General features: G+C 35.7%; 2 protein-coding genes across 2 annotated transcripts; both read left to right on the top strand.

The window, feature by feature from the left end:
• Positions 1 to 12,257: 12,257 nt before the first annotated feature.
• LOC140859496 (cysteine-rich receptor-like protein kinase 10) lies at positions 12,258 to 85,579 on the top strand. Its single transcript, XM_073261465.1, has 2 exons — positions 12,258 to 13,048; positions 85,214 to 85,579. Exons 1-2 carry the CDS (start codon positions 12,706 to 12,708, stop codon positions 85,342 to 85,344), a joined length of 474 nt encoding a protein of 157 aa, XP_073117566.1. The 5' UTR covers positions 12,258 to 12,705; the 3' UTR covers positions 85,345 to 85,579.
• Positions 85,573 to 87,006, top strand: LOC105038888 (cysteine-rich receptor-like protein kinase 6). Its single transcript, XM_029261993.2, has 5 exons — positions 85,573 to 85,734; positions 85,916 to 86,126; positions 86,391 to 86,628; positions 86,706 to 86,856; positions 86,932 to 87,006. The coding sequence occupies exons 1-5, from the start codon at positions 85,573 to 85,575 to the stop codon at positions 87,004 to 87,006; spliced, it is 837 nt and encodes a 278-aa protein (XP_029117826.2).
• The last annotated feature ends 25,699 nt before the right edge of the window (positions 87,007 to 112,705 follow it).

Raw genomic sequence — 112,705 nt, 5'->3', positions numbered from 1 at the left:
TAGAAGGGATGGGTATAAGGGGGTTAAAATTCAATTTAACTGTCCGATGGATAGACCCGAAGTATCCATAGCTCCATATCATCGAATGAAATATATAAAAATAATTCGTTCGAGAATCGAAGCAGTATATTAAAATATATCCCTCCATGCTGGTTTAGACTTGAGGCGTATCAATTACAATAATTTTTTAATTTCAATTAACTTAATTATAGATTATTGAATTATTGGCACCTATAATTGGATTAATTAATTTGTGAATCTATTTATTTTTATTTTCAGATATTATAGATCATGTCTTCCAGAGGTCAGAACCATCACCACCGAAGAGAGAGCTCTCATACAGCCAACTCACATGGTTCTATGCCAGACATACTCTACAATAAATTTTAATACTTTAGATATTTTTTTATATTATTTTATCTTTTATTATCTAATATAATATTCTTTATAATATTTTGATACTCTCAAATTCGAATGATGTAGGGTCACCAGTGACCCCACACTTACACGGAGCAATATCCGGCTCTCAAAGTCTATGGTGTGGTAGAGAATCCATCCGACTTGCGGCACCTCTGACTCAATCGAAGGATATTAGAGAGCTCGTCCACATTCAAAGCCGCACGTAAGTACTATATCTTCACTAAATATGTTTAAAATTTAGCCATTTTAGATACTAACATTTATTGTTCAAAATTAATTTTGTAGCATATTTATAGAGTCTAGGGTGCCTCATGTGATTATTGGGATCATCCGACGACTGATGCCGAGGCCAACGAATGAGTTCTCTAATGACCATCAGGGGCTCATGATGCAGCCTGCGAGATGTTCCTGATAAATCAAAGATGTTTAGTTTTTAAATTTATTGTAGGTTTGTATTCTATTTATTAATACATGGCTGCTTTTACTTATAAGGATACTATCGATTCGAGACTCCTCAAGATGAGGAGGCTGGCTGTCAGACCTTCGAGGAGGTAGCCATACGGAGGTTCTGGGATGGGCTGTACAGCCTTCGACAGTCTGCCATAGAGCACTCTAGTTTTGAGTCACTATCAGACTAAAAATCTTACATAGATCACTGGATGCGGACAAACATATGGGAGATCCTCTACAATTAGTAGAGTACTAAATAGTACTTTGGTAGGCGGCAGAGGGCACGGCAAAATCAGTTCACCCAGCAGCATCCGATCAAGCACATCGATGGCTCCGATGGCACACATGTTGTGGCCAGTAGATCAATAAAAATTTTACACTTAAAATAATTTTATATTGAATTAATCATATATAAATTTTAATTAATTTAATTTTATTATTTATTTATTATAGATATGGTAGCTGGGTCGTGCACTAAGGGAGCTGTAGATATGAGAGGTCACACATCAGTCTAGGAGGACTGATGATTAACTAGATCCTCGATCTTAACAGATAGCGATAATAACTTAAAATATTATTTATTAAATTTTTATATATACTAATATTTATAGATTAATAAAATTTTAAACTATATTGGTGGATTATACGGAGTATCTCATATCGTGGCACGACGAAGATCCATCTTCTCAACCCCTTATTGACCTCGAGGGATGGCTTAGGGCCACCAGAGGGGTGAATAGGAGCTAGATCATAGGATTTGGCCACAGCTTCAACCCTCCAGCAACTCGATACTCCTCTCAGGGCTTGACGACCTAGATGTGGGCTGACGCACATGTGGAGAAGGTCATGCAGAAGCTTTGGAGCTAGCGATCTCAGAGCTTCTGAGATGCTATCCGTGACACGATCATTAAGTTTCTCTGAGATCCGTATCTGTGCGATCACCTGAGCTCGTTGTCATAACCATCACAGAAGATAAGTCTATTAATAATTTTTTTTATTTATTTTAAATTTTTATATTTAGAAGCTTCATATGTTTAAGGTTTGAGTTTGAAAAAGAGATATAAGGGATAAAAATTCAATCTAACCATCCAAACGATAGACCGAAGGTGTCTATAGCTTCATATCATCGAATAAAATGTGTAGGAATAATCTGTTCAAGAATCGAAGTAGTATATCGAAATATATATCTTCGTATCAATATATACACTTTCGTATCAAAACTTATTAGTAGTATTTTATTTTTTTCGTTACAGAATGTGGGACATCTGACTCTCATCCACCAACTGCTGAAGAGGACGTACAGGAGAAAGAGGAGGATGAGAAGGATAATGAAGAAAATCTTACATGATTTTTTTTTTTGATATGTATGTAATTTCGATGCTTGTAAAGTAGTATAAATTTATAAAATTATATAATTTATATTTTTAATATAATATCATTAATTTTATATTTATGATTATATTAAAAATTTATTATTTTATTTATAAAAATTTTTAAAAAATATTATTGCTTGTTAATATGATTAAAATAGATTTTAAAATATTTAATTATAATTTTTTAAAAAAATAAAAACTATTAGCGACAGCATTAGCGACGGCAGATACCGTCGCTAATAGTTTTCTAAAATTTTTATTAAAATATTAAAAAATTATTAACGATGGCAGTAGCGATAATAATGGCCATCGCTAATAATTTTTTAATACTTTGATTAAAAAAATAAAATTATTAGCTACAGCTTTTTGTCGCTAATACCATCACTAATTATCGTTATTAGCAATGACGAATTTACCATCACTAATAATGGTAATTAGCGACGAGGTTATTTCTGTTGGATTTTTAGCGACGGTGTACCATCGCTAATGCTATTAGTGATGGCAGTTAACCATCACTAATAGTCTTTTTTTTGTAGTGACAGTAGGACTAATCAAGTGATACTGTCTAGCATCTTGATTAGTCTAAGTAAGATAATGTCATCAAATTATGATTGAACTAAAGTATATATGGTTCAATAAAAATTATAGAAAAATAAATCTAGTAGAACCCAATTTGGCTAGGGTGAGTGTCAACATGCTGTCCGATAATTACGGATCATGATCTCTTCACTGAGGTCATTCAAATGCATCATCATTGTTCTCAAAGCTCTAGAAAACCTTAGGATAGAGAAACAATATAGAGAGAAAATCATAAAGAGAGAAATTAGAGAGAGAAAGTAGATAAAAGAGAGAGAAGAGAGGGGAGAGAGAGAAAATTCTCTTTTGTAGAGAAAATAGAGGGGAGAGAGGGGAGAGAGAAATTTTTCTTTTTTTCTTTTCTTTTTCTCTTTTTCTTCTTCTTTTTTTGGGTGTTGTAGAATTCATGCACAGGCTTTTTGGGCTATGTTTCTTTGGTGGCTGGGTTGGGGTATCACACACTTATTATAAAGTTGGCTAATGCTAAGAAGATTATGCTTGAGACCATCAACTAATAAAATATTTTTAATGAATGTGAAGAGAGTGATACTAATATTACCTCAGCTGATGATCTTTTCTTTATCATTATCTCCAAAAATGATCATTCCTCCATCTTTTTCTCAAGAGTGATGAATTGAAATTCATCACATATCTTGTGTCTTGAGCATCTACTATCATGATATCACTTTTTTCTTGATCCTCTGGTTGCAAGACATACCTGCAATAGAAATTTAAGCTTTAATTTTACATACATAAGCTTTCTTGGGTTTTCTTTTGATTCATCACTATGATTTCCTTTAGAACCCATACTTCCTTTATATTGAAGCTACCAAATCTACTAGAAAGCATGTATATGATTTATGTCCTATTTTATCACTTGAAATATTTGACAATTTAACATGAGAGGTATTGACAAAAATATTTTTCAAAACCTTTTACTTTTTAGTGGGTTGTAACTAAGACTACCTTTTTAGACATCATCCTTTGATTATCAAGAATCATTTATAGTTTTTCTAAACTTAAAGTAAAATTTTTCACAAATAATTTTAATCTATTTACTTCCTTCTTTAAGTTTGATTTTTTTGTGTTAGAGTTTTTCTTTGAAATTTCTTCTCCTTTAACAAACATTGACTTTTCATTTTTAGTTCTTTGTTCTTTAGTCCTAACTTTTTTAGATCATCTAATAAATCATGAAAGGCCTCATGAAGCTCATCAAAATTAAATTTATTTGAAAATTCAAAAGTTGCTTCATTTGCATGTGTCATGATATAAGTTGATTTTTTCATGAGCATCTTCATCAGAATTTAATTCATCACTATCACTCCATGTAACCACCATTACCTTTTTTTTTAGCTTCTTAGGAGCCTTCTTAAGTTATGGACAATCCGCTTTGAAGTGGCCCGATCTCTTACAATCATAGCATATAAGTGGTTGCTCATTGTCCTTTTCTTTGCTAGGCTCTTTCTTAGTTAGTAGCCTTCTTCTCATCCCTTATCTTCCTTTCTTTATGAATCTTTTGAATTTTCAAGTGCTGAGGGTAATTTCTTCATCTTCATCACCATCTTCGGATTGCTTAAACTCTTTTTTTTTCTATGTTATGCACTTGAGAGCAATTGTTTTCTTCTTCTTAGTCTCTTCTTCATTGTATTGCCTCATTACTAATTTATGTGTCATAAGCAATCCACAAACCTCCTCTAAAGGTAGAATGTTGAGATCCTTCACCTCTTGAATCATGGTGACTTTTGCTTCCCATATCCTTGGCAATGACCTAAGATCTTTCTCACAAGATTATTATTAGGTTGCATTTGATAACTGGCAATCAATCTAGATTGCTGGCAATTTAAAGTGAGCCCACTAGATTACTATGTTTGGTATGCTTTTTGGATGGCAATCTAGATTGCCTTAGCAATCCAGATTACCTCTTAAGAGATAATTTGGATTGCCTTGGGGAGAGGTGGCTATCTAGATTACTACTTATTTGGCAATGTTGCAAAAAAATATTTTGGACCTCAAAAGAAAAATCACATAAAACCCATCCCTCCACCTCCTTCCTCGACGGCTCTCACCCTCCCCCTATTATATATAATAATATGATCTAATATATTATAATATAATATACTATTATTATATTATTATTATATTTATAATAACTATATTATATTACAATAATATAGTATATGATAATATATTATAGTATATATTATATAAATCCTATTATATATAACAATAAATTATATTATATTATATTATATTATTATATTATATTATATTAATATTTTATATTAATATAATATAGTATATAATGTAATATTATTATATTATCATATAATATTATATATTATATTAATATATTATAATATATATTATATAAGTATTATTCTATATAATAATATATTAATTATATTGTTATACTATTATATTATAATAATATCTTTTATTAATATAATATAATATATAATATAATATTATTATATATAATAATATAGTATAATATATTATATTATTATATACTATATTAAAATATATTATATTTTTATTATAATAATTATATAAATATCATTATATATAATAATATACTATACTATAATATAATATATTATTATTATTATTATAAGATTAAGGGGTATTTTAAAATTTTGATTTCATATTAGATTGTCATACCAAACGTATCAATTAAGATTTTTAGTAATTTTACTGTAATATTACCTACACGTACCAAACACGATAATCAACATTATTAACAATTTAATGGTGGTAATCTATCTTGAAGGCAATCCAGATTATCTTCTAAGATTGTTTGGCGATGCACCAAATGCAACCTTAGAGTAAGACTTTCCAATACTCTTGAGACTATTAATAATATTGATAAAGTAGATAAATATTTCAGTAATAGACTCATTAGGTTACATTTTAAAGAGTTCATATCTATGTACAAGCATGTTAATTTTTAAATTTTTAACTTGGTTAGTACCTTCATGAGTTATCTCAAGTCTATTACAAATTTATTTTGCAAAATTATAAGTTGAAAAATAGTTAAACTCATTGGCATCGAATGAATAATATAATATATTCATAGCTTTAGTATTGAACTAAGCTATTGTCTTGTCAAACTCATCTCACTTACTTTCAGGCTTGGAAAAGTGCACACCATCAAGCAATTGGATGGATGTATAAGGTCTATTGACCATGATACTACACACATCATAATCAAGTGGTTGGATAAAGTCTTTATTAGTGCTTTCCAATAAGTGTAGTTGGTGCCATTGAAAAATGGAGGTCGATTTGTAAATTGTCCTTTGATAAGTGCAATATCGACTTGGGTTGTCATAGATCTTTCATTATTGATGATGAGATTAAGGAAGAGCTTGAGCATCGAGTTCTGATACCACTTATTGCCTAGCTATGCAACCTAAGAGAGATGAATTATATTCTTAAAAAATTTAAGTGATGTACGTATTACAAAATATGCCTTTAAAGATATGTATGATGTGAAGTGGCAAGAATAGATAATGTGTAAGATAAGAAAGTAAGCAAGTATCTAATACAAAAGAGCAGAACAAAAGATCAACACACAATAAATATAAGGGTTTATAATGGTTCTGTGCAAAATCCAACACCTACATTCACTCCCCAAGCTTCTTCTTAAAAATTTCAATCCACTAATTATTTTTAAATAATTACAACGTTGGATCCCATCGACCAATCATTCAAGCTCTTCTAAGCTAGTCACTCATTTTTTTGATACGAGCAAACCCAATACACTCCATTTTAAGGTATGGATCAACATTTTCCTAAGTTTTGGAACATCCAAAGCTTATACCCATAAGAAGAAGAAAGATGTAAGAGTTATGCAATAACAATCAAACAAAGCTTCTTAATGGGCATAATATAAACAATAAATACACTTTACACAATAATGGAGAAGCCTTTAAAAGCACCCTTCGAGTAAAATAGAGAAATGAATGCACTTGAGAGAGGTGGTTGGAGTTAAAATGAATGCTTCTTTCACTTGTTGCTTTAATATCTTTGAAAAGTATTTTTCTTGTATTTTTCCTCCTTTTGAATATCTTTACAGCCTCAATAAATACTAGAGAACCTCTATTAGCCGTTTAGAGTCATTGAAAAGTGGTTAGCGTGTATTAATACCAAAAAAGGGATTGAAACTTGCTATTATAGGTTATCAGGACTTAGGAGTTAACCTATGGGTCACCCCTTGTGACAAAACAGAGAAGGGGCCCTCTATTTGGCCCTGTGGCATATATAGTAAGGGTCGACCCTACGATCACCCCCTAGCCAAGGGTCGCCTCTTGTGGCATGCCAGGCCTCCACAACATGCCAGCATCCGTTATTCTCAAGGGTATGATCCAGGAGTCACCTCCTGAGATTTAGGGGTCAGCCTTTGATATCTGCAAGGTGGTTTTGTTGTGTTCTTTTATCTCCGAACAATCCAAAATCATCTTCCATCTTTTTGAAGTCATGTTGAATGCTCTTGAAGCTCTTAAAACCATCATCCTTATCTCCCACTTAGAAATTTCAATCTTTGATCTTCTCCAAACAACCTTATTAACTCAAAATTCTTAACTTTTTTGAAACACACTTTTAAGCTTCTCCCAAGATAAGTAAATATTAGTACTCCTCTCAAATATTTGTAATCATCAAAATTAATTCTTGAATCAACACATGTGGTGCTCTACTTAAAGGGATCATTAGTGTCTTCTTTATATGTGGAACCATGTGGAAGACAATGAAAAAGTATGTGTGGAATATTGTGGTGAGAAGAGATAGAGTTAGAGGTATCCTCTTTGATGAGGCGTAAGGAAGCTTCTTTGTGTGACTCAATTATTTTTTAATAAAGATTTTTCTCTCTCCTAAATTTATTTCTCTTCCAATGTTTCTTTTCTTTTTTTTTTGTTTGTTTTAGATCTTAAGCCGGCAAGTTCGATCAACTCTGAATAGCATGCTATTCTATATGGTATCAAAAGATTTTGATATTTATGATTCTATATGGTATCAAAGTTATAAGTTTTAAGATTGACGGTCCATATGTTTGTGACTCTATATAGTACTAGAACCATGGGCATAAAAAGTGGTTGAGCAGTTTATAGCTTCGATCACATTTATTTGGAGTGCAGTTTTTTTGAAGTGGTGCTTAATTGTTGCAGTTCTCATATTTATAACTTGATGTAGTTAAAGAGTTTTCAGTAATTCGCTATGCAGTGGTGCAAGCATATAAATTTTTTTTTTTAATGATTCAAAAGGTGATCATTATGGTCGATGCGATTACTATCTTTGTCAATGGATTTAATTATGAGATGTCTAATCTTACCAATATCAATAACACTACTTTTACTGCTATCATTTCTCTTCATAAATTTAACAACATTTATCATGCACGTTGAAAAGCTCTTGTTAGGCCTTATTTGAAAGGATGGGATTTGTGGGATATCTTAAATGAGTCAGAAATGATGTCAATAGATGAGATTATAAGAAAAATAGAATCTGAAATCTAGAGAGATAACATGGATTCTTCAAAATTCAATTGATAAAAAAAATTATTTTCAAGATGCAAATGAGCCAAAAGAGTGGATTCCGGTAAAGCTGTCAATTTGGGTTGGGCCAGTCAAGTTGGCCCGCCCCGCCATGTAAATGGGGAAAGTTGACTTTATATTTTAGCAATTCATTTAAAAGTGGGTCAAATGACCCACCCCATTTGGACCGGCGGGTTGGGGCGGGTCGAGGTAGGCTGACCCATCTTTTTTTATTTATATATATATATATATATATATATTTCAAAAGAGGGTTCTAATATTATTAAAGAGATAATTGATGAAGAAGAGGAAGAAGATGAAGAATTGAATGATGAGGACCACAATAATGATATAAAAGATAATTGTTTGAGACTTTGATTTACCTCTAAATTAGTTTGAAAATTAAACTTAAAGTCTTTTAAGTTTGGATTGTATTAAGTATTTAGTTTAAGTTTGACAATTTCATTTTATGACTCTAAGAATTGAGATGTGAGACTTTAATAGGTTGATTTGAACTCAAATTGAATACGAAATTTAGTTTATATTATTGTTTATAATTTTTTTTTATTTTAAATTTTGACGGGTTGGTCTGCTTAACCCGCGACCCATGGCGGATCGGGTCGAGTTGAAATTTTTCCAACCCGTCAGTTAAATGGGCCAGCCTGCCCCGACCCATTTAGAGACGGGTCGGGATGGGTCAAGACGGGTCAAGGCAGGCCAGCCCGTCTTGACAGCTCTAGATTCTGGTTTCAAACTTCTCTAAAAGTTTCAAAGAGAAACAAAATTAGTTTAAAGATGAAGAATTGAAATAGGAGGAGCTTGATTAGTTAGAGATTGGATCGACTTTTGAAAATTCAGAGCATGGCAAGTTAATCAACTTGAAGATCAATTAAGTCTAGAAGAAAATCTAGAGCAAGAGAAGCTTGATCAAGTGGTTTTTGTATCAAGTTCATAAAAGATAGTGATTGAAGGATCCATTGTTTCTGAAATTACTCAGAAAGAGTGAAAGGATGCTACAGTTGATCTAGTTATGAAGATCCGTATTAAGGAATCAAATTACACGAAAGAGTCTTAGTCGAATCTATCTAAGATATGGATGTTTCATATGGAGATTTAGTCAATCATGAGGATAAAGAGCTGCTAATTTTGAAATAGTTTCAAAGACCAAGCAACAAGGAGATATGCTTGATGAAGATGATTCTTAGTGTGCCTTGATATTCAATAATATTTTTGGTATGTAAATTAATTTTGAAGCTATCCCAAAGTTTGAGTAGTTAAAAGACTATATATGAAGATTTGATTCCATGCGTAGAAGTCAACTATGTGCAAATACCTGAAGCTAACTGCTCAAGTTAAGCTAAATGCTCAAAGGAATCTCGACATTGTGACTGTGAAGTCAATGCCAAGAGAAAATGCTATAAGACATCATCGATTTCGACATATGCATCCAAGAGGACAAGCGGACAAATGAATTAATATTTGAGTCAATAAAAGAGTTCTGCTATTCATGTTGGTTCAACAAGTTGTTATATATTATTTTTACTATGGCAATGATGGCAATGGCTACTATGGTATTTTATGAAATTGACAAATTGAGTATTGTCAGTATGGACTTTGCAATATGGGAGAATATTGAGATTCATTGTCAAATTTAAATCCAATTAGGATTCTATTTTTAGTTGGTCATTAGTTTTAATAAATTTAGAATTCTATTTCTAAAGTTAGTCTATTTAATTATTTCCTTCTAAAGTTATTAGAGTTTTTGTTCTAATAGATTTTTAGATTTTGAGTTAAGATAGGAGTCAAACTCCCATCCGCATGGTGCTCTATTTAAAAAGATCATTGGTGTCTCCTTTATGGGCAGAACTGTATGGAAGATTGTGAAAAAATGTATATGGAAGATTATGATTGGAAGAAAGAGAGAGTTAGAGGTGTCTTCTTTGGTGAGACGTTAGGGAGCTTCTTTGTGTGACTCAATTATTTTTTAATAAAATTTTCTCTCTCTCTTAAATTTATTTTCATTCCAATATTTATTTTTTTTTATATTTATTTTGGATCTTAGACTAGCACATTCAATCTATTCCGGTTAGCATGCCATTCTACAAATAAGGCTCTGTCTATTCCAAAAAAAATCTGGAAATATCATGCCAAGTTTTGGCCAATGATATATCGAAAGAGGAGGACAAAGATCAGAAAAAAGAATAGGGAGGAATTGGGGCCTCTAGCCTTATCTCTTGTGAGTTTTTATGGCTGACAAGGTGAACCTAATGGTAGCTTCAAAGAAGAAGGGGAGGGAAAAGGCAGCAGCAATCGATGATCGACAGTGCTTTGAGGGGTGGAGGATTTAGTACTGAGGGAGGTCTTTAAATAAGAGCGAATAGTTTCCAGCAGCCTTAATTAAGTCTGACTTCCATCAATCTTTTTTTAGGACTGGAAATGAGTCAGATCGGGCCACACCCCTACCTGAGCCCCGTCTGAAATTGATTATTAGTTTCGGATCGAGCTTAAGTCCAAAAATTTTTAAAAAATCCAAGTTCAAGCCCAGCTCTAGCCCAGGCCTCAGCCTGGCCCGAACTAGGTTGGGCTAGCCAGGACAAAAAAAAAACACTCGAAGGTAAGCTTTGAGAGGAGCTCGTTGAAGCGAAGGATCTCACCGATGATGAGGGGCAGGGGTGGGACTTCAACGGTGGCCTCTCGTGGCTCCTCCTCCCTCTCCCGGAGCATGGCATGGAACCGGTCAAGGATTGGCGGGGGCGGCCGCGAGGCTGGCAGGGGCTGTGGCTCCGTTGACGTGCCAGACGTGGGCGGCGATCCACCGGAGGAAATCTAGAGCATTCGTCGAATCTCCGAGACCTCCTTGGCTACCAAGAGGAGGAGGAGGACGGCGGACACCAGGCCCTCCTCTGCCGTCGCAGCCAGATCCTGACGCTCGCCTCCGCGCTTGCCTATGAGAAAGGGGAAGCTTCTTCCTCACCAGCCGCCGTTGCCGCCGGCAGCAGTAGCTGTATGACGCCGCTCAACATCTTCTTCGAGGACGAGAGCCTCGTCTCCACCGGCGCCGTCGATTACTTCACCTGGATAGCATTCGAGGAGCACCCTCAGTTCTGCGCCGCTTTGACTTCTGCCTCGTCGCCGGTGGCCATGGATGGGATCTCGTCTCTGCTTCCATGTTCTTCCATCGAAGCCCACGGGAAGATGGGAGAGGGATGAAGGAACACCCGACGGGATGACCGGACTGGGGGCCTAGGACCAGGGCTCTCCGAGATGAAGTGACGAACGGGGCCGGCAATATAAAAACTTTTACGCTTAAATTAAAAGTAATTAAGAAATTAGCTAAAATTAACTTTAATCAATTAAATCTAATTGATTAAGAATTTAAGATTGGACTAACTCACGAGTCATGACTCAGACTCGACTTAAATGGCTAAATTTTTAGGCTCGGATCAGATATTCGGATTGGAATTTCAACTCGAGCCAAAAGTATGCCCAAACAAAATTTGAAAAATAAATGGATCGTATATTTAGATCCGTACCCAATTTGAAATATTTTGGATTAAATCCGAAATTCGGTCCGAAATTGGCCCAATTCGATGGGCCTCAGACAGACACAAGCCCAATTCCGGTCCTACTTCTTTCGGACTATTTTATTTTTTTAATTTTTTTTAATACTTTAAAATCGTGCAAGGTTTTTTTATTTTTATGGGGCATTTTCTCTGGCGGCTGTTTACTCGCTGACCAGGCCCGATTGGAGTTCATTATCGCTGTCCTTGTCCCTAGGCCCTAGCTTTCTATCCAACGCGTTAACTTCTTCCACGGTTGACCACCATCATCCGGTACTCGGTGTTTCAACCAGCATCATATCGTTAAGAGAAACGAAACAATAAATCAGTGTACTGCAACGTATCGCCAACAATGTTTCTTGCTCTCCCCTCCTCATCCGCACTCTTCCTCCTGTGTAGTCTCTTCTTCCTCCTCCACTCCCATCCCGTCGCCGCTAATGAACTCCTCGGCCAACTTTGCGGCAACGGCAACTACACAGCCAACAGCACCTACAAGACCAACCTCGACATCCTCCTCCTCTCTCTCACCTCCAGCGCCGCCGTCTCCGGTGGCTTCAACAGCACCACGATCGGCCAGTTTCCCAACCAGATCTATGGTTTCACCCTATCTGCCGTGAAGACGTCAACTCCTCCCTGTGCATCTCCTGCCTCAAAACAGCTTCTGATGGCATCGTCAGCCTCTGCCCCTCTACGATCGAAGCTGTCGTCTGGTACGATTCATGCCTCCTCCGCTATTCCAACCAGCTTTCCCTATCGCCAACAGAATCGTCAAAGGAAATAGTCGTGTGGGGTAACGACATGACGACGGACGTTCCCCTGTTCGCGAACCTAGTGAACGAGCTTCTGAGTACTATAGCCGATTGGGCCGCGTACAACACGCCGAGGATGTTCGCCACCGGGGAGGTGAATTTCACGACGGATTTTCCGACGATATACGGCCTGGTGCAGTGCAGGCCAGACCTGGGGGCAGACCGGTGCCAGCAGTGCCTTCAGGAGATACTCAATTTGATACCGGCGTGGTTAGGTCAGAAGGCGGGGGGGAGGGTGTTACGGGTGGACTGCAATTTTAGATACGAGGTCTACAAGTTCTACGACGGGACATCCATCCGACAGCTTGGTTCGCCGACCGCTGGAGAGAAAGGTAAGTAACATCACTCCTTGCTAGAAGCAGAAGAGCTGGTTGTGATAATACCAGTTCGATGCGCAAAAAGGGTAAACAACCGCATGATATTATATTTACGTTGGGCAATCCTAGGTTAAATTAAAGCTCTTTATAATAACCTGAATATCTACTTGATACCATATCTAGATAGATCGATCCTGTGTAAAGCTCTTTAATATCCTATCAATTTACAAAGTCCTGCTAAATTCTTTTTGTAGATAAAAATTTACATTGTCTGATTGAGGGAATTAAAGTTATATTTTCTCGTTAAATAAATTTGTGAGAAGTAACAAGGAAACAGCATGACTTATCAGACTATCCTTAATGAGAAACACTAACATAAAAGAAGCATATATTGATTAGTAAAAAATTTTTGCCCCTCCTGGTTTCCTAGATTGCATTGCCATATATTTGGAATTGTGTTTTTGAGTTAACAAAATTGAAATATATTTGCCTCTCTTTGGTCTCACCTTCTAGCTCCCACTTTTCTTTTCAAAAAAAAATAAAATAAAAACAAACAAACAAACAAACAAACAAACCAAAAAGTGGTATTTGATAACCTCATTTCCATTTTTGGTTTTTAAAAAAAAAATATTCTAACTTTTAGAAATTATGAGAGAAAAAAACATCGATTTCTAAATTTATTAAAAATCTAAATCATCCATGATGATCTGCCTTTTCTGTTGTCACCATCACTTTCATCACCATTGCCACCACCACCACCAGGACAGCAACTAACAAAGTCCAAACTCACTATCAAATAGATTTTAGATTTTCAATTTTAAGAAAGAAAAATGGAAACTGAATTTCAATTTGTTAGAAAATTGTAAATTAAAAAAATAAAAGTGAGGCCACATGACACCTTAATTCTTAATACTTGTTAACTGATAAATATGTTACCTTGTGTTTAGACTTTTTGCCTAATCATAAGGTTCTTGGGCATTTCCTTTCATTGTATAATTACTAACACATCTTTATTTATGATAATTTTCTTTAATCAATTTCTCTTTTTTTCCAATTTCAAACTTATGGTTCTCCAAGTTATTTATCATATGATTATCCTAAAAGTGCTCCAAGCTTTATATACTTCTATTTTTCAACAAGAAAATGAGGAAACATCATCGTTTCCTCCTTTGCACTCTCCACTCTTTATAAGTTTGTTTAGAATAGATTACTACCTTATTATGTCTCTCATGTAACCTACTTATATTATAAATAAATAAGGGAGGTTATACTTTCTTTTCATCCAAAAAAAAAAAAAAAGAAAATGAGATAGACCATGGAGCCACGTGGTGTAAATTTGGACATCACAATTAGTCACCAACTTTTACATACCAAGAGTCCAAAGGCGGCCAGTCATGCATGTCATTCTATTGGAAAATTCCGAGAAAACTCGTGCCCCTTTCATGACTTAATTTCTTAGGAGGCCCACAAAAGAAGACAACTAATCTCCCTTCCACCAAGAGAAATTCTTTGTGCATGATAGGTGGCGTAGAAAATGAGTGCACCACCTCATCCGATTGGTTTACGTAGTTATCACTTTTCAATATGCATTAAATACCTACATGTTAGCTTTTTGTTTAAAAATTTTGTATGACAAAAATACCTCTATTTTGTAGAAAAAATTATGATATCCTATAGCGTAATATATCTCAGGATGTCATAATATGATCTAAATTATCATAATATAAGAGGGGCATTTTTATACAACCACTTTTCAACGCACATTTAATATCTGCAGATCAGTTTTTTTGTTTAAAAATTTTGAATGATAAAATTGTCCCGATTCTTTAGAAAAAATTATAATATTCTATGCATATTATAGATGTCGGATGTCATAATATGGATATAAAATGTCATAATTTTTTAAAGAACAAAAATATTTTTATTATATAAAATTTTTAAATGAAAAAACTGACTTATAGATATTAAATACGTATTGAAAAATAATAATAACGTGGATCAATCAGGTGAGATGGTGCACTCCATGTTGGATTTTCTACGCCACCTACAGTGCACAAAGAAGTTCGCGTTCCACCAATATGTGCAGTTTCCCTGGGAAGTTTGGCAGGTCTTTTTGGAAAGCAACCCTGTGATGCATCCTGGCTCAATGGCTCAATACGCCTTGTGGTAATTAACTTATTTTAATGGAGCCCGTACACTAGTGATGTGAGAGAACAACAACTTACCGAAGTAGATTAGTCCAGTGTGACAGAAAAATATTTGTAGACACCAGGCTTCTGAAATCATTTCCCCCTCTTAAAATGGTATTTGTTCCCTAGTCCAATGTAACTTCAATGACACGGAACAACACCAAAGAACCGTCAGCTAGCTGCTAGAGTAAGGGAACGTTAGAGGAAACTTGGACTTTCCTTTCCCACAGATTTTTCTCTTTTTGTGTAGTTCTGGCTGCCCTGGAGAAATTAATGACAATAAACATATTCATTGACATGAGAGTTGGGAAACAAAACAAAAAGGCTACCATCCTTCTGCAGCGGATATGAGGAGAAGGATCAGGTGGAATCCTTTAGGCAAAAGAAGAATTTACCTTCCTTTGCATGAATCAACCATTGAGATCATCCACTGGTCACTTGAGGTCTATGCAGGTGGATGAATAACAGAGTTTGAAATATTTTGAGATCAATGTGATGGGTGATCCAATAGTAGACTCATGCCTTTGAAGGTGGATCATTCTTTTTGATCCGATCAGAAAGAGGAAAGATTTTTCTCAACTAAGACTGTAAAGGGGCCCGAGCTGGCCCGAGACCCATCAAGCCAGATTGACTTCGGATCGGACTTTAGGCTTAACCTAAAATAATTCAGACTGGATTTGAGCCTAAATATAGATCCCATTTTTCTTTCAGGCCAGGCTTGGGCCTATCTTTGATCCGACCCTGGCTCGGGCTCAAGCCTGAATGTCAGTCCGATTAAGCCCAATCTTAAATAGATTCAGCCATTTATATTGACCTAAATCAATGAGCATCTGAGTTGGCCCGATTAAGCTAGATCCTCAAGAGTGCAATAAATCTTCGATTTCGTTCCTCCATCAGAATAAAAGGACGATTAAAAACCTAAACCCCTCTTCTTCCTATCTTTGATTTCTGGTTTTGCCCCATCACTAACGTCCGAGAGGAGTTTTGGGATTTCTCTTTATGGCCACCTCCACTGCCTATTGGCCACCCCACTCCAGGTCCAAGGTTCGTCAGTCAAATTGTCACGGTTCACATTCGTCCGTGCCCTAACTGGTATAGCATTAACTGCGACCCCGCCACTGGCCGCATCGCGACATCGCCCTTCACGACGAGTCCGAGGACCCCATCCTCACCCACGCCGGTCGCTCCGGAGGCATCATGTTTGACTGCATGTCTCCTGAGATCTGCCACCTCGCCTGCCTCACCACTCTCATCCTCGCCGACTGGAAGCAGATCTTTGGCCCCATCCCCCCTTGCATCACCTCTCTTCCCCTTCTCAACATCCTCGATCTCATCGACAACCACCTCTCTAGTCGAACCGGTGCCCTTCCAGCTGACATCGGCTGCCTCTCTTGCCTGACAACTAGATCTCTACCTCCATCCCCTCTCTCTCTCCTCTGATGCACCTCGATCTCAACATGAAGGAGGGGGTCGGCGTAGCGGTGGTCGTCGAAGAGAGACTTGCAGATGCATGTGGGAGCCCTGCGATTGTGGATAGAGTTAGGTCCGATGCGAGCAGCGAGCGGAGCCTGATGCAGGCAATGAGTGGAGCTCAGTGAAGGGAAGGCGAGGCATCGGGTTGGCCCAATTGGGCTCGGGCCTAGGCTCGGGCCAGTAGTTTCTCAAAAAACAATCTGGCCTAAGCCCGATCCAAAGCCCAAAAAATTATTTCGGATCGGGCTCGGGCAAGAGTATGGCCCGGCCCAGCCCAGCCCAGCTCAGTTCCAGCCCTATTCTCAACCCACTCAATTCAAATCTCACAAAAGAAAACTAAAAAAAAAAAATTTAAAAGTAGGACTGAACTCTCTTTTTCTTTCATTGATTCTCCATTCACATAAACTAAGATATATAGACTCTATGTATAACAGTGAGATCAACCCTTGTATAATTCAGATTGGATTCCTCTTTCTAGTTTCTAAAAGAAGATCCATCTTTAAACAATTCATATCAATTCTTCTTTCTGGTTCAAATAGGACTAAATCTCTAAAAAAAATGACTAATATAAAAAATTATGAAAAAAAATAGTAAAATTCTACGAGAGATAGATCTCAACTTTATAGCAACTTTGCTTTCTATTGCTTTACTTAATTTTTCATAGATTGAAAGACACATCCATTCAAAGTCTTTCCTAAAAAGGAAAGCTTCAGTTTGACTAGCTTATTTCAAGACCTAAAAAAATAAAATTTTTGTCCAATAAACTCTTTAGAGTTGGTCCAAAGTTATAGATCTCAAAAATATATCTAATTTAAAAAAAAAAAGATTATCTCAATTGATCATCGTATGATCAAAATATGGTCTCTTGAAGTTTAACATGTGATTTGACTTCTTGATATAATGAATCTTGCTCCTGAATCCTATCAAGATCTACCTATAATAGCTAAAATGATTTATGAGTCTAAGGATAATTTTGGATTAGGACTCTCCTTATTTAGGAGATTTAGCTCCTGCTATATCAGAACTGAAGAAGTGTTAGAAAACCAAATAGGATGAATGCATAGATTTCAAAAATCTTTTGAATAGCAGCAGAAAAGAACTGGGTTAAGCCCTTTAACCCCCACATACATTAGATCATATGTAATCCTATTCAAGCTCAAGAATAAAGACATGCATATAATCTAAAAATAAAATCAAAGATGAGATCAAATCTCAATACCTTTGCATGGATAGAAATACACCGCTTCTGATGATCTCAGATTTGAAGGTCCTTGAGCTGCACACGTATTCGATCTCTATAAGTATCCATCAGGATCAGCCTTGAATCCTTCTTCTCGTGATAGATCTTTTTTCTCTAAGTAGGATCTTTGCCTCTTTGAACCTTAATCAGCAATTGATCTTGACTGCAACTTTAACCCTTGAACTATAACTTTCTTCTCCTTGTTCCTTGCTGTAGAAGAGACCCTTCCCTACTCTTGGTGTGTAGAAGATGGACACCCAACCCTTGGGTGTGGGAAAGAGAAAAGGGAGAGAGGATGACACATGGAGAGGAGAGAGGAAGAGTTTTGAATTCATAAAATTCAATTAATTGAAATCCTAAAAGACTATCTCTTTATATAGATTCTTCTTTAATCCAAATCAAGAACCAATCAACTTAAAAAGATTAGTCCTTATCTCATAAAGATTTTTATCTTTTTTAATCTAATTATTTTTTATTAAAATCAGATTTAATTGATAGGATCTTAATCTCTTTTGGTAAGCAGATAGGATGCCCCAATCAAAATAGACAGACTGTCAGGGCATCCCTTATCAAGAGAGGCAGGTAGTTGGGGTGTCAATCCTTGGTGCCCCATCTAGGATTTTTTCATGCAAGAGAGGGGGCGTGGGCCCCCTCTCTCTCTCCTTCCACGCCAAACCAAGAGGAGGGGGTGGGCTCCTCTCTCTTCCTCATTTCATTCCAAGAGGTTGGCGCCCTTTGGATCTTTCAAAAAGAGAAGATGGTGCCATCTCTTCTTTCCATCAATTCTCTACTTCAAAAGAAAATATCAAGGAAATAAGGAGGAGATTAGATTGCCAACTCATTGACATGATCTAATTCTCTTGGGTTCACAATTAGATGCCCAGTTAAACCCTAATGAATTTAGATTAGGTTCAATACAATGGACTTGATCTAATCGAAGTCTTGAGAAGAATTAGATTTAACCATATGCTAGTATGGTTCTCTTAAGTTCAATAGGATTTTAATAAATCATAATCCAATTAGAACTTTATAAACCCAATTGATAAATTCAAGATTACATCCCTTGATGTGTGACTCCATAGGTTCCATTCTATCTAGTAGTGAGATATATTATGATCTCCATCATAATATTATCAAAACTTCTTTCAATGGATTGAAACAATTCCAACTCTACCCTTCGAGGATCATCGATCATCAAGATGACGTCCGATGAGTCCCACAATCTACCAGTGATATCTAGCAGTATGTAGTGGCAATCCAGTAAAATAAAAGTATGAACCTCTAGGTGCAGTTATTGTATGATTCAGTCTTTCTATCGTGAGTCCTGACTTGACGGAGGTCATGGAGAATTCATCAGACCCCATCGTCAGTCATATGCTAGATTGGCTCGACTCGAGTTCATTTGTGAATTCTGTAAAAAAAAATTTCAGTATTCACATTTGTTTTGGTCAAAGACTTCCTGAACTCAATCTTGCAAATCATATAGGACTTCTCTTTTTTTTTCAAGATGGATAGATTCCATCTAGGTGTATCCTACTCTAAACAGCGAACCTGAACCTATTATAACCCACATATACAGTAAGGATCCGAATGGTTAGGGATCAAAAAAATATACAGTCAAACTCAGTAGCCTCATTGTGAATAGCCAATGACACCACAGGTCAAAGAACCACTCACACCACTACAGCATCGAAAAGATCACTGATGAGTGAGTAGACATCCAAATAGTTTCTTGTGTTGATCACGCTCAGTGCAAGTTATTCTCTAACAACCATCTGTACCCTCATCTCAATGTTACTACACTGCAAACCCAAGACTCATCTGCCCATAAGAGAGATGAACGGTGCATCGATCTCGAATGGATTAATTACTGTCCTCCATAACAATTCTTTGATCGGAAGCATTTAGAAATTAACCACTAATAAATATATGTCTCAAATTCTCAATACTTTAAGAAAATATAAAAATCATCTTTGTTACTTTCTAAGACAAATCATAGACACATAAACATGATTGAAATGAAAAAGCTCTTTATTGATAATAAAAATATCACAAGTACAAGATTAAGCTTTAAAATTATAAAATGTGTCAGCTAACAATTGGCTTCTAGGACACATATCTAACAAACTTCCATTTGATCTAAAGTCAATTGGCCATATACCTAAGATCCATCTTCTCAAGGTGAGCTTTGGTCTTTTGCTGGCTAAGAGACTTGGTCAGCAGATCCACTATATTCTGCACGAAGTCAACTCTTTGCACCTCGATGAACTTCTTTTCGAGATATTCATGTATTATGTGAAACCACTGCCTTATATGCTTGGACTTCTGATGAGATCTGGGCTCCTTAGCAAGAGCTATGCTACTGTTGTTATCACAGTATAGTGCAATGATATATGATGGCATCACATCCAGCTCCACAATGAACTTCTTAAACCAAAAAGCTTCCTTAGCAGCTTTAGAGGTGGCGATGTACTCGACTTCTATGATCGAATCTACAATGATCGGCTGCTTAGAACTCTTTTAGTTAACTGCACCATCATTATATCAGAAGATGCACCCCGATGAAGACTTTCTATCACTGACATCAGTCATGAAGTTTGAATCGGTGTATCCTTTAACTTTCAGCTTTGATCCTCCAATAAAGATCAATAGCAAATTCTTAGTTCTTTTAAAGTACTTAAAGATATTTTTCACAGCAATCCAGTGTTCTTCATCTGGATTCACCTGATATCTGCTCGTGACACTCATAACAAGGGCTATATCAAGTTGTGTACATAACATGCATACATGAGGCTCCCTATTATCGAAGCATAAGGGATCTTGCTCATGTATTGGACCTCCTCAGGTGTGTTTGGGTATATTTTCTTGGAGAGATGAATGCTATGTCTAAGGGGCAAAAGTCTCCTCTTAGAGTTTTTTATGCTGAACCGCTTCAACACCTCCTCTATGTACATTCATTGTGCGAGTCCTATCATTCTCTTAGATCTATCTTTATAGATCTTTATACCAAGAATGTAGGAAGCTTCTTCTAGATCTTTCATGATGAATTCTTTTAACAACCATACTTTGATCGATATCAGTATGAAAATATTATTCTCAATCAAGAAGATGTCATCCACGTACAATACGAAAAATATGATAGCACTCTCACTGATCTTTTTATACACATACGGCTCCTCCTCATTTTTGATGAAATCAAATATTTTGATTATATTATTAAAGCGAGTGTCCTAACTCCAAGATGCTTGTTTGAGTCCATATGTGGACCTTTGCAGCTTGCAGACCTTGTGATCACTATCACTAGATGTGAAACCTAAAGACTGCTCCATATAGATATCTTTCCTAAGATATCTATATAGGAAGACAGTTTTCACATCTATCTGTCAAATTTCATAATCATGAAAAGCTGCTATTGCAAGCAGAGTATGGATGGATTTTAGCATGGCCACGGATGAAAAAGTTTCATTATAGTCAATGCCTTCGCATTGACTGTAACCTTTTGCAACTTGCCTTGGCATATAGGTCTCTACCTTACCATCCGATCTAATTTTTTTTTATAAATTCATTTATACCTAATAGGTACAATACCTTCAGGTGGATCTACTAAGGATCAAACCTGGTTGGAATGCATGGAGTCAATTTCTGACTTCATCGCTTCCATCTATTTCTCGGAGTTAATATCTAACATTGCTTCATTGTAAGTCTTGAGATTATTTCTAATGTCCCTATCTCCTATAAGGAATGCTTCATCTAAATCTTCTGTAAGAATACCTAAGTACTTTTCAGCAAGACAGAAGATCCTACTTGATCTACAAGGTAGAGGAGGTACCACATCTATTGGCTCATTACTGGGTTCAGGTTCTTGGACTTGATATTCTTCAAAGACTTTCTCTTTGAGCTCAATCTTCCTCCCACTGCCTCCATCTTGGATGAACTATTTTTCTAAGAAGACGGCATGACGGCTCATAATTACATTGTGATCCTCAGAAAGATAAAAGTAGTATCCTATGGTTTTCTTAGGATACTCTATAAAGCGAGCTCTAAAGGATCTAGCCTCTAACTTATCCTTCTACTGTCACTTGATATGGGCCAGACATCCTCAAATCTTGAGGTACCCAAGATTTGGTTTCTTACCATACCATAACTCGTATGGTGTGGAAGGAATAGATTTAAAGGGAATCTGATTCAAAACATGAATCGTATAAAGTAATGCATGTCTCCAGAGAAAGATAGGAAGATCTGTGAAGCTCATCATGGATCGGATCATATCTAATAGGACCTGATTCTTCCTTTCGGATACCCCATTGAGCTAAGGTGTCCCTAGAGGTACCCACTATGACACTATGCCATTATCCTTGAGATAGGCCCGAAATTCTCCACTAAGGTATTTTCCTTCTCGATCTAATCGAAAAATCTTTATGGGTTTTTTGGTCTATCTTTCTACTTCTTGTCTGAACTCTATGAACTTTTTAAAAGCTTCAGACTTACGGTACATCAAATACATAAACCCATACCATGAATAATCATCGATAAAAATTATGAAGTAAACATAGCCACCCCTGGCTTATACATCGAATGGACCACACACGTCAGTGTGTACCAGGACTAATATCTCAGTGGCCTTTTCATCTTATCCCACAAAGGGTGGCTCAACCATTTTTTCTTGAAGACACGATTAACAAACTAGATAAAACTCGGAAGTCAATGGTCTGAGAAGATCATCTTTCTCCAGTTTGTTGAGTCTATCCTCTCCTATATGGCCTAACCTAAGGTACCACAGATATTTTTAGCTAATCCTATCTCTAAGTCTCTTAGATCCTATGGCATTCATAGTTTACTCATTAATATTGACACTCGCATCCATATGCAAATGATAAAGATCATCAATCAAAAAAATATATGTAACAACTTTATTTTCAAAATAAATCGAACACATATCTTTATTGAAATAAAAATTATAATTATTCTATGCCAGCACAGAAATAGAAATTAAATTTCTACTGGCTATAGGTACATAATAGCAGTCTTTAAGAATTAAACTAATTTCTAACGATGATCACAGAGGATAGGTCCTGATGGCTACAGTAGCAACCCTTACTCTATTGTCGACCCGAAGAGTGATCTCATCTTCTCTCAGCCCTCTCACTTCTTCAAGACCTTGCATAGAAGTGCATAAATGAGCATTTGAAGCAGAATCAAGAACCCAACTAGAAGAAGAGGAAACTGTTAGATTAGTTTCAATAATGAATATATCAGACATACCTTCAGAAGGCCCATCCTTCTTCCTACTCTTGACAGTTGCAAGGTAGGTCGGACAGTTTCTTCTCCAGTAACCTTCGACATTATAATGAAAACACTTTTCTTTATGATCAACCTTCTTTGGAACCTGCTTCTTAGACTTGGCCTTATTCTTTTGCTTTTTTATAGGCTTCTTCTTCTTCTTGAAAGAAAATTTTCTCTTAAAGGAAGTTCACTCTACTGTCAGAACTGTATCCCTTGAACTCTTCAAGGTGCCTTTTATTGTTACCAGTATGTTCAGTAACTCAGACAAAATGCTATCAATTTTATTCATATGATAGTTCATGATGAACTGTCCAAACGAATCAGGAAGAGACTGGAGGATCAAATCTATCTGTAATTCCTTGACCATGTTCATGCCGAGCTTCTGAAGCTCCTCGATGCCTTTGATTATTGTCAAACAATGATCATTGACGGACTATCCATTATGTATTTTCGCTCTAAATAGTCTTCAAGAGACCTCAAAGCGAGCTATGCGACTCTGCTTACCATACAACTCTTACAGGTGAGTCAACATCTCTTTGACAGTCCTCATATCTTCATGCTGTCGTTGAAGATCATTGGATATGAACGCTAAAATATAACACATTTGCCTTGTTATCTTCATCCATCCACTTCTCAAGTGTGGCTCCTTGATTAGGGGATGGATGAGCTGGTAACACAGGCACATCCTGATCAAGGACATAAGTAAGTTTCTCAGAACTGAGAATGATTCTCAAATTTTGAAGTCAGTCTTTATAGTTTGTACCAGTCAACCTATTGGTATCAAGGATACGAGCTAAGAGATTGAAACTCGACATGGTTATCTGTAGAGAGAATAATTTTTAGTTAAATATTTATACTTATAAAAATATTTATTCTAGAGACTTTAAAAATAAACAAGGCTCTTACTATTTTTTCAAATCTTCCACACTCCTCGGATGGAGAAATGAAAACCTATACGCAATCGATTTTAAGTAGATACTGCAGTCCCATTAATCTATACACACCTTATCTAACAGTTATTGGTGAGCATAGACCAATGAGTGGATAATACTTTATCCATTGCTTCACTAACCGAGATGCAGTGAGCTTGGTCTCTAAGTCCTGTGGCCTTACCTAACAGTTATTGACATGTTTCTTAGTTAAGTCAGACCCATTGTTCACCAGCGGATGCAAAGCCATCATTGAGATCCTCACCTAATAGTTATTGGGCCCAACCTCATCTTTACCTCAAGATATCAAATATCAATAAAGTGGTTGTACCTTCTCGATGCAATTGAACCATCATAACTAGCCAAGAATGATCAACGCTAGGAAGGCATCTGCATCTCTATAACGATGGAAGATCTCTAGATTTAATATTTAGTGAAAAGATTTAGATTTAAGTCTCTTCTAAATTAGAAGATCTGATATCCGACTGATCAAATTTAGGTCAGCACATCCACATGTCTGACCAGCCTAGTCGATGTGGGTGAACTTGAGTCAACAAGTAACCTAGTGCAAAACTAAATCTTTCAAAATAGCCAGATAAATTAAGATGAGTGAGGATCCTCCCGTTGCCCTTTTTAGATACCAATCAAAATTGATCAGATCAAACAACAAAACTAATTAAATAACCACCATCTAGATACTGGCGTTACAATCTAAATTGATCGATTAGAATCGATCAGGTTAACCTATTGAAATGGATCCAAACCACTGAGCCAAATTTGATCTTGAGTTAATCAACTGATATTAAAATATGAATCGATACGGTCAACTATAACTAAACTCAACTTTAAGCCCTTTGACCTAATCCTAATCAACTATTGATTAGGTTCAATCAACTGCTCAAAATCGATGACGGGTTCTAGTCTGATCTAATCAATTTATCCTAATTGTAGTTTGATCACTGGACCTAATTTCTTCAACCCATACTCTCATACACTAATATAATTTTTATATTCTAAAAATAATTTTTAGATTATATTTCATTACATACATTAGTAGCTTATGATCTTGAAACAGTTTCAAATCTAAACCTAACGTCATATATCACATATATATAGTTTCAGATCTAAACTATAAACATATATCATATATATATATATATATTAAATTTTAGATTTAAAAAAATATATATATCAAATACATATATAATTAGATCTAAAAAAATAATTAAAATATTTTGAAAATATTTTTTAAAAAATCAATTTGCATCAAACTAGGACAATATTTTTAATATAGAGGATAAACCCTATATCAAGACAACCTTATACCAGTTTGATGTGAATATTTAATCATTCTAATTTCAAATCTAAACATAAAATAAGACATATCATATATGTTAATTTTAAATCTAAAAGATTAATTTAATTATTTCAAAAATAGTTTTCAAAATCGATCAATCTTATGCTAGGACAATCTTTTTAATATAAGGGGTAAACCCTATGCCAGGACAAACTTATACCAGCACAAGATCAATTTTAAATTAACAAAACTTTTAGATCTAAGATAAAAATTAAATTATATATGTCTTTAAAAATTAGTGACTCTGATACCACTGTTAGAAAACTGGATAGGATGCATGCATAGATTTCAAAAATTATTGAATAGCAGCGGAAAAGAACTGGGTTAAGCCCTTTAAACTTCACATGCATTAGATCATATCTAATCCTATCTAAGTTTAGAAATAAAGATATGCATAAAATCTAAAAATAAAATTAAAGATGAGATCAAATCTCAATACCTTTGCGGGGGTAGAAATATTCCACTTTCGATGATCTCAGATTTGAAGGTTCTTGAGCTGTGCACGTGTTTGGTCTCTATATGTATCCATCGAGATCAACCTTGAATTCTTTTTCTCATGGTAGACCCTTCTTCTTCAAGTAGGATCTTTACCTCTTTGAATCTTGATCAGCAATTGATCTTGACTACAACTTCAACCCTTGAACTACAGCCTTCTTCTCCTTGTTCCTTGCTGTAGAAGAGACCCTTGGACATGGAAAAGAGAAAAGGGAGAGAGGATGAGGCATGGAGAGGAGAGAGGATGAGTTTTGAATTCACAAAATTCCTAAGAGACTATCTCTTTATATAGACCCTTCTTTGATCCAAATCAAAAACCAATCAACTTAAAAAGGCTAGTCCTTATCTCATAAAAATTTTTATCTTTTTTAATCTAATTATTTTTTATTAAAATCAACCTTAATTCGTAGGATCTTAACCTCTTTTGGTAAGCAGATGGGGCACCCCAGTCAAAATAAGCAGACTGTCTAGATGCCCCTCATCAAGAGAGGCAGGTAGTTGGGGTGCCAACCCTTGGCACCCCATGTAGGGTTTTTTCATGCAAGAGAGGGGGCGTGGCCCCTCTCTTTCTCTCCTTCCACACCAAACCAAGAGGAGGGGGGGTTCCTCTCTCGTCCTCATTCCATCCAAGAGGTTGGCGCCCCTTGGACCTTCCAAAAAGAGAGGATGGCGCCATCTCTTCTTTCCATCAATTCTCCACTTCAAAAAAAAATATCAAGGAGATAAGGAGGAGATTAGATCGCTAATTCATTGACATGATCTAATCCTCTTGGGCTCACAATTAGGCACCCAGCTAAACCCTAATAGATTTAGGTTAGGTTCAATGCAATGGACTTGATCCAATTGAAGTCCTGAGAAGAATTAGGTTTAACCATGTGCTAGCATGGTTCTCTTAAATCCACTAGGATTTCAATAGATTCTAATCTAATTAGAACTTCATAAGCTCAATTGGTAAATTCAAGCTTAAATTTCTTAAGAAAATGTAACCCCATAGGTTTTATTCTATCTAGTAGTGAGATATATTATGATCTCTATGATAATTTCATCAAAACTTCTTTGGATGGGTTGGAATAATTTTAACTCTATCCTTTGAGGATCATCGATCATCAAGATGACATCCGATGAGTCCCACAATCCATCAGTGATTTCTAGCAGTATGTAGCGATAATCTACTAGAATAAAAGTGTGAACCTTTAGGTGCAGTTATCGTATGATTTAGTCCTTCTATTGTGAGTCCTGATTTGATGGAGGTCATGAAAAACTCGTCAGATCTCATCGTTAGTCATATACTAGATTGACTTGACTCGAGTTCATTTATGAATCTCATAAAAAAAAATTTCAGTATTCATACATACTTTGGCCAAAGACTTTTTGAACTCAGTCTTATGAATTGCAAAGGATTTTTTCTTTTCTACCACGGTCGATATATTTTATCTAGGTGCATCCTACTCCAAATAGCGAACTTGAACCTACTGTAGCCAACATACACAGCAAAGATCCGAATGGCTAGGAACCAAGAAAATATACAGTCAAACTTAGTAGTCTCGCTGTAAATAGCCGATGATACTGCAGGTCAAAAGATCACTCACACCACTGCAGCATCGAAAAGACCACTGATGAGTGAGTAGATATCTAAGTGGTTTCTCATATTGGTCACGCTCAGTACAAGTTATTCTCTAACAACCATTCGCATCCTCATCCCAGTATCCCTACATTACAGATCGGAGACTCGTTTGCTCATAAGGGAGGTGAACCATATACCAATCTCGAATGGATTAATCACTGTCCTCTGTGACGATCCTTTGATCGAGAGTATTTAAAAACTAACCACTAATAAATATATATATCAAATTCTCAATACTTTGAGAATATATAAAAATCATCTTTGTTAATTTCTCGGATAAATTTTGAACACATAAATATAATTGGAATGAAAAAGCTCTTTATTAATAATAAAAATATTACTAGTACAAGATTAAGTCCTGAAATTACAAAATATGTCAACCAATAATTGACTTCTAGGACACATATCTAATGAGAAAAATGCTTGATTCCCTATCTCATGATTAAACTATCTAGTTTTGCTCGAAGATAGTTTCTAGCCCTTATCTTCTTTGTTCTCAAATCCCAAAATATCACTTGGTTTGCTCCCCTATCTAGAATTTGTGGTAAAGATGCTTTGTGCTATTCTCAGGAAAGATGACTATAGTGACTCCTCCATAATCTCAATCTCGATTATCAATTAGTGGAACTAAGGGACAAGAGTTTGGTCACTTATCAGGAGTATTGGCTTTTCGTACCATCAGCATGGACTTGCTGGAAGCATTAACAAGTCACTTTGCCTAGAAAATAGCCATGAGGTCTACATTTTCTTATGTTTTAAATGCATTGATCATGGACTCGTTCCCATCATTTGCGAGATGATACTTCCTCTATCACCTATAAATTAAAGATTGCATATCGACCCCAAAAGTATGAGCTCTCAAGGATAATATGGCAAACATCTGAAAAACCTACTTCATAAGTTACCTCATCAAAGTACCTCTCAGTGATAGCAAACTTGAAGGTATAGTTTTTGGTGATCTTTAACATCTTTCCGAATCCAATCAAGAGGATAAGGACTCGGATAACCTCGATGATTATTACCTAGAGATAGCAACCTAAGAGGAGGGATGAATTGGATTCTTTAAAAATTAAAAGCAAATATACGCTCTAACTACCAATTATAAGTGTGCTTAAGATGTACTTAAAGAAAATATAAATATAGCAGTAGAAAGCAAAGATAAATAAACATACAATTCCAATACAAGAAGTTTATAGCAGTTCAATACTAAACTCAGTACCTACATCTACTGCTTAAGACCTCCCATTTGAGATTTCAACTATAATTCTCAAGACTACAATCTGATAGTTTTTCTAGGCTCACAATCAGACCTAGTTGGCTTTGCTCAAGCTCATCAACCAAAAGTTTCTCAAGTAAGGATCCAAGACTTAGTTAATTACACACGTCCAATTCTAGACTTGGACTAGCCTTAATCCCCAAGAAACTTGTTGCAAAGCAATTAATACATGGATAAATAAATTAAATCTCAAAAATAAAAACTCTTTGAAACTCATGGAAGTTGCTGAGAAAGCTTCTTAAATGCTTTGACTTCCTCTTTAATTGCTAGAGAGAGGATTGAGAGGATGCTTAAATGATCTCACTATAAGAAAATTCATTATTAGCGATGAGCAATCACCGTCGCTAATAATGGGAATGCTGTCGCTAATGCTATTAGCGACGACAATGGAGCCATCACTCATAATGGTATTAAAGACGGCAATTAGCGATGGCTTTCCATCACTTATAATATTTTTCAGATTTAAAATTAAAAATTTAAAAAATAATATTAGCGACGACATTCTGTCTTTAATAACCATCGCTAATATCTTTAGCGACGGTATTTCTATCGCTACAGCCATTGCTAATAATTATATTTTTTTAAAAAAATATATTTTTAGCCATTATATTTATTAAAATCTATTATAATTTAATTAACAAGCAATTATATCTACTAAAATCCATTATAATTAAATTAACAAGCAACATTTATTTACAGACATTATACGAAGTAAATATTAACTATCACCATCATAAATAAAAAATAATATTATATATTATATTTAAATTAAATTATACAAATAATATTGCTTAAACTTCAAATACATTATATCAAAACTTTAAAAAAAATCAACAGAGATCGTCCTCCTCCTCCTCCTCCTCCTCCTGCTCCTGTACATTCTCTGTAGTAGTAGGTAGATGAGAGCCAGATATCCCAGGATCCTATAAAAAAAAAAAATAAAATATTATTAATAACTTTAGAACTAGTTTAATTGAAACTGTAAAACTATTGCAATTGATGTGCCTTAAGCCTGAACTTTTACGGAGGGATATATTTTGATATACTACTTCAATTCTTGAATGGATTATTTCTACATATTTTATTCGATGATACAGAGCTATAGACGCCTCCAGCTAGTACTCTATCAGATGGTTAAGTTGAATTTTGATCCTCTAGATACTCCCTCCCTCCTGTTTGAAGTCTAGACTGGCACGGATGGATATATTTTGATATACTCCTTCAATTCTCAAACAAATTATTCTTACATATTTTATTCATTGATACAAAGTTATAGACACCTCTAATCCATTCATCAGATAGTTAGATTGAATTTTGACCTCCTAGTATTTCTCTCTCCTGCCTCAAGTCTAAATCGATATGGAGGGGTATATTTTGATATACTCCTCTGATTCTTGAACAGATTATTCTTATATGTTTCATTTGATGATATAGATGTATATACACCACCATCCCATCCATCGAATAGGTAGATTAACTTTTAACCCTGAGATTCCCTTCCTCCGACTCAAACCTAACTATGTGAAGCTTCTAAATATAAAAATTTAAAAAAAATAAAAAAATTATTAATATTACTTGACTTACTTGCTATGATGACTGTGACAATAAGCTCAGTTGATTTTCCAGATATGGATCTCAAAAAATCTCAACAATCATGTCATGGACGATGTCTCAAAAATTCTAAGGTTGTTGGCAAAAAAGCCTGTGCATGACCTCCTCGACATATGTATCACCCCATGTTTGGATCGTTGAGACCTGAGAGGAGGATGTTGAAGACCAGCGAGCTGCTGGAGAATCCAAACTGTGCCCAAACCCTATGACCCAGCTCCTACTAACCCTTTCGGTGGCCCAGAGCCATCCCTCAAGGTCACAAAGAGGTAAGAGGATGGGTCCTCACCATGCCATACTACAACGTACTCCGTATAATCTGTCTATACAGTTTAAAAATTTATTAGTGCTATTATATATATCAGTATGCATAAAAATTTAATAAATAATATTTTATTTTATCATAAATTATCTGGACCTAGAATCTAAGTAATCACCAATCCTCTTAGACTGGTATGTGGCCTCCCACAATTACAGCTACCATGGTACATGATCCAGCTGCCGCATCTAGAATAAATAAAGAAATCAAGTTAATAAAAACTAACATATGATCAACTAAATATGAGATTAATATAAGTCTAAAATTTTTATCAATCTATCTGCTATAATATGTGTGCCAATGGAGCCATCAATATATTTGATCGGATCTATTGGGCAGTCTGATTCTATCAGATTCTTTGTCATCTATCAGAGTACTCTTCACTACTCCACTAGTCACAAAAGGCCTCCTACACATCCGTCCGCATCCAATGATCTGTAAAAGACTTCCAGTCTAGTGATAACTTAGAACTGGAGAATTCAATGGCGGCTTGCATGAGTTGGTATAGCCCATCTCGAATTATACGTGTGGCAACCTCCTCGAAGATTTGACGATCGGCCTCCTTATCCTCAAGAGTCTCGAATTGGGAGTATGACAATAAATAAATGATGACATATATTAATAAATAGAATACAAATATTCTAATGTATAGTAAATTTAAAAATTAAACATTTTTGACTTACCACAAACATCTCTCATGCAGCGTCATGAGCCCTTGATGGCCAATTGGAGAACTCGTTCATCGATCTAGACATCAATCGTCAGATGATCTCAATAACCACACGAGACACCTCAGGCTCCCTAAATATCCTGCAAAATTAATTTTGAGTAACAAATATTGATTCTAAAATAGATAAAAAATTTTAAATATGTTTCTCGAAGATCTAATACTTATGAGCGACTCTGAATGTACATGAGCTCTCGATCCTCTAGTCGAATCAAAGGTGCCACGAGCCGCATGGGTCCTCTACGACGGCATTAAGGTTGAGAGCTGGCCGCTACTCTGTGTGACTGTGGCATCAATGGTGATCTCATATCATTCGAACATGAGAGTAGCAAAAGGTCATAAAGAATATTATATTGGATAATAAAAGATAAAATAATCTAATAGAGAATTTATAAAATGTTAGAGTTTTCCCCATGGTGTAGGTGCTGCAGAACCATATGAGCTGCCCACACGAGAACTATCTTCTCTAGAGCTCTATCCTCTAGAGCTCTCTCCTCGGCTAGCATAGCTCCATCCTCTTGAAGTAGTCATCCTATAATCTCTAAAAATAAAAATAAACAGATTCATAGATTAATTATATAATTATGGCAAGCAATATAATAATTGAAATAATACAATGCAAGTATAAAAAGCAAATAAAACAAGCACACCATAAAGATAAAAATTGCTCCATCCGTCCTAGGGTCAACTCTGATTATTCAAGAGTTGACACCTCCAGACCTAGGGTCGACTCCTGCTGCATGTCACTCTTCTCCAACATCCCATAGTTGACTCCTTTGACCTTGAGGTCGGCTCCTTCTTTTCTGGGGTCGACTACTCATCGGCCTCTTTAGATGTTTAGTATCCATCAGATTCTTCTTCTGATTCTTTTTCTTCCTCCTCTTCTTTCACTTCTTCCTCTTCTTCCTCTTCTTCACTTTCTTGGGTAGGATTGCCCTTTAAAACAAACTCAGTATGATCTACCTCCTCATGTTGTCCATTATGTAGGAGTATTTCTGAAGCATCCAACTATGCATCTATTAAAGGCTAATGAACTCCTAATATTTCATCCTTCTAAAAGTATTCTACTAAATGGGGTTCTTCTTCTTCTTCTTCGAGCTCGTAATGAATGACTCGAGACTTAATTTTACATATAATCCATCAATCTTTCCTTCCTCTCTCCCTTGATGGAAAAGGAGTATAATACATTTGAATAGCTTGTTGAGCTAGTACAGAAGAATTGTTGACATATGCTTTTGATCTATATTTGATTTCAATAAGTCTGTATCATGGATCAACCTTCATACAATTGTATGTATCAAACCATTGGTACTTAAATAGAACAACACTATTACGTCTAAGGTAGGTCAATTTGATCACTTCTTCAAAGATTTCATAGTAGTCACTCTCCGTCTCTTCCCACCAACTGTCCTTTATACATATATCATTATTCATTGGACTCTTATGACATTCATATTGCTGGATATGAAATTTAAAATCATTTATGTTACAGCCATTATAACATGTCACGTATATTGATGACCTGTAACCTAATGGTCTTAGCATTTTAGGTATAAACTCATCCCTTTGCATGAGCTGCATATTAAAGAAAGAATAAATTTAGAAAAATTAAAATAAATGACCAGACAATGGTTGCTTACTAATTGGTAGACCCAATTTACAAAGTTCTGTGAGTACTGAATGAAAATTTCTTTCTCGCTTATCATCGGGTTGTCCCATCTCAGCATCTCATCATATTGCCTATATATAATAAGATAAGTATAGGATGATAAGTGATTAAAGAGTTGAGATTATGATAAATACTTACTCAATATATGGATCGATCTCCGTGCAGTTTAGAAAAATATATGTCTCTATCTATCGAATTTCAGTATCAGTTAATATCCGACGAACCACGTGCCTAAATTCATGAGCAGGATAAGCAAATATTGAGATCTCCACCTCTGATCCCTCTTCACCACCATCATCATTTTGATTCATTTGAGTCAGCTTTGTTTGCATACTAGGGTTAAAGTAGTGTCTGCTAAAATTAAAAATTTCTTTAATTATGTAAGCCTCCATAATAGAACCTTTGACTCTAGCCTTATTTTTCATTTTCTTCTTAAGATTGTGTAAGTATCTTTCAAATAGATACATCAACCTATACTGCACTGGTCCCCCAACCTTAGCTTCATATGATAGATGAATCACAAGGTACTTCATAGAGTCGAAAAAACTAGGAGGCGATATCTTTTCCAACTTCTATACTGTCCTTATACTACTAGCCTCAGGACTGAAGATGTGGTCAGTGGATAGTTCGGTAGCATAAATATCTCTGAAAAAAAAACTAAGCTCAGTCAAAAAACTCTACATAGGATTAAAAAAGAGATCATGCCAAGCTAGTGGGAGTAATCATTGCATGAAGATATGGTAGTCATAGCTCTTTAACCCATAGAACCTGCAATCTTTGATATTGATGCACTGAGTCAAATTACTTGCATAACCATCTAAAAATTTAAAATTTTTATACCATTCATATACGTCCTTCAAGTGTTCCCTCATTAAGGTGTAAGTTACATTTTAAAAAAAAATGGGTAGTTCAAAGCATGTATTTTTAAAATTTTACAGTGAAATAATAAAAAATTAAATATTTTAATCTTCTAAACATATCTTAGATCAGATCTAAACTACCATTAAGAATCTATGACATAAAAAATTGATATATAAAATTTAAAATAAAATAAAAAATTATATCAATCACATCGATGCTCTGAATTTGATCTAATCTTTAGATTATATCGGTAGAGTTTAGAACTCATCACCTTTTTACGGGGTGATGATCTGCACTACTGATAAGCATGGTATGAAGATCTCATGGATATCAAACAGCTACAAAAATATTCGACCTCTACGGATGATTCACATGAAGTCCCTCGGATCAATCAGCCCTCCGCGAGAGTGCTAGCTCGCACAGTCAGCTTCTGATGGCAGATCTGACTTGATCTCCTTCTTCGATCATCTCAAATTTTTTTGATATCGAAGATGGATTAGAGAAAGATACTGAATGGTAGAAAAAATTTAAATGAAGACTCTCTTCTCTTTGATTTTTTTCTCACCCAAAAATCTAGAACAGTTCTAGGTCTCTCACCCAAGAGGAGAATGGTGTCCTCTTTTGTTCACACCAAGGAGGAAGGAAACCCACCCAATCCTCACATCCCAAAGAAGTCTTTTTGACCCTCTTTCTCTTTGGTATCTCATGGTGAAGAGCTCTCTTCTTTTGGCATACAAAAGTGTGGCCTTTTTATGGTTGTTGCACAAACTAGATAAAATAGGATAAGAGCTGGAGTTTGTTGCAATTCAAACTCTTTTGAATTTCAATTTGACTCTAACTTTTTCTCACCCTTATCTAACTTAAATAGGGACTTATCAAAAAAAATTGGGTATAAAAATCAATTGTAAAGACCTCCTTTTCTCATACACAATAGACCCCTTCAAAAGCAACCAACGTGTGGAAGGATATGAATAAGGCTTTAAGTTGAAATTCAAACTAATTTGAATTCAAATCAAAACCAACCAATTCCTATCCTTAATGAGTGATAAAAGAAAGATTATTTTTTGATTTTTTTATATACAAACTAATTTTGTATGGTGAGAAAAGGCATGAGACAATTTAGGTGGTGCAAGGGATAGAGTCCTACTCATTTAGGACTCTAGGGTTTAACCAATTGGATTTCTTTCAAATCTAATCCAATTAGATCCAAATAAAATATGTTGAACCTAATCTAATTAGGTTCTTATAATCTCAATTAAATTTGATCAAATCAATAAATTAATTGAGCCATAGATCTGATCAAATCAGGATTATTTCTTCCATACCGATTATGTTATCTCATAACCTAATCAGACTTGACCGAATCAAATTCAATCAGACTTGATCCAAACTTTAATGCTCCATTAAATTAAGATAATTAGTAATCTAATCACTAATTAATCTTCTATTAATGATAGAGCCCAAGTCTAGTGGGGCTCTTCTCTAGAATTCCCATCCAGTGGGACTCTTCAACAAAGTCCCCATCTAGTAGAACTCTTCACCAGAGTCCTCGTTGACTGGAACTCTTCAGATTAGCTAAATGATCAGAGAGAAACTTCTAATGTGTATGATCCCATAGGTTTGAACCTAAGTCAGTAGCACAAGAACTGATTCCTATACCAATCGAAGTAACCATCTAGCAATAGTACCCGACGTTCGGATAGGCCGAATGTATGCTAAGCAACACTCAAAAACTTATTTGAATATAGTTACCATATAATTCATCTTTTTGACCTAAATGCTCAAGGTGACCTAGAGTTTAACTGTCAACCTTGATATGATCATCCATATTGTATTTCAATTTCTAAAATTCATCACATGGATTACTCTGGCCAAGGTTTTATTGAATTGAAACACACTGATACATTTACTCCTACTTATTCAGAGGGATCAATTCTATCTTGACTCACACACTGACTTCACAAGTACTTGACTATGCCCAAAAATCTTTCATCACTGAATTAAAAATTCAGGTAGTCCGGCACCAAAGCATAGTGAGTTACTTGCAAGTCACTGTGGTGATCTCAGATCGGAGGGACACTTATACCTATATCCCTTCGGAGTAACTCTTAACAGTAGAGTGCTTCGAAGTTAGTCATGTTTCATGAAATGTACTCCTATATTTCACCTGCATGCCATACCAGTGTCTCCACGCTCCATAGTTAAGAGGACAACCAACCTATATGGCACACAACGACCTACACTTGATATGTCTATCATCCTAGTAATAGCATATCATTTGGTCACGAACTCATTTAAGGACTAAACGATATATCCTCCTATATCGAATCAAATAGTCCTAAGGACTTCATCACATAACAAGAGTTCAAAATGAGATGTACACAGTGATGAAAAAATTAAATAATATTTATTAATTCAATAATTCATATACAATTATAATGATAAGCATAACTATCAACAGACAGACGATTGATTTTGGGACATAATTTTCAACAACTCCCACTTGGACTAAAGCCAATCGATGCAATATCGTATACCCATCTTTGATTTGCAGTCTTCGAACTCCTTGACGTTGAAGACTTTAGTAAATGGGTCGTCAAGTTTTTCTTTCCATCGATCTTCTGAAGCTTGATGTCACCTTGATCCACAATCTCTCAGACTAGATGGTAGCGGTGCAGAATATGCTTGGTCCGCTGATGTGACTTCGGTTCCTTCGCTTGAGCAATGGCACCAGTACTGTCGTAGTACAACAAGACGGGGCCATCAAGGGAGAAAGCCACTTCGAGCTCGTTGATGAACTTTCGTGGCCACACAGCTTCTTTCGCAGCATCAAATATTGTGATATATTTCACCTCATAAGTAGAGTCGGCCACAGTGTGCTACTTGAAATTTTTTTAACAAATTGCTCCACTGTTCAGGGTATAAATATATTTCAATATTCTTTTGCTATCATCATGGTCTGACTGAAAACTGGAGTCTGTACATACCATAAATTTTAGGTCAGATTCTCCATAGATAAACCACTGATCCTTAGTTTTTCTTAAATACTTAAGGATGGTCTTTACGACCTTCCAGTGATTCTCACTTGAATCGGATTGGTATCTGCTCACTACTCCTAATAAGTATGCCACATCCGATTACATACCTATCATGGCATATATAATAGATCTCACTGTCGAAGTATATGAAATTCTACTCATATGCTCTCTCTCTTGAGGAGTTGTCGAACAATTACTCTTCGAGAGAGAAATTTTTGGCCAATCGAAAGATAGCCTCTTTTAAAATTTTCTATGCTGAATCTTTTCAGCACAGTATCAATATACGTCGACTGAAATAATCTAAGCAACCTTTTAGATCTATCTCTATAGATCTTCATCCAAAATATGAAGGATGCTTTTCCCAAGTCTTTCATGGAGAACTGTGATGACAATCAAATTTTTATTCCCTATAATGCAGGGATGTTATTCTCGATTAAGAGAATATCATCGATATACAAAATAAAAAATACTATCATAGAGTTATTAATCCATTTATATATGCTGGGTTCCTCTCCATTTTTAATGAAGCCATACATTCTGATCACTTTATCAAAATGCATGTTCCAACTTTGAGATGCCTGCTTAAGTCCATAGATGGAACTTTGAAGCTTGCACACTTTAGACTCATTTGTGGATATGAAACCTTCAGGTTGTATCATATACACCTCTTCTTCTAGCTCTCCATTTAGGAAGGCTGGTTTCACATTTATTTGTCAGATTTCATAGTCCAGATGTACTGCTATCGCAAGCATAATCCGAATAGACTTGAGCATTGCCATAAAAGAAAATATCTCATCATAGTCAATACCATAATGCTGATGGTAACTCTTGACAACCAGACAGGCTTTATAGGTCTCCACCTTTCCACTGCGCCCCTCTTCTTTTTGAAGATCCACTTACACCCTATGAATTTTACCCCTTCAAGTGGGTCAACCAATGTCCATACATTATTGATTTTTTTATACTCCATTTCAAATTTTATAGCTTCCAGTCACTTATCAGAGTCAGACCTCTGCATCGCATCCATATAGGTGATCAGATCCTTATTGTTCTCATCGAGTTCAACTGGATATCCATTCCGGACTAAGAAATCATAGTATCTATCCGATTGATGCGGTACTCTGTCGGATCTCCTTAGAGATATTTTTACAATAGGTTTCGAATTTGATCTAATCAAATCCGACTCTATGAATTTACTAGATTGTGTCGGTTCTTCTACCAATTGAACTTCAACAAGTTCAATCTTTGAGGCATTAGTTCTTTCACCAAGAAACTCTTTTTCTAAAAAGATAGCCGTATTACTGACGAACACCTTCTGCTCGTCAGCAAGGTAGAAATAATATCTCTTGATCTCTTTTGGGTACCCTATAAATAGATATTTATCAGATTTAGGTCTAAGCTTGTCAGTTTTCAATCGTTTGACATAAGCCGGATATTCCCAAACCTTCAAGTGAGAGAGTGCTGGCTTATGTCCAGTCCACATCTCATGTGGTGTTTTACTTACAGACTTACTTAAAATTTTATTTAAAATATAACAAGCTGACTTGAGTGCATATCTCCAAAAAAAAATCGGCAGACTTGCAAAGCTTATTATGGACCGAACCATGTCTAACAAGGTTCGATTTCTCTTTTTCGATACACTATTATACTGTGGTGTTCCAAGAGGGGTCCATTGTGAGAAAATCTCATTCTCTTCTAAGTATGTCAGAAACTCACTAGAGAGGTATTCTCCTCCTCGATCAGACTGAGAGTTTTAATATGCTTTTCAGTTTATTTCTCTACTTCATTACGAAATCGTTTGAACATTTCAAATGATTCTGACTTATGTGTCATTAAGTAGACATACCCATACCTCGATAGGTCATCTATAAATATAATGAAATAATAATATCCACCTCTGGCACTAGTATTCATAGGTCCACATATATCAGTATGTATCAAACTTAGAACTTTACTGGCTTGCTTATCTTTTTCAGTAAAAAGTGATTTGGTCATTTTTTCAAGAAGACAAGACTCACAGGTTGGAAGTGATTCACAATCACTGACTTCGAAAATTTTCTCTTGTGCCAACCTGTTTATTCTGTTCTTATTAACATGGCCTAACCTATGATGCCAAAGGTAGATATTAGAGACATCACTAATTTTAGGATGTTTGTTGGATGTGTACATCACACTAACAAATTGTGATAATATGTAAATATCATTATTCAGTTGTCCATTCATCACATTAACACCATTCATAATAATATTAAAATTAATTTTTTTTATTAAAATTTTATAACCGTACATGGCCAAAAGGCCTACAGAAATAATATTCAATAAAAAAGAAGGACAAAAGTGACATTCACTTAAAATAATTATATTAGACTTGAATACAAGCTTAATAGTCTCTAACACTAGAACTGAAACTGATCTTTCATTTCCAACATTAAGGAATCTTTCACCTTCTTCAAATCTCCTACTAACCTGCAGATCCTACAACAAATTGTAAATATTAAAAGGGCTTCCCGTATTTAATATCCAGGTAGTAGAATCATAAATTGAGAAATTATAAGGTGTTATCATATAATTACCTTGTCCAGCAACAACTTACTTCTTTCTCGATCTGTTCGGATCCAAAGAGGTAATGTATTGAGGATAATTCCTTTTCTAGTGCCCTTGCTTCTTGCAGTAGAAAAATTTCATCTGACTTTGGTCAAACTTGGATTTCTTGGTCTAACTAGGTTTGGGTGCCCCAGCACTTTGCACCTTTTTCTTGTTCTTCTTTTCTTTCTTAAAGAATTGATGTCTAGAAGAAGATCCTCCCACAATATTCACCGACTCTTTTTGGAGCCGGTGATCTTTCTCAAAGTTTTGCAGTAACCCCAGCAAACTGTGGTAGTTAACTGCAGGCTTTGTCATTCGAAAATGAGTAAGAAAAGAAAGATAGGACTTGGGTAGAGAGTTCAGAATAGCATCTTTCCTCAACTGCTCATGCAGAGAAAAGTTGAGCTTCCTTAGGTGCTCAATCATCTCGATCACGTACAATACATGATCAGTGACTGATGCTCCTTCCCTCATTTGAGCGTTGAAGATGGCACAACTAGTCTTGTACCTCTCAACATCGTCGAATATGCCAAAAGACTCGTTCAACATTTGCAACATGTCCTGTGGCTAAGCATTCTCAAAATGACAGCTAAACTCATCATTCATCGTTGCCAATATAATACAACGAATCGTAGTTCAGTCGTTGAGCCACTTCTGATAAATGTCTATGATCGTGCTATGCGCATTCGGAGTTGGCTCCTCGGGTGTCAGATCTGTCAATACATACAAGATCCGTTCGTACTTCATGACTATTTTGAGCTATACCAGCTATCAAAATTTGATCCCATCAATTTATTACTATCTAATAGTGATCGGAGTGATAATATGGTAGCCATAACTACAAAAGAAAAATCAGAACTAAATTAGTATATGAATTGATTAAGCCTAAAGATATGAATTTTAGTCTAAAAGTTCTCCCACTATTTTATTCGAATTGATAGCCTCTACCTTTAATTCAAAGAATTATACTAATTTCTTAGTGAGTACTAAAATCCACATGGACTGCATATGGGCCCGAATGTGGCTCGGCCAACCCTTGTGTATCCACGGGTAGGTTCTTAACCAATTATTTCACCAAATAATTTTTAGTATTCAATTTTGCCCCAGACATTTCTTCAGCAGGCATGTAGTGCCTCCACTGAAGATTCTGGTTAGATCCAACCATTAATATACCAGAATTTAGTGTATCTAACAAACGAGTGATCAGGCCCGAGTGTGGCTTGACCAATCTGACCATCATCAGAAAGATACAACTAAAACAACATATTATGAATGATAATTTCGACAGCCAGATGAGCACCAGGCGTGTGGTGCCTCCAATGATCATCTAAACCATTGGACTCATTATCACCCAAGTTAATAGGAGGCTATGATCTAATTATCGTCATAACTATTTTATTTTAGGAACTTAATAATTTTAGAAGATTTAATTAGTTGAATTGAGAGATGAGATAAAACTTGATTAGTTAATCTTAATCCTCCCACTGATTTTACCAAGTCAAATTGAAGAAGATCAGATATAAGCTGGTCCAGCCAACCAATCATGAATCCTCCTACTGGCTTCACCAAGTCATAAAGAGGACTCAAGACAAGTTGAACTAGGGACACCTAAATCAGTCACACTGATTTCTAGTTAGCATGGGTCAACTCCAATCATTAAGTGATCTAATCAAAATATGATTCATCATGTTGTCAGGTAAATGAGATCGATGAGAGGGATATGTCATAAACTCGACATAAACTCAATCTATGCGAGTAGCTCCTAATTAATGACCATCGATTAAAGCTATCATACTTACCTTAGACACTAATTGGTTAGTCATTTTTAATTTGATCAATTTATAGATTTGGATTCAACCATAGAGCTACGATCAAAGTCCGTATTGGTCTAATTAAAGACATGGACTTGACCAACTATAACTATTGAAATTGATTAAGAGAAAAAATTGATCCAATCAGAATTAACATTTAATTAGATTTGATCAATTACTAACATGATCCATTATCAATGATTTCTAACCCTAGGTTTACACTAGTTAAATGGATTTGACTCAAGCTAACCCATTAACCCATGAGTTATGAAATTAATGCCTTGGATCTTTGATTCTCAAATCTAAATCGCTTAATTCTTAATTAAGTTTTGGGCTGATATGGGTTCAGATTCGATGTTTGAAAATAGTTTTTAATTTTATAAAATATTTTTACAATCAATCATCTAATGATCAAAACTTTAATTTTACATCTAATATACATTATTCAGATCTAAAATAAAATTTTAAAATTTTTTTTATTGTTCATCATCATAGAAAAGACTGTGCAGCATCCCTATACGCCATAGGAGATCCCATCGAATGGATAAATAGGATAATGAAATCCTGATTTCTCCTATGATCGGATGGCTATGAGGATCTATCCAATCAGATTACTATATTACTCAGATTTAAAATTAATTATTTAGATCTAGTCTAAATAATTAAAATCAGATTATATATAAAAAAATTTATGTCATAAGAAATCTTGCTCTGATACCATATGAAAAAAAAATGAATAGTTCAAAGCATGTATTTTTAAAATTTTACAGTGAAATAATAAAAGATTAAATATTTTCATCTTCTAAACATACCTTAGATCAGATCTAAACTACCATTAAGGATCTATGACATGAAAACTTTATATATAAAATCTAAAATAAAATAGAAAACTACATTGATCACGTTGATGCCCTAAATTTAATCTAACCTTTAGATTATGTCGGTAGAGTTCAGAACTTATCACCATTTCATGGGTTGATGATCTCCATTACTAGTAAGCATGGTATGAAGCTCTCACTGATGCTGAGCAGCCGTACAAGCATTCGACCTCTACAGATGGTCCACACGAAGTCCCTCGGACCGATCAGCCCTCCGCGGGAGTGCTAGCTCGCGCAGTCGACTTCTGATGGCAGATCTGACTTGATCTCCTTCTTCTATCACTTCGAATCTTTTTGATATCAAAGATAGATTAAATAAGGATGTTGGATGATGGAGAAAATTTAGATGAAGACTCTCTTCTCTTTGGTTTTCCCATCATCCAAAAACCTAGAACAGTTCTAGGTCTCTCACCCAAGAGGAGAACGGTCTCCTCTTTTGTTCATGCCAAGGAGGAAGGAAACCCACCCAATCCTAACATCCCAAAGAAGTGTTTTTGATTCTCTTTTTGTCTGGTATCTCATGGTGAAAAGCTCTCTTCTTTTGGCATACAAAATTATGGCCTTTTTATGGTTGTCGCATAAACCAGATAAAACAAGATAAGGACTAGAATTTGTTGCAATTCAAACTCTTTTAAATTTTAATTTGACTCCAAATTTTTTTCACCCTTATCTAACTTAAAGAGGGACTTATCAGAGAAAATTGGGTATAAAAATTAGTTGGAAAGATCTCCTTTTCTTATACACAATAGACCCTTTCAAAAGCAGCCAACGTGTGGAAGGATATGGATAAGATTTTAAGTTGAAATTCGAACTAATTTGAATTCAAATCAAAACCAACTAATTCTTATCCTTAATGAGTGATAAAAGAAAGATTATTTTTTAATTTTCTCATGTATAAACTAATTTTATGTGGTAAGAAAAGATATGAGACAATTTAGGTGGCACAACGGATAGAGTCCTACTCATTTGGGACTCTAGGGTTTAACCAACTGAATTTCTTTCAAATCCAATCCAATTAGATCCAAATAAAATATGTCAAACCTAATCTAATTAGAATCTTATAATTTAAATTAAATTTGATTAAATTAATAAATTAATTGAGCCATAGATCTGATCAAATCAGGATCATTTCTTCCTTACCGATTAGGTCATCTCATAACCTAATCAGACTTGACTTGATTGAATCAAATTCAATCAGACTTGATCCAAACTTTAATGCTTAATCAAATTGAACTAATTAATAATCTAATCATTAATTAATCTTCTATTAATAATAGAGTCCAAGTCTAGTGGGACTCTTCTCTAGAGTCCTTGTCCAGTGGGACTTTTCAATAGAGTCTCCATCCAGTGGGACTCTTCACCAGAGTCTTTGTTGATTGAGACTCTTCAGATTAGCCAAGTGATAGGAGAAAAACTTTTAATGTGTGTGATTTCATAGGTTCGAACCTAAGTCGGTAGCACAGAAACTGATTTCTGTACTAATCGGAGTAACCATCTAGCAATGGTACCCGACATTCGGATAGACCGAATATATGCTAAGCAACACTCAAGAACCTATTTAAATATAGTTACCGTATAATTCATCCCTTTGATCCAAATGCTCAAGGTGACTTAGGGTTTAACTGCCAACCTGATATGGTCATCCATATTATATTTTAATTTTTAAAATCTATCACATGGATTATCCCGATCAAGATTTTACTGAATTGAAACACACTGATATATTAACTCCTACTTATTCGGAGGGGTCAATTTCATCTTGACTCATACACCGACTTCACGAGTACTTTACTATGCCCAAAAATTTTTCATCGCTAAATTAAAAATTCAGATAGTCTGGCACCAAAGTATAATGAGTCGCTTGTAAGTCACTATGGTGATCTCAAGTCGGAAGGACACTTATACCTATATCCCTTTACAGTGACTTTTGACAGCAGAGTGCTCCGGAGTTTGTTATGTTCAATGAAATATACTCTTATATTTCACCTGCATGCCATACTAGTATCTCCATACTCTTTGGTTAAAAGAACAACCAACCTATTTGGCACACAACGACCTACACTTGATATGTCTATCATCTTAGTACTAGCATATCATTTGATTGTGAACTTATTTAAGGACTAAACGATATATCCTTCTATATCGAATCAAATAGTCCTAACGACTTCATCACATAATAGGAGTTCAAAATGAGATATACACAGTGATGAAAAAATCAAATAATATTTATTAATTTAATAATTCATATATAATTATAATGATAAGCACAACCATCAACAGGCTGACGATTGACTTTGGGATACAATTTTCAATAACTTTCGGCTTCAAAAATTTTTTTGGAGACATCTCAACCAGCTCTAATAGAGCACGCTTGTATATATTCTTCATATCTGCTCAGACCTTGGGATTGTCCTTCATCTTATCCTTGACATCCATAATAGTATAAAAAAATTATCGATCACATTCTTTTCAATGTGCATGATGTCAAGATTATGATGGATCAAATTGATAGACTAGTATGATAATTTCCAAAAGATACTGTGTTTCACTTAGTTATGTGTTCTACCGAACCTTCGAGATTTCTACTCGTTAAATGGTATACCAAACTGGACTTCATCCAATTGGAATATCCTTTGAAATACTTCCATACCACTAAGTCACGGGGGTGCCTCATCCTGATCTATTTTATTCCTCCGAAACTATCCCGCTGCTTTCAAAAAGAATGATGCTTGGAGAGAAATTGACGATAACAATCAAATCAGTAGGGCTTACGACCATGCTCAAGTTAAAATAATTTTATATTCTTCATGTAATAGGAACATGCTAGCTTCCCATAAGTGCTCCAACCTGACAGCATTCCATAAGCAAAAAAATTATAAATGGTCTACATTAATGTAGCCTTCATTACAAAATTTTACTTCTTCGATACATCAAAAGTACGTATGCCATCGGACCATAAGAATTTTAGCTCATCAACAAGAAATCTTTGATACACATCAATGCTTCTACCAGAATGTCATGATCCAGAAATAACTAATGTAAGAAAGATGATGTTCTTTCATGCACATCCCAGATGATAGATTGTATGGAGCAATAAAGACTGACCAATATGAATAAGGTGCTGTTGTATGACCGAATGGTGTAAACCTATCGGTAGATAGATCTAATCTAACATTACATGATTTTTGAGCAAATAAAGGATGACACGCATCAAATTTCTTTCATACCTCACTGTTCGACGGATGAGTTATCATATTGAAGTGCTTGTGAATCTCTTCTTTGTGCCATCTCATCTGTTCGATAGTATTCTGAGACAAGCAAAGCCTCTGAAGCCTAAGAGTAAGAGAAAGATATCAAAGAATCTTATATGGTATGTCTTTTTTGATTCCTATCCTCTTTTCTCGACTTCAATCGACTTTCACCGCATATGTTACATGAGCTCTTCAGTTGGTCCTCCTTATAGAAAAATATTAATCATTACGGTATATATCTATATTCTTGTATCCCATGCCTAATCCTTTCATCATTTTTTTTGAAGAATAGAAACTCCAAACAAGCTTCTCATCCTTCGATAGTATTTTTTTTATGACGGCTACTATCCTATCATAACAGTTGACCGTCATATTAAACTTGATCTTTAAGGTCAATAACTCTGGCACAGCTAATAATACAATATGTATTTCACATCTCGACCATAGTGGTTCATCAGCATCTTTCAGTATATACTAAAAATCATCGCTGTAAGCTTCTGGATTGTCCTCCACATTCTAGTTATATTTAAGACCAGCAGCATCCATAACCATGTCTACCATTCTATCTGTGTTTCTATCCTGCTTATTTCTATTCCTTGCAACTGTCTCCCACATCTCCCCATGTAGGTACCAATACTTATAGTTGAGCATAAATCTACTCCTATACAAATAGACAGTCATTATATTTCTATTAAGTATTTCTCTATTGCCACATCTCTTACAAAGGCAATGAGCCCATCCTTAATGTAGGAGTGCCATATTTTCAAAAGCATAATCATAGAAGTACTCTACACCCTCTTTGTATTCAGTAGAAATTATCTCATCGACTACTCGACGGTCTATCCAACTACAGTCTATGGCGCACTACCTAAGGATTCTACATATACAACTGCAAAGCAACAGCTAAATGATTATTTTATCATTTCAAATGGCTTATGTAATAATTACAACCTACCATCAACTAATAAGTATAGAAGGTCCTATCCCATTTAGAAATTATATTAATTCTATAGGTCAAGTATAGTAATCAAACGATATACAATAAAGGTCGAAAAAAATTTTGACAGGATGTCTCCTTAGTTTTCTCCTACATAGCATATGATGTATGAGGAGAACTAAAGAAAAATACTATCTGAAATTTTTTTCAAGCCCTCACTATACCATTTAATTACTGTAATAATCTATAGAATTAATTATATTTTTCAAACTGTCCATACTGAACAATCAATTGATCAATGTACATAATTCTCCCATCCATACAAAAATATATAAATATACGGATGTCGTAGAATATGTATATTAATCAATAAATGAGTCTATGGTTATATGTAATGTAATATTTTTAAAATTTTTAAATTAATGAATTTCAAAGTACATAGCATCATTGCGAATGGGAATGGTCGGAATGCGCGTCCCGTGCATGCGGACTTGAGGTGTGCCAGATGACTAGGCCGTGCGAGCACATCAGATGGCATCTAGACAAATCTCACCTTGGAGGTTCTAAAGTATCGAGTAGCATTGCAAATAGGGCTGAAAATGGATTGGACTGGGCCGAGCCACATCCCTCCTTAAGCCCGATTTAAAAAAAAAATTTCAGCTTTGGGCCCAGCCTAGGACCTAAAAGCTTTTAAAATATGAGGCTTGAGCCCAGTTTGAATCTAATTTGACTGACCCATATCATTTGTGAAGGATAAATATTTTTTGTCAGAAGCACATTGGTCATCGGAGAACTCACCGAGCTGTTTCGACCGTCGCTAGAGTAGATAAGCGAGCTAGAGTCAGTCTGGTGGTGGTCCGATCTCGAACCCCTGCTATCGAAGATAGTGGGGCTACTCTCATCGAAGAGCTCCCCAGAGTGATCCACCTCTCGAGCACTACCAGATGTGAGATTTCGTATGGTAGCGAGGCTCATCTGGATCTTGTCAGTGACCAAGAATATGCTTCTCGTGCATAAATTCTCGATCATCGGTAAGATCCGGATAAGCCCCACTGCCATATAAAATTTTATTAATTTATTAAAATTTTATTAATTTAAATAAATCCGATAAACCTATATTTAAATATTAAAAATTTAAAGAGGAGGAAACGACGTGTGGTAATGGCTCCATGGCCATAGCCATCATCATTGCTAACATTCACCAGGCAGGCAGCAACGTACAGTGTGCGGTCTGACTGGGGTGCGAGTTCGATGGTGCGGTACTTCGGTAGCATGACTGGGGAAGAAGGGGGAAGGTGGAGGAAGAAGGGGGAGGCAGGGCATGGTAGATCCAGCGATGAAAATGTTGCTGCTCTAATACCACTTGTTGGAGAAGATCTCTCATGAGTGTGAAAATGGATCCCTCCATCAAAGATCTCAATGTCGATGATGGTGTCGACACTACAACAGAAAAAAAAGAAGAAATAAAATAAAAGATAATCAAATACGTAGATCAGTACAAGACTTATCTCCATAAGACATACAAGCTTCACTATGAGAGAAAATAACAAGTAGAAGAGGAGATCATAAACTCTCATACACAAATCTCTCTCAACAAGAAGCACACCCCTTACAAAAGCTCTCATAAAATCTTCCAAGGAGACCCTCTCACAAGCCTATCATGTCAGAATTCTCGATGCCCCTAGATGCTTTCTGTGATGGTCTCAACTGCTACATCATACCTCAATCTCTATCCCTACACTCATGGCCATTCTCACAATCATTCTAGAATACTCTCGACTGCTGTTGGTGTCTCTATCGTCGCTGTTCACACCAAGCTGCTTCTTTTCTGATGCTACATAGCCTCCCAGACCACTTCTATAGGTCCAAAACCCACTCTAGGTCGAAATCAGGCTTTCATCAGGATTCAACAATATCCCTGACCATCTGATCATGCCTGCTCATCAACCAAAACCATCGGATCATGCCTGTGCTTGCCCGCCATCAGATTGTGCAAAACGCACTCATATGCATGATTTTTCGCTTGTAGATCATGGTGGTCCATAGAGAGGCACGTGGACCATGACATCCTATGCGGTCCAAGGTGCACCATGCCAAATACCCACATGCAGGCGCACGCACACCCGTGCACATTCTAGGCCATGTGTGCCGCTGCGGCCTGGGCTGTGCATGCTGCAGTGGCTTAGGCTTCCCTTTGGGCCTATGTGCTATGGGCCCTATTAGGCTACATGCTGTAGGCCCTACTGTGCCATATTTTTGGGCTCTCCACATCGTGCACTGCGTGATGGGCTTCTCTGTCTCGGGCTTTTCTCCTACTATAGGTCAAATTTGAGGCACCAAAACTCAATAATATCCACCTCAACTCGACATTCGATCTCTACCTGACTTTGAGGGCTTTTGGATATTCTCGCCTCCACGTCTTGGGGCATATGCCTGCTACTCATGGATGGATAAATATAGAAGTTGAGCTAGGCTGCTCGATCCCATCTCCATCCTACATGACCTGAGATCTACTCGAAATAGCTTGCTGGCGACGTCACGTATCATCCTCCCGAATCTCCCATCTCGTGCTTGATTCACCTCCACCTAGAGCTCCATCTTGCACTAGGCTCTGACTAGCATCTTCCATGATAGATGGCTTCTCCTTGTATAAGAGAGCATCAATCAACCTTTTGCGGTTAATCTCCATTTTGATTGTGCCTGACTTCTCTGTTTTCTTCAATCCCGATCAATATTTTCGCAATTCAAACAACCTGGTGCTCTGGTACCACCTGGCTCTGATACCAATTGTTGCAACTCTGATAACATTTGATGGAGAGGATCCCTCATGAGTGTGAAAATGGATTCCTCCACCGAGGATCTCAATGCCAGTGATGGTGTCGACACCGTAACAGAAAGAAAGAAGAGATAAAATAAAAGACACAATCAAATACATGGATCAATATAAGACTTATCTCCACAAGGTATGCAAACTTCACTATGAGAGAAAATAACAAGTACAAGAAGAGATCACACACTCTCAACTCTCATACACAAACTTCTCTCAACAAGAAGTACAACCCTCACAAAAGTTCTCACAAAATTTTTCAAGAAGACCCTCTTACAGGCGTACGGTGCCAGGGTCCTCAACGTCTCTCGATGCTTCCTGTGATGCTCTCAACTGCTACATCATGCTTTAGCCTCTACCCCTACACTCACGATCACTCCCACAATTGTTCTAGGATACTCTCAGCTACTGTTGATGCCCCTACCGCAGCTGCTTACATCAAGCTACTTCTTTTCTGATACTACACAACCTCTTAGACCTCTTTTATAGACCCAAAACCCACTCTAGGATGAAATCAAACTTTCATCAAGACTCAACAATGTCTTTGATCATTTGATCACACCCACTCACCAAGCAGAACCGTTAGATCACACCTGCCACTCTTGCCTATCATTGGATTCGCAAAATACACTCGTACATTATGATCTTCCACCTGTAGACCGCGACGATCCATAGAGAGGTGCATGGACTATGACATCCCATGCGGTCCATGATGGACTGCACCAAATACCCACATGCATTCTAGGCCGCATGCCCGGTTGGGCCATGCACGTTCGTGTAACCACCTAGGCCGTCCATGCTGCTGTGGCCTAGGCTGCCCACGCTGCAGTGGCCTGGGCCTGTCTTCGGGCCTACATGCTATGGGCCCCACTAGGCCACACATTGCAGGCCTTGCTGTGCCGTATTTTTGGGCTTCTCGCATTGTGCGCTACATGCTGGGCTTCTTTGTCTTAGGCTTTTTTCTGCTATGGGTCGAATTTGAAGCACCAAAACTCAATAGGGAAGGCCAATCCGTCGGGGCAGACTGTAGGGAAAGAAGAAAGAGGCAGGGCGTGGTTGATCTGATGAGGGGAAGGCCAATCCAGTGGGGAATGATGGTGGGAAAAGAAGAGGGGAGGTCGGCAAGAAGGGGAGGCAGGGCACGATCGATCCGACAGGGCACGATGGCAAAGAAAGAAAAGAGAGGTGGGGCATGATCAATTTGGCTCGGGAACCATCAATCCGACATAAGGATGATGGATTCGAGGTGGGGACAGTGGCATGGGGCCAGGGGGAGGAGGTCAGGGGCTCCGACAGTGCGGTGGAGAAAAGGACCAGAGGCGAGGGAACAAAGGGTGGCGGCCGCCAATAGAACCGAGCCCATCAAGAACCCGGGAGGGCTTATAGGGCATATTATTAGTGATGGCTAAAAGTCATCACTAATAATAATTTAACTTATTAGCGATGGACAACCATCCGCTAATAACAAAATGGTCATCACTAATAAGTCTCTACACTTATTATGATGGATCTGATTTCCGTCATAATAAGTTATCGATAAATAGTGTTATTAGCAATGATATTTTTACCATCGCTAATGCCATCACTAATAAGCTAATTTTTTGTAGTGTCTCAAGGTGGGTAGCTTTGGCCTATTCAATGCTTGCTTTTCCTTTCTTTTTGATTGAATTGAATGCTAGAAGGTTGGACTTGAATGCTCTTCTTAAGTGCACCTTCTTTTCGGCTTTCCTATTTGCTTAGATTATTTTTCTTGGTTCCCCACATAAAATTCTTGCTTAAATAATGGAAGAGGCAATATGACCATTGGAGAGCTCAAACTAGCTATTGAAATTTTTTTTCTATTTATTGGAGAAGTTTTGAAAAACTAACCATTTGACTGCCAGATGTAGGGGTATCGACTTGTCTCATTTTAGGATTGATTCATCACTATTTGAGGTCGACTCGATTCAATCAGGGGTCGACTCATGAAACACTATATCTCAAGATAGCTTTCTATTTTTTAACTGAGGCTATTCTAGAGTCGCCTCAGTTGAAGCTGGGGTTGACTCAAGAGTAGGCTAATTTTTACTACTTTTTGTCTTCAACCTGAGATAATTCTAGGATCGACTCATGTCCTGCTAGGGTTGGCTCCTACTCTACTGGGGTTAAGTCGTAAAATGCCTAAATATCACAACTCTCTATCTGCATCCTAGGACTATTCTGAGGTTGACTCATACTCTAATGGGATCAACTACTTGTGGAATATGCCAGTATTTTTCAAGCGTACATGCCGGGGTTGACTCTTAATATCTTGGAGTTGGCTCTAGAACTTTCAAAAGATTGATTGCTTTCTATTATAGCCTATGGTCATTTAAGGATCAGCTCTTAAAGACTAAGTGTCGACCCTTCTCTTCCAACACTTGTTAAAATTTTTTGAAAAATTTGAACTTAGCTATTTTGGAGAAAACTTGTTAATTTTATGTGCAACTTTTGAGCATCATATAAGAAACCCGACAACCATTCTCTCAAGATTGCATTAATACCAACTGTACTTAAATATTTTAGCATCATCAAAATCAATCCTTGGGTTAACAATCTTCCTCCTTTTGATGATGATAAAATTTGAGTTTGTATTTAAGACAATTTGGCTAGCAATGATTCCAAAGGAAAAGTTATATTAGCACTAACAATTCAAAATTTGCATTGCTCCCTCTTTATCTTATAAGTTATGCAATTATGCCATTCCAACATTTAAAAAAAAAAATTCAATATTCACCTATTGTCTTGTAATTTGAGCTAATGCTCTCTTTTTTTTTTGCTTTCCCTTTGTCATCTCTTTCTCCCTCTTTTTGTCATCATCAAAAAGAGTAAAAGATAACATTTGTATCAAAAGGAATATAAGAAGAAGCAACAATAAGGCAAATTGGAAACACAACATTCATTAAAAGTTCATACAACTATCATTGATAAAAAGTTCATACTTCCATTACTTAAATCATTCATTTACAAAAGAGAGGTAGAAACATAGCATAGATAACTAGAAGCAGTACAAGATAGTAAAATAGGATGGCTAGGGTAGAAATCTCTAAGGCTCTAAATAGAAAATTCTAGCTTCCTAAAGATGTAATAGGAGAGAGGGTGGTGGCTCCTAAGTAGAGGAATGAGAGGGGCTATCAACAAACTCATCAAAAGGATTCCTAGATCTACAATGATGAGTAGAGCACCTAGTGGAGGTAGAAAGCCTAGTTTGAAGAGGTGGGACAGTTGATGTGGCTTACTCTTGACTACGTCGGATTGCTTTGACCTCAGTCTCTATGTCTGCAACTCTCTACACCGGGTGACATATTAGGAGATAAATATCGGTAATCTAATACTACAACTCAATAGTCATCTTGTGCAATATAGATATATGTAGCTCAAGTCCACTAATAAGGTGTGCCCCAACTCTCGCTACTCTAGGGGTGCCTGAGATGTTTATTGACTGCTCTCCCCTGTATAAAGACTCTAGTAGCTAGAAGTCCTGCCATCATCTACTCAATCATGATCCTCAGCTGAGCCTCATCCAGTCTGATAGTATTGCTACAAGTCATCTAAAAGAAAGATCTTAATTGATGCTGCTCCAGCTCCGTCTTTGTATCCCACTAGCTTAGTGAATGGCATAATGCTCTCCATAGGTATAGTAGGCTCTGAAGAACCCACCTCATCATCATCATCTTCGATCCTGTCTCTCTACTCTTGGGCTACAGCTCCAATCTGGATCCAATGGATATTTACTTTTCTATATCCCATGCAATGCAGAGATCGATCATTATAGATATCAGTGTGAAGCAAAGTATTGGAAGCCTCCCTTTATAAATCGACTCTTTGCTCTTTGAACATGAGGGTGAGGATCATATCATAAGGTAGGGATGCCTTAGATTGGTTGGCCCCCTTGTGCATTTGCTACAACATCAATGCTTGAAGGTTGAGCAGGTGCTATCTGATAATATGAAACATAACTGACACATCTCGCTCTGAAACAAAGTCAAATCTTTCAATCATCAATAAGATTCTAGTGATAATGTTGTGAAGGAGTTGCATTTCAATGGATTGATGATTTTTTTGCATAAACCTCCCCCATCTCACATCATCCCGACTCAAAATATGAATCAACCCAATTCATCAGCACTGCTCTAGTCTATCTAATAAGCTACCTTCCACTAGCATTTAGAGAATTTATCCCAAAAGTGTCATATTGAGGAAGATTTGCACACCTTTGACTTTAGGCACCAAATGCCCAAGCTCAAATTTCACATTTCCATAGAACTCTTGGATGAGTTTGGGGTAGATTAGGAAATCCAATGGACACATGAACTCCTATCCCATCCCTTTTATATTTCTACCAATCTCAAATCCCTCACATTCCAAAAAATCAAAATCAGTTTTGCAGCTAGTAGTGATAATCCGAGATGAGTGGTATATTAGTGGGAGAAGATGCTGCCGATGGGCAAGGAGGAGAAGGAAACCTAGCTAATGGTGCCGTCAGTTGCCCATGGCTCACTTCAAGCCTTGGATCAAACTAGAACTTGGTCCTTCTTTTAACCATGGGAGCCCAATAGAAGGAAACTAGCTGACGGGTGACTCATGCACAGACACTTCACATGGTAGTCCAATTGCTTCTTGGGTGCCATAGGAGATCAAAGAACCCTCAGGGAAGGGATTTGGAAGCAAAAGACTTTGGGAAAGAGGAAAGGAACGGCTTTGGTGAGGTTTGGCTTAGAAGAGATTGAATAAGAAAGCCATGGGTCCGAGATGACTCAAAATAAAATACCTATCATCGACCGTCAAGTCAATCTAAGAAAATCCTCAAGTCGACCCCTGACTAGGGGTCCACTCGAGGTTTACTAGAAGTCGACTTTTGTGGCATAGGAGTCTGCAAGCTGACTCTTTGAGCTGACTCATAGTCCTTATAGCTTTCAGGGGTCCGACTCCAATGCTAGGAGTCAACTCCTAAAGTTAGGGTATGGGGTTAGAACAGATTTGATTTAAAAAAAATTCAATCAAATTGGAATCAATTTACATTCAAATCAAGCTAAATGAAATTTTAGTGAATCTAGATAGAAGCTTCTAGCAATTTAGCTCAACTAGATAGATCACAAAGCCCTTATTCTCTTTTAATCATGCTAAATCTATCTTCACACAACTGTTAGTAAAAATATCAATAAGTTGTTTATCAATTGATATAAAATCAAGTATTACAATATTATTTTGAACATGATGTCTTACAAAATGGTGTTTAATTTCAATGTACTTAGTTTTAGAATATTGAATTAGATTCTTTATTAAATTTACAATACTAGTATTATCAAATCTTATAGAAATTTTGTTATATTTAATGCTATAATTTTTCTTGATTAATAAGATTTGAGTATAATAACTCCCAATTGTAATACATTCAACTTTTGCCATTGACCAAGCCATTGAATTTTTATTTCTCACTAAATCATGAGATCAAATTCACATCTAGAACTTAGCAAGTTTTACTTATTTTCCTTCGATTTAATTTGCATCCAATAAAATCAGCATCTGAATAAGCGATTAGATCAATAAAGGATCGCTTAGACTACCATAATCCTACATTTTGATTTTCAAATAGATATCTTGATATTCTTTTAACAGTAATTAAATATAATTTTTTAAGATTAGATTGGAATCTAGGACACATACATATACATAACATGATTTCAAGCTTATTAGCAGTTAAGTAAAGTAAAGATCCTATCATACCTCTATAGAGTTTAGAATCAATATATTTACTACTTTTATCTTGATCAAGTTTACATATTTGGCTCATAGGGTTGCCAATACCTTTGGCATTCTCCATCCCAAACTTCTTCAAAAATTTTTTTATATACTTACTTTGACCAAAAAAGATTCTCTCCTCTGATTGCTTAATTTGGAGTCCAAAAAAAAAGATTAGTTCTTCCATCATACTCATCTCGAACTCCTACAATATTAACTTAGCAAACTCTTAACACAAAATTTTATTAGTACCATCAAATATAATGTCATCAACATAAAATTGCACAATTAAGAGATCACTAAATTTTCTTTTAATAAATAACATAGTATAAATATTTTCTCTCTTAAAATCATTTTCATATAAAAATTTACTTAATCTTCATATCAAGGATGAGATGCTTATTTTAAATCATACAAAACTTTATTTAACTGGCAAACATGATTTGAAAATTTATGATCTTCAAAATCAGAAGATTGTTTAATACAAACTTCCACCATAATATAACTATTTAAAAATATACTTTTAACATTCATTTAAAAAAAATTAAGATTCATGAAGCATACATAAGCTAACAATAGTTTAATTGCTTCAAATCTAGCTACAGGTGCAAAAGTGTCATCACAATCAATTTCTTTTTCTGGATTACAACCATGTGCAACTAATATAGTTTTATTTTTAATTATATTTCTATATTCATCTAATTTATTTTAAAGATCCATTTTGTCTCAATAATAGGGTAATCTCTAGATCTTTTAATTAAGTCTTAAACTTTATTTCTTTCAAATTGATTTAGTTCTTTATATATTACATTAATCCAGTTATGATTTTTTTCAATTTCAATTATATTTTTAGGTTCAATATAAGATATAAATGCAAGATGATTTAATACCTCTCTAATAAATGCTCTAGTCCTAATGCTTTGAGAAGGATCATCAATAATTAATTCTTTAGGATGATTATGAGCATAGCTCCATTCTTTTGGTAAGTCATTTGTACTATGTTGAGGGGCATTTCATGGTTCTTGAAGTTCTTCATCCTCTTCTTCAAGCTCTTATTCCTTTTCTTCTTGTTTTTGAGAAAGAGTCTCTCTTAATGTCATGTTCTTCATCTCCTTGTCTAAAGAAAATGCATAATCAACTATATCCACTTCTCTTGATGAAAAATTATTAGATTCATCAAAAATAACATGAATTAATTTTTCTACTATTATAGTTTTTTTATTAAAAAGTCTATGAGCTCTACTAGTAGAAAAATATCTTAGAAAATTTTTTTCATCAAATTTGATATCAAATTTTTTAACTTATCCATATACCATCATTCAAAACAAAACAATGACAACCAAAACCTTTGAAACATCTAACATTTAGTTGTCTTCCTTTCTAAAGCTCATATGGGGTTTTATTTAAAATAGGTCTAACTAATATACGATTTAGCGTATAACATGCTATATTTATCATTTTTATTCAAAAATATTTTTAGCAAGTTGCTTTCATAAAGTATGATCTATGCCATCTCCTCTAAAGTCCTATTCTTTTTTTCTACTATCTCATTTTGTTGAGATATCCTAGGAACTAAAAAATTATGGTCAATTCTATTGCCAAGATAAAAGGTGTTAAAATCTTGATTTTCAAATTTAGTTCTATAATTACCCCTTTTTTTCAAAATATTTCAATCTTTTCATTTGTAATTTTCTTAAACAATTATGAAAAAGCTTCAAAAGCATCATCTTTGTATGCAAGAAACAAAACCCAAGTAAACCATAAAAAATCTTCAATAATTATAAAATCATATTTCTTACCACCTAGCTAGGCTAGTTGTTCTAGTTGATCCAGATAAATCCACATGAAGTAATTCTAATAGACTAAAAGTTGAAATTACATTCTTTAGCTTAAAAAAGATATAGTTTGCTTTCCTAATTGACATGCATCATAAATTTTATCCTTTTTAATATTGATCTTTGGTAAACCAATAACTAAATCTTTTCTAACTAGTCTTGCAATCAAATCCATGCTTGCTTCACCTAATCTAGGATGCCAAATCCAATAAGTTTTATTGACTTTGACATTCATACCAACTAGACATTGTATATTATCTTTAGATAGATTATCAAGATCAACCAAGTAAACATTTCTATATCTATGCCCTATGAATTTGATACCATTATCAATGGAGCTAATACAATGCTATAAGATGATCCAAATAAAATTTTAAATCCTTTATCACATAATTGGCTTATACTAAGTAAATTATGCTTCAAGCTATTTATAAGCAATATATTTTTAATAAATATAAAGGGGATGATTTGAATGTTACTTAGGTCAAGAATTTTTTCTTTTCTATTGTCTCCAAAAGTTATAACCCCTCCATCTTTAGCCTCTAGAGTGATGAATTATGATTCATCCCCTATCATGTGCCTCGAGTATCTACTATCTAAATATCATCTTCTCTTTGTAGCACAAGATACCAAGCACACCTACAAAATAAAAATTATTTCTCAATTTACATACCTAAGCTTTCTTGGATCCTTTAAGTTTAGTAGGTTTGGTTTCTTTTGGAATCCAAATTTGCTTTATAATAATATTTGCAATGAAAAGCTTCAAGGCCTACTTTATTGTATTTAAAATAAGTAACTAAAAAAAAATTAGAAATAGGTTTTACAAATATATTTTTCAAATTTTTTTTCTTTCTCAATGAATTATATCTCAAACTAGCTTTGTTATAACAGCCTTTTGATTTTGCAAAATCATCTTCAATTTTTCAAAACTAAGAGTGAATTTATCAACAATTGATTTTAGTTTTCCAATTTTCTCTATTAGTTTAATATTTTCTTTAACCAAATCATACTTTTCATTTTTAAATCTTTCTTTTTCTTCAACCAAGAATTGGTTTTCTCATTTCAACTCTTTATTTTTTTGTCCTAACCTTTTCAAATCATTTATCAACTCACAAAATGATTCTTGCAATTTATCAAATATAAATTTAGGAGAGTTTTTGAGATATACGGCATCATCATGTGTCATGAGGTATCGGTTGACCACTTCTTCATTTTCTACTTCTTCAAAGCTTGATTCATTACCATTGCTCCAAGTTACAGTCATGGCCTTCATTTTATACTTCTTAAGGGATTTTTTGAGTGGAGGGTGGTTGGCTTCGAAATGACCGACTTTTTACATTCATAATATAAGGTCGGTTGCTCTTTGTCTTTGTCCATGCTTGATTCTTTTATAATCATGCCCTTCTTCTTAAATTCTTGTCTTTTCTTTCTCATAAATCTTTTGAAATTCTTCTGCTATCATGGCCATTTCATCTTTATTATCGGTCTCCTCCAACTTATCACTTTCAACATCCTCCTTAGCCATTAATTTAAGAGCTATGGTTTTCTTCTTCTCTAATTCTTCCCCCATGTTTTGGTGCACGCTCAACTTATGTGTGATGAGTGAGCCAGTAAGCTCTTCCAAACCTAACTTGTTCAATCTTTCATTTCTTAGATGGCTATCACCTTAGCTTCTCAACTCTTTGAATTAAAAGACCAAAAAATTTTTTGCACAAATTCACTACTAGTATAGGATTTTTTCAAACTTTTCAAATCATTAATAATCGATAAATCTAGTAAATATTTTAGCTATAGTTTTATATTGTTTCATTTTAAATAACTCATATTTATGTATAAGTATGTTAATTTTAGATTCTTTAACTTGGTTAGTATCTTCATGGGTAATCTCTAATTTATCCTATATTTTTTTAGTTAAAATATAAATAAATATTCTATTAAATTCATTGGCATCAGAAAAATAATGCAAAATATTCATGGTCTTAGTATTGAGCTGGGTCATTCTCTTATTAAACTCATCCCAATCTTTTCTAGTTTGGGAGAGACTATACCATTAATAAGAATCGGAGGTGTATGAGGACCATTGATTATAACACTCTACATATCATAATCAAGTTCTTGAATGAATATCTTCATCCATGCTTTCCAATAAGTATAATTAATACCATTGAACAATGGAGGTCTATTCATTGATTGGTCTTTGGCAAGAAAGGATGTAATCTAGTTTGCAATGATTTTTTTATTCTTAATTGTTAGATCAAAAAGAGCTCAGTACAAAGCTTTGATATCACTTGTTGTCCAGAGATAGCAATCCAAGAAGAGGAGGTAAATTAGGTTCTTTAAAATTTAAAAGTAAATATATTCTCTAACTACGAAATACAAGTGTGCGTATCATGTGCTTAAAGAAATATAAATATGGTTGCAAAAAGTAAAGACAAACAAACACACAATCACAAATACAAAAATTTTAGAGTAGTTCAATACTAAACTCAATATCTACATCTACTATCTAAGATCTCTTGGTTGAAAATTTTAACTATAATCCTCAAGATTATAGTCTGATTATTTTTGCAGGTTACAATCAAACTCAGTTGGTCTTGCTTAGGCTCATCAATCAAAATCTTTCCAACTAAATCCCAAGACAGTCAATTACACATGTCTAATTGCAAACTTGGACTAGCCTCTATTCCCAAATTTCTATCCCCAAAAAAATTATTAAAAAGCTATTAAGACAATGGATAAACAAATTAAAGCTCAAAAATGAAAGCTCTTTGAAGCCCATGGAATTCATTAAAGAAGCATTTTGAATGCTTTGACTTCCTCCTTAATTGCTAGAGAGAGGATTGAAAGGATGCTCGAATGATCTCAAGGTGGGTAGCTCAGGCTTAGTCAATTCTTGCTTTTCCTTTCTTTGTGATTGAATTGAATGCTAGAAGATTGGACTTGAATGCCCTTCTTAAAGATCAACTCAACTCAGTCAAAGTTCACTCATAAAATACTATGTCTTAGGACAACTTTCTATCTTTTGATTGTGGCCATTTTGGGGTTGACTCATTACATCCTGGGGTCGACCCATGGAGTACTAAGATCGACTTGGGAATAGGCCAGTTTTCACTACTTTTTATCTTCATCCTAAGATCATTCTAAGGTCAACTTATGTCCTGCCAGGGTCGGCTCCTGCTCTACTAAAGTCGATCTATAAAATGACTAAATTTCATAGCTCTTTGTCTGCATCCTAAAATTATTCTAGGGTTGACTTATGCTCTATTAGGTTGATTTATGGAATGTACTAGTATTCTTCAGGTGCGTCGAGATCAAGTCTTGCTATCTTGGAGTTGGCTCTTAAACTTTCAAAAAATTGATTACTTTCTATTATATCCTGGTCATTCAGGGGTCGGCTTGTAATGACCAAGGGTCGGCTCTTCTCTTCCAATACTTATTAAAATTTTGTAGAAAATTTGAACTTAGCTATTTTGGAGAGGACTTCTTGATTTTATGTACAATATTTGAGAATTATAAGAAACCCTATACCATTCTCTCAAGCTTGTGTTAGTACCAATTGTACTCAAGTATTTTGGCATCATCAAAATTAATCCTTAGGTCAACAATGATGCTTTGCTTCATCCCAATCTTCAAGCAAAAAGGTTCTCTCATGCCTCTAAATTTGCTACATTTGCTGTAATGGCTGAAATATGGAGAGGGTTGATTTTCTTCCCATATTTTCAATCTTTTCTCCCACCCAACATTCCATCCTTGGCAAGCCATTTTGGGTAGCTAGCAAGAGAGAGATTAGAGGCTCAATTATCTTTCCAAACTAGCTAAAATCTAATCTCTTATTCTTGATAGCCAATACAAAAAGATTCTAGAGGTCATGATTTTGATTAATCTTTCATTATCAACAAAAAATTTTTTGATTTAGCCACCAGCTTGAATTCATTTAAATTCAAAGTTACAAACTATGTTTTTAATTTTGGTCAAGGTCATTCAAAAAAGAAGAGAAAGAAAAATCAGCCAAACCATCACAAAGCTACCTACCTTTATTTTCTACTTTTTCTCGGCCAATAAGAAATAGAATATTTTACCCTTTCTTGTTCACCAAAACCAACCAAGGAAGGATTGATTGCACCCTTTTCCTTCTTCTCTTCTGTGATAGGGCGAGAATGATTCCCCAACACCCTTATAAATTCTCTTCTTATTGTTGCTCCACCAAACCATCTCCTCTTCACCTTCTTTCTCTCCTCCCTTATCTCTAGTGGCCATCCTGATACACTCCAAGGGCCATGAAGAACATGAAAAGCACTTAAGGATAATCTTGTAGACTTTAAGAAAGCGAAAGCTATATGCAAAGTTAAAGAGGTGTGAGTTTTGGTGGGAAAGTATTTCCTTCCTCAATCATATAATCTCTAAGGAGGATATTTTTATTGATCCGAAGAAGATGGAGATAATTATAAATTCGAGCCGACCGACTAATGTGGCCGAACTCCATAGTTTTCTTAGGCTAGCTAGATATTATAGAAAATTTATTGAAAATTTATCGTATATTGCAGTGCCTCTGACTAGACTGACTCAAAAGGGAGTAAATTTTGATTGGACAGAAGATTATAAGCAGAGCTTCCAAGATCTGAAGAACCACCTAGGAACAACTCCAATTCTCACCTTGCCTTTCGGGAGTGGTGGATCTAATGATTGTAGGAGTTGGCGTGATGCTTCCAAACCTTGAGAGGTCATGAGAAGAGCCATGGGCTTGGTTCTAAGATTCTAAGATCGATTTGGATCCTAGGGCTAGGATGAGTTTGATCCTAGGGTAAAGGTTCAGCCTCCATGGACATGAGACCCAGGGGATTTGGGTCTCAAGGGGGGCTAACCGAGGTTTGGACCAGGTTTAGATCCAAGAGGGTGAGTGCATGGCAAGACATGGGTGTACTTGGGCTTGCACGAGTACATTCAGATTGGGTTAGCCTAAGGAGTTAAGTTGGTTCAGTTGAGTACATTGATAGGACTATATATACATTGTATGTAATCTTAATTTATGAGGAATGAAAAGAAACCCTTTCTCTCTAACTTCTCTATCTCTCTCTGTGGTTTTGCACACTGCCCAAGGAGTAGCAAGAAAGGCTTCTCACATGCCCCCCTTTTGGAAAGGAAAGCGTGCAGCATAGGGAATCTAGCGCTAGCACTAGGAGAGAGACCAATTCGCCTGGGAGTCTCTCTCCTAGCAGGATCTAGGTTGCCCAAAGCCCCATGCCTAAAGAGAAGGGTGTGGAGAGTTGTCCTATATATGAAAGAGGGGAGGAGGTGCTCTCTATGCTACTAGAAGGAGGATCATGCGCAGGTGTGTTTGGGTTGTGTGCTAAGAAGGAGAGTCAACAAGCACTCTCTCTCTTATAGCATTCCAAGGGGGTTTCTCATGCCTAAAAAGTCCCCACACCCAGGAGATACCTCTGATATGATCAAGAATCAGAGGAGGATGTAAAAGGGGGCTTCAAAGGTGGGTATGAGAGAAGGAAGCGCACAAGGTGATGAGCACGAGCAAAGGCTGTGAATGCAAGATGCTGCCATAGAGTCCCAGTCCACAGGGACTATCCTCAAATATTGATTTTAGGTCCAGATCTGATAGCCCCAATGACCCACACTCCTAGCCCAGATTTTTAGGATGTTGGGCATGGGATTTCAGATCTGGAGGTGCATCCTAGGTCCAAGAAAGTGGGGGGTGCAGACTAGATCGCTGGTTCAGCCTTTTTGGTGTGCAGCGATCTAGGGCATGGTGTTTGCTGTCCTAAAGAGTTTGGGTCGTCATGAGTTCTTATACAGGGCTTTGTCATAGACCTCCTCAGATCTATGCAAGTGCACAATAATCCTAACAATTAGTATCAAAGCCTGATGGAGCATAGAAACAAGGGAGAAGCCACACTGGATGAAATCAGAAATCTGCTGAAATAGAATTTGACTGCAGGCCAATATTTGTTCTCTCTGCTGGTCCCAAGTTTCTAGAACCTGGTGAGACTTCTACACAAGGTAGGAGGCAAGAAGAGGAGCCCCCAAAGGTGAGGTTTCGAAGGGAGAAAGTAGGGAGAAGCACCTCAGAAGGGAGAAAGAAGGCTGTTGAAATTTTGTTTCAGGTTTGCTGAAATCTACACACCTATTCTATGGTATGCCTCAGATTCATCTTTATTTTTACTGTAGTTTGGCCAACTAGGACTAGCAGGTTGAAGATGGAGGCTAAAAGATTGATAGGAAGGAAAGTTCTCAGGGTGGAAGATTTGGGTGGTAGGTTTTCTAGTCCAACTTCAGTTGGATCCGACCTTGAAAGAAGAAAGGCTGGAAAGTGTGACGGTTAGGTGATAGGGTTCTCTGGGGAAGATGAGTAGTAGGAGACTATTTGGTGGATGAGTGATTGGTAGGTTTGGCATGCTAGAGGAGAGTTCACCCAAGAGATCGTGGTCGAGGTGGAGTTGAAGAAGCAACTATATAGCCTTCGGATGAAGGAAGGTTGGGAAGTGATTGGGGAACGTTCAGCGATTTGATCGATTAAAAACTTGGAGTGAAGGAAGAAGGCCAAGATGTCTGATTCTTGGATTGTCACTATCAATTCAGAGGAGGAGGAGGTCTTTTTGAAAGTTTTGGAGGGTTCCACAGAGTGCGAAAGGTCTAAAATGGAAGCAGCAGCCATGGAGGTTCAGCAAGAGGTTCAACAGGATTGTGTGGAGCAACTGACCTCGGATATGATTTTATCTTCCGTAAGAGCACCAGAAGGAGTCATCATTCAGGTGGAGCACCGATCAGAGGTGTCTCCATAGGTGAAGGATGGTTTGACACAAGTTTAGAGCTAAGGGATGCAGGGATAGGCACCAGATTCTAACACTAGCGGTTGTGATACACAGCATGGATCTATATGGGATGCATGGGCATCGAAGAGCCATAGCTCTGGGGAGACCATGTCAAATAGATTGTTTGTAGTGAGAGAGGATCCAAATACCTATGAGGAGATTAAGAAGAACCTCGAAAGAGATAGATGGGTTCGAGCTAGGACAGATGAGATGCAGACCCTCCAAGAGAAGTTAAAGCAATGGTTGGTACAGGGATAGAAGAGGATGAAAAGAGGAAGACACGGATTTACTAGAATTCAATCACTAGATCTGAAGAGTCGAATGAGCTCTTGATGGTTTCGAAGGAGCCCGTAGGGGTGTGGAGGGTCCGAAACAGCTTCGGAGGGGGTCTATAGGAGTGCAGAGGGTATGAAGGGACAGCGATGGTCATCGAAGTGTAGCAGTAGGCCCAACAGAACAGCATTGGATGGCTAACCTCAGGTACAAGATTGACTTCTACAGCATCAGGTGGAATTCAGATTCAGATGGAGCATCGAGCAGAGGTGGCTTCACAGATAGAGGTTTTTGTACAAGTTCAGAGTGAAGAGGTGCAAAGAGAGGAGCGATGTCCCAGTACCAATGTTAGAGTTGTACAAAGCCAGGTGGAGCGGAGTGTGCCGATGGAGAGGTGTGGCTCTAAGAAGATCATGTCAGGTGGAGCATCAGTTGCAGTGAACGCCAACATAGGAATGCTGCAGTCTCTCCAGGAAAGTTCAAGGTAAGTGGTGCAGCTACCAAGCAGAAGGGAGACTACAATAAGTTTCAAGATGATGCCAAGGAGCAAGATTCAGGTGGAGCATCGAGCAAAGGTGGCTTCACAGATGGAGGTTTTTGTACAAGTTCAGAGTGAAGAGGTGCAAGGAGAGGAGCGATGTCCCAGCACCAATGTTAGAATTGTACAAAGCCAGATGGAGCGGAGTGTGTAGATGGAGAGGTGTGGCTCTGAGGAGATCATGTCAAGTGGAGCATTAGTTGCAGCGAACGCCAACATAGGAATGCTGCAATCTCTCCAGGAAAGTTTAAGGTAAGTGGTGCAGCTACCAAGCAGAAGGGAGCCTACAATAAGTTTTAAGATGTTGCCAAAGAGCAAGCAAAAGTCTTCAGCTATAAAGACAGTCATCCCAAGGTCTCCAAAGGAGCTCAGAAGCTAAAAAAAGTTGGTGATGGCAAGAATGTTCGCACAAGAAGCTGTCAAAATATGCAACGACAGCAGGATCGTATAGGTGGACATTGCCAGATTTGTCAAGATTTGGGAGTACTAAAGTAGAGATTATAGGACTTGGTATGGTGTTCTCAATTCTTGAGAGGCCATGAGAGGAGTCATGAGCTTGGTTCTAAGATTCTAGGATCGATTTGGATCCTAGGACTAGGATGGATTTGGTCCTAGGGTGGAGGTTCAACCTCCATGGGCTTGAGGCATAGGGGATTTGGGTCTCAACAGGGGCTAACCTAGGTTTGGATTAGGTTTGAATCCAAGAGGGTAAGTGCAAGGCAAGACATGAGTGTACATGAACTTGGGTGAGTGCATTCAGATTGGGTTAGCCTAGGGAGTTAAGTTGATTTAGTTGAGTACATTGTATAGGACTATATATACATCGTATGTAAGCCTAATTTATTAGAAATGAAAAGAAATCCTTTCTCCCTAACTTCTCTATCTCTCTCTGTGGTTTTGCATGCCACCCAAGGAGCAGCAAGGAAGGCTTCTTGCATGCCCCTCCATTGGAAAGGGGGGCGTGCGGCATAGGGAATCTAGCACTAGCGCTAGAAGAGAGATCAATCCGCCTGGGAGTCTCTCTCCTAGCGGGATCCAGGTTGCCAAAGCCGCACGCCTTAAGAGAAGGGTGTGGAGAGTTGTCCCATATGCGGAAGAGGGGAGGAGGTGCTCTCCTATGCTGCTGGAAGGAGGATCATGCATGGGTGTGCTTGGGCTGTGTGCTAAGAAGGAGAGTGCGTAGGGACTCTCTCTCTTGGAGCATTCCAAGGGGGTTTCTTATGCCTAAGAAGTCTCCATGGGCAAAGGCTGTGGATGCAAGATGTTGTCATGGAGTCCCAATCCACAGGAACTCTCCTCAAACATTGGTTTCAGATCTAGATCTGATAGCCCCAAGGATCCACACCCCTAGCACAGGTTTCTAGGGTGTTAGGTGTGAGATTTCAGATCTGGAGGTGCATCCGAAGTCCAAAGAAGTGGGGGATGCAGACTAGGTCGATGGTTCAGCTTTCTTGGTACGCAGCGATCTAGGACATGACGTTTGCTATCTTAAAGAGTCTGGATCATCATGGACTCTTATAGAGGGCTTTACCATTGATCTCCTTAGGTCCACATAGGTGCACGACGGTCCTAATAGTGATCCATCCAAGAAGAGGTTGGGTTGTGTATTAATGCAACATAGAAAAGTTGTAGCATATGCCTCAAGACAGTTGAAACCATATAAGCAAAATTATCTGACCCATGACTTGGAGCTAGCAGTAATAGTCTTTACTTTGAAAATTTGAAGGCATTACTTGTATAGAGAATCTTATGAGGTCTTCACAAACCATAAGGGCCTCAAGTATATTTTCACCCAAAAGGAGCTAAATTTGAGACAAAGATGGTTGGAACTTTTGAAGTATTGTGACTTAACCATTAGCTACCATTCGAGAAAAATGAATGTAGTACTAGATGCTCTAAGTAGAAAATCCTCGAGCAATATAGCAGCTTTGATCACTTTATAAAAGTCTATCTTAGAAGAACTAAAGAGGTCAGGAATTGAGGTATGGCTACACAACTCCATATGTCAGCTTGCTACCCTTACGATGTAGTCCACCTTGATCGAAAGGATTAAAATCCCCTAGAGTGAAGATCTGGACTTAGTGAGAATCAGGGCAGGAGTTGAGTCTAGTATTCATTCAAAGTTTAGGATCCACAAGGATGGATCCTTAAGATTTGATAATAGACCGTGTATTTCAAAGAACATAGAACTGAAATAGGAGATTTTGGAAGAGGCTCCAAGCTCTGCCTACACAGTGCATCCTGGTGATACGAAAATGTACAAAGATTTAAGAGAGAATTTTTGATGGAGCAGAATGAAGAGGGAAATTGCTCAATATCTTACCTAGTGTCTAACATATCAACAAGTCAAAGCTGAGCACCAAACGCCGATAGGACCATTGCAGCCTCTTCATATTTCAAGATGGAAATGGGAGCATATAGCTATGCACTTTGTGTGAGGACTACCAAGGACTTCCAAAGGTGATGATGCAATTTGGGTGATCATGGACTAACTCATGAAGTCAGCACATTTCTTGCTTATTCAGGTTGGTTTCTCGCTCGAAAGGCTAGTTAACCTATATATTGATAAGATTGTGAGACTCCATGGTACCCCTATATCCATAGTATCTTTTCAAGATTCATCTCTAAATTCTGCAAAATTTTGCATCGGGCCATGAGGACCAAGCTGGAATTTAGCATAGCCTTCCATCCTCAAATAGATGGGCAATCAGAAAAGATAATTCAAATTCTAAAGGATATATTGAGAGCTTGCATATTGGATTTAGGATGAACACCTACCTCTTATGGAGTTTGCTTACAATAATAGCTACCAATCTAGCATCCAAATGGTTTCATTTGAGGCCCTATATGGATGAAAATGCAAATCTCTGATTTGTTGGGATGATGCAGGAGAGTGAAAATTGTTAGGACCAGATATTATTCATTAGACAATGGATAAGATTCAGTTCATCCAAAAGAGGCTTCTCACTACTCAAAGTAAGCAAGGAGTAATGCTGATAATAAGAGAGAACTGACTTTTCAAAAGAGAGATTATGTATTCCTCGAAAAGTATCTCCTACCAAAGGTGTAATTATGTTTGGGGTTCAAGATAAATTAAGTCCCAAATATGTAGGACTCTTCGAGATCTTAGATAGGGTCGAAGAGGTGGTCTACCATTTGGCTCTTGCACCAGCTTTGGAAAAGGTGCATAATGTTTTTCATGTCTCGATACTGAGAAAGTATATGTCAGATCCTAGTCACATGGTAAGATTTAAACCTCTACAGCTTAATGATAATCTCTCTTATGAGGAGCAAACTATCAAAATTGTAGATAGAAAAGATCACGTTTTGAGGTAGCATATCATATCTTATGTGTAAGTCATATGGAGCAACTACACTGAGAGAGAAGCCACTTGGGAGTTTAAAAGCAAGATGAGGTCGAGATACCCTCAACTTTTTGAGGACTCAGGTATGTCATAAATTTTGAGGATGAAATTCTTTTTTAGAGGGTTAGGACGTAATGGTTGAACTATGGGGGAGTTGACTTTCTTCTCATGTTTCTAATCTTTTTCTCCACCCAAAATTTCATTTTTAGCTAGCCATTTTGGGTAGCTAGTGAGAAGGAGATTGGAGGCTCAATTATCCTCCCAATTAAAATCTAATATCTCATTCTTGGTAGCCGGTATGTAAAAATTCTAAAGGCCCGTTTGTTTGAGGGTAAAATATTTATCCAAAAATCTATATTTTTTTAGATAAATATTTTTCAAACAATATTTAGATAGAAAAATAATTTATTTATATTCTTTTATGCATTGAAAAATGGCTCGAAAATATGTTGTCCATGTTCTTTTGCATTACTAGTTTTCTGGATAAGTTACTAAAATCTATCTATATTTTTCATAATACCCTTTATTATATAAATATTATTATATTATATTATATTAATATCTTATATTAATATAATATAACATATGTTATATCATATTATTATATATAATAATATAAGATAATATGATATATTATTATATTATAATATTATAGTATATTATTATATACTATAATATATCATATTGATATCTTATATTAATATAATATATATTATATTATATTAGTATATATTATTATATATAAAATATATTATATTATTATATTATTATTATAAAATTATACAAATATTATTGTTGCCCAGCTATGCAACCCAAGAGGGGGGGTGAATTGGGTTTCTAAAAATTTTAAGCTTAACTTATGAGAAGTGTTTGACAAAGCTAAAAAAATAGGGAGAGTAGAATTAATTCAAGGCTAATGGCAAGAGCAAGAATACAAGAGAATAATGAAAAAATAAAGAAAAGCAATTAGACACACACCAAATAAAAGGATTTATAGTGGTTCGATGCCAACCTTGCACCTACATCCACTTTTCAAGCTCCTACTTGAAAATTTCAATCCACTAATCTTGTATTCAACCCGAATACAAATGTCAGAAACTCTGACTCTAGCTATCCCAAGCTAGTCCACTTATTTTTCGAATACAAGCCAACCCAATACACTCCGATTCTAGGTTCGGATCAACCTTTCCTTATTTTGAAACCCTTCCAAAATAAAAACAATAACTCAAAATGAGAATAACAATCAATAGCATAAATAAGTACAAAGAAAGCTCCTTTAATGAGCGAATATGACTTTAAATACACTTTACTCAAAGAGAAGAAGATCCTTTTTGGATTTTCTCAAGGTGGTTGGAGACTTGAATGTGTACTTGAGGAGTTGGTAAGCTTGGATTAAAGGCTTCTTGAATGCTTTGAATGAGCTCTTGCTTAGGGCTAAAAAGTTTGCTTGAAATCTCTTTTTCAAAATCTCTCTACTTGAATCTTCTTTTTGATTTTCACCTTTTTGTCCCTTTTATAGCTTTAAGAAATAGTAGAAATCATTCTAGACTGAAAAAGAGCCGTTAGACTGTATTAAATGAGCATTAAAAATATTTAAAATGGGTTAAAAATTAGCCATTGCGGAAAAATCCTGTCACAAGGGTCGACTCATGAGTCGACTCGTGCCTGAGGGTCGACTCATGGGTCGATCTCTGTGAAAAATCATCACAGAATCGAACGGGATCCGAGGTTCTGTAAAACTAGCAAAAAGACCCACAGAGGTCGACTCATGAGTCGACTCATGCCTTGGGGGTCGACTCATGGGTCGACTCACAGGGTGTGCCAAGTCTGTGCCGGCCAGAAATTTCAGCGTGCCAGTCATCTCATGTGCCATGAGTCGACTCATGGGTCGACTCATGATTTTCAATCATGCATATCTTTCAAAATATAAGTCCAAAATTAATAAAATTTTTATCATTGGATCATAAATCTTTTGTTCTATCATTTGATACTATCAAATCAGAGTTTTGGTAAAATTATAATTTTGCCCCTGAAGAGCAATAAGTCTTTTTCAAGTGAGAAATATTAGTACCCCTTCAACTGCTTTGTAATCATCAAAATCAATCTAAGGAGCAACAATCTCTCCCTTTTTGATGATGCTAAAATACTTGAACAAAAGCATTTATATGAATCAATGATCATGAATTTCAAAGGAATGAAATGCATTATAGGTAGTTTGAAGATAAATAGGAAATTTACTACCAACTTATAAGTGCATTTGCTTGAAAAGAAGATTGATTCTTTTGGCATGTGATACATGTGCCCATTTGCATAAATAATTTGTCTATTGCTTAATGATTTGAAAATTTACTCATTTGATTATGTGATTTTGGTATCAGAGAAGAAAATTTATTTTTGTTATCAGAGCAAAGCAGAATTTACCTTAGGATTTGAAAATTGCGTGTTTGAAAATATCTCATTTGCTCATTTGCTTATTTTTCAAATTTCTTAGCATCTTGAAAATTCGCTCATTCTCATTTGATTATTTAATTTTAGTATCAGAGCAAGTTTAATAATTAAGTGTATCAATGCATGTCTAAGAATTAATTTTAAAGTATATCAGAGCATGTCAAATTTTAAGTGTATCAGAGCATGTCTAAGAAGTAATTTTAAAGGTTGCTCAATTGCTTTGTGCTTAGCAATTCACTCATTTTGTTATCAATCGTATTTTTGATATTTTAATTTCTCTTAATTCACTCATTTTATTTTTAAGTCTTTTATTTATCTTTCTTTTGATACTTTTGCTTACAATTCACTCATTGTATTTTTAAATCATTTAAAAATCTTGCTTTTGATATTTTTCTTTAATTTCTCTCCCTTTTTGACATCATCAAACATTGTTAACTCTCCCTCTTTTTTTGAATACATTTTCTCTTTAGTGTTTCTTCAAACTTCTTGTGCTAATCATTAATGTTTACTCCCCCTGAATACAGCAATCATAAAACAAAATATGCCATTGAGTACCATAGATATGAATTAGCAACAAAGAGAAGATATATAATCAAAAGATGATTGATACCATTACAAAGAGTAGATATATAATTAAAAGATGATTGATACCATAGTTGTTTCAATACATATTCCATAATATAAAAGTCAACTAGTTAACATCATTACATGGCCCAAAAGATAGATTCTAGAAAGAACAATAGACATGACTAACAACAAGGATCTAGTAGAGCTCATGACTAGATGGATCAGAATCAGATGTATCAGAGATGGGGTGGGGAGATGATGGATCACGACCAAGAACTCGTCCTCTATCCTGTCTGCCTCTGCCACGAGTGGAGGTGCTGGCACGAGTAGGTGGGCGAGATGATCCTGAAGGCTAAGAGGCCATAGACTGGACTGCAAGAGAGAGCCTGATGGAATCAAGAACGTTCAGAGCTCTCGAAACAGACTGAAGCAGTGCAGTGAACTGTGAGATGCATGCTCACTAGAGCCTCTGATCTCTCTCCTCAAGAAATCAAATCCACCCTCCAATACACCTCTGAGTCTACCAGCCTCCGCAGTTAGGTCTGTGACCTCAATAGTTCACTCCTGTGGCTGTGGATGGGCCAGAGCTAACACTTGCCCCTGCAAGTCAAGTACTCTCCCAGTCAGTCTCAAAATGTAATCCTCGAGCTGCTGAATCTGAACTAACTGATCTGAGATCATCTGAAATATAGCGAAGATATGGGAGATCAAGGTCTGATCAGATGCATCTAATAATGTGGATCCCGATGCAAACGCAGAAGTGCTCCACTGACGAGAAAGCAAGGAAGCCACACGTTGAGAAATCCGCTCAATCTGATCATCAGCCAATCTGAACTCTGAGGGAGGTGCTCTGCTGTCGGCTGCTGAACTGGTGTGTGCCTCCTAATGGACTCTGAAGGGCCAGCCTCTGGATCTGAAACAAACTGGATGTCTGGAGATGCTGCCCTAAAGTCATGGAGAGGTGATGAGGGACCTTCTTCCTCAGCTCTATCCTCAACTCTGTCCTCAGCTCTCTCCTCAGCTCTTTCTTCTGTACCTTTGATCCAACCACCATCAATCCTAGTGAATCCCATGCGGTGCAGATGGTGTCAGCGTGAGAAAGCCTAGCTGATGCCTCTTCCTCAAAACTAACTCCAAACCTCCTGAATATCAGTGTGAGGGCCATACCAAAAGGCAGATGTGCCTTGGATCTATTCAGTGTTTCTCTCATGGCCTCAATCATTAAAGCAGGGAGGTTTAAGGGGGTTTGGGTGATCACATGAAATATTATACATATGTCTCGATCAGAAAGGAGGTCATGTCTACCACTTCTCGGGAAGAAAAGCTTTATCACTAATTGATGTAGAATTCTCATTTCAATTGACAAGATCTTGGCTTCTAATTTATTTAGACTTCCCGAGTAGGTTCCTCCTAAAATTACATTGATCCCTTCTTCCTTCACTGGGAGTTCCATGTTAGAATATCCCTCACAGGGCAAATGTAGAATCTCTCCCAAAATAATAGGATCTAAGCAGATATCAATTTCCTTAACAGTAGAAGTTACTGTTCCATTGCCATAGTGCAGATTTAGATAAAACTCTCTAACCAAGTCTACATATGTAACTTCCTTGAGAGAACAGTAAAATCCCCAACCTTGGTTTTTGATCTTTGACCCAAAGGAGAAACCTTCTTTTTCAAAGAATCTGAAGTCCACATTCTTGCCGGTTTCTACCTTTCCGTCAGAGAGAGGGATTTTGCTAGGGCTAAGAGGAGACTGAGAGGGACCTGGTGTAGACGCTGAAGCTGGAATGGGAGCAGAGGAGGTCTGAGAAGCTTGCCTTTTCCTGCGGATGCCTTTTTCCAGCTCACGGACTGATTTCCTTCTTTGAGGGAGTTTCATCTTTGGGGCCATTCTCACCACAAGAGCAAGCAAGGAGACTTGGAAGATCAAATGGGTGAGGAGAAGGAGGGTTATTAGAAGATGGAAAGGGATTTTGGTGGAGAGAAATCACGATTTTAAGAAGAACGGTGGAAGCTAGGGCACGCTCCAACCGCTTCAATCAAGGGAGAAAGATGCGAAAAACTCCTTTCCCAAGGGGTGATTTGAGGTGGAGAGGTGATGGGAGAATGATCTTGGGCTAAATCCTTAGTTTTGGAGAGAATGAAGATAAGGACGATGAGTCTTGGAGGGAGGAAGACGAAGAAGAAGGGGGGGTCGGCTCATGAACGGGCTTTAAGTTAAAAAGAAATGAACCCGTGGGAAGTTGGCCAAGAATTTCAAGTATGCCATTGGGTCGACCCTAGGAGGTCAACTCATGATTCACAAAATTTTAGAAAAAATATGAATAAATTCTGAAAAAATTTAAAATTTTGGGAGAAAAATTTTTGCTCAATGACAAGTTGTGAGAATGATAATCTTGAGCTTTTAGGTCCAAGAGAGATGATGAAAATTGAGCTCAAAGAAATTTTGACATCGATTCCTTGGAATTGGAGAAATATTTAGGCAAATGGATCAAGAATTCCTAGATTTCTCCTAATTTCACAGAATCTATCCTCACTAAGGGCCTTTGTAAAGATATCAGCTAATTGATTTTCAGTGCAAACATAGTTAAGAATTATATCTTTGTTTTGAACATGTTCTCTTATAAAATGATGTCTTATTTCAATATGTTTAGACCTTGAATGTTGAATTGGATTTTTAGTAAGATTTATGGCACTTGTGTTGTCACATCTTATGGGTGTTTCATTAAGTTTGATACCAAAATCTTCGAGTTGTTGCTTAATCCACAAGATTTGAGCACAACAACTTCCGACTGCAATGTATTCGACCTCAGCCGTAGACAGTGCTACCGAATTTTATTTCTTGCTAAATCAGGAGATTAGGTTAACTCCAAAAAATTGGCAGGTTCCACTAGTGCTCTTTCTGTCTAATCTACATCCAGCAAAATCAGCATCTGAATATCCTAATAAATCAATTAGTGAGTCCTTAGAGTACCATAATCCTAGAGTTTGAGTACCATTTAAATATCTAAAGATTCTTTTAACAGCATTCAAGTGAGACTCTTTAGGATTAGATTGAAATCTAGCACACAAACAAACACTAAACATGATATCAGGCCTACTTGCAGTTAAATATAATAGAGAGCCAATCATACCTCTATAATATTTTAAGTCTACACATTTACCTTCTTCATCCTTGTCAAGCTTACATGAGGGGCTCATGGGTGTGCCAATTGCTTTGGAGTTCTCCATTCCAAATCTTTTGAGTAATTCTTTGGTGTACTTGCTTTGGGTGATGGAGATTCCTTCCTTTGTTTGTTTGATTTGGAGTCCGAGAAAGAATGTAAGTTCTCCCATCATGCTCATCTCGAACTCCCCCTGCATGAGCTTAGCAAAGTCTTGACAAAGAGATTCATTAGTAGACCCAAAGATAATGTCATCAACATAAATTTGTATAACTAACATATCATTTTGATTTCTTTTAATAAAGAGGGTTGTGTCTACATTACCTCTTGAAAAACCATTATTTAGTAAAAATTTGCTTAGCCTATCATACCAAGCCCTAGGTGCTTGTTTTAATCCATATAGAGCTTTATTTAATTTAAAAATATGATTAGGAAAAACATGATTTTCAAAATCTGGGAGTTGTTCTACATAGACTTCTTCAGCAATATATCCATTCAAAAATACACTTTTGACATCCATTTAAAATAATTTAAATTTCATAAAGCAAGCATATGCAAGTAGAAGTCTAATGGCCTCTAATCTAGCAACAGGTGCAAAGGTCTCATCAAAATCAATTCCTTCTTCTTGATTATAACCTTTAGCAACCAATCTTGCTTTATTTCTTATTACATTTCTATGTTCATCTAATTTGTTCCTAAAGACCCATTTTGTGTCAATTATTGAATAATTTTTAGGTCTTGATACTAAAGTCCATACATTATTTCTTTCAAATTGATTAAGTTCCTCTTGCATTGTATTAATCCAATTATAATCATTTTCAGCTTCTTCAATAGTTTTTTGTTCAAGATGAGATACAAAAGCACAATGATTAAATACTTCTCTAAGTGAAGAACGAGTTTTTACCCCATGTATAGGATCACCAATAATTAGCTCCTTAGGGTGATTGTGAACATACCTCCATTCTTTGGGTAGGTCATTTGTACCTTGAGGTTGTTCTTGATGTTCTTCACCTCCCTCATCCTATTTATCTTCATATTCCTCATCCTCTTGAATTGTTGAATCTTTCAGAGTGATCTCCTTCATTCCTTCTATAAGAGGATCTGCACCATCAACACCTTCATTCTTCCTTGAAGAAAGATCGTTAGATTCATCAAAGACAACATGTATGGACTCCTCTACTACTAAAGTACTTTTGTTAAAAACTCTAAAAGCTTTACTAGTGGAGGAGTAACCAAGAAAGATTGCTTCATCTGATTTTGCATCAAATTTTTCAAGTCTTTCTTTACCATTATTTAACACAAAACATCGGCAACCAAAAATATGAAAATAAGCAATATTAGATTTTCTTTCTTTCCAAAGCTCATAGGGGGTTTTCTTTAAAATTTATCTAATCAAAGCACGATTTAAAATGTAACATGCTGTGTTGATTGCTTCCGCCCAAAAATATCTTGGAAGGTTGCTTTCACAAAGCATGGTATGGGCCATTTCTTCTAAGGTTCTGTTTTTCCTTTCTACTATCCCATTTTGTTGGGGTGTCCTAGGAGCAGAGAAGTTATGGCCAATTTCCTTTTCATCACAAAAGTTTTCAAAGTCTTGATTTTTAAATTCAGTTCCATGATCGCTTCGAATATTTTGAATTGAAAATCCTTTCTCATTAGTGACTTTTTGATAAAATTTAGTGAAAACATGAAAAGTTTCATCTTTGTGTGCTAAAAAAAAAATCCAAGTAAAACGAGAGTAATCATCTATAATTACAAAACTATATCATTTTTCTCCTAGACTAGTGGTTCTAGTAGGTCCAAATAAGTCCATATGCAAAAGCTCTAAAGGTCTAGAGGTTGAAACAATATTTTTGGATTTAAATGAAACTCTTGTTTGTTTACCTAGTTGGCATGCATCACAAATTCTATCCTTTTCAAAATTCAGTTATGGCAAACCAAGAACTAATTCTTTCTTAATTAATTTTGAAAGAGAATGCATGCTAATGTGTGCAAGTCTGCGATGCCAAAACCAACTAGTCTCATTAATTTTAGCATTCAAGGATACTAGGCATTGCATGTTTATTTTGGCTAAAACATTTAAATCTACCATATAAACATTACCATGTCTATGTCCAATAAATTTAATGCCATCATTAATAGGACTAGTTACAATGCAAACAGACAATTCAAAAATAACTTTATATCCTTTATCACAAAATTGACTAATGCTTAGTAAATTATGCTTTAAACCATCTACTAACAAAATATTTTCAATGTATTTGGAGGGAGTGATACCAATGTTACCTATACCGATGATCTTTCCTTTGCCATTGTCTCCAAAGGTGACCATCCCTCCATCCTTAGCATCAAGAGTGATGAATTGGAATTCATCACCAGTCATGTGTCTCGAGCATCCACTGTCAAGATACCATTTCCTGTTTCTTCCTTGGGATGCTAGACACACCTGCAAGCAAAAGTCAAGTTTTTGTTTTAGGTACCCAAGCTTTCTTGGATCCTTTTTGGTTAGTCATAATGGTTTCTTTTGGAACCCATATTTTCTTTACAGTTGAGTTTGCAGACTTGTTAGAGAAGCAAGTGTATGACTTATGTCCTACTCTACCACATTTGAAGCAAGTAATATTAGAAGACTTGTTACTTAAAGAGTTTACATAAATATTTTTCAGATATTTTTGTTTCTTCAAGGGGTTATAGCCAAGTCCAGCCTTATCATATACGGCTTTTTGATTATCAAGAATCATATTAAGTTTATTTGAACTCAAGATGAATTTTTCTACTATTGATTTTAGCTTAGCAATTTTATTCTTTAAACTTTGATTTTCTTGAAGCAGGGTGGATTTTTCAATTGAAATATTTTCATTTTGTTTCAATAAAGATTGATTTTTCAATTTTAGATCTTTGTTCTTCATTCCTAGTTTCTTTAATTCATCAACTAAATCATAGAAAGCTTCATGTAATTCTTCAAATGTAAAGTCACTAGGAGTTTCGGAAATTACCTCATTTTCGTGTGCCATAAGGCACAGGTTGGCTTGTTCGGTTGAGTTTTCTTCTTCGGAGCTTGAGTCATCACTCGCACTCCAAGTGGCCATCATGGCCTTCTTCTTGTACTTCTTGGAACCTTTCTTCAGTTGTGGGTATTCGGATTTGAAATGTCCCGGCTTCTTACATTCGTAGCAGATAAGGGGTTGGTCTTTCTCTTTTTCTTTGCTCTGTTCTCCTTTTGTGAATGGCCTCTTCCTCATCCCTTGTTTCCTTTTTCTCAAAAATTTCTTGAATCTTCGGGTAATGAGTGCCATCTTTCATCTTGCTCTTCATCTTCAGTGTCATCAGTTTCTTCATCTGGTGGAGCTGTGGATTTGAGGGCAATTGTTCTTTTCTTTTTGACTTCTTCCTCTTGATGTTGCTTCATGCTTAGTTCATGAGTCATCAATGATCCAAGAAGCTCTTCCAAGGGTAGAATGTTCAAGTCCTTGGCTTCTTGGATGGCAGTCACTTTGGCTTCCCAAGTTCTTGGTAAGGACTTGAGAATCTTTCTTACAAGCTTACTATTAGTATAGGACTTACCAAGACTCTTTAAACCATTAATAATATCAGTAAAGTGAGTAAACATTTCAGTTATGGACTCATCATGCTCCATTTTAAACAATTCATATTTATGCACAAGCATGTTGATTTTAGACTCCTTTACTTGATTGGTTCCATCATGGGTTACTTCTAACCTATTCCATATTTCTTTAGCAGATGAGCAAGTAGAAATGCGATTAAATTTGTTAGCATCAAGAGCACAATAAAGAATATTCATTGCTTTAGCATTTAATTGGGTCATCTTCTTATCAACCTCATCCCATTCTTTCTCGAATTTGACTGATTCCTCACCATCTATATTTTAGTGGGTGTGTGAGGATCGTTCACTATGATACTCCACATATCATAGTCGAGTGCTTGAATGAATATTTTCATCCGAGCTTTCCAATAGGTGTAATTAGACCCATTGAAAAGTAAAGGTCGGTTGGTGGATTGCCCCTCGGTTAGAGAAGTGCCGACTTGAGTTGCCATAGATCTTTGGCTCTTTGATTGTTTAGATCAAAGAAGGGCTAGAGCACCGGGCTCTGATACCACTTGTTGCCCAGCTATGCAACCCAAGAGGGGGGGTGAATTGGGTTTCTAAAAATTTTAAGCTTAACTTATGACTTATGAGAAGTGTTTGACAAAGCTAAATAAATAGGGAGAGTAGAATTAATTCAAGGCTAATGGCAAGAGCAAGAATGTAAGAGAATAATGAAGAAATAAAGAAGAGCAATTAGACACACACCAAACAAAAAGATTTATAGTGGTTCGGTGCCAACCTTGCACCTACATCCACTCCCCAAGCTCCTACTTGGGAATTTCAATCCACTAATCTTGTATTCAACTCGAATATAAACATCGAAAACTCTGACTCTAGCTATCCCAAGCTAGTCCACTTGTTTCCCGGATACAAGCCAACCCAATACACTCCGATTCTAGGTTCGGATCAATCTTCCCTTATTTTGGAACCCTTCCAAAACAAAAATAATAACTCAAAATGAGAATAACAATCAATAGCATAAATAAGTACAAAGAAAGCTCCTTTAATGAGCGAATATGACTTTAAATACACTTTACTCAAAGAGAAGAAGACCCTTTTTGAATTTCCTCAAGGTGGTTGGAGACTTGAATGTGCACTTGAGGAGTTGGTAAGCTTGGATTAAAGGCTTCTTGAATGCTTTGAATGAGCTCTTGCTTAGGGCTGAAAAGTTTGCTTGAAATTCCTTTTTCAAAATCTCTCTACTTGAATCTTCTTTTTGATTTCCAACTTTTTGTCCCTTTTATAGCTTTAAAAAATAGTGAAAATCATTCTACACTGAAAAAGAGCCGTTAGACTGCATTAAATGAGCATTAAAAGTATTTAAAACGGGTTAAAAACTAGCCGTTGCGGAAAAATCCCGTCACAGGGGTCGACTCATGAGTTGACTCATGCCTGGGGGTCGACTCATGGGTCGACCTCTGTGGAAAATCATCACAGAATCGAACGGGATCCGAGGTTCTGTAAAACTGGCAAAAAGACCCGCAGAGGTCGACTCATGAGTCGACTCATGCCTTGGGGGTCGACTCACAGGGTGTGCCAAGTCTGTACCGACCAGGAATTTCAGCGTGCCAGTCATCTCATGTGCCATGAGTCGACTCATGGGTCGACTCATGATTTTCAATCATACATATCTTTCAAAATACAAGTCCAAAATTAATAAAATTTTTACCATTGGATCATAAATCTTTTGTTCTATCATTTGATACTATCAAATCAGAGTTTTGATAAAATTATAATTTTGCCCCTGAAGAGCAATAAGTCTTTTTCAAGTGAGAAATATTAGTACCCTTTCAACTGCTTTGTAATCATCAAAATCAATCTAAGGAGCAACAATTATTATATATATAATAATATATTAAATTATTATAATTTATATTATATAAATATAATATAATATTAATAATATATTATATTATTATATTATAATACTATAATATAATATATTATATTATATTATAATAATTTATCATAATATTATAATATAATACTCTATATTATATTATAATATATTATATAAATATTATGATATATAATATGATATATTATATTATTATTATGAGGTTAAGGGTATATTAGGAATGAATTAAAGAGATTATTTTTTGATTGATGAAAAAATATTTTAGCCACTTCCTAGGTGGATAAGATTTTTTTTATTTTATGGATAAATACTATTCATGAAAAAGTAACTTATCCATCTTTAAAAGCATAAGAACATAGATAAGCTAGTCAATGAAAAAGTTGATCAACTTTTTTATGATATTTATCTACAAAAGAATAGGCCCTAAAGATCATAATTTTGATCAATCTACCATTATCAATAAGAAACATCTTGATTTAGCCACTAGTTTGAATTCATTTAAATTCAAAAGCTACAATTTTTTTTAAATTTTGGTAGGTATCATTAAAAAAAAAATCAGCCAATCCATCCCAAAGCTGCCTATCTTTCTTTTCTACTTTTGCTTACCCAATAAAAAAATGGAATATTTTACCCTTCCTTATTCACCAAAACCAACCAAGGATAGATTATGCCCTCTTCCTTCCTTCCTCTCCTCCATGAGAGAGTGAGAATGATACCCCAACACCATTATAAATTCTCTCTCTATTGTTGCTCTGCCAAACCATCTCTCTCTTTACCTTCTTTCTCTCCTTCCTCATCTCCAGTTGCTATCATGACACCATGCTCAAAGGCCACCATCTTATTAACATCAATATCCCTTCTTCCTCTATTCTCTCTTGATTTCGAGCTTTATTGCTGCAACTTATCAGAAACTATCACTTTTGATCGAGCTTTACCATCTCCACCACCCTCTGGTAAATTCTCCTTCACCTTCCCATTATTCCCTTTGGTAAGGAGGTCGCTGCTAAGACTACTAAGTATGCTATCTTCTTAGTATTTTTTTTATTTTTTTCTATGCTCACATTCAGAAGCACTGCTACTGAAAGAGGCTATAATCCTGTCGCCATCAGGCTGCACTGCCCTGATTGTTTATCCTCCCCTCTATTTTCTTCTCTTTCTTTTTCTCTCATCCTTATAGATGCCTCACTTATCTCTCTTTTTCTCATTATTTCTCTCATAGACTCTCTCATACTTGGATGATCGGTATAGGACTAACCACCATCTTATCTTTCTTTCTAACCCAATTTAGCAACCTTGCAGATCAAGACAAGCACAAAGCACTAGATCAGGGGCGTGCATCAAGTTCTGGGAATCAATCTCATAATTGAGGTGATTACAACACTTTCCACGATTTCTAGATTAGGAATAGATGACATTAGGAGAATTGGTTTAGATTTGGGATATGCACTAGAATCCTGACCACTAGTCAAATGGATATGGAGTCATGTCCTTAATATAGACCTTTTCTCAAATAAGTAATTTTGAGTGGGCCTCACAATTCTAAGGACCTTTTAAATACTCGAGTTTTAAATAATAATTTATGTGCCTTAGATATAAATCTATTTGATTGTAATTATCTAGGCCATGCATAATATATCTTGGTGATAATTCTGTCTTGCGAGCTAAGATAAGTTTCTCTATCAATATTCGATTATATATATATATATATGAACTAATTTTCTTTGCATAACTTAGTAGAAAGATGTTAATTTAACTTAATAATGAATAATATCTATGTATATTTTGAATTATATTATGTATGCTCTATATACATAGACTTTAAATAACTAGATCAAGCATAAACTAAAAGTTTATGAGCATAAACTATCCTCTTTTACTATTTTGAAATAGTGCTAAATTTTTTGATTATGATGTATCCTCTCTAGTCTAACCGTGATCACATGAGTTAGGATCCAGTCTCCTTTGGGCCTCTAATAGGGTGACCACTAGCACATGTCGGTTGATAGCATAGCGTAGTCAGAAGATAGATTCTTTTGGGACTACACTAGTAGGACGATCACTGACACATGCTACCACGAGCATATTTTTCATATAATTTCAGAACTTATTTCTTTTGGGCCTCCAATGGGGAAATCACTAGCACACATCAATGAGTGGCATGTTGTAGTCAAGACATAGACTCTTTTAGGGCTTGCCATGGGCTGATCATGGCTATAGTCAAAAGGCTAGGAGGGAAAGAGAGAGAAAAAAAGAGTTTGAATAATTGAGTATAATGATTGAAAGTTATATTTTCTTCTTTTATTATTCAGATATGTTGATGATTTTTAATACATGCATACTTTATATTGCTTAGTATGTCTTAGATTATAAATGAAAAAAATCTTAAATTACGATCCTGAGATTTATACATATAATGCTAAATCAAATAGTGATAGAGGTGACTTACTGGGCTTTTAGCTCACTCTTATTTTATTTTCAAATGCTAACATTTTGTACGAATGGGATTATGGGCTGTGAGTAGAAGGATTAGGACTTTTAAGTATTTTCTTTAATCTAAAAATAAATGTTATGTAATTAAACTGAATTGAGTTTGAATGTAATGTCAGACTTGTTTATCAGGTCAAAGGTCTTGAGTATTTTAGTTTACTTGCACTGGTACTACATAAATTTAGGTCTTGCCTGTTTTGTGGATAAAATCCTATAGAATATGTAGCCATCTATCATGTGCTCACTTGTGCTAGTGAGACAGGGCATGATATTTGTTGTCTAGGGTTTCGTCACCATTAAACTTAGTTTGGAGCCTACTTACTCGAGCTTAGTTAATTCCTTAACTCTGTGGCATTGAGAATTGTCTTCCCTTTCTTCTTGGAATTATAATTCTTTAGCTTCTTCCACTTTGGCTTTAATTTGAATGAAACTTCCAACACTTCTTGATCCTTGGTATGTCGTCGAAGGTTGCAATAATCTCAATCTTTTTTCTAAGTCATGTTGGCTACTCCTTGCCCTGCTCCCTCTTTTGGGTTAATTTTCTGCTATCGTTCTTGAATTTGTCATCTTTCTTGCCTTTCCTAGACCAATTCTTCTTCTAAATCTCCATGGCCTTCACCCTAGCTTTGCTAATGTCTTCAACTTTGAGGAGCTTTAGCTCCTTTGAAATACTCTCATCGAGACCTCCAACGAACTTCATAAAGAATGCATGATCCTCAATGGAGATTCTGATTGAGATTGCTTACTCATAGAACTCATAATGGATTGATCATACTTCTCCCATAGATACTACCACATGATCCACATCAAATTAGGAACATTGTTATTCCTCATGTATTAATTCATGGCTAGAAATTTGAGATAGGCAAAAGCTATCTTTTGGACATTAGAATATCCATGGATAGTAAAGTATGTCTAGCTCTAACTAGTCTATCCAATTATCTAGCCTTTCTGCATCAATAGTCCTATCATATACGGAGATCTCGATTCGAGCTTCAACTTTAAAAAGTTGAAAAGAGAGATTTTGCATACCTTTAGGTTGTTCATCCTCATGGCTAGATGATGAACCTTCATCTCTAGACTTCTTAGTACTTGTGCTGGATGTATTGCCAATCAAAAACAATGTCGATGAGTTGGACAATCTTCTCCTCTAGTTGTAGGAACGTACCTTCACTTCATCATCTATCAAGAAATTAAGAACTAGTATCCATACTCTTCTTTATCCTTCGATATACCTAAAGCATGGAAAGCCCTTCTTTTGATTGCTTGTATTACTCGTGCATCTGAATCACAAATAAAAGCCCCCACATATGTAGAAGACTAATACTCCAATGCCAACTTGATCAGATCAGAAAGAAGGAACATTTTTCTTAACCTACTCAACTCAAATCTAACAAAAGAGAACTAGAAGAAGAGAGAAGAATTTTTAAAATAGGGCTTAAGCCCTCTTTTCTTCCATTAATTCTCTACACAGTGAATTAAGGTACATAGCCCCTATTTATAATAGTGATATCTATTCTTGCACAATTCGGATTAGATTTTTCTTCTTAGTTTGTTAAAGCGCCTCTATCCTTGAACAATTTGGATTGGATTCCTCTTTCTAATTTTAATAGAGATAGATCCTTAAAGGACCAGGACTAATATAAAAAATCATAAAAAAATACTATAATTCTCGACTTCTACATTCAACTTTGCTTTATATCACTCCATCTAATTTTTCATAAATGGGAAGACAATATCTGATCAAAGTCTTTTCCAAAAAGAAAAGTTTTGATCTATTCCATTTGGAAGCCAAAATGATGAAATTTTAGTGTGATTCAACCCTCTAAGGGTTTGTCCCGAAATTGTAAATCTCGAAAAGATACCCAATTTCACAAAAAAGATCCTCTCAATTGGATATTATAGGACCAAGTTATGGCCTCCTGAAGTTTAGCATGTGTTCAACTTCTTGATGTGGCAGATCTTGCTCCTAAACCTGTCTCTATCTGTAGTAGGCAAAGTGGTCTACATCAAATCTGAAGATCCTCTTGAATCACTTTCGCACAAAAGATACGATCCATATCCATCAGAAGAGGACATGAGTTGTATCTTTCATGTGAAAGAAGAATCTCCTTTGCATGAATCCACCCATAAATCACCGTTGCACAAATCTCAAAGCATCCACCTGCATAGATCTCAAAGCAATCGATAGATGATCCAATGGTGGACATGTATGAAAGAAACAGAATCCTCCTTTACTGTGAAACCAGATCCCTCTTTAGAGTAAAAGTAGATTGCTTTCAAACTTCAGAATTTGTTTACCTGAAATCTTGCCTTTGTTTGAGAATATCTAGTCAGGCCAATGTAAGCCTTAGTTCCAAAGAATAACAATCCAACATATATTTGCTAAATAAATTCTCATTAGATATGAAGGACCGATGTCTGAAATGGATGCTGTTCGGTAAATCTAATCGACAATGAATAACACCTTTTTCTTATTGGCAGTGAAGCAAACAAAGATAACAATATTGCATAGACAACCCTTTCAACACCAATGCTAAATACTGAGATATAAAGTTGCACCAAAAACACTGTCACATAAAGGTAGTATTCTCCACAAAACGACCAAACTAGCCATCTCTTTTTCCCCTAGAGAATTGTAGGATAGGCCAGCTTTCACTAGTTTATTAGCATTTGATCAAAGATATAGTTCTCACCCATGTAATTATGCACCGAATTAAGAATTAACAATGTCAATAGGGGTGCTCATGGTTGACCAAAGAAGCTTAATGATAGCACTTGTATTCTTCTTAGATTGCAATCTTTGTTGTGGAATTTCTTGATCTTTTTCGCACCTAATCTATTTGCCTACCAAGCTTCAATGAGTAAGCCTTCCCAACTAGAACCATATGGTTTATGAAGTAAAAAAATGAAAGTTTTCTGTCTAGTCTCAATTTCCATTTTGTGCTACAAGGATTCATAGCTCAACAAAAATGCACTGATACAATAGATATCTCTTGACCGATGGATCCATGTTGATATCATAGAAGTGTCAGGTTGAGATAGAAATACTAATGAAATTTGGTCATTTATGCAGGAAACAAGAATGTAACAGGTCTGGTTCTTAAAATTGCTGTACCTCTAGTGTCATCATCCTTGCTAATCTGCGTTACCTACATTTGCTTCTGGAAAAGAAGGAAGCCGGCAAAAAATTTACTCTGTAAGTGATGCACTTTAAAATTTGGTTTCTTTCCGTGGAGTTTTTGTTAGAGAGCTTCACTGAGAATGTTGGACCAATTGTTTAAAGAGGGCCATGTGATGAAATCTTACCTGAGCCGTAAGGTAGGTTTATTGTAATCAACCAATAAGCAATACACTGTCAACCTAGGTCCGCTATCACACTAGTCCTTGGAAACCATTCTGGTACTTATTTTATTTTGTAAGAAACTAAGTAAGATGGTTTTAGCATTCTTTGCTTTTTCAGTAGATGAGGACAACCTAGAGGAGATCACACATGCTGAGTCACTATTACTTGATCTATCTATGCTGAGAGCTGCGACCGCCAACTTCTCTGAAGAAAACAAACTTGGAGTAGGTGGTTTTGGTGCAGTTTACAAGGTATCATTGTAATCTCTCGTGTTAAAATCATGCCCTTTTTTCCAATCTAATTTTGATTAAATGATTTTAAACTAAAGACTTAATATACACAGTCTTTATTTTTCTTGATCCAAATCAGTACCATTAATATATTCATTTTCTTCTGGCTCATATTTCCTGCTAATTTTGTTACCATTCATAGGGAAAACTACCCAATAGGCAAGAATTTGCAGCAAAGAGGTTATCAACGACTTCGAGGCAAGGACTAGCAGAGCTAAAAAATGAACTAGTTTTAGTTGCTAAGCTCCGGCACAAAAATCTTGTAAGGCTTCTGGGTGTTTGTTTGGAAGAACAAGAGAAGTTGCTTGTCTATGAATATGTGCCTAATAGAAGTCTGGATACCATTCTTTTTGGTACTTCTCACTCCATATAATCTGACTCATCCTTTCACAACTTTGTGTGATGAGCATAATACTTTCAGCCTACAATTTATCTGATGATCTTTTATTTTGTTCATATGTTGTTTCTTCTTGATTTCCTATTGAATGTAAAACTTGCATTTCCAACTTGACCCTCTTTCTGTTAGTGGAAGCAATGTATCTGATCATCTTTAAAAGCATCCTAAACTTAATGCAAAAAAGTTCTCAATTAACTACTCTTGAGTTTTTGTGGAATAGATCATATAAAACGGGAACAGCTACATTGGGAAAGAAGGCACAAGATCATCCGTGGAATTGCTAGAGGCCTCCAGTACCTACATGAAGATTCTCCACTAAAAATAATACATCGGGATTTAAAAGCCAGCAACATATTACTAGACGCAGACATGAATCCTAAGATATCTGATTTTGGTTTGGCTAGGCTTTTTGGTGGAGACCAAAGTCAAAGCATCACAACCCGAGTTGTTGGAACATTGTAAGCTTATGAATAATTAACATATTCCAATAGTAGATCATAGACTATCTTCAATAATTTACTCATTTTCATTGCAGTGGATATATGGCACCAGAGTATGTTATGTATGGGCAATTTTCAATCAAGTCAGATGTATACAGCTATGGAGTGCTTGTTTTAGAGATTATAACAGGCAGGAAGAACATTAGCTTCTCAAATTCAGAAAGTGGCAAATCTCTTCTGGCCTATGTGAGTTTTTAAATTATAATATACATAGCACAGTTCTATTTTGGATGATTAACCTAATAGGTTTGTTTCACGCAGGTATGGGAGCAATGGAACAGGAACAGTTTTGGAGATACTGGATCCATGTTTAGGCAAACATTGCCCAACAACTGAAGTGTTAAGATGCATTCAGATTGGACTATTGTGTGTTCAGGAGAATCCAACAGACAGACCCGACATGTCAACAATCGTTATGATGCTCTACAGCGATCCTGTTTCCATCGGAGCTCCTTCCAGACCAGCATTTTGTATTAGACAGAGTTTCATGGATTCATATACTCATTCAAATGATAGGTTGATACCGGTGTCAGTAAATGAGGTGTCAAATACGGAACTTGTACCTAGATAAACATAAGAGATTAAGGAGAAGTTTGTTGGCTAATATCTTTCAAGTCTTTCTCCAGAGCTTAAAGACTTTGTGCCATGGATGTAACACCTGTATTTTGCTCAGATTCTTTGAAACATTGGAAAACCAATATGTATGTCTAATATCTTTCCATATTTTGATAAGCTTCTATTGCCTAATTTCCTCTATGTCAATGTTTACTTATCAATTTAGAATTGATGTGTGATGAAAGGAAACGATATGGAGGATGGGAAAAAGTTAACTTCAAGCAAAAGTTTCCAAGAACAGGAGCGCACAATCATCAATACAATAAGCACAGAGGGAGAATAAATAACAAACCAAGAAGTTTTCTGCTTAAATTAGATTTTGCAATTTAAAACAATATTTCAGTGCAGGTCTTGGCACAATCGTAAGGGTGCTCCGTTATTATTTGGGAGTCATGGGTTTGAAATTCAGAAACAGCCTCTCCACATGCATAAATCTAACCCTCCCCAATCCCCACAACATGGAGCCTCATGTGCTAGCAAGCCTTTTTTTTAATTTAAAATAATATTCGCACCAAAGCAAATGTCAAAAGAAGATTGCAACAAACCATCATGCATTTTGGACAAATTAGTAGACACGGTAAGAGGATATAGATGAATCTTCCATTCCCTCAGTGATTTCTTTAATACAAATAACAATATTCGGATAATTTTCTAATATTTGTCACTTCATTTGCACCACCAAAAGCGGTACCAAGATGAAGTTGAGTTCTAGTCAAAAATAAAGCATCCTAAACATTCTTAAATATTAAAAAAGAAAATCAATATCATAAGTAATTTAATCATCATATTTGTCTGCCCTACAATCTAATAATCTGGCTTGTCATCTAATCAATTTTCTTCATCACATATAGTAATAGAAAGCATAAACATTACATCTGTAGTCAGTCATTAAGATTTTACCCCATCATTGGATGATTCGATTGTGTGAAGCTCATCCTCTTGCACCATATTTGTTGGTATGACAAGTTTACTCCATGCAAACTCCTCAGACCAATGGAGGACCTAGTATGTTTAGTTGTGGTAGACTGAAGCTACTGGCTACATGCAAAAAGTTAATTCACCATTCTCTACCTCATTTTAATGGTCAATCGGTAGAGTTATTCGAGCTTCCTCAACACGTGGGTAGTTCCTGAATCTCAAAATTTGCCATCCATCCATATCCCACCTGAAAAAATCTTTGTAAATGTGATGAAACATTGTGAGGTTAAATTAAGCGCGCCTATTCTGGCAACCAAATATCTTCCTACTCTCTAACCAATTCCAGCAGACTTCTATATGAAGACTACATAAGTTTAGTATTCCAAGATTATTGTAGACCCAGCTTTTCCCTCCACTGATGAATCTCTTGGTGGACCCATTGCCTTCCAATGAATAAAAATCATATGGGCTGGGCACTGTAGAATATCATATAAAATGAGACTCCTGTTTTGCCATGTTTTCTCTAACACCCATCTTAAAGAGAAAATCCAAAAGTCAAATAGAGACAGAACTCCTACAAATAGAGCCCGTCAATCTCATACCTTAAAAAAACTAAAAAAAAAAAAAAGAAATTGCATTCACCAAGAGAGACCATCCGCATCCTCTTTCTTCCTTATCGAGCCTCTCTATCTATCATCTTCCTCATCAAGCTATCTCCCCCATCTGTGAGGTCTTCCTTCTCCTCCCGAGTATCTTTTTCCTCCTCCGAATCTCTCTCTTTTTTAAGATTTTTGCATCTAAAAGTTCATTGAGTCTAGAGAATGGTATGCATATAATTTTCTATATTAGACAAGATTTGAAAAGTATATATAAGTATTGATAAATGTCATAATCTAGAAATTACGTATCAATTTATCTAAAGATGTATATTGACTTGCTAGATGACTAATTTGCTTGGTGCATATCACCTAGCTATGTAGTGTATACTAAAAATTATGTATCAATTTATTTAGAGGTGTGTATTGTTTACTGCTAGGTATGTATTATAGTACATATCAAAAAGTCAATAAATATATTCATCTGGCCATGTAGTATGCATCAATAAACGTGATATTCTGAAAACCATATATATATATATATATATATATACTTGGAGGTGTGTATTGGATTGTTGGATGACTAATTTATTAAGTGTGTATCGTCTAACCATGATGAATACCATATTCTAAAAACTATGTATTGATTTACCTAAATCTATATATTGGCTAGCTAGATGACTAATTTGCTTGGTGTGTATTATCTAGCCATATCGTATGTAATCATAAAAAGCATGAAACAAGAAAGAAAGAGGATGCCATGTATGATTTTGATTTTTAGATTTCTTTTTTAAGATGGTCACAAGGGGAACCATGGCAAAATAAGAAGCCCGCCTCATATTTTCTACTCTAGTGCCTGCCCCATATGATTTTTATTCCTTTCCAACTTACGATGATTGCCTTCCCAATCAATCAGCATCACTGCATTAAATCAGTAATCTACTCTTAAAATGTTAGTGCAATCAAATCTTCTTGTTCCCAATGACTTCTTTTGAACCAATATCTTGTTATTTGGAGTGCATGAATCACATTTACTGCTGAACAAGAACCGGCATTTTCGAGATTCATACGTATGAATTATATTTCATTAGCAGGTGCATTGAAAACACAAAATTATTATTTTAATATAAAAAAGAAGTATCTACAATTCTTTTTGATAATTTATTCTCCAGAATTCTCATTTTTACGATTTCAACCATGTCCATCATGTTTATCACCACTTATTATAATCTTAATAGACATGAACTATTGACACTTTAAATCTCCAAGACTTCAACATGCTCGAAGATTGTGATGCAAGAGGAGCAAGTTGCACAATCTATTTCAATGGATGGACCTAGCTAACTATTCAACACAAAATAAATCCATGGAAAACTTTTGTCTATTTTAATATTGAAGCATTTGTTTAGATCATTACTTTCACTTGCTTCCAATCAACTTTATCAAGAATAACACAATGTAAGCATGAGAATATTGCAAAAGAAATCAACATTTCAAAGAAGGAGCACCAAAGACATATCAAATATATGCATGTTCAGTGACAATTTGTATGTGTAGAGTTCAAAAAGCTAACCTTTTATTTTTGGGGATCTTAATGGCCGGTACTTCCTTGGACCCTGCCTTAACTTTTAACCCCTGTGGACCAGTTTTATAACATCCTGTCCACAGGCAAATGTGTTTTAAACTTTTGGGTCCCTAGAGGATGAAAATGCCCTCTACATTTCTTCACCCCTAACCCAATCCTTTCCGTCTTTCTTGTTCGTCCAGACTCTTTGAAATCCCCCAACTCTCCGGACTGCTGGGACTTCACGATCACTTTCAGCAAACTCTCCTCCTCTTCACTCGATTTCACACATTTGGGCTCCGTTTTTAATTGCTATGATGACTCCCCCAACTCTCCTTTGCTTTGCCTACTGTCTCACCCTTTCTCTGGCCTACCCTAACTCTGTTGTCTCTCTAGCATACCTCGACTCTCTCAGCTCTCCAGTCTGCCTCGACTCTCTTGTTGTAGGGACACTTTGAGCCATTAGTTTGTTGGTCATGGACAAACTACCGTCTTTTTGTAAATTTCTTTCACTTCTGTCGTACTGTTTAGAACCTTTGTCATGGATTTTTGGAGTAATGGATCAATACATTGCAGCATCTACCAGTGCTATGTTATTTGCATCTTTTCCAAATCCAATTTTAACTCGCATTATTATTGTTGTCTACTGGCTTCCAGATTTATTTTTCGAATGTTTGAATCAATCCAGCTGAGAGGGTCTTGATTGGAATGCACATTGTATGATTTCTTTTTGTATTGCTCATGTTCATGTCATCTTATGCATGGCGAACATTTTGTTTACAATTAGGATGCTACAATGCTTGCTAAATGCTGCTGTAATGGTGCACTGCGAAAGTTGGTTTCTATTCTAATGGAAAAACTTGGGATACGGTCCAGGAAAATTGAATGTCTCTTTCAGTTTCTATATCTTGATGATCAGATTTATTGTTACAATAGAAGAAAAGTTGATAATCAACTTAATTATTACAAAATAGTATTAGATTGCCTGTGAATGTTTCTAGAGAAGAGGAACTGGAGCCTCTAATCTAGATAAGTCTTTTGTGCCAAAAATGAGGAGAATGTGGACCATTTGTCCATTGGCTGCAAGGTAGTAAGGTATTTGGAAACATTTGTCATTTGCCCAAGATTTAGTAAGTTCTTAAGGAATCAAAACAGCTTTGGAGAGAGTAGAGAAAAAAAATAGTGACAATTGACAAAGGAATGGCATAATGGTTGGAACATGCTCATGGCAACATATCTAGATTCTTCTTGTGTTCAGCCCTGTTTACTTAATACAAAAGGTGCATATCTTATTCTATCACCGTGAATGCACATAAAAATATGATCAGCGGATGCTGGAATGTGTTGATGTCATAAAGTATGAGGCAATCTATACTGGTATAGGTGTTCTGTATTCTCAGTCTCTCTTACTGTTTGTTCATTGATTTTATTTTTTTATATATGTATATTACTCTCTTATTTTAATTTAGTATCTACTAGTTATGAAATCATTGAAATGGCTTCCTATTTTTCAAGTGTCATAATTTGTGACCCTTTCTGTGGGATTGTTCTGATACAATGCTAGTTATTACCATCTATTAGACTTATTTAGATCAATGATTAATGTATGATGTTTTATGCAAAGATGCTTTTCTATTTTTGCGATGCTGTTACTAATAAGTTTTGTTCGAATGTATTTTGTGATATAGAGATCGAAGTTGACATGGCTAAATCAAAGCTTGAGAAGAGGCAAAGCAACTTTTATTGGCCCCAAGAATATGATCAATGAAAGGTGTTACTTTAGGTGCTTAATGGAATTTACAATCACCCTCATTGAGTCCATGTCTTAGGAGCAAGGGCAAAGGATGATTGGCACTCCTTTTGGGCATATGCTCAGACTTCCATATATCAAGCAAAGCATGCCACTCCTCAATATTTGCTTTCCTTCTAGGATGATGAGGAGGAGAGTTTTTGATTCAGTAAGATGCTAGTCCCTTTTGTAGGGCCTGATTTATCTTTCATCCTTAGTTTGAGGGCCATGAGTGATGAGGTCGAATTGCAGAGAGAGGGGAGGTTCAGTCCAACATTATTATCCAATATTTTGATGATGACCATAAAAGAGCTACTAGGGTTACAATAAAGAATAAACTCAAAAGGCTTGTTAGAAATTCTGGATAGCAAGATCGATGTATCCATATATCCTCTTCCCAATCAAGCACTATTACATTTCTAAGGGTCTGTTTGAATGTTTGGACTCAAAATTTCATAAGATTTATAGGTTAGAATAGCTTAATTAAGAAAAATTAACCTGGACTAGACTTGTATCCACAAATATCTAGGGGTTTTCTGATTCAGTAAGATGCTAGTCCCTTTTCTAGGGCCCGATTTATCTTTCATTCTTAGTTTGAGGGCCATGAGTGATGAGGTCGAATTGCAGAGAGAGGAGAAGGTTCAGTCCAATATTATTATCCGATATTTTGATGATGACCATAAAAGAGCTACTAGGATTGCAGTAAAGAATAAACTAAAAAGGCTTGTTAGAAATTCTGGGCAGCAAAGTCAATGTATCCATATATCCTCTTTCCAACCATGCACAATTATATTTTTAAAGGTCTGTTTGGATGTTTGGACCCAAAATCTCATGAGATTTAGAGGTTGGACTAGCTTAACTAAGAAAAATCAACTTGGACTAGACTTGTATCCACAAATATCCAGGGGCTTTTAGATTGGGCTAGCCTGAATCCCATAAAAAGAAAAAATGGCCTGCTAGATACAAGCCTAGTCCTTAGGTATTTGTGGATGCAAGGCTAGTCTGAGCTGATTTTTTTAGCTATATTGGCCTAACACATGAATCTTATGAGATTTTGGGTCCAAACATCCAAACAAGCACTAAGACATTTTGTGTATATATTGATGATTTGGATCGTATAAAACTATATTTAATAAATCAAGCAGCTTCTTCCTTTCAATTGTATGATAATGGATAAGCATCTATATAGATAATTATTGCTGCAAGACTCCAGTCCGAAGTGGATGTGGTAGGGGTCAAACTCCTCTTAACCTAGAACCCAACGTTGATCCGATGACAGACGCACCCAAGAGAACCTACAAAAAAAGCCCACTTTCATCAGGAGTTCTCTAGTAAAGGGCTCTCAAATGCTTAAGTCAATTAGAGCTTGAGAATAGTAGAGAAAAGAGAGTGAAGAAGAAAGAGCAAGATCGTAGATAGTTCTTTCGAGAAGAGCTTACCTGAGGGTCTCCTTGTTATCTCTTTATATAAAGATGGTGCTATAGGTTCTTATGCCGAAATCCGGTAGCTTGTTAGGCTCTAATTCTCTAGATCACTAGGCCTCAACCTAATAAGCTATTAGGATAGAAAATTCACCCACTAATATGTGAATCAGGAGTATTAGTCATGGGTGTCAGTTGCTAGTCATGCCCACATTCTAAAAGTTATTGAGAGTTTCAAGAAATCACCCACATGGATGAGTAGACAAGCGGCTTAAGGTCAAGGCAAGGCCAAGGCTCTATTTTGGATGTGTCAGCATCCATGCAGATTATTCAGCTTCATTTCCTATCATCAGTAGAATCCCAACCTTGAGATCAGTATGTGGCTAATCTGGAGGATGAACAGAAGTCAATGACATAACGTCACTTCACCTTAGTCTCTTGGATCTCTTTCTGATGTTCGACATAGTCTCATCAAGTCATCAATAAGTGCTCGATTGCAATTCGAGGAGAGAAGATTGGATCGGATGGCAGATAACCTCCACGTACAATAATAATTATCAAAGAATTATGTATGGAGCCAATGAAACACCATCATAACGTGCACAGATATTTTAAAGTTTTAGCTTAAAGTTTGGAAAATGATGTTACAAACCTATTTTTGAAGTTATCTTTCATAGGATGATGGATATGATATGAGTGATAACTACTTGGAAGGTGCTTTAACTTTGCTTGGATATATAAGTCATTGATGTTTGTCTTTTATAATCATGAACTACTAACCATGATAATAATCATAAGTATCTACTCCTTTCAAAATCTGGCAAAATCACTTCTAATTATCATCAATCTCTATCCTGACCGCACCATATACTATGAGGAGCATATCATCATTTGAATCTTTGCAAGTGGCACCAAGTTTACTCCATCCTTATGCTCTATAAATATTCCATTCATGAAAATCAGAGATCTACATCCTTTTATGAAATCCTTGATGGAAGCATGAAATGAAATAAATTGGCAGGTGAATCGACCTTCATTGATTTCATACTCCATTATGCTAATGAGGGTTGGTCTCAAGAATTGCATTGCAATACCGACATATCCGATTATAAGATTGTGACTTGTGACCATAAAGCTCCTCCATAGCCACTTTCTTTCCATTCTAAGTTTGGTGATATAGTAATTCTATACCATATTCTCGACAAATATCTTTCATGATATCAATCAACATTTCAATAGCATATCTTGAAGTTTATCTTTCATAATTTTAGAAACCCAATGCTTCAAAGTCTTAAAATGAGAATGAACTTGCAAACCTCCACCACATGTCTGATCACTATGTATTATTTTAAGTGCAAATCTATCTTGATTTCTAAGTTGAAAGGCATAAATATGATATCCACATCTTTTATATGCACATTTCCACTATCACATATTGATGATCTTTCTTCACAAACAAAAATTCCTACAATTTACGATACAAAAGTTACAAACAATGTCACAAAGGGGTTCTACATCCTTGGACTCCTAAGAACACCATCTATGGAGCTCTTTTAAGGATCCAAAATGTTGCTTCGACTTAATTCCTCTTCATTTGTAGCTTTTATTTTTTTAGTAACTTGATCGATATTACTTGAGCTACCAAATGAGGTAAAATGACATGAATTACTCTTTGGAGAATTTTTGCAATGGCATGTATGCTCAACAATTTGGGATTGCCCACTATCCTTGCAACATAAAAAGATGATTCTTCAACATTTTAGCAAACAATTTTTTACTTAAATAGAAAGAATATGCGTAGATCTTAACTAGTGCATATAGGAAGCCACCAGATATGCACAAGAAGATTAATTAAAAAGCATAATATCAAAAAAAAATACCAAGAATTCATGTATCATCTTATGTCGATTAACATAGTAGTGCCTTTAGTTAAGCCTACAGAATGACTGATAGCCATCTCAATTATTATAGTATTTTACTTGGCATGTATTTCATGCATATTCCTAACATCTTTATTGGTCATGAGCCTAACAAGCATTCTGAAATTATTCAGTATATAAAATTTTATATTTATTATTACAGGGGATAGATGCTTCTATCTATCCACTATTTCATTTAAAATATAATTGTGAGTTATTTCTTCTGGGATAGAAATACAGTGGGCTTCATTGCCAGCACACAACCATGAAAATCAAGCTGCTCATATCCTTTGAAGCCATGATCATTTGAAAGCAAAATGAGACCATTTGAAGAGTAGGGATAGATTTTTTCTATGGATTCTCTTTTTGAAGAAGGAAAAGGTGATAATCAAATAGAGTGGAGAGAAGATGATGGTTAAATAGAGTGGAGAGGACTCTTCTTTAGAAACCTTTATTAGGGCTTGATGAAATAAGCAAAGGGATTTTTTTTGAGGGCTTGTTTCAAGGAAGGAGATAATCAAATAGGAAAGAAGGGATTTGGGCATGCGTGCATGCATAATTTTCTTTGTAGAGCAAGTGGATGTTGTGCTCCTATGGGGATTCATGGGTTGGGTATCTTCCCTTAATGAACCATCTAAACTTCATGCTCTTCAAGGATGTTGTTAGAATTAACCATCTTTACAAAATCACATACCGCAAGCCTATGGACCAAAATACAAGTCCTAATTGATATAGAATTCTTGTTACACTATAATCCATAGGGGACCATGAAACTAATAGTGCTCAATTTTACAATGGTATGACAGGAAAGAAGAAAAACTAAGTTCTCAAATTTTCATTCTTTATTTCTTATTCCCCATGATACCATGCTTCTGAGTTCCTATTTCATCCCCTCTCTTGCCCTCCCTCATTCTCTCTCTTGCTATCTCAACTTCCCTCACTCTCGCTCTTTTCTGCTCTTCTTCTTTTCCTTCCTCTCCTACTTTTTTTTTCTTTCCTCTTATCCCTCTAACTGCGGGTGTGTTGATAGGCAAAGAGCAATCATGCCCTCTTTTCCATACCTTATCCACTCTTCTTACTACCTTTTTCTCTATTAATTTCTTTACGGTCTTTGAGCACCCTAAAAGGGTATCTATTATGCCATCTTTTCTCTCTTTTTCCTTATGAATGAAAGCAAATAATGTGATTGCCTGTCTTCTTATGGTAATAATGGAAGATTAAAAATTAAAAATTTTAAAAATTTTAAATAATTTTTAGAAATTACTTCAAAATATTGATGTAGCTCTAATTTGACATATTTGTGATTAGGGATGATTAAGTTCCAAAGGATTTTTATGAACTAATTAAATTATCCACTTCTGATATTTATGAGGTAACTAACCTTCACATAATGAAAGCAATTTTACATAATATGTAAATAATTTTTGGAAATATATTTTGTATTAATTATTGATAAATACTCTAAAAATTGTATTATTTATTTTGTGTACTTTTAAAATTTAGATCAAGCATGAAACTATTGGATTATTAAGCCTTTGAATATCCATGATATCCATGCAATTTGATAATCATGAGTTTTGTTACAATTGTTCCAATTAATTAAATTTTTGAAACTTCTGCATGAATCTTTAAAACTTATATGTTGATATATTTAAATGTATTGAATTGGAAAATCATGTTTGTATATGAATGATTAAAATTTTGATAATTATCTATCATTGTGGATTAATATATTTTGAGCCAAAATTATATATTACAAAAATATATATGACAACATTGATTACACAAATTAGATTGGTGTATATTGATTAAACTCTCAATTTGACTACGTTTTGGGCAGCCTTGCCAAAGGTGGTTATATGTTCGCATTGGCATTCATTATTTTGGAACTTGATTACTATGAACCTACTCAACTAGAATTAAGTGCAATATTATGGACCTACTCCATGGATTATATGCAATTGTAGTTATATAGACTGATAAGTTGATAGCATGCTTTTGAAAATACATGATCATGAGATATTCATTGAAATATTGAGACAATCAATTCAGCTTTGATATTGGTTTTTAAAATGCATTTTGGATGATATGTAGATTAATGATTTGGAAAAACTATGCATATATCGCAACACATTGGGGTTATGTGTATGACTTTGATCACAAATATTATATTGCTAAATAAGTTATCTTGTACCATGCACTCATAATTGTTACACTTGCTTGATCTCTTTAATTATATTTTCATTACTTACTAGGCTGTTATCTCACTCTTTTGCTTTTATGTTTTTACAAAGCCTGAGGTTTAGATGTGAATAGATTGAAAATGGATTATGAGACTAGAGCAAGGTTCTAGTTAGCTATAGACCAAACCTTATAATTTTGTTAGAACCCTCTCAAATACTGTTATATGTAGAAATATGTGAATTATATTGATTAAGTTATCTAAACATGTAAATTAGAAATGCTCTAGAATATGAATTGTTGAGTCTTGATAATTTCATAAGAATTAGAAATTTTGTTTATCATCCCACCTTTTTTAGTGGATCATTAATGGCTTATCGCCTTATATGCTCACGGTACCCCTATCCTATGTATGTGCAGTAGGTTATCACATTCCTCGACTTTGAGTTAGGTTGCAGGGCATGACATTCAACCAAATCCTCTTAGCTTTCAACACCCACAGGCACTCTTCATTATAGCCAAGCCTGGTCCTTGCCGTTGGAAAGCACCAGAGGCTTGTCACCACTCCTCTCAATGATCTTGCATGAGAAGGGCTCTAAGAAGGAGACAAGGATTGGCCAACCAGTGAGACATGAAGTGGGCAATGTAGACATTCTTATCATTGGCCCTAGCTGCTAGACTTGGAGTTGAGATTAAGGTTCTTCTTGAAGCTAGGGATGAGGAATTCTTGGATCAATGTGGGCTTCTTGGCATCTTTGAAGTGGTGCTTGTGAGGACGATGTACGCCATGGATTTGAAACCCTAGCCCTCTATTTAGATTTGGGTGGAGAAAAAAAAGCAGGAAGACATTATTATTGAGACCAAGTCATGAGCTTAGTAGTAGAATGATCCTATCAGGAAGTGCCTTGCAATCTAAACATCAAGAGATCTAGAAAAAGACCTTAAGAAATTATATCCTACACTCGATATACCAACTCAATGAAACATTGGACCAATAATAATCTGCCACATCAGCCAATATTTTTACTTTGCAATTAAGAGGAAAAATAAACAAGCTCGACTAAATTTTGCAAAATTATATCCTACAAGGCATGCACTACTTGCACTTGTAACGATGCATTGTAATGAGCACTTAAGAATGAGGCTACAAGAATGAGTAGTTATAATTAGCAATGCTCCTACAGTGATGCATTGAGATGAGCATGACAATGGCTGTAATTGATGATGTGTACAGCCTATGCATGTCATGTTGGACGTAATTTCTCCTAAAGTTCTAAACTTCCAACTCTTGCAAGCAGACCTCCTAGGAACCATTCTTCTCCCACTTCTTGACCTACCAAATCCTCCTTAGAGCCAGCTCGCCATTCACCTCTCCACCATTCTATGTTCGTATCATCATCTCTGATCTCCACCACTCCTGCTCCTTCCTCACCAAACTCCTTAGCCTTGCCTACATTGCTAGCGTCATTGACAATGCCCGCCATCTCCTCTACTTCCTCCTCAACCCCCTCATCTAGGCTATCTCTAAATCCCACCTCTTCTCTAGCTATATTTTTCTACCATCGCATGCTCTTTGCTCGGCTCAAGCAATCCAACTACACCTTCACCTTTGTCGTCAAAGCCTATGCCAATCTCTCGACCTCAAGGATCGGTAGAATCATCCATTCCTATGTTCTTTATCACACCCCAAATCCAGCATTCGGATCGATCATGCAACATGGTCATACATTTTCTAGGACAATGCCCTAGAGAATATGCAAGGCCTTACAATCTCAATATCCATAAATAATAAATATCTCAATTCATAATATCGAGCAAAACTTGTATAATTTCCAACTCAATCATCCTTCAATTATCCGCTTGATATCCGATTGGATATCAATGATGCTCTATCTATTCATCCTTCCACTCACGAATCCAAACCATATCCAACATGAATATCCTACATCTCTAAGAAGAAAAAAAAATTAGAGGGGGTGAGCTTGATAATCTAGTAAAAATCTTCATACACTATACCAACATAATAATATAATTTCAAAATAACAGATAAATAATATCAAAAAAAAATATAAACCACAAAATCTTATATCAAATACCCAGTATAACTCAATACTAATATATATAAAAATATATATTATATACCATCAAATATCCATCTTTTTTAAAAGTGATATACCACACATATATCACTAAGTAAAAATTCTTGTTACTTGATGGTGGTTTCATGTCTTATCATCCAAATCTTATGAACATAATCTGAATCAATCAATAGTTATTTTTAAAAATTTTGAGCTAATTATGGTCACACTCTAGTCTGTGACTAGCAAACTCAAGTATCACATTCTTATCTATGGTGGTGCTACTTTCAGTACCATATTTCTATCCATGATAGACTATTCTCAGTGCCATATTTTTACCCATGATGAAGCCATTCTTTAGTAATGTGGCTAGTCCAAACATCTTTCTCTTAATTATCAATTTATTAGATCTCAACTGTGCTAGAAAAATATTATATCATATTATATCTTTTTCAAAATTTTCAATAAGTATCATAATTCAAAACATCTGAAAAGTCATCAATATTTGATGTAAGAATATAATAAAGATAATATAAGTAATCATATCAACAATCACATATTCATAAAATTCAACCAAAAAAAATCAAAATCAGTGCACAAATAAACATATATACTAGTGTCATGTCCAAGAGCCCTTACATCTACTGGCAACAAACTCGATTATCATTGTTTACTAGCCCATGCCTAACTTGTCCAATCAAGCCATATAAATCCAACTCATACTTGAACAACCACTAATATAAGAAATAATAAATTACTAGATTCATGTTTTCAAAGATCTAATATCCGAATTGCTCTTAATCCCAAATTTCTCGATCCTACCTAATATATGTCTAATTAGTAAATAAGATTTAGAGATTGATCTTGATTTAAAAATTAGAAGCATAGATCCCTTTGCTCAACATCTTCTTGTTTGAATAATTTCTCCTCTGATTGGCTCAAGATGGTTTGATGAGGATCATCAATATCCTAACATTCTTACATTCACTCAAATAACTCAACTCAGACCATGCCTTGATTTAAGAATCGAGGTGTACAATATCCTACTCAACGCCACATGGCTGCACCCCTATAGAATCAAATCCAAACATCAAAACCATATGAAAATAATTGATAACCTGATATCCTCTATCGAGTCTCTAGAGGTGCACTAACTGGAAACCTAGAACCACCCTCTAGATACTCTTAATTGGTTACAGAGAGAATGAGAGACGGAGGAGAAAGAAAATGTGAGAAGAGAACAAGGCTGAGAAAGGGTGATGAAGAGAGAGACCCACGATATCTCTTTTTAAAATAGAGAAAAGAAGAGGCTCTAGGGCCGACCACCCCTATGGTAGTGACCCCCAGTGGTGGTTGCTGTGGCACCAACCTATAGCAACAAGATTGTGGCCATATCCAACAATGATGGTGGCTAGCAGTGGCATGGAAGAAGAAAAAAGAGATTCATCAATACGATCTCCTAGCCAAGGATCAGATCTAAGTGATTCGATCAAAAAATCATGAAGTACAAATTGAATCAATGTTAAGATCAATCAATAGGGTTCATCAATAATAGGTTTCAAAGATAATCAATATGGCTAGGATGGGGTCCGACATACTGCATAGATATCAAAGCAATTTTGGATCTATTTGAATAAATCATGTCAAGTTCATATTAGGATCCATGAATCAGATAGAGAGAGAAAGAGGGAGTAGAGAGAGAAACTCTAGCGAGAAAAGGAGAGAGGTACAAGAGAGAGAGAGAATCCTTCTCTCTCTCTTTTTCTTCTCTTCTTCTTCTTTTCTTTTCTTCTTCTTTTTCTTGGTTGAATAGGGGAGGAATAGAGGTGGTAGCTTGTGACTAGAAGACTGATGGTGAATGGCAACATAGGCAACCAGTGGTGGTGCAGTAGCGGACAATCGGTGACAAGTGGCCGGCCAACAAATATAAGGAAATAAAACTCAAAAATAAAGAATCTGCCTCTTTTCTTGCATTTTTTTTTGATCAATGGCTAATCATCAATAGCCAAGATCTTCAGTAAAACTCGAAAACAAGGAATCTGCCTCTTTTCTTGTATTTTTTCGATCAGTGGCCGATCACCAATGGCCAAAATCTCTAGAAAAGATAGTAGAGAGGTCAGGTGTCATAACCCAAGGGTGTGGCACCAAGAGCAATGGTGGTGGTGGCCGAAAAAAGAGAGAAAAAGCTCAACCAACATAAGACAAAAATAGGGCTTAGCCTTTGGATGGATTTTCTAGTAAAATGGGCAACCGACAAGCATGCGCAAGGGCATGAAAAGAAGAGGAAGGAAGAGAGGAAAGAGGGTTCGGACTTGCCTTAGGCCTCGGCAATGTCTTTGGTCATAACTTTAGGCAAGCACAAAGATGGTAGGTCACAGCTTTAGTGGGAGAAAATAGAAAGAAAGATGGTAGGGTCATAGGGGAACGTAGAGGCTATTTATGTAAAGGCCTCGGGTTTAATTGCCCTAGAACTTCGGCTTCTTTCTGAAATCAATCATAAAAGAAGACTCCCATTGATAGTCTTCTTTCAATTTTTTTTGACTGCTTTAATATTCGTGCAACTGGGCCAATTAGACTAGGTTATCACATCATGATTAAAAATTTTTGGATATCCATGAGTAACTTATTTGGTATACCATGAGTAACTTATTTGGTATACCATAAAAATTCAAAATCACTAACTATATAATGCCAAACATACCTCTGACATATGCCAAATGGATTTTTTATATATTCTCAATTCTTATAAATCAAGAATATAAGCCAATATGTTGATCTTATAGTAGCTCTATTTTGCCACAAACTCTACTTTTGGTGGCATCTACCTCTAGAAAATTAGACTATGTTCTAGTTCTAGATACATTACAACTGAAGTATCATGAAATGCAAACAACAATATCATCCTTGTTCTCCCGATCAAGTGTTGTGGCATTGCACCAATAGATAAAAAGTGTAATAGCCGGTCCATGGGCCTTAAGCCCAGCCCAGAAGCCCAACGAGAAAAAAAGAAAAAAAAAAAAGAAAAGAAAAAGAAAAAGAAGAAGAAGAAGAGAGAGGATTTTTCTCTCTCCTCTCTCCCTCCCTCTTTTCCTCTCTCTCCCCTCTTTCTCCCTCTCTTCTCTCTCCACTTTCTCTCTCTATTTTCTCTCTCCAAAAATTTTCTCTCTCCTCCTTTCTCTCTCTAAAAAAGACTTGTAGATCATGTATTGGGCCATCTTTTCCTCTTCTAGAGACCTATAACCCCGAATCAATTTAGTGTCCGGATGGTCTATCGGACTGATCACCCAATCAATCACTTTCTGTTATTATTTAATTTTATTGAATTTATAGAATAAAAATTGATTCTGATTTAATATTTTAAATAAGATTATCTGATTCATTTAAGGAAGATAAAAGATCTAGAATGATTGAGGTAAGTGGATCTTACGTTCCTTATTTATTTTTAAATTTTCATATTTTTTATGCATATGATCTTTTATTAATAAAATCATATTTTTTATAAAATAAGATCAGCATATGTGGTATAAAAAAGTATATTTTATTATGAGCATTGATTTCATGAATATATCTTATGAAAATAGTATGATTATGAAGCATAAATTTTATTATTTTTTTCATTATGTATATGTATATTTTAAGAAAAATGTATGAAGATTTTAAAGGCTCTCAAATAACTATGAATGAATCCCTTCGGGAAGGTCAACATCCGGAGCTAGCATCCATACGAAACATGGCCCTGCCAGTGAGTATAAAGTTGGCACATGAATCAAGAACTCTATCGATTAAGAAACATAATCCTGTCATGGGTATAATAGTGATCTTAGTACGAATATCTGAGAGTAATATTTTAAAATATAACACGAATATATAACAAAAATGATTCATGATTATGATTGTGAAATATACATGATTTATGTATGCATAATGAGCTTATAACTTATTTTATTATATACTCTATGAAATATTTATTTTTATAATATCTATTACTTGCTAAATGCTATATTATCATTAAAAAAAAAATTATGTTTGATCCGATAAGGAAGCGCAAGTTCTACTTACTGGACTAGTGTAGCTTATATTCTTTTTATTTTTTTTTTATACAGAGAAATAAGACTAGGACTGGCAAAGAAAATCCATACTTGAGAATCTGCGAAGCAAGTTTGAAAATTTTATAGTAAAAATTTAGTTTATTTTTATGGATTTGTAGCTATTATGAATTTTGAGATTTGGATTGATATTTATTTTTGGATTTAGATGCTCTGGATCAGTTTTGATTTAATTAAATATTTGAATTAAATATAATTATTACTTTTATTTATGATGCATCTGTCATTATATTTAAAGAAGATGAATGTTGGTTTCATGTTATCACAGACTGAATCCCTTGATAGCATGGCCGTGTTATGTCTCGGATTTGGGGTGTGACATTTTATGGTATCAGAGCTATAGGTTCAATCATGAGTACAACTTAAAATCTAGCAATAGGTAGTTAGATCACGTATAGTTAGATTCTGACTTAATTGAATAAAGAAGGATAAAATTTTATTAATTATACTACTGCCCTATTATAAAAATACAATAATGTTAAATTTGACTAGGAAACGATGAGCGACAGAGAGGATGAAACCTTAGCGAATATGGCTGCCAGGATAAGAGGAGCAAGATTGATATCATGGGGAGCTGCCAATCAACTGATTGAGCGGGCTCTTGATGCACCGGCCACTCAGGCAGACATCACTGGTGTATATCAGGTGGTGGCCCAGCTTATTCAGTAATAGCAGCAGTAGGCACAAGCTGCTTCTCGACCTACATTATCTATGGAGTCATACTATGAGAGATTCAGAAGGCTCAACCCACCACTATTTGAAGGTGGACCTGATCCTATAGTTGCAGAGACATGGATTCGAGAGATGGAGAAGATGTTTGATGCCCTGCAGTACCCTGAGAACATGAAGATCAGATTAGCCGTGCCTATGTTAAAAGGGAATGCTGAGTTCTGGTAGACCGCAATAAAAGCTGCCTATGGGAATAATAACGACCAACTCACTTAGAAAGAGTTCAAAGAGATATTTTATAATCAATTTTCCCTAAAACAATGAGATTGGTAAAAGAGAATGAGTTTCTAGCCTTAAAGCAAAAGGATGATATGACAGTGTTGGAATATGCCAACAAATTTAACGAGCTAGGTCGCTTCTACCCCCGGCTTATGGAGTTTGAAAGGAGCAAAGTTAACAGATTTGAACAAGGTCTAAGATATGAAATTCGGTCTCATCTGTCTTTTCATATTTTCAATGACTACAAGGATGTGCTGGAGCGAGCCTTAAAGGTAGAGTCAAAATTAAAAAGATCATATCTGGAAAGAGGAGATAAAAAGAGATCAAGATCAGCAGAAAATTCAAAGGATCAACAGAAAAATTTCAAAAGTAAGAACTCTGATAAGAAGAAAGAATTTATATCCTGCTCATACTATGAAAAAATTCATAGTGGACCTTGTCTCAAGAAGATAGGAGCATGCTTTTTATATGGTGAGAAAGGATATATGGCTCGTGATTGCTCAAATAAGAAAAAGGATGACTCCAGACATGCCAGACTAGCTGACCAAAAATAGAAAGAGAATGCATGAGTGTTTGCTTTAACCCAACAGAAGGCCAACACAAGTGATCAAGTGATGACAGGTACTATCCCAGTCAATTCCATACATGCTCATATGCTATTCGATTTCGATTCTTCTCACTCTTTTATATCTCTCAAGTTTGCTACTTTCTTGAATTATGTATCTGAAGAATTGAATGAGCCATTATATGCTAGCACACCTCTTAGGAACATTACTGTTGCTAACATTATTTATAAGAATTACATAATCCAAATAGAAGAAAAAGAATTAGCAGCAGATCTGATTCAGTTAAATATGCATGATTTTGACATTATTCTTGGGATGAACTAGTTATCTTCGTACCATTCTCATATTGATTGTTTTGCAAAAAGAGTGGTATTTCAAATTCTGGAGAAAATGCAGTTCTTCTTTCAAGACGAAGTTCATAATACAGAACCCAAATAATTTTTGAGTATTATCTCAATCATGAATGCAAGAAAAGCTTTGAGGAAAGGATGCAAAGTATTTTTGGCCCATATAGTGGATGCCGAGAAGGAAAAGATAAAATTGGATGATATGCCAATTGTCAAGAAATTTTCTGATATTTTTTCAGATGAACTATCTGGGCTGCCTCCAGATCGTGAGGTTGAATTTAAAATAGATATCACACCAGGGATCGAACCTATATCAAAACCTTCTTATCGGATGGCCCCCGTAGAATTGTGAGAATTAAAGGATCAACTACAATAACTCTTAGATAAAAAGTTTGTCTGGCCAAGTACATCACCCTGGGGAGCTCCTGTGTTATTTGTGAAAAAGAAAGATAGGAGCATGCATTTATGCATTGACTATCGGGAGTTGAACAAGGTAATCATGAAGAATAAATATCCTCTTCCTCGAATAGATGACTTATTTGATCAATTACAAGGTACACAAGTTTTCTCCAAAATTGATCTATGATCAGGTTATTATCAACTAAGAATTAGAGATGAAGATGTGTCTAAAACTGCATTCAGAACTAGGTATGGCCATTATGAATTTTTAGTAATGCCTTTTGGACTAACCAATGCACCGATTGCTTTTATGGATATGATGAATAGGATTTTCAAGCCGTATCTAGATCAATTTGTTGTTATTTTTATTGATGATATTCTAGTTTATTCTAAAAATATAGAGAAATATAAGAGACATTTAAGGATTGTGTTACAAACCTTGAGAAAAGAGAAGCTCTTCGCCAAGCTTAGTAAGTTTGAGTTCTGGTTGGACAGTGTTGTCTTCCTCGATCATATAATATCTAAGGAAGGAATCTCAGTCGATCCAAAGAAGATAGAAGCCATGGTGAATTGGTCTCGTCCGACTAATGTGATGAAAGTTAGAAACTTCTTAGGCTTGGCTGGTTATTATAGAAGATTCGTCAAAGGATTTTCTCAAATTATAATTCCTCTAACCCGCTTGACCCAGAAACAAATAAATTTTGAGTGAAACAATGAATGTGAACAAAATTTTCAAGATTTGAAGCAACGATTGATATCTGCCCCAGTTCTTACTTTACCTTCTAGTAATGGAGGATTTGTCATTTATAGTGATGCTTCCAAGAAGGGGTTAGGCCATGTAATGATGCAAAATGATAAGGTGATAGCTTATGCTTCTTGACAACTAAAATTTTATGAGAAGAATTATCCGATACACGATTTAGAGTTAGCAGCTATCATTTTTGCCTTAAAGATTTGGTGACATTATTTATATGGAGAATCATGTGAAATCTTTACTGATCATAAGAGCTTAAAATACTTATTTACTCAAAAAGAACTGAATATGAGGCAAAGAAGGTGGCTTGAACTATTAAAAGATTATAATCTAAATATTAAATATCATCCTGAAAAAGCCAATGTGGTGACAGATGCAGTTAGTAGGAAGTCTACAGCAAATGTGATGGCTCTGCTCTGCTCAGCAACAAATTCTAAGGGATCTTGAAGATTTACAAATTAAGATAATTTGTACCGATGTTAAGAATGTGTTAGCCAATTTAATGGTACAACCAGCATTGATTGAATGGATAAAAGTGGCCCAACAGAATGATATTTGTTTATGTCAGTTTAAAAAGGATATGGAGAAAGAGTTATGACTTGAGCTTAGGCTGCATACAGATGGTACTCTATATTTTGGGAATAGATTATGTATATCTGAAGATCCTGAACTAAAGAAAGAAATTTTGAAGGAAGCCCATAAATCTCATTTCTCCATTCATCCTGGCAGTACAAAGATGTATAGAGATTTAAAACAACATTTCTGGTGGAACGGAATGAAGCAGGAGATTGCTCAGTTTGTATCTCAATGCTTGATATGCCAGCAAGTGAAAGTCGAACATCAAAGACCTGCTGGTTTGCTAAAACCATTAGAGATATCAGAATAAAAATGGGAGCATATCACGATGGATTTCGTTACAGGACTTTCAAGGACAGCAAAAAAAATGATGCAATGTGGGTGATTGTTGATCGGCTTACCAAATCAACTCACTTTCTACCTTTTCGAGTTGGTACTCCACTTGATAAGTTAGCCCGGATGTATATTGATGGAATAGTACGTCTGCATGGTGTTCCAGTAAGCATTGTGTCTGATCGAGATCCATGATTCGTATCTAGATTTTGAAAAAGTTTTCAAAATGCTATAGGGATTGAATTGAGGCTCAGTACTGCTTTCCATCCCCAGACCGATGGCCAATCTGAAAGGACAATTCAAATTCTTGAGGATATGTTAAGAGCTTATGCTATCGATTTTGGAGGACATTGGGATAATCATGTGACACTGATAGAATTTGCATATAACAACAGTTTTCATTCTAGTATCAAGATGGCACCCTATAAAGCCCTATATGGAAGAAAGTATAGATCTCCTTTGTATTGGGATGACGTGGGTGAAAAGAAATTGTTGGGTCCCGAGTTAGTTCAAGATGCTAAAGAAAAAATTTATCTGATCAAGGGAAGACTCAAGGCAGCACAAGATAGACAGAAGAGTTGGGCAGATGGAAAAATAAGAGAAGTGAAATTTCAGATTGGCAAACATGTTTTCCTAAAAGTTTCACCTACAAAGGGTGTCATGAGGTTTGAGAGACATGGCCAGCAGCGTCCGCGATATATTGGATCTTTTAAAATTTTGAACCGAGTAGGGGATGCTGCCTACGAACTAGCTTTACCATCAGATTTATCCAAAATGCACAATGTCTTTCATGTTTCACTACTGAGAAAGTTTGTACCTGATTCGAATAATGTGGTAAAGTATGAGCCATTACAAGTTCATGAAGACTTAACCTATGAAGAGTTTTTCCTTCGAATTATTGATCGAAAAGAGCAAGTTCTAAGGTGGCGCATCATTCCATATGTGAAAATTCATTGGAGTAATCATGAAGAGAGAGAGGCTACTTGGGAGCTTGAAGATGATATGAAGTCAAGATATCCTCACTTATTTGAAAATAAAGGTACGTTCAGTTTCGAGGATAAACCTTTTTTTAAGGGGGGTAGAATGTAATAGCCGGTCCATAGGCCATAAGCCCAGTCCAAAAGCCCAACGAGAAAAAAAAAAAGAAAAGAAAAAGATAAAAAAGAAAAAAGAAGAAGAAGAAGAAGAGAGAGGATTTTTCTCTCTCCTCTCTCCCTCTTTTCCTCTCTCTCCCCTCTTTCTCCCTCTTTCCTTCTCTCTCCCCTCTTTCCATCTTTTTTCTTTTCTATGGACCTATAACCCCGAATCGATTTAGTATCCGGATGGTCTATCGGATTGGTCATCCAATCAATCACTTTCTGTTATTATTTAATTTTATTGAATTTATAGAATAAAAATTGATCCTGATTTAATATTTTAAATAGGATTATCTGATTCATTTAAAGAAGACTAAAGATCTAGGATGATTGAGGTAAGTAGATCTTACGTTCTTTATTTATTTTTAAATTTTCATGATTTTCATGCATATGATCTTCTATTAATGAAATCATATTTTTCATAAAATAAAAATCAGCATATGGTATGAAAATGCATATTTTATTATGAGCATTGATTTCATGAATATGTCTTATGAAAGTAGAATGATTATGAAGCATGAATTTTTTTTTTTTTCATTATGTATATGTATATTTTAAGAAAAATATATGAAGATTTCAAAGGCTCTCAAATAGCTATGAATGAATCTCTTCGAAAAGATCGATATCCGGAGCAAGCATCCACATGAAACATGACCTTTCCAGTGAGTATAAAGTTGGTACATGAATCAAAAACTCTGTCGATTAAGAAACATGACCCTGTCACGGGTATAATAGTGACCTTAGCACGAATATCTGAGAGCAATATTTTGAAACATAACACGAATACATGACAAAAATGATTTATGATTCATGATTATGAAATATACATGATTTATGCATGCATGATGAGCTTATAACTTGTTTTATTATATGTTCTATGAAATATTTATTTTTATAATATCTATTACTTGCTAAATGCTACATTATCATAAAAAAAAAAAAAAAACTTATGCTTGATCTGATAAGGAAGCGCAAGTTCTACTTATTGGGCTAGTGTAGCTCATATTCTTTTTATTTTTTTTCTTATACAGAAAAATAAGACTAGGACTGGTGAAGAAAATTCAAGCTTGGAAATCTACAAAGCAAGTTTGAAAATTTTGTAGTGAAAATTTAGTTTATTTTTATGGAGTTGTAGCTATTATGAATTTTGAGGTTTGGATTGATATTTACTTTTGGATTTAGATGCTCTGGATCAGTTTTGGTTTAATTAAATATTTGAATTAAACATTATTATTACTTTTATTTATGATGTATCTGTCATTATATTTAAAGAAGATGAATGTTGGCTTCGTGTTATTACGGACTGAATCCTTTAATAGCATGGCCGTGTTATATCCCGGATTTAGGGCGTGACAAAAAGAAAATCTAAACTGAACAAACACAAGGTGGGAATGGATAGATCAATAATACTTTTCTTTAGTTTGAACAAATTGAATGATAGTTAAATCCTTGCAACATGCTCCTATTATTCCATTCAAACCACCATGATTCAACCCATTATTGTTTGCCATTTGAATTTTGTATATAATCTGGTTGACTGAAGTATCTTGGGAAATGATCTGCAGAATTTTTTTTTTTTTTTGGTTGTCCATTCACATGTCCTAAATGCAAAAACAAAAAAGTTTTTATTGTCCCAAGTGTTAAAATATTCACAAAAGAAGAGAAAAAATAATAAAGAAAGATAGAGAGAAAAAGAGCTCTATTATCTCTGTTCCAATCACACATGGTATATCTCGGTGATCTATATACTAGTGTATAGACTCCATACAAGAAAAATAATATCAACTGATATAGAATCATACTAACAAAAAAAAAATATTATGGGATCACATTAACTAAAAAAAATATTATAGATTGTTATGTGATCATCTAAAATCAAATAAATCCTTGAATAATGTGATTATTTAAAATCATTCTAATACTTTCCCTTAACCTCAAGGTTGCACTATAGATGCCAACTTAAGTTTGGAAACTAGATTATGAATATACTTAAAAGTTGACTTGATAGAACATGAGCTAACATAGGATCATGGAGACTGATGTGGCACATCATGAGTTATCATAGTAGCTCCAAGGCAGATTTACATTCATAAAACAATTTATTTAGTTTAGTCGTGTAACTTAATTGACATAACTAAAAATAATAGTGAAGAGTACCTAGAACTACTTCCACCTTCATCTGTATAGTTTTCTATCATAGGCTCAGATTTTCTTATCAACATGGAATGGAGATGCTGCATAGAGTTGAGGACAGTATGGAAGTATCTACTTACTATCTCATTAAATAAACAACTTGTCTCTTAATTACCCTTTTCTTCATATCATGCGAAATTATGTAGGAAAATGGCAATCATTTCCTCCATATCAATGTTCTTAGAGAATTTGAGTCTCTTTCGTGTTTACAGTAAATGACAAAACTTATATAGACTCTCCTAATCCTTCATATATTCTCAACAGAGGCTAGGTCACTATCAACCGCAATCTTATCCAAATTCATAGACCTACTAACTGAATCTCATTCCCATCCTAGTCTCAGATTAGATGTTCCCCAAGTATGAGAGTAGTAATCAACTGTATGATGAAATATACTCCATCATGTCCATTTGTAAAAACTAATACACCAATAAACTGCAAATGTCTTGACCTTGGAAATTGAGCTGTCACTGCAAATAATAATATAAACAACTAAATGTACATATAGATAGTTAAACATAATTTCCCAAAATAAGATAAAAGATATTATCACAAATATGAAGATGCCTTTTTCAAGTCAAGATATGCTTTTCTAGTTGCTCTGGCACATGCTTCCATTGGATAATGATATCATGGGAACTTCAAATAAAAAAGGTTCATGGTGTTAGTGGTAGGATGGGGAATCTAAACTGCATATATCCAACCTTTTATTAAATCATAATGCAGTTTCTGGTTGTCATACTATATATACTTATAATACATATGGCTGAACAAATGATACAACATAGTAGCTTAAAAGAAATACATAGAAAAAAGTGAACTTTTACTCTACACTGCACATTGCACTTGCAGAAAAGACTCTAGAGCTCTACATATCAAGAACAAACACCCCATGAATAAAGTGCAGAGTAAAAGATCACTTTTTGCTCTAGGAAATGCCGAGTAAAATTTAAACAATGTCTCGAGTCTCTAGGACACTGAATATGTGTTTTGAAAATCACACAAGCAGCTCCATGGTGGCATCAGATGGATTACTCCATCAACTATTTTAAGGCAGTTTCAAAAATTAAATAATAAATGTAAATAATGATTTATCAATCATATCATTCATGAACAAATACATAAAATAGTACAGAAAAACTACAAGCTTGCAAACTCTAACGATCATTGCTGATAAAATAACTTCCCTGCTTGGCTGCACCTACTTGATTCTAACCCTAGAAACCTACCAGATCCTAATCCTAGCCACTTGATCCTACCCGATCATGATACTAACCACCTGGTCATATTCAATTACTTCTAGTTGCAATCAATCATAACTGATCATATCCGATCTCATCTGATCATACCCAATTCAATTTAACCCTACTCGATTCCAACCCAATCATACTCACGCTGACCTAATCCAAGCCCAATTAACCTAATCCTACTCAGCTAATATAATACATATACCTAAAAAGTCTAAAAATATACACCTATACGCCAACTTGAACCTAGCTTGCACTTAAGCAAGATCTAATTGTCATGGCTATACCACAAGATTCCCACCCCTTCTCTTTTCGCATAGGTGCATACCATAAAATATATTCCATCTTA

The sequence above is a fragment of the Elaeis guineensis genome, chromosome 1 (assembly GCF_000442705.2).
Source record: "Elaeis guineensis isolate ETL-2024a chromosome 1, EG11, whole genome shotgun sequence".
NCBI lineage: Eukaryota > Viridiplantae > Streptophyta > Magnoliopsida > Arecales > Arecaceae > Elaeis > Elaeis guineensis.
Note: the sequence above shows the minus strand (reverse complement) of the source record. Positions and strands in the feature narration are given on the sequence as shown.

Bases quoted from the DNA above. Each gene is read 5' to 3' on its own strand.
- LOC140859496 (XM_073261465.1), top strand. From the start codon at position 12,706: ATGACGACGGACGTTCCCCTGTTCGCGAACCTAGTGAACGAGCTTCTG. The intron at 13,049-85,213 runs GTAAGTAACATC...TCATTTATGCAG, and splicing joins GCCGACCGCTGGAGAGAAAG to GAAACAAGAATGTAACAGGT.
- LOC105038888 (XM_029261993.2), top strand. From the start codon at position 85,573: ATGGTTTTAGCATTCTTTGCTTTTTCAGTAGATGAGGACAACCTAGAG. The intron at 86,127-86,390 runs GTACTTCTCACT...TTTGTGGAATAG, and splicing joins TCTGGATACCATTCTTTTTG to ATCATATAAAACGGGAACAG. The intron at 86,857-86,931 runs GTGAGTTTTTAA...TGTTTCACGCAG, and splicing joins GCAAATCTCTTCTGGCCTAT to GTATGGGAGCAATGGAACAG.